The 122,443-nt window shown below is 41.2% G+C and overlaps 8 protein-coding genes and 2 long non-coding RNA genes across 14 annotated transcripts; 4 read left to right on the forward strand and 6 right to left on the reverse strand.

The window, feature by feature from the left end:
* Positions 1-1,687: 1,687 nt before the first annotated feature.
* On the reverse strand, positions 1,688-15,822 carry gpr156 (G protein-coupled receptor 156). 2 transcript variants are annotated; one of them, XM_079562579.1, is made up of 11 exons: positions 15,757-15,822; positions 15,467-15,530; positions 12,181-12,314; positions 7,567-7,694; positions 7,362-7,494; positions 7,177-7,287; positions 6,971-7,096; positions 6,803-6,898; positions 6,306-6,542; positions 5,716-5,874; positions 1,688-3,197 (listed from the first exon to the last, which is right to left on the reverse strand). In XM_079562579.1, the coding sequence occupies exons 3-11, from the start codon at positions 12,289-12,291 to the stop codon at positions 1,920-1,922; spliced, it is 2,379 nt and encodes a 792-aa protein (XP_079418705.1). In that variant the 5' UTR covers positions 12,292-12,314; positions 15,467-15,530; positions 15,757-15,822; the 3' UTR covers positions 1,688-1,919. The 2 variants fall into 2 exon arrangements, with proteins under 2 accessions (XP_079418705.1, XP_079418706.1); XM_079562580.1 differs by lacking the exons at positions 12,181-12,314; positions 15,467-15,530; positions 15,757-15,822 and adding an exon at positions 10,258-11,331.
* Positions 15,823-18,608: 2,786 nt separating this feature from the next.
* Positions 18,609-23,648, reverse strand: LOC306967914 (leucine-rich repeat-containing protein 58-like). Its single transcript, XM_079563113.1, has 4 exons — positions 22,914-23,648; positions 20,879-21,007; positions 20,519-20,796; positions 18,609-19,635 (listed from the first exon to the last, which is right to left on the reverse strand). The coding sequence occupies exons 1-4, from the start codon at positions 23,372-23,374 to the stop codon at positions 19,442-19,444; spliced, it is 1,062 nt and encodes a 353-aa protein (XP_079419239.1). The 5' UTR covers positions 23,375-23,648; the 3' UTR covers positions 18,609-19,441.
* Positions 23,649-23,863: 215 nt separating this feature from the next.
* Positions 23,864-40,784, reverse strand: LOC306967839 (follistatin-related protein 1-like). The gene is made up of 11 exons (XM_079563021.1): positions 40,536-40,784; positions 40,371-40,427; positions 27,746-27,847; positions 27,534-27,663; positions 26,997-27,029; positions 26,774-26,904; positions 25,988-26,106; positions 25,763-25,875; positions 25,486-25,596; positions 25,299-25,393; positions 23,864-25,172 (listed from the first exon to the last, which is right to left on the reverse strand). The coding sequence occupies exons 2-11, from the start codon at positions 40,425-40,427 to the stop codon at positions 25,131-25,133; spliced, it is 933 nt and encodes a 310-aa protein (XP_079419147.1). The 5' UTR covers positions 40,536-40,784; the 3' UTR covers positions 23,864-25,130.
* A 6,165-nt stretch (positions 40,785-46,949) lies between these two features.
* LOC306967873 lies at positions 46,950-48,119 on the forward strand. Its single transcript, XR_013793221.1, has 5 exons — positions 46,950-47,034; positions 47,119-47,430; positions 47,500-47,593; positions 47,892-47,970; positions 48,050-48,119. It is a non-coding gene; the product is annotated as an uncharacterized lncRNA (long non-coding RNA).
* Positions 48,120-51,567: 3,448 nt separating this feature from the next.
* On the forward strand, positions 51,568-55,033 carry LOC306968025 (nectin-2). 3 transcript variants are annotated; one of them, XM_079563265.1, is made up of 7 exons: positions 51,568-51,667; positions 52,405-52,746; positions 52,824-53,126; positions 53,900-53,993; positions 54,129-54,292; positions 54,729-54,804; positions 54,884-55,033. In XM_079563265.1, exons 1-7 carry the CDS (start codon positions 51,619-51,621, stop codon positions 55,017-55,019), a joined length of 1,164 nt encoding a protein of 387 aa, XP_079419391.1. In that variant the 5' UTR covers positions 51,568-51,618; the 3' UTR covers positions 55,020-55,033. The 3 variants fall into 3 exon arrangements, with proteins under 3 accessions (XP_079419391.1, XP_079419390.1, XP_079419392.1); XM_079563264.1 differs by having other exon boundaries at positions 54,129-54,289; positions 54,726-54,804; XM_079563266.1 differs by lacking the exon at positions 54,729-54,804 and having other exon boundaries at positions 54,129-54,289.
* Positions 55,034-56,310: 1,277 nt separating this feature from the next.
* On the reverse strand, positions 56,311-58,195 carry LOC306968030. Its single transcript, XR_013793229.1, has 4 exons — positions 58,093-58,195; positions 57,607-57,693; positions 57,234-57,535; positions 56,311-56,809 (listed from the first exon to the last, which is right to left on the reverse strand). It is a non-coding gene; the product is annotated as an uncharacterized lncRNA (long non-coding RNA).
* Positions 58,196-62,008: 3,813 nt separating this feature from the next.
* Positions 62,009-63,262, reverse strand: LOC306967899 (gap junction alpha-8 protein-like; the record flags this gene model as incomplete). The annotated part of the gene is made up of 1 exon (XM_079563097.1): positions 62,009-63,262. The coding sequence occupies exon 1, from the start codon at positions 63,251-63,253 to the stop codon at positions 62,009-62,011; it is 1,245 nt and encodes a 414-aa protein (XP_079419223.1). The 5' UTR covers positions 63,254-63,262.
* A 14,771-nt stretch (positions 63,263-78,033) lies between these two features.
* On the forward strand, positions 78,034-83,772 carry gja5a (gap junction protein, alpha 5a). The gene is made up of 2 exons (XM_079562397.1): positions 78,034-78,144; positions 82,416-83,772. Exon 2 carries the CDS (start codon positions 82,492-82,494, stop codon positions 83,608-83,610), a length of 1,119 nt encoding a protein of 372 aa, XP_079418523.1. The 5' UTR covers positions 78,034-78,144; positions 82,416-82,491; the 3' UTR covers positions 83,611-83,772.
* Positions 83,773-85,476: 1,704 nt separating this feature from the next.
* On the forward strand, positions 85,477-89,839 carry acp6 (acid phosphatase 6, lysophosphatidic). The gene is made up of 11 exons (XM_079563056.1): positions 85,477-85,569; positions 86,539-86,756; positions 86,827-86,955; positions 87,415-87,545; positions 87,642-87,721; positions 88,085-88,172; positions 88,332-88,464; positions 88,955-89,055; positions 89,133-89,225; positions 89,322-89,487; positions 89,553-89,839. Exons 2-11 carry the CDS (start codon positions 86,541-86,543, stop codon positions 89,682-89,684), a joined length of 1,269 nt encoding a protein of 422 aa, XP_079419182.1. The 5' UTR covers positions 85,477-85,569; positions 86,539-86,540; the 3' UTR covers positions 89,685-89,839.
* Positions 89,840-90,759: 920 nt separating this feature from the next.
* On the reverse strand, positions 90,760-113,448 carry bcl9 (BCL9 transcription coactivator). Of its 2 annotated transcripts, none has more exons than XM_079562395.1 (10): positions 113,153-113,448; positions 111,283-111,445; positions 102,113-102,617; positions 99,894-100,207; positions 99,700-99,807; positions 98,574-98,751; positions 98,041-98,134; positions 95,815-97,963; positions 95,222-95,491; positions 90,760-93,011 (listed from the first exon to the last, which is right to left on the reverse strand). In XM_079562395.1, the coding sequence occupies exons 3-10, from the start codon at positions 102,385-102,387 to the stop codon at positions 91,972-91,974; spliced, it is 4,428 nt and encodes a 1,475-aa protein (XP_079418521.1). In that variant the 5' UTR covers positions 102,388-102,617; positions 111,283-111,445; positions 113,153-113,448; the 3' UTR covers positions 90,760-91,971. The 2 variants fall into 2 exon arrangements, with proteins under 2 accessions (XP_079418521.1, XP_079418522.1); XM_079562396.1 differs by lacking the exon at positions 113,153-113,448 and adding an exon at positions 112,768-113,098.
* Positions 113,449-122,443: the final 8,995 nt, after the last annotated feature.

Genomic DNA, 122,443 nt, shown 5'->3' on the forward strand with positions numbered 1-122,443 from the left:
GAAGTTCCTTAAAGGTCCTATATCATGCAAAATCGACTTTTTGGAGCTTTTAGCCATGTTGTTATGCTATTTCCTTATCAAAAACACCCCCAGAGTGGTTTGTGGCTTCATTCACGCAGCTCTCAGTAATCGTCCTGAATCCTGGTCTCTGAGCAGCTGCTCCTCCCTCTCCTGGTGAACGACTGAGTGTTCAGTTGTGTCGACACAGCGGAACGGAAGTGCTCGACGTCTGTAATGTAATGTCTTACAGCCTGATTTTAATTTGTAAAACAGCTTTTTCATTATTTCTGTCGTAAGAGAGATGCAAAGAGAAAAAAAAAGGAAAAAAAAAAAAAGGATGTGCCAGAGGTGCTTCCAGGTCAGCTGTGGCCAAAACAAACACATCCCTTGAGCGTCTGAACAGATCAGTCATGTTTGCGCTGCAGCTGTGAAGATGGAGCTCGTTGTCATCTATTCTGGACACACCTGTTCTTTACTCTTACCTAACGATAATGTCACGGAGAAAAAGAAGCGCGTTTGGCTACGAGGACGGGAGTTTATTCAACCTTTTTCAAGGAGAGGCCACTCGAAGTTGTTTTTTTCTCCGGGATTCAGCGACTATCACCAAAATGGTGTTTTTCTGTGACTGTCTCTGATGGATGTTTGGTGAACCTTCGCCTGAATCAAAGTGGATTCACTTTTATAACCAACGCAAGTCCCACAATGTAAACAGCGATAGACCGGAGCGGTGAGTCAGTCCAAACGCGTGCTAGCTTGTGTGTTAGCATATTAGCATGTGTGTTTGCCATTTATGAAGCTGTGTTGCAGATGTCAACTCCGTATAACTGCATCGTGAAGCAATTTCACTTATTGTTGTTTATTTATATTACGGTAAAGTTGTATGTGCGGGGGCGGAGTTAACTGAATCGAAGCGTTTTGTCTTCCGGGTTTGAAAAATACCTCCAGAAAACACTTATATTTATCACAAAAATGAGTGCTCCATAATGGTAGAGGTACAATATATCATATAAATGCCTATACTTAACTTTGGAATGGCTAAAATAGCATGATATAGATCCTTTAAGATAAATCTCTTTTCCAAGGTAGACCTGGCCAAGCGGCGCTGGTGAAATTTATAAAACAAGCAACAAATAAAGCACTATAAACTAACACATAGCTTTCCATCGTGTAATGATTCCAAACTGTGAACACAAACAACATCTGTAAAGTGTAATGTGGGAAAAAAACACCTAGATTTATTAGAAGCTTAAATATGTATTAGACTATTTGTAATACATGCATCAAAAAGTCTTTCTTTTGTATGCGTTGAAGAAATTAAATCCTTTTATTCAATACAAAATAGTTTTGCACAGATTTGTGTGTGTCTCATCAAAACAGTCAATGGATCTTAAAATAACAGATTTAAAACTAATTGAAAGGATTTTACCTTTTTTATTGAGGTTGGTATTTAGGCAGGTCTTTAGATGATTCAATGAGACGCAAAGGTGTGTAGATATTTGGTAAAAAAAGAAAAAAGTAAAGTGATTCAAATTACATCTTGAAGGTGTAAACATCAACAAAAAATTGAATTTAAAAAAGTTAGTAGACTACATCTGCAAACAAATACATTTAAAAATAAATAGTAAAATAAATAGTAGCATAAAAATTCACAGTACTTTGTGTAAAAAGAAATACTTGAAATGGGAAATGTATCAGTCTAAATTAGCATTATATAATTTAGCAATTCTCTAGCTCTACATTCATTAACCAAATGCATAGGTATGTTTTCAAAACATGAGGCCTCCACAGACACAAGTCTGATTTTGAATCAAGGTTTCATCAAATAGAGCAACGTTTATATATTTCTCATTTGCTAATTGTTTGTAGAAACAGAAAGAGAATTTAAGTCGGTCATTAAAGTTAAAGTGCAGTAAATGTGGTCATACAAAAGTAGGTTCAAGGTCTTCTTTAAAAACAACAGGGTGTGTTGATCGGTACAGGCCAGCGTAATCCTCGTACTCGCTGTCTGTGTCTGAGGAGCTGTCCGAGGAGGTAAGGGAGCCACGCTGCAGACACGATTCACAGTAGGGCCGATGGTAGTAGCAATAATCGGTCGAACTGCTGGAGTCAGAGTCCCAGTATCCAGATGAATCCCGAATGTGTCTCTTACAAAGCGTTTCACTGCTCACTTCACCTGCCTCTGCTTCTTCATCTATACCTGCATGCTTTGTACACATTCTTACCAGGCTTTTATTTGATCTTAAAACACATCTCTGACATTTTCTCCGTGCGTCCGGTACCTCTGCTACCTTTTCTTCTCTCTCACTGCTCTGACCTTCTTCACCAGCACCTCTTGGTTCACACAAAGGTGTTATTTGGTCCTTAGGTTTGCACCTATCCTTCGTTTTTCTACGCACGCTCTCTGAACCTGTGTAGAAATACTGAGGGGACAAGGCCCCTCTGGGCGAGTGGAACGGTGGTCTGCGTTTCCTCATTAAATTCGGAGAGATGCTTGGATAACGGAAGACCAGGGGCACGGGAGGAGAATGTGGACTCCACACTGAAAAAGGGGAAAGCGTTTCTGCACATTTAGTTTGAGAGGCAGAGATTTGTCCAGGAGAACGAAGAGTGGTCTCCAGCACTGTGTCCACGCTCAGCTCTTGGAGAATCTCCTGTAGTTGCTCACTGCTAACAAAACCGGTCATTGTAACTTTTGATTGGGGTGGTAACTCCCGCTGTTTGCTCAAAGCTTCAACTAGTGAGGGGTTCAACATTCTGTGTTGCTGTACGGATGTTGCAAATTTTGCAGTCTTTTCAACTGTTCTGAGTGATCCTGATGAAGCTTGAGATGCTCTTTCTACAACAGAAGCAACAGAGATGTCTTTGGAAATGTCAGTCTCATGTGAAGGAAGAATTGAGGCAGTGATAGGAGACGGGAGCTTTGATGCTGTGGAAGCTGGAGAGAATGGTAAAGCAGGAGAACGGAGCACAAGGGAGAGGTCGCAAGGAGAGGTTACGGATTTGCTGTCTCTTTGAGGTAGACACTGCCCGTCAGACAGCAGCTCGGTGGTCTGGGTGGAGGAGGAGTGCAGGTTGGTGGATGAGCCCATGTCCTGATCCAGGTTGGGGTTGAGTATTTGGCTGGTGGACATAAGGCGCAGAAGTTTCTCTTTGGCGTTGTTCACCTGCTCTTGGAGACTGTCAATCACTGCATTTTTCTGAAAAGTATAAAAACAGAATGACTTGGTAAGAAAGTTTGATAGTAATTACTAAGACTACTACTTCTGTAATAATCTTTAACAAAATTATACTTCAGATTTTTTTGGGGAAAGGCAATAGCAGGAGACGATGCTCTTTGTGGTTTAAAAAAGGAACAACAACAACTGGGTCACTTTAAGCTGCACAAGCACACGTTTTAGAATATGTGGACATGCCATTACTCATTTGAAAGCTTTTTTTAACTACTTAAGGCCTGCTTTGGGAGCAGGTACTGGGAATGTGGAAGTAGAAGAGAGTTCCTTTATGTTTTCCCAGCTAGATTTATCCATAGGATCTGGCAGCGCTAATTGTGGGTCCCATTCTGCTTTCTGATTAGATAATCATCTTGAAGGGAAAAAAATATAATAATGCTGAAAAATACTTGCTGACCCTGACCTCTGCACGTAGCACAGGTTGGTAATTTTACCTTTAACCTACCAGTGAATCAAGCCAGTGAAATCCTTGAGAAAGACACTTCACCTGCCTTGCCTTTGTATAAATGTGTGTGGTCATTCGTGGGTTTGTATGCGCTGATTAGCAGCCATGCAAATCTTAGACTCAAATTCAAAAGTTGCTCAAATTATGGCATTATTAGTATTGTAATAAGGCTCCCATTCTGCATTACTACAACGTTGATTTGATCCTAGAGTCGGAAATATATAATAATATATATAATTTATAACTGCAAGCGGCATTGAACGGCCCTCCTCTTACCCTACCCATTGTGTACCTATCTTATTGCCTTAATGTACCATGAATCTTTGTCAGCTGTTTAAGCGTGCAGGTTGAGATGGCTAATGTAAAATAAACTATGCTCTCACGTTGGTATCTTTAGCCTCTTTGCGCGGCATATTTATTCAGTGAAGAACTTGGCAGCATGGGGAACAGCAGCCGTGAGCGCATGAGGAAGTTAGCAGAAGACCATCTTGTCTACATCCTGTATGTGTCTTCAAAATAAGAGCCTCTTTTAGATAGGGAGTAAGAGCGCTATAATAACATTGTTTAACACACTCGCTGTTAGCTCACTGGGTAAAACACATTGTCAGTGGGAATACATTTAAAAATGACAGGACAATGTTCCAAAATAACCTTCCCTGTGGTTACAATGTGCTTACATGACCAAATATGGGCGGTTATCTGACTTTATTTCATATATGGTAAACGTCATCAGGCACGATGAAATCCTGCCCCTGAGCAAAGAAATGACGAGCAAGAAGATGCTGCAGGTCCATCTGAGCCTGAATGCCGCGTGCGAAATGGAAAGCGCTGAGGGACAGGTTTGCCAATCTGAGATCTACCTTTGAACAAGTGACGCAAGAAACACAACGTGTCAGCCCAGGACAACATTTGCCAAGTCCCTGACCCCAAGACTTTGGAGAACCCACCCAAAGATGATGGGGAAAGTGAGCAGCAGTCTGCCAGGCCGACAAATGGAGAAAAAGGCAGTTTGGAGGAAAAAGACTCTGCCAAGACAAAAACATGACGATTTTCATAGAAAGGGAGACAGAACAATCCAAAAACCTCCGGGTTTGCAGATTGCTCTTAAAAAAATGTGTTGATTTTTTATAACCTTAATAACATGGTCTGTAAGGACTTCCTGGTGTTGCTCATGTTTTTCGAAGCTCCTCAGTTTGCAGCTTTAGCGTTTCTTATGTTTAGGAGAACATTTGGACAGATGCTGTTTCATCTCAAGAGTGACGGAACAGTATCTGTGTCATATAATTCATAGATTTTTTTGTTTGTTTAATTGTGTACAATATACATGCAGCGTTACTTACAAATCGCTCAAACTGCAATTTTCAAGGTATAGATAGGTGGCGTTGTACTGTGTTGAAGTGTGCCTGCTAATGAGTTTGTTCTGTTCAGTTTGGGGTAGTGCATTAGTGACTCAAACATGAGCTCAGTAGACCATTGCATGTACAAATTATACAGGAAAATTTCAGCCATTTAGTTTTGGGCGTGGCCAATTCGTCCATTACCATCAATTTTCACGGCACCCGAATGTCTCTGCCAAATCTGGTGAGTTTTCGTCAACATTTAGCGGGTCAAAAACGCGATCGTTGACAACAAAAAAAAGAAACCACCCAAAAAACAATTGTCCCTTACTGGGGACTTCGTCCAGCTCGGGCTAACAATGTATACTGTTGTATTGCGCTTTACAAGCCTCCGTTACCAAGTTTCTCAAAGCGCCACACTATCGTAACTCTCGGCGGTGGTAACAGCCGCCCCAGGGGTAGACTGACAGAAGTGAGGCTGCCAAGCCATCGCCACGCCATCGACCACCACCAACCACTCACTCACACTTTCATGCAGTCAGGCTTATTGAGCATGTTTTCAGTGGTAGGGAAAACCAGAGTACCTGGAGGAAACCGAGACAGGCACGGGACGAACATGCAAACTCCACACAGGAAGGCACCTTCTAGCTGTGAAGCACAAGCGCTACCCGGTGCACCACAGTGCCGCAGAGTGATGCAGTACCTCAGTAAGCAGCTTCTTCATGGAGTTGTTCTCTCCGAGCAGGTAGTAGAGCTCATCCTGGCTATACAGTGAAGTCTGGCTCTTGCTGGGACTGCTGAAATACTTTGCCATCTGACTCGGGTTGTTCTGGTCCTCCTCAAACTGCCTCCACTGGGTCAGCTGTACAGGGAGGAACATGTACATGTACAGCCTTACTGTGAAAATTGCATCATTTTACATGAGAAAGGTTGGGTCCAGGTGCACTTGACTTTATTAGTCATGGTTCAAATATTTCCGTCCCATTTAGGATGCAGCCTTTTATCCAAACATAAAACCAATGCCAGAAACTCGGGGTCGTAAACCTGTTAGCAGCAGGCTAGGAAGTTTTGACTCATAAACGCCTTCTTTGTGACTCACGCTGACAGACATGCATATGGGAAACTCAAGGTGTCACTAGAACTTCACACTGAAGGTTAAAGCAGTGTGCATGCTTTAGACTTTTATTAATCAAGATAGTCACATTGTCAAAGTATTGACATTGGATTGTGGGCAGTATCTTGTTTCTGGTAGATATCTGAATTGCATTGTGTCAGTGCCACATAGGTTCTTACCTGAGGGACAAACAGCAGGCAGTTAGTTGCCAGAGTGCAGATAAAGATTGCCCCCGCCACAGTGCTGTAGACCAAGTTGGGCCAGGAGTGCAGAAAGAAGGACACAGGGAAGGCCACGGCGGAGGACAGGGTGACCAGAGTTACAGCTGTGATGATGGTAGGAGACTGATTGACCGGAGGGTGGCTGACGTTACTCGTGAGACCAGCCAAATAAGTCCCATAAAGAAGGAGACAGCCCTAAAGGCAACAAGGAAATGAGTTAATACATTAGAAACAGCAGTCATCAACTTTCCCAGGTCAGTGAGGTAGCCTTTAGCTCAGGGCCACATTGCTAGATATTACTGCATCATAGAACTCGTTTCACTTCTAATAGTGTAATTACATGGCTGGAAAACACAAACAGTATCAACTCATATCCCTCCCATTGCAACAAACTTTGTTGCATAACAAGAACATGTAAGAACATAAATGATAGTGGGTGATTGAGCATGTGTTACCTTTTGAACAGCTACAATGATCATCCACAAATATGGGTACGCAGAAGAGCAGGAGTCCAGCTGGGACAAAGAATAGGAAACTTCCTTTCCAGCAATCTAGACATAAGAAAACATTTTCCTGACTAAAATGCACCAAAAATAGGCAGTGTCAAATGAAGCAATATTTACTTTAACAACTGCATCAAGTGAATGGGAACATTTTATTGGATCTGTGACGTTCCACACAGTGAGAACTAACATGTCAACCAGGATTAGCAAAACCACCATTCCCATCAGCTGAATATCTCTGATGATCTAAAACAAAAATAAAATGAAGACCAACCTTAAATTTGAGAATTAATACAGCATATATTCATGTAAGAAGTCGAGCATACCACTCTCTTGTCTGGAACTCTCTGTGTGAAAACTCTGTACAGTCTCCAAGTCTTTCCCAGGATCGGACCAAACACCAATGTACTTCCCAGACACAAAGTCCATATTCGAGCCTGTGGGACATGACTGGTGCATGAGGTTACATTTTTTAAAAAGTGCTTATTTATCATACTGAAAGCATGTTAACCTGAATGAAAGCTGATGAAACGCCACTTAATTGTGTGGGCTCCTCGGCTGCGAACAAGAATCCACTGCAGTAGGTGAGGACACTCCCAACGAGGGTTAAGACATTCAGGTTGGGGCTGGACATTTTTACTATCCTGAAAATACATAATGGTGAAAACCTTAATTCATTCAAACATGTCTGTGCAAGTATGTTACATTTTCCGTACCTGTTATTTTTAAAGCGCATTGTGAAAAAGAAGAACCCGCATGCCAAGAGGATGCCTGAAGACAACATGGTCCAAACAACAGCGCACACAACAGGGGACACCTTTCGTCTGGGGAGCTCCACAGCCATCTGCATATAATAGGAAACATTTTAACATGGCAGCTTTTCAAAAACAGCCAGCTCTATTGCATACTTTGTCTTTTAGTTATGATACAGTATTTTTTTTTTTATCTGTATCTGTTAATCATTATTCACATGGTGTCCTCCTGAGTTTCAAATGGCCAGTTGTTATTATCACAGTTTTTCAGCCCCATCTGTGGAGGAACCCCTGACTACAGGGACTGGACAACTAGAACTAAAGCTCCAACAAGGACTGGACGTTCTTCCGCTTTCTTGGCCCATCTGCAGAGACTCCCATCAGCCCCGGGTCTATCTATAGTCTGTCCGTCCATGGGAGAGGATCTCTCCTTCTGTAGTTCTCCCTGAGGTTTTGCTTTTCTCCCACTGGGTTTTTGAGTTTTTTCTTGCCGTGTAGGAGAGTCTAAAGACAGGGTACGCCTCAGAGGCTCCTCACAATCTGCTGCTGATGCTTATTTGGACATTACCTCTGTTGGACATTATGTTTACCTGGGCACTACATTTGCCTGAACATTACATTGTTTTGTTTCATTGTCTTAAAGGAATAGGCCACCGTTTTTACATACTGAGATATTTTCTTACCTAACCTTAGACGAGTTAATATATACACGTCTGGTCTTTGTCCGTGCGCTCTGTCACGCAAACGGAGCACATACGCAGCCTCTCCCACATATCATATAGCTCCAAAAAAGCTCACGATAGAAGCTACCAAGCTCTTCCACGTGTTCCCTATTTAAATAAAGTTACGTGAAGTGTTTTCATACCGAAGTATATTTACACAGAAATGTAACATGTCGATTTTATAAGCAGATAAAAAGGGGTACTATATTGTGAGGCGTAATGATACGAGGAGCACAACGTCTGCGCAGTAACTCCTAAAGGTTATTGACGGAAGTGAGCGGGGGGAAGTCTGGATTAAATAGGGGTTTCTTCTTGCCACTTGGCCGCTGGAGATATTTCTGTTGTGATCTGTTGCGTCATCTTTCTCGGTGACATCACCACTCACGGACACATCTAGCACAGGGGTGCCCAAACGAAAACAAGTATTTAGACGCCAAGGGCTGAATGCATTGATGTTTTTCGCATGTAAATATATGTAAAGAAAAGTTTAGGGACCTTTTTTTTCTTCTTTATTCAATTAGGCCACTCTTACAGAGACAGACCATTTTGGCCTCCCAACCATTGATTCAGTTAACATCTTAATCTAAAGTGTTAAAAATCTCTACTCTGTACCGCTCTACTCTCTGCAGAGGGGAGGGACAGAGTAGAGCAGGTCTTGTGATCGGAGGGTCGGTGGTTCGAATCCTGCAGGTGCACACTGTCGTTGTGTCATTGGGTAAGACACATCACCCACCTTGCCCTCAGTGTCTGCGTATATCGGTGTAATAATGAGCGTGTGAATGAGTGAGTGGTTCCTTGATGTAAAGTGCTTTGAGTGCCTAAAGCAGGTAGAAAGACGCTGTATAAATGTGAACATTTACCATTTATGTGACCATTTTAACAACCTTTGAGCATCACTGATTTAGTAGAGCAGAAAGTCACAAACCAGACATCTTTTGTTTAATCATATTGTATGATTGCTTTAAACTGGCTGGATTTCTCAAACACATCTCTGTATTTTGGAATATTTTGGAAAAAGGGACGCACATCAATGGTCTGTAAACATGTATTTTTATTTTGTGATGTAAAAAGAATCAGTTCATATTAAAACATATTAGAGAGACATGTATGAGCATTACATTCAGAAACAGTCGCAGCATATCTAGGTCTTGAGCTCTAAATAGATGACTCTTTACCCTGGTTTGCACATTAGCCACTAACAATGGTAAATGTGAAGATACATTGCTTACTCATTGACCTTAAGACTTTGAAGGACATTTTATGGAGAAGAGACGCAAAAGTGAACTATAAAAAACGAAAAAACAAAAATGAAGAAAAAAAAGAAGATAGTGGATGTCAAAGCTCAAATGTTGAGCAGAGAGATGATTAGAGGAGCAGAGTTGACGCCCCCATGGTTACGTCGGGGGTTAAAGTAAGGGAATAGTTTTTCAGTGAATGAGTATCCAGTGTAGGAGTAGATGTGACAAGCCAAATCTGGATTGTAAAACGACACCTGCCCCCCCTCTATGTCCACATAGACGCCCACTCTCTGCGGCACGCTCACTAACGGCACCGTGATAGGGGTACTGCTGAGTGCCCAGTAGCTGTTTGGGCTCCTCATCCCTAATGCCCAATATCCACTTTCCGGATTCAGTGTGTTTGCTCCTTTTCTGTTCATAGATTCTCTCCCAACTCCGATGTCCCACTCCGTCTTTCCCTTCACCACCACCTCAAAGTAAAACCTCCCAGATGAGAAGCCCTCTTTCGCCAACACACTAACGCAGGGGTAAAATCTCTTTGGATTTTCTGGTAGGTTGAGGGCTATGTCACTATGATACACTTGTTTGTTATTCTCAGACAGGACCAACTTGGGATGGGCAGTCTCGGGATCCAAAGTTACATTGACTGCATATTGTTGCACCCGCTGAAACTCGATGGCGCAAAGTCTTTTAACCTCATCCTTGACGGTCTCATCGATCTTTGATGCCACTCTGCGGACGGCCCTCCTCAATGTCCCCACGTACACAGCACTCTCCACATTAGTGTCGCACCACTCTTTGGTGACAGGCAGCTGGGACAGAGGAGGGAAGCTCTTGAGGAGATAAAGATGGTCTGTAAGGTTTGACAAATGTTCTAGTTGGATGCTTCTCTGGCGTAGATCATTAATTTCTTGCTCCAGCTCGAGCATAACCCCTTTGGCATTTGCTTCTACTTGCTTTTGCTTCATCTTGATGGCCTCCCTTACTTCAACCTGGTCTTTCTGGATGAGCTGGAAAAGCTTAGTGAAGATACACAAACCTTCGTTGGCCTCAGCCTCAGAGTTATTTTTCCCAAGCACGATGGCTTCCTGGATCATGTCCATTTTCTGAACCCGGCCCTCGATCATTTTCTCCACCTCATCGTTTAACTTCCCAATTCGTTCTTTGATCTTCTTGCTCTGGTCTTCAATGGGGACAGTGTGGTGGTCAGAGTGGTCGTCGTGGATGCAGACTGGGCAGATGTAGGTCTGGTCAGTGGTACAAAACAGCTCCAATAGTTTCTCGTGCTTCATACACACTCTCTCCTGCATGTCCATGCGGGGGGCAATTAGAGAGTGCTTCTTAAAGGTTGCCAGGACTTGGTGTGGCTCCAGATGGATCTCACAAAAGGAGGCCAAACAGTCCAGGCAGGACTGAAGAGCAGGGACCTTTCGTCCAACGCACACATCACATAAGACCTTTGTGAGAGATTGATTTGGACTAAGTTCAGGGCTTGGTGCTTTTGATTTCCTGAACTGAGCAGCCACTTCTGCAATGAAAGTATTGACTTTCAGCTCTGGTCTCTTGTAGAATTTGTGTTTGCATACAGGGCAAAGGGACACATCAGTGCTCTGCCAGTACCCTTGTATGCATTCCCCACAAAAGTTATGACCACAGGGGGTGGAAACGGGCCGATTGAACAGATCCAGGCAGATTGGGCAACGGAGATGCTCCTCTGACAGTAAGCTGTCAAACGTTGCCATATCTGTGAATGAAAATAGAAATGTTGGCTTTAGTGATATGGTCCTAAAACCTCTGACCCTTCCTCATCTATGAATAGTAAAGAACACATGGTGTTGCCTTTCATTACACCTTCTCCTTGAGTTGAATATAGTTATGTTGACAGAAATAGAACCAAAACAAACTGGACCCTCTCCTTTAAGGACAGGGTTCTACTGGATCAGAAAGTGAATGCACTCAGCTCTAACCACATAGTATCTTCAGCCATACGTAGACAAATACGTGAAAGTGTTTTTCTGGTTTCTGGTCAATTGTATGATCGCCAAAAGGTTGAAAATGTTGTCAAACAAGTCCTCCATGTGCAACACACAAGGAATGGTGGTGTTTTTTCCACAATCTTATGTATGTCTCCCACATAATCCTAATAAATAATCACTAATCTTCAGTTATAATCAGAAACTGTTATGTTATGAACTAACTAAAACATTTTAAATGTTAAAGGTTATCAGGGTTTATGGTTTATATTTGTAAAGCATATTTAAAAGACCTTTGCAGTAATGCAATTCAGTTGCATCATACCAGTTCTTTCTACCTTTACATTTAACACAAACTGATAAACAAGTCAACTTACCTCTGCTGTTGTTCTGAGCCTGTAGCTGCGTGTCTTGCTGGTGTTACTACTCTCTCACAGCTTCAGGTATTTAGTCAGAGGCATTTCCCTGTTGCACGCCTCTTAAGGACACACCACCACGCTGCACTAAACAGTGTCAGATATATTGACACTGAGGGGCAGCTCGGCGGGTAGGAGGAGTCAAAGCAAGGAGGGAAGGGCTGACAGTGAGACAGATGGGGACAGACAGAGAGACAGACAGAGAGAAAAATAGTACGTGTTGAGTTACCGTGCTCAGGCCGCACATCCTCTGCAGCACAAGAAGGGCTTCAGCGCTGTTCAGACCTGAGTGGATGAAGCACCTGGAGGTGTCGCAGTGAGAGCTGCAGTTTGGCTCCATGTCTCAGCTCCCTGTCGGCTCACCTTTACGAAAACAGAGGCGCAGACGCAATCACAATACTGACAGTTTTATACCTGATTTTCTTTTTTTTATTACAATCAATGGAAGAGGGAGCCACTAAATTTAAATGTTAATCATGGTCCAAACTCATTCTTAACTTTCCGAACATATTTATAGCAATTCTTCACAGGGACAAGTTTATGGGCACATTTCACAACTTGCCACTTTTCAGGGTCACAGAAATGCTACAAAACAAGCCTGCAAGTTCTTGAAATTGATACAAGGTAAAGGTTAAGGTATACTTTATTCATCCCTGTAGGGAAATTCGCACATCCTCAAGGCCACTGGGGCAACCTGTAAGAGCCAGGATGTAGAGCCAGGCTAATTGTCAGAAACAGCCGGCTGGAGAATTAACCCATGGCGATTATTGCAGATACGTTATAATAAGATGTTCAGTGTTTTTCTCACAAATGTCTAAGTGTGTTTCACTACTAGAAAAAAAACGGTACTGTGCCTTTGATATTTTCTTTCTTTGTGTCCTTTTTTAATGGGTCCTAATCACAAGTACCTTTTTGGTGGTTTTACCCATGTTATAATTCTGTTCATGAAAAAATAAACAGGCTTAAAATGCTTGGCCCACACCTATGTCGAGGTTGCGCTTCTCTGTGATTTTCCAGGGAGCTTCACCTGATGTTAGTTTCAGTGCTCAAACTGCCTTCATGATTAATAATGTCTTGCACATTGGTGGAGTTCTAATTTAAAAAAAACAAGCACACCGAAAGCTTTGGTGTGAAAAAGCTGTCTTAAAAGCCTTAATAATGGATTATATTGAACCTTTAAGAGCACGACACTTGCTCACTGCTATCACTTTAAGAGATTATTGGAAAGCTTCTCGGGGTTACTGTTCTGACATGACTGCATAAATTCTCTCCACCCACAAAGTCAAAGTGCAAAAGCTCTAAGCAAACATTAAAACTGGAATGGACTGTCCAGGCTCTATCCTCTTGCTCACTGGTGGGAGTGGGGTGTCACTGTGACTTGCATAAAGGAGGTACGTGCAATAATCATGTTCAATTCCAAGCCCATGTCAATGTACCCCATGTCATTGCCCACACAGTGTCTGCCTGTCTGTCTACCACTTACATAACTACATAAGAGTTCATCATTCAGATCTTATGAAAATGACATAAATACAGCTCATTAAGCATATCAAACAAATAAATCCGACTCTACAGGTCATACCGCCTTTGCGATGCCCAATCCCGTCAGACCTTGGAGGCTAAGCAGGGAAGGGCCTGGTCGGTACTTGGATGGGAGACCGTTTAGTAACGCCAGGAAGCCTAGCGAATGTAGTGTGTGAGTGAATGAGTGGTTGGTGGTGGTCGGAGGGGCCGATGGCGCAGACTGGTTGCCTCGCTTCCGTCAGTCTACTGCAGGGCAGCTGTGGCTACACTAGTAGCTTACCACCACCGAGTATGGAGTGAATGAACAATGCAATGTAAAGCGTCTTTGAGTGTCCAGAAAAGCGCTATATAAAACCGATGCATTATTATTATTATTATTATTATTATTATTATTATTATTATTATTATTATTATTATTATTATTATTATTATTATTATTATTATTATTATTATTATTATTATTATTATTATTATTATTATTATTATTATTATTATTACAGTATCTGTTTGATTGAAAAGCTTTGAGTAATTTGAAATGTAAAAATTGTTTTTATCTACAAATATATTGGATCTTCAATTTGTAGTTTAAATTACTGGCAGTAATTCTTGCAGCTTCCACAGAGTGGTGCTAACACAGTCTGGCACACAAGCAGAGGTTTCAATGGTTTCTATAGAGAGTGGAGCACCTGAAAGGCACTCATATGTGGTGAGTTTCACTTGTGGGGATGCAGCTCACACTATGAGCCCTGCTGTAACGTGCCGTTCTGCCAGTCTGAAGACACAGGGCGTCTTCACCCACTGTTCTGTCACCGCTGCCACAGGCATTTTTATGAGACTGCCCTCTCTGCTCTGACATGCTGCAGTTTAATGATGCAGCGTGGATCAGCCGATACTGAGCTGTACTAGCACACTGAGTCACACAGTGTGGGACCACCTGACAGAGAGGGGCAGACAGGTGACGGGGGTGTTATTTAAAAGATGGTCTACTGACTAACACACCTGTGAGCTCACAAACATGCCGTTGGCTGTTTTCACATTTGAACAGCTAAAACTGTCTCATTAAAACAAAAGTCTGCTGGTGTCTGCAGAACAATGCAGAACATCTATGATGTGGGTTCAGTTCCTGCCCATGTCCCGTCGTCACTCTCCAAGTTTAGATCACAGTTCTGCTGCTTCCCACAGGAAAAAGCGCTCACACAGGCATTTCCTCCAGTTTGTAAAAAAAAAAAAGTTCCTCAGTAGGAGGGACCCGCCACCCTGCTGAGGTTAACAAAGGTTGTAGGACGTCCCGTCACATGGGGGTCAGTGTGTGAGTGTATTTTTATGGACATGTTTTGACATTTCAGTTGAGTCAAGAAATGCCTTTTGAAATTCTAAAGCTGCACCTGCATCTAAGGTGCAGCTTTCACTTTGTCACCTTCAACTCAAAGCGTGGCTTTCATTTCCTAAAATCCAAGACACAGTCGGGATTCACATTGATACAACCGCTCCTAAACCCACTCATTGTGCTGTCAGTCTCCCTACATGCTTCCTTTGAGCCAAGCGTTTATGTGGGCAGGGGAGCTGACAGACCTGAAGCCCAGTTCAGGGGCCAATATTGAAACATTCCTCCATACTCAGTAATCCGTTTATACGTGTTCTTTTGTAAGCTTAGAATACAATTAATAGCATTCAGCTACTGCATACATACATTCCATTTACTATTTACTGTTCAGTTTTTTTCTGATAACAAATAAAAAATAACAACAACCAGGGATGTAAAATAAAGTCAGTGTCCAATACAAAGTATACATATAAAAAAATAGATCTCTGTGGTGAAAGAATATATTGTGCCACTGCTACATATCCAGGCTAAATTAATGAATGGATAGACCTGGTTTAATAGGTCAAATAAAGCAGAAGATAATCATTATTATTAAGCTGTAATTGTAGTTAAATTAGGACAAAAGAAATAAACTTAACCTTTGCCCAGAATAGTTAATATGTCAAACCTGAGTTTTCGCGGCACATGGGGGATCCCAACTCCTTGTCCTGCGCCCGGATCCATCTTGTAAACTTTGAAGAAGACCAGAAACAAAGAGTAAACATCAACATAGCTCCAATAGTCCCATTATGGAGGTTCGTTGAGGTGAAAAAAAGTGTTTGATAATGTGTCCACGGCGTGAGGATCCTGTCACTGAGGAGTAGCCTGTGTGGCTGCAGGAGTTTTCATCTGAGTCACAGACAGGAGGGAGGAGGGAAAGTAAGTGTGCATTTCTTTTGTGCGCACTGAGCTACTTACCAAATGGTTTTCAGAGTGTGATGTGACCCATGTGTAGCCAGGCTTTTTCATCGAGCGAGTCCGGCTTGCGGGGGGACTATCCCAAGGGACTGGGTGGCATATGGGACATTCACCAAATAACAAATACATTCACCCAATAACAGTTTTGGTGGAAAGAGAAACATTGTAAGTTTAGTTTTCCCCCAATAACATCAGATATTTCACATATCAATGGAAACATTATCTTAGCTTGCAACAGACAGAAAGGGATCGCCATTTGTTCCTGAAGTTAGTGGAGTTATTAAGTCATAAGAAAGATTTATAGTGAGAACCCTCACGGTCATTCCAGGTTGGGGAGTGTCACCGCTGCAGCTGTAACATGAAGGGAAATGTATTCAGAGGAAGAGCGCAAGGCTTTACATTCATTAGCTACCTACAGCCCGACTAATAAACCAGAAATCTCAGAAGTGTGACAAGTTTGTGCTTGCTAATAGTAGCATAATTACTCAATCGAACGTGAGAGAAACTCAAGTGTCTTTAGATGTGGATGAAATGAATTGCACTGTTGAAATGGAAGCAGCGGTGAAGCAGCTGTGTAGCCCAGTGGTCAGTGCTGCAGAACATAATGCAGTCACTTCACCAGCCCATGGTCTAAATAGAGAGTACACAATCTTAAAAAAGCCTACTCTTGATGGGCCACAGCGACTGGTGAATACTGACAGCCAAGATTCACTTGGGATGGGATGACTGAAAAACAAAATCCATTATAGGATGACCAGGGTTCACTTGATCTTAAAATCTAGATTGTAGCTCATACAAACAAAGAGTGCTTTTTCTAGAAAATGTCATGGGGAAAAAAACTCCACGTAAAGAGCATGACTTAAGTGTGCATTTATAAGGCCTTATTGATAGCCTAAAACTGTGTAAGCTCTGTTACAGCTACAAGCAGCCCTCACTATCAAGTTTCCCTCAAGATCAGGTTCAAGACAGGCAGCACCAGGGGCAGGTGGACAGTAGATCATCTCACGTTACAACAGGCCTGAATACTTTATAAAGTAGCCACGTGCCGTTTAGTCAAAAGGCAGGAGTCAATGGCAAGGATATGAAGATGGACCAAGATCCTTTTCGCCCTCCTAAGGTTACAACAGACTGTTGCAGCTCATTAAAATGTTTAAATAACAGGTGTCACACACAGTATGTAGCATAAATATGTCATGAGTGTGCACCTAACACAACAAATATGCTTTCATAACATTTCCGGATGAGCAATGACACTGCTGTTTCCTGAGCACAGAACTGACAAAATAACTAAAAAGAAAAAGAGTTAGACTTAATATTATATGTTAGAACATATTGCTCTGTAAGCTTAAACAAACTGAAAAAAATATATTCACACTGTTCCTAGAAACAGTGACATGCCTGGGTTTGCCCACTGCAAACGCACCTACCCCCCATGTGTGACGCTGCAGCTCCTCTCCTGTTGCCATGGATTGTGGATTAGCAGCAGTGGATCAAAGCTTGACTGGGTGTTGCAGCCGAGATGAGAAAATAAAAAGATTAGTAGACCCACATTCATAATATATACATACTGAAAAATACCAAGTTCTATAGTTCATTTAATTAATCATAGGTCCAAATGTAAACCATGTTTTCATTATTCAAATTTATAATGAATGCTATTTAGCCCACTTTCAATACAAAGTCAATTCCAGAGCGAACGTCCTTATACAGAGTGCACCACGTTTTAAATAGTTTTTTTAAGAAATGTATGCCCACTGCATACTAATTTCAAATAATAGCAGAAAAAAAGAGAAAACAATTACCATGTTTTCTCATATAGGCTTTCAAGTAGTCTATAGGTTATTTTAGGTTAGTTTTGACCCGTGCTAACCTGTGCTGTGCACATTACGTTACATTACATTGGTTATTAATTATACACGGCATACTCATTTTTAATACGACACAATGTTGCGTTTACGCCCACTGCCGTCAAGGTATGAAACTCCCTTTGTAAAGTCCCTAGCAACATAATGTAGTTTGGTCAGTACATTTTACTTGTTAGGACATGGCTTGCAGATAACTAGCCTCCAGCTCACAGACAGTAAGATCCCAACTCCAGGTGATTAGAACAATTGTGCACATCGTGCAGGTACAAACAAAGCTCAAAGAGCTACTGTGTTTGTGTGGCCTCGCATGCATGTCAAAGTTCAAAAGCAGCAGATATGCTAGCCTTTAAACATGAGGGCCATAAGAGACAAATATCAACAAAATACACATTACAACAAACATTTAAAGTTTGCAATGGAAACTGTTCATAACATATAAGTGCATAATTTACTATTATGTAATAAAACAAGCAGACTGCATAACTCAACATTGCATGTCAGTGCCTGTTGCATTTTGGTCTAGCATATAGTAGGTAGTAACATATCTGTCACCTATCATAAGAGTACAAACGCATCTTAAGTGAAACTTTTGTAGCTCTTGAAAATTTTCCTCATTAAAAAGGGTAACGTAAGAGGAGAAGATCAGAGGTATAAGGTACTCCACTAATCCCCCTGTTAATTGCAGGTGACACTAACAAAAATATCAGGATTGCTGAGTGCAGCGTCTCAGATTGCATCTCGGTGCTTACAAGCCATGCCAACTGCCAAGTGGGTTAACTGTAACACATGGCCATGCAAAATATTCAGCTCTTTCCTATCACCACTCTTGTACATTTGGAGCTAAAGTGGAAAAAGAAGAAAATAATCAAAACTTTTGTAGCATCTGAAGAACACGATGAACAAGAATGAAGATAAAAGATAGTTTTGGATTAATCATATTTGACCAACTTTAATTAGATCACAAAAGTCAAAAATATCTGTTACTCTCTTTCTGTACAGTTACATAGAAGTAGAAAGATTACATTAAATGGTACAGGTGCAGAGCATACTATGTTTAAGTAGCATGTGCATATGAAGATAAGGCATTTATATAAATCTGAAGAATTTTTAAGTGTTTGTAGTTAGGTGCAGATGATCACATTGTTGCACAGCTTTAGATCGCTAAAACTAGTAAGGCACTTGGCAAACGCTGATTGTAGGAAGTAATGTAACATAAAGGACCCTTATTTTATTTCTAAATATGACTTTTATGTGCAATTAAGGAGGTCCTTGCACTCAACACAAATCAGTCAATGGGAAAAACAGACATATATTGTGTAATATAAACTCTCTAAACATAAAAATTGTTTGTGTAAATGAACACACAAACTGGTGCGTTTATGCAGCGAGGACAACAGTCCTGAAGTGAAAGATGGAGGTTGCCACTGTGTTGTCGTATAGCCAGTGTTCTTTGTTGGTTTTCCCGGGTCCACCCTACATCCACTTCCTGTATGTGAGCCTAGATAAGCATTTTTCACATGCTCACAAACCCATGATGTAGGTTAATCTAGTAAACTATGCCCCTACTGCAAATCCTGTGATCTACAAAAGCACACAGCTATATAACTACAGTATTATCACGCTCCCCTGAAATGCAGCCCTTGAAATCCACAATTTCAATGTGGCTGATTGGGGCTTAAAGTGTAAAACAACTTTCAACAATCTTAAAGGGTTAGCATAGCACCAATATGTATTTGGGGAAAATGTTGGCTTTAGTTCATAAGATTGGATCGTAAGGTCTGATGACAAGGCTAATAGGAGACGAGAGTCTTTGTGTGCTGCTATCCAAGGAGCACCCTCTGCAGTCGGTCAGCCGGGACACTGTACTCATCCTCTGACTCCGCGTCGCTCTGAGGGTTGGAGCTGCAAGGAGATGTGCACTCCGGGGAACACAGGTAGTGCATTAGTGGCAGCCGGTACTTCCCACAGAAGTCCACAAATTTGATGTGACGCACACAGGAATCAAAATACACACCTGGAAACAGTCAGTCAGTCAGTTTCAAAGATGACACTCACAGAGTGTTCACATTGGCACTGAAGAGCTATCAATTACAGAGCAGTGTTTTCGGGTCAGCTACACTATAGGCTAATCTAAAGAACCACTCCCAGAGAGGGCTACACAGGTGGTCGCGGGTGCATCTGTCTCCCTCTGGAGCAGGGCGTGTGTGGTGTGAAGAATACTGATCTGTATTTTTGTAAAGAACACGTGCTGTGCTAGGATGGGACGTGTGGAAAGAAGGGAAGAGTGCACATGCGGCAGTGACTCAGATAGTAGAACGAGTCGTCTCATAACTGGGAGGTTGGCAGTTCGAATCCCCCCTATACTTACAGGAACAAGTTCGGTGAACAGCTGATTGTTGCCACGTGACTAAGGGCGTTTCTCCTCTGTGATGCATTTTCTTATTTTAATAACATAATAAGTTAAAAAACAAAACTACTGAAACATAGCAACAGTGTTTTAATCAAAAATAGCTTGGAAGAGGGAGCCCGAAGGATTTTGTGGGTAGTTTCCTCATGTTGCGTATGGAATGGATCAACCAATCACAGCCTGTGCACTTGATGCATAGTGAGTTTTTGGAGAAGGTGCACGTCCGCGACACGTCTGCATCGCTGCAGCTTCTGAAAGCTCACTGATTGGTTGCCAGGTGAGATCAGCGCTTCAGCATGGGTTTGACACTGAAGTATATCAGCCTTTACAGTGTGGCGTTTGGAGTGATTGTAGACACTGCCTGTGAGTGCGGACTGAACTAGCAGTGAAGTAAATGCAGCTGAAACTAGTCTGCTCTCGGGCCCACAAAGTGCTATAACACATTTGAAAAAAACGCCTGGATAATTACAGATACACAGCCATGTCTTACCAGCGCATTTTGGGTTGGGGCACTTGCTGGCCAGGTCCAGATAGCACAGTAAATTGTCTGGCAGCTCATGTGGGAAGTAAGGAATATTTCTGCTCTTTATGGTGCGTCCTGCCAGCTCCAACAGCGATGGAGGGTCATAGGTCATCTCTTTGACAAAGCGCACCACCAGGGGGTTGCCGCGGAGACTGAGTTCTTGCAGATGAACCAAGCTGAGAATCTCTCGAGGCAGGTATGTCAGCAAGTTGTTGTGAAGACTCAGAGATCGTAGCGAGTCCAGCCTTGTATAAAAAGAAACATGAATCCATCAACCTTTGAGAGAGAATATGATGATGAAAATATCTGCCATAGCACAGTAGTTACCTGGTGAGTTGAGGAGGAACACTTTGAATGCGATTATCACAGAGAACCAAGTAGGTTAGAAAGGGCAGATTTGCCACTTCTGCAGGAATAGCAGTGATGAGGTTACCCCCGAGATAGAGCAGCTCCAGACTGAAAAAGTAAGGGGAAAAAAGTACATTCTACAGTTACAATAGCAGTTGTCCTCGTCTAGATACTGCATTTAACCACAAGAGGGAACTAGAGATGCATGAATGCCGTGAATTTGAGAACTCAGGGGAAATAGAAGAAAGGTCTCAATAAATGCAATATAAATATAAATAGTTGAACAAATCACTCTTGGGACACACTTTAACGTTAACAATAAAAACTGAGAAATTAAGATTATTCTTTAAGTAAATTCAAGTTGTCCAGTAGTTACACAACAGTGAGCGAAGGAAATGTAAAGTGAAATAAACAGTGAGCTGCTAGGCAAGCTGCAGGAACTGATGACACAGCGACAGTGAGACACAGGCCATTACACTGTCCTTGGGGGCTGAACAGAGACACTGACATGTTAAGAGCCAGTGAGGGGTCTGCCACCAGAATCCATTACTCACACAGCTGGAAGAGTCTCATTATCACACAGAATAGTAAAAAGCACACATTTGGAATGACAAAGGGCTAAAAAATTCAATATTGTTACAAACAAGACGTAAATAAATAAAAGGTGATTTATTTTTGGACAGAAATGGCCAATATTAGAAGTACTCACACTGGATTTCGAAGAAATTTAAGAACAGAAAAATGCAAATGCAGGTGGTGGAGGTCATGTTAAACTCGTTCACCTGCTAGATATATCTATGCTAGCAACAACACACATTACTGAAAAATGCTGCCACTTTTCACTGAAATGTGTGCTTTTGTATGTATAAAGGCCAGGCAGGTTGCAGAAATATTTACCATTAAATTGGTAAAACAATGTACTTAGTTTAAAAGTAAATTGAAAAGTATAATCAAATGTCGAGACCCATTGTCAAACTAGGACGAAAAGCCCTGACCTGAAACTGAATTTAATTTGTAGTAAGAAAACACAGAATTTCCAAATCAATTCATGTCATTCAGTCATTTACCAGACTCCTGTAGGGTTGTTATTCTTTTTTAGTAGATCACTATAAAAGAAATGTCCCTGCATGGCTCGCGGCCTACTAATAATACTTCTGAGACCCTCTGTTGGGTCACAACCCACCAACTGAGAACTGCTGCCTAAGACTGTTATGATCACATGAACATACGTAGCCGATCTTGATCCTTTCTTGTTTAGAATCTATAGTGTTGGAGCTTTTGATCTCTGATCTGGGTCATTCCGTATTGCAACAGAAAAACACCACCAGATAAGACGACCAGCTCTATTTATACTAGATACAGAAGTTAGATTTTTTTTAGGGCAAAACTACCATTTGCTGGCTGACCCTGTCATTGTCCCAAGTTAACTGATTAATACATAGCAATGCTCAAGTGTAAAAAGATCTGAAATAAATAATAGTCGTTTTTGTGTGGATGTAATAAGACAAAACAAATTCTGATATTTCAAAAGTATAGACACCAGCAAAAATTAGAGGAACAAATTATGTTTCTCTCTCTATATGTATATATATATATATATATATATATATATATATATATATATATATATATATAAGCAAAAAGTTCCTCAAGTGTACTTGAGTAAATGTATAGGAGTACCCATGTTTGAAAATAGAGGGCCTATACCTAAATCATAAATTAGATGCGATGTTGTTTAACATTTTGACACTTTGTAATGTAGCTTCATATGTGGGGTCATAGATATAAAAGAATCTAAAGGTATTGGGGACTCACACAATACTAGTGGCTCAGGTAACCATGGAAACAATGCCGTGCACTTGGCCATAGGGAAGGTTCTTTTAGGGTCTAGAAAAGGGACCTTAATCCGGAGTCCCACCGACCGTTCATACACACCATGACAGTTTGTAAAGTTAGCATCCTGCCAGCTGACTCATTGAACTTTATTAATTACTTTTTACCAGTACTCACATACCTCGTTAAGTTTTCTATCTCCGGAGGAATACTTTTCAGTCTATTTCCACCAAGTGACAGCGACTGCAGACGCAGCATTTGTGTGCACTGAAGGGGGATCTCTTCAAATCTGTTTCCACTTAGATTCAGCACCTCCAGCTGCAAAGAACCAAACTCTTTGGGCAGCGAATACTCGTTCAGTCTGTTGTTCTTGGCTAGCAGTGTTTTTAGCTTGGTTAGCCGTGTAATGTCCTCACATATGGCCGTCAATCTGTTGTTGCTAATGTCCAGAAACTCGAGGTTATTAAAAAGGTAAATTGACGAGGATAGCGAGACTAGCCGATTGTTGTTCAGATAAATCTGTTTAGCGTCTTTTCTTCTCTCGTCACTGACACTGTCCACATTCAGAGTGCTCAGATTCAGGCGTGAGAAGTCCAGTACGCCGTCGCCTGTTGCTGCCGCGGCCCCTTCGTGAAGCTCCATTTTTGAAAACGATGGCGATTTCTTGTGTCCAAGCCTCACGCGAACTTCAGCGTAGATTTTACCCGTTTAAGGGGAGTTGAATCCAGAAGCTGGTGTCCCTCTATTGAAATGAGAGCGAAGCGGGACAGAGGGGCCTCTCTTCTCACTGGGGCCACTCTGAACCACATCTCATCAGAAAAAGAATCGAGGTCAGTACAGAGGCATCGTGGGCTCACTTCTACACAGACAGCCATGCAGTCGCTGCTGAAAAGCAACAACCAGGCTTTCACTGGGACACGACCATGGACACGACTGGCTCCCGGAGATTGGCTCATTCTGAGTAATCTCCGCCCACTGACGGACTATTGGCTAATCTCACCCTCTATTTTACAACAAACACAATAGATTATTTAAGCATTTTACAACTGTCTATGTGTAACATGATATTTTCACAACTCAATTTCATAACTTTTCATAACCTTTTTATTGAACTACTAAAACGTGACCCCACAATCTACCAACCAGGGAGCTCTCGTTCATCTGGACATTATGTAACACCTCTCATCTGTTACATTATGCAAGGCGATTCTGAGTGAGGCATGCTTTGAATGAGAAACAGCTAAATTCACCAGTGAAGCAGTTTTATAGACAACTCCGTTTCGATCATAGGTACATTGTCATGGGTCTATAATAATGTTATATTGCACATTTAAGTGTTGTAGCTACTTTGTTTATTAGCAAGTACAGTTTATTGTTCACACAGTCTCAGCATTTTTAGTGGAATAAAAAGTCTAAACCTACGGTAGAAATACATTATTGGGTAGAAAGATTAAGAGAATCAAATTCCTGCACACTCATAATTTGTCAATGTGCAAACTTTGATAAAAAGTAGAGCGTTGCTCTTTGCAGGTCTAAGGCACTGGTATAATACACTAACAAACCTACTACTCTCAACATCCACCATGCACACACTCAATGAACATGCATCCAATTACTAGGACACCTACTGAGGCTAGTCCTCTGAGAGTGATTATGAAACAACAGGTATAATGTAGTTGCTGGGTCCAAAGCTGTACACTACTCTGAGGATTATTCAAACTCTGCATACAAACTTTGGTTTCTGTTTTTACCGTGCAATCATTGAACCAGCCCAGAGAAGGGCACAGATGTGCTGTTGCACATAAAGTAAAATTAAATCAAAGCACCACAGAGATAATGAATATAAACTAAGCACTCCAATTTGAACCAATAACCAAATACTGTAGGAGTAAGCAAACATTACTTGAGAAGATACAAAACAAACACATTTTAAACATTGGTGATGAAATTAAGTCAAAGAGAGCAATAGGAAAGTAGAAGTGCATTTGTCAAGTCGTGGAATACTGACAGTTCTAAAGGGCAGCTAAATTACCCTCGCTCCTACTCTGCCCTCTCATGCACACTGCCCGACAGCTCCATAAACAACCTGCTAACAGTGTAGGTAGGAACACCCTCATCACGCTACCTGCTCAGTGACTTCCATATTCAAAAACAGTGACAACCTTTTACTGAGAAACGTAACAAATATAATACCTGTAAAAAAGCCCTTACAGCGGGGACACGGTAATACAATCAAATACAGTATGACAGTACTGAACACATTTGAAATAAATCACTGACAAATGTATAATATAACATAGTAGAAACAAAACAATTGGTCAACAACATGTGGCCCCAAAGTCAGTCAAGTATGCAAAAGGGGTGACACCGGGCGTCCTTGTCTTCATTTACTCTTCTTCTAGGCCTCCTTTGTGCTGGACTTCATCTTTTCCATTGTTTCCTGTGAAGAAGGAGTCCTTTGATGACCTCATTCTTAGTTTTTAATAAACTCTTTATTATTAATAAATGAATAGTTGAAGAGTTATCTGTACTAATGAATTGATATTTTGTTTATTTAAATACAAACCTGATGTTTGTTAAGCTCCGCCACACGGAGGTTCCATTCTTCTTCAGTCATCTCAGCATCAGGATCTGTTGTGTCAGCCATCGCTGCTGTCTTGTCTAAGCAATACAGTAGAATGTTTTACATGAAGGTCATAACAACAAAACTAAATGCATATTATTATTGTTATTAGTAGTATTATTATTATTACCAGTGCATGTCATGGCAGTGCAGACCCAGTTTCCACAAGCACAAACACAGCGGTTACATTCCACCTGCGTCTCAGCACCGTCATCATAGGTCTCGTCCTCCAAGGCACATTCTACAGATGACACAGAATGACGCAGCAGTTTCCATAATCTGTGTTGGCTAATATTAAACACATGCAACAGTAGCAGAGTTTATTTCTACACTATCAAGTCATAACTCTTGCTAATCACGCGGCTTGGGCTCCATCATCAAAGGCGGAAATATCATTTTAAACCCACTTTTCTCTGGTGGATTAAATCCAGGCTTCAAGCAGTTGAGGAACTCATCGAAGCTGAGCTTCCAGTCAGCATTTTCATCAGAGAGCTCAATGAGGGCATCAACACACAGGCTCCTGAAAGCAAATAAGTGAGAAATATGTAGATATTTATGAACCACTGTAATAAAGGTGAGGATATATTTGCGTGTGTATTTGCAAATACGGAGAACAAATTCCAAGGCCAGACCTGAGCAGCTTGTTGCTCTCCTGGTCTGCGTATGACTGCATCTCCACAACAGACTCGTTGTGCTGGATGAATTTCAGCAGCTCAGAGGAATCCATCTGAGCATCTCCATTGTCGTAGGACTATACAAACACAAGGCATGAGGTATTAAAGGAAGGAATTTTACATACTGAGATATATTCTTACCTTAGCTTTGACGAGTTCTTTAGGAACTCGAAAAGGGGGAACTATATTGTAAGGCGTAATAATACCAGGAGTAATTTGGCATCCGCACAGTAAAGTGAAGATTACTGCGCAGTAAAGTGAAGATTACTGCGCGGATTTCGAACTACTCCTGGTATTATTACAAATAATAATACAATACAATATACAATATTGTACAATATAGTTCCCCCTTTTATCCGCTTAGAAAATCCACATTGTTTAACTTTGTGTAATTATACTTTGTAGTGTAACACTTCACGTAACCATATTTAAATAGGGAAAACGTGGAAGAGCTTGGTAGCTTCTATCTTGACCTGTTTTGGAGCTATAGTGGAGAGAGGGAGAAGCTAAATGCTAACGCCGTCTGCGCTGTGTTTACGTGATTGAAGGCACGGGTGAAGATCAGACAGGTCCTAAAGAACTCGTCAAAGCTAAGGTAAGAACATATCTCAGTATGTAATAACGGTGGCCTATTCCTTTAACAAAAAAGACACTTAACCAAGTGCAACTACTGTTTCTATATGGGCTCCGTCAGGTCACAAAGTGAGGAACAACTATTTAGTTTTATAAAAAAAAAGTACCCACCTTGAAGTACTTGTGCAGGATGTCAGAAAAGTTGGAGCCTTTGGCAAACCATCCATCTGGAACAACCTCAGTCTGAAGCCACTGAATGATCCGGCCTCTCAGTTCATTGCGGTCAGCAGCAAAGCACACCACTACAGGAGAGCGCAGATGTTAATCAACTTCATGAACATAAGTAAATACTGCCCTTTATGATCACTGTGAGCTTTTAGAGAATGTCACAGACCTGGACTAGCTGCAGCCTTATCTGTCTTCTTCTCTGAGGGCAGAAAAACAAGTACAAGAGAAAAAAATGCATATTTGTGATTTTGGTGATGATATCTAATTATTATTTTGTGTAGTAAAAGTCACTTTGGTATCATGGTGCAATGAAAGCTGCCTCATTTTCCAGTGAGACCACCAGTGAAAGTTCGCTTAGATAAGATACAACTATGTGATGAATTCACTGATAAACCAAGTAACACTGGCAGCCATATCAAATGACAAAGATAGCTATAAAACAATAAAGCCTAGAACTCGGTGACCCAACATATCAGGTCAGTGGATATATGCTTGATTAGAGATCACCCATGAAACAGCATTATCAGTATGATGAGACTGGTGCCACTTTATGTGGGGTATAAAACAAGTTATCCTCTTGAAACGTAATTATATTAAGAGCAAAGTCACAAAGAGGGCGGCCAATTGGCTGGAAAACAAATAAGTGTCCTCCACGAAAACAACAGTAGTTCTCTTAAATAGTGTGTGCATATTGCACCCATACCCTGGCAGTGTCCATCATAAGCCACCTGGATCTTCAGCCCGGTCAGACAGGCGTCTCTGTGGAGCTCACAGTGATTCCTGTAGGTTTTACCATTGCTGCCACACACTGACCTCTTGTGGGGTTTGCAGCTCTACAACAGCAAATGCAATAATGATCAGGATTGAGTTACTTCAGATATTCCAAGTGAAACAAGGAGTTAAGCATGCACTCACCTCGATGCACAGGCAGCTCGGCTCGCCCTTTTCATTCACCGCACACTCTCTCCCAGCTCCACAGAACACATTAGCGCACACTTTGCTTTTACTCTGCAGCTCCTGAACAAAAAAGAAAAGCAACTCTTTTGGTGCAGGGTCCTCAAAATTAAAATATTGTATTTGGCAAGACATGTTTATTTATACCACGCACAAATTATGATAGTTTGTCACACAGTATTTACATGCTATGTTAATTCAGAAGTAGATTTTAGTGCTGCTCACTTGGTTAAAAGTACAGTGTTCAGTATTTGAGGATAATCTCCTCTAGATGGTGCTGCACCACCAGCTCAGCAATGTGCGTACTTTCACTTTGCCGAGATAACTTTATACAATACTGACATTATCATATTAACAAAACATAACACATTTAGGTTGTTTTGCAGCAATTTCAGTTGAATCAAGTTCATATTTTCTTTTAGGGTTTGGCTAAGAAAACTTTATACAGATCCATGAAGAAAACAAACAATTGTTACAGTCTGTGTTTTCACAGAGTTTGTGAAATGACAATCCTCACATAAAACACTAAACATGAGCATGAGCAGCAGCTGTTTAATAGGACTGTCTTCTCTTTAAGTCAACACAAACAGAAACAGCCATTTCTCAATGAGTAAAAAGGCTTTTCAAAGCAAAAATAAACATCTACTTAAACAGTACAAAAACGTCAAAGCAGTTTCAAAGTTGATGATTGGGTCATCTTCAGACAAAAAAGTTTAACATATTGCTCCAGACTTCAGGCACATATTTTATCCACTTGCCAAAAAACGGCAACCAATCAGATGGTGCCAAGCGGAGTTTGTAGAGCCATTTCTGTGGACAGTATTCCCTCCTCCTCTCCCTGTCTGAGCCTGGCCCTATGTGTATACAGGGTGTTCCCACATCTGGAGTGTGAGCCATGTTTTCCTTTGGGCCCATTCCCATGCTTAGTGAAATCTTTTCTCTCCGCTCCCCTCCTCCCTAAGCTGCCATTTCCTGAGCGAGCCAGACAGAGGGCCGGCGCGGGGTCTGAGTGCACGTGAGCTGCACTGCTCAGTCCAGGGTGGAATCTGGGTTGAAATCATACAGAGGGTTCAGAAAGTTTACAGACCTCTTTTAACCATTTGTATTCCATCATGTAGCAGCCTGATTTTAACTTCTTACCCCCACCTGAACCGAGCACATTTTCTCCAGTTTGGCATTACCCAAATCTAAAAGCAAAAAAGTGGCAAAAGAGTGACAAAAACGTTCAGGAAAAGCAATAATAACACAATAAAGAGTGACAAAAACATTCGACTAAAGAGTGATGAAAAAGCAAGAAAAAGAGACTTTAAAAAAATGACAAAAACGTGACGACAATGTAACAAAAACGTGACAAAAATGAGATGAAAAAGTGATGAAAACATGACAAAAAGCAAAAAAAAAGAGGAAAACACAACAGAAACAATTCCAAAATCTGACAAAAACACACTGGGGAAGCAACAATAACATAGCGACAAAAACATGACTAAAAGTGTTGAAATGGCAACAAAAAAGCCACGAAAGAGCGACAAAAATGTATGAAAAAGTGACCAAAACATGACAAAAAACACTAAAAATGCGTAAACGGCAACAAACTGACAAAAAAAGTTACAATCAGTTTCATAGGCCCTAGCTTTCAAATGAGCTCCAGTAGAGAAGCTTTTAGATTTGGGTAAAGCCGAACTGGAGAAAATGTGCACTGTTAAGGCAAGGGGTAAGAGGTTAAAATACATTGCCTGACCGATACTAAAGTCGCCACAAAAAAAAAAGCCCAAAGCTTCTGCAATGTCACTGTATTTATTATTAACAGTGTTGCATTAATTTTTCACCAAGAGCTTATATTGATGATGGGAGAGTGTGACCACTGTGCAAAGCCTTTCCCAGCACACCCCAAAGAGTCTCAATGGGCCAAAAGGGCCTATATCATGCGTTTTTTTACGTCATAGTGTCAAACAGGAAGAACACAACTTCTGTAATGTAATGCCTTACGACCTGATTTTAATTTAGAAAACAGCTTAAAAAAAATAAATGAATAAAACATTTTTTTTTTAAAAGGAAGCGCTTCCAGGTCAGGGCTGAAAACAAACGCACCCCTGAGCGTCTGAACAGATGTCATGTTTGCACTGAAGGATGTGAAGATGGAGCTCTTTCTAAACTATTCTGGACACGCCTGTTCTTTATTCTTACCTAATGATAATGTCGCGGAGAAAAGCGTGTTTGGCTACGAGAGGTGCAGGACTTTTTTCAACCTTCCTAAAGAAGAGGCCACTCGCCAGAAGTTGGAATTTCTTTCCGGAATTCAGTTACTATCGCCAAAATAGTGTTTTTCTGTGACTGTCTCTGATGGATGTTTGGTGAATCTTCTCAAAGTGGATTAACTTTTATAACCAACGCGAGTCCCCAATGTGATGGAGAGGCCGGGACAGAGCGATGGTGAGTCAAAACGTGTGTTAGCTTGTGTGTTAGCGTGTGTGTTAGCGTGTGTGTTAGCTTATGTGTGTTAGCCATTAATGAAGCTGTGTTGCAGATGTCAACTCAACTCCTTATAACTGTATTGTCAAGTAACTTCACTTATTGCTGTGATATTTATATTTATTTTACTGCTAATAATGCATGAGCAGATCCGCTCAGAGAGAGGGGGCGGAGTTAACTGAATCGAAGCATCTTGTCTTCCGGGTTTGCAAAATACCCCCAGAAAATACTTATATTTCTCACAAAAAATAGCACTCCATAGCGGCAGAGGTACAATATAAATATATATCATATAAATGCCTATACTTTACTTTGTGATGGCTAAAATAGCATGACACAGATCCTTTAAGATCTGGACTCTGTGGCGGCCAGTCCATGTGTGAAAATGATGTCTCATGCTCCCTGAACCAGTCTTTCACAACGTGAGCCCGATGAATCCTGGCATTGTCATCTCGGAAAACGCCTGTACCATCAGGGAAGAAGAAATCCCTTGATGGAATAACCTGGTCATATAGGTCTTTGGGCTCATAGTGTTGCTGAACCTAGACCTGGCCTGAACTACTACAGCTTGATTGATTGATTGATTGATTGATTGATTGATTGATAGATTGATTGATTGATTGATTGATTGATTGATTGATTGATTGATTGATTGATTGATTGATTGATTGATTGATTGATTGATCGATCGACTGAAGCCTAACACACACGATTCTTGTGGGTAAAGCTCCTGCACCCGCAAAAGCTGCAATGGAGATGTTTTGACCCTGGGCCAGTGAGAGAACGTTTTTTTTATTTTTTTTATCCATTTCCATGCATTAATTTGGCGCAGACGTGTACTCCAAAGTCCTGCAAAAGCATCAAAGTGGTCCCTCCGGCCTCGAGCGTGTTGGAAAACTCAGCGTTACAGATTGTTGAAACCTGTGGAAACCTCTGATGGGGACATGAATAATGGATAGCAGTCTCACAAACGCGAGCCGTTTCCCCATATTGCTCTGCCCGTCCAGTGCTCGAAAAGAATCAGTATCCCTGACATTTGGTTAATAAAAACACGGGCGCCGGGCTGTTGCTATGGTGAAAGCGTGTTCCAGCTTGTGATGTTGCAGGATCACATCGGTGTCAATCAAAAAAAGGGAAGCGGGAGGGCTAATAAGATCACAGTGGAGGATGTGATGTGGACTGTCACTTACAGAGAGATGCACAAGTGTCTTTAATAAAGCTAAGAAATCCGAGCAGAAACACAATCTCAGAACGGCAAGCACACGCCCAGGAATCCATTTATTTTCTGGATGGTATTAACGCGGTTTACACCAGGTTATATTGAACAATTTTATCACATTTGCACAATGCAGGGTTAATTGGTTTTAGCCAAGGAAGTTTGTTAGTCCAAATAAATTGTAACCAAACATTTAATTTCAAGTAACGCCTGTCCTGCACATACTCCCTATTCACTAATTAACCCGGTCAGCAGCAGATGTCCCCAAAAAGACACCCAAGTCAGCATAAACAAACACTGCGGAGCCTGTCCCACTTTAATGACATGAAGTGTTCACCACAGCCAACAAACCCTGCCTTATTTTTCACCAATGACAGGAGCGGGAGCCGTGATAAGTGCACGATGATTCATAACAGATTAAGTCGAACTCATTATGGAAACGGCTGCCTCCAGCATATTCCAGTTTATATACAAACACATTCTAATCTTATTTATCATCATTTTTGGGGGGGAGTTCAAATTATTTCAAGGTTTTTAAGAAGATTAAAAGTCCCAAGTGATGCGTTGTCTTCTATCTGTGAGATGACTTTCAACTCAAGTCATTTCTCCTGAGCTTGTAATTCATGTCTTGTCGTCTTGTTCCCACCCAGTGCCGTGTCTTTTCACGACGGCAGAGACGAAGACCATTGTGTACCTCAACAATTGACCTTTTATATATGATTCTAACTTACTTCACCAAGGAAAAAACAAACAAATAATCCAAAACATTAATCGCATGATAATAAAAATGTAGAGGTTAATGATAAATGATAGCAAGATGGAGACAGTTCTCATTCAAATTTGTGAATTGCTACTCTGATTAACATTTCACACATTGTAAACTATATGTGGGTATTATGCACGACATGGCAAGGCAAGGCAAGTTTATTTGGAGAGCACAATTCATACACAAGGCAATTCAAAGTGCTTCACAGTTGCATAAATATAAGAAAACAAATACAATCAATAAAAACATCAACATAGAATTAATCAATTACAGTAAGAGGCAAGAGTGTAGATAAAATACTTTCAGTTATATGCATTTTTAAGTCTCGTTTAGATTCGCTTTGTCTTGAGCACTATTTTTTAGTCTTGTCCCTCATTATCCCTCCATAATGGAAGATAATGGGATACCTTTCCCTTCGTCTCTGCATGACGTTACTGCACACACTCGCACTGTGGTGCTACTGCTCCATTGACCTGTAGCAGCCTGATCAATGTACTGGACATCCGGAGGTATCTACTCCCCCATCTAGTACTCCCTGCCCTGCGTTAGCATTAAACCATCAATATACACCAAGAGGAGGAACCGACATGATGGATGCAAAGCTATAGGCATAACATATAATCTAGGGGATATGGATTTCATCTTAGCCGGTTAAAGTCAGTTTTATAGAATAAATTGAGCTTTATAGTCGATGTGCTCTCCAGTACGAGCCAAATGTAAACGCTCCCCTTCAGCGTGTGCAGCGCAGTGTAATATGGCTAAATCAGCAATATGTTTAAGGTGAACTGAGCTGTGGCACATTTAAAAGGTGAGGAGTAGTTCAGAGCCTCTGAGACACTGCAGCAATGATAACGAAAATGTGAGGAGGTTCATAAATGTGGCTATTATGGGATGGATGTGCCGCTGCATTGCACTGCACGAGATCTGGTCAATGGCACCGTAATGTAGAGTTAGACAAACACGTAGTCCTTTGTCTGGCAGATAGAGCGTGTCAGCTGTGTGTTTTCATAAATAATATAGTGTGGTATTTTGCAGCTTCAATTATTAAAACGAGACATTTACGCAGAGTAAGAACGAAGACGGACATGTGTGACTGTAAGACGGCTGGTTGTTTTGTTTCTTAATGTTCAAAAGCAAAATAGAATGGAAAAAACGGGACTTCATTAAAGAAGATAAGATATTTCCTTGAGGAATGGTGTAATCTGAATAATCGCTTTGAAAAATGTGTCATTAAACAAAATATAGAACTATGCTTTGTGTGTATAAGCTAATTTCCAGAAACTGCCTTCAAATAAACAGGCAGCAACCTCCCTCTCTCTTGGGACAGCTTTGCCTTTTTCTGCAAACTGCATTCGTGTTTTCTGTGTTCAACTTTGTTTTACTGGATACTTTTGTACGTCTTTGCCGTGTTTTTGTGGGGTTCAGTGGATTTTTTTTTACTGCAAAGAGTCCATAATGGTTCTGAAGAAAGCAGCTTTTTACAAATTTCTTCTGAGACACTGAAGAGGCACCAAGAGCCCCTCACACCTGCAGCACAGCGGAGGCGCCACAAGGGGCGCTACAGGAAACAAGGAAGGGACAAACAAGGAGGTATCCGGGCGAGACTCACAGCTAAGCCACACATGCCTTCGATTGTTCTGGCTAATGGACGTTCACAGGAGATTAACAGATTAACTGCTAGAGATCTTCCCGGTAGATGGTGAAAGACTGATGTGGAGCAGAGGGAGCGGAGGGAACTGCGCAAGAGGAAGAGGAAGGAGGAGGTGGAGCTGAACAGTGCAGGACACCACGCTCTGAAACAGGGACAAACCCAGGAGGCGCTGCCCCGTTTCAGAGGATCAGAGGAGACTGAAGGCAGCCAGCCAGGTTTCCTCCGGGTGCTACAGTTTCCACTACCTCCCAAAACATGCTGATCAGGTTGACCCCTTGTGTCCTGTCTAGCCTTAGTTAGCCCTTGTTCAGACATCCTGGTATAGACCCAGATTAGACCTGGTGGTAGTTGGAAAGCAAAACCTTTTCTCAGGTGATACTTGAAAACCAAAACTAATCAGGAGCTTGGCGATGTGAGGAAAAAATGTCTATATAATCAAAGTCACATTTCCTCTAAACTGTACAACGAAACAAGAGTCAGAAGAATGTGGAGAATGCACAGATGAGTGGAATTAAAGTGCGGGGGAACATTCCGGAGCGGAGTCCAGCCTCAGCCGGGGTCCTGCAGGGTGCGTCTTGAGCCAAATGTTTTCTCTATCTAGGTCAGAGAGGTGTCCCTGTTTTCCAACTCTTGTCCGATGCTTTTTTTCTTTCTTTCGTTCTTTCTCCTGCTGGCTGGCACTCAACAGCTGGTCTCCTCCGCCCGCAAGGACCTCTGTGGAACTAGGCCTCACCAACAGAGACTCCGCTCAACGCCTTCCTACACACTTTTATTCTCACTTAACGTGAACCATGAACCAATTTCCTTCTTTCAGGAATTGGCAGAGCCCTCGTTGTGAAATCCAACGCACAAGGGAAGGGAGATCACAGAGAACGGCTACCCTTGCTCTGCTGTAGCAATTCCCTCAATAATTCATACATGTACAATCTTTAATCTCTAGGCTGTTCTACCCTTGAATTGATCCCAGCCAGTGTTCATACATAGGAAATGGGCTCCGCTCCTGCTTAAGCGCGCTGGACTCCGGGGAGCAGGTGTACAGCAACATCGGGGCTATACTCGTCATCTACGTCAGGCCTGTTTAGTTTTTTAATAGATTTTGTGACAAGAGCCCGACAGCGGAACAGGCAGGATGTGTCCTTGTGATAATGAGGCCGGAGGAAGCGGAATTGAGTGCACTGGAAAGACATGTTGCCTGCTAAGAGGTGGTCTTAGGAGCGCTCTGAAAAAAAACACTGAGAGGAGAGACCTGCACAAACAAAGAGAGCCTGCTAATAAGAGGTCTGCATAGGTCTGCCGCTTATTCACTGGGATAGGAATGCGCCAACGGACGGATGATGTCAGCGAGGGCGGCCTCTACATCCCCTTGTAATACAGCGCGAATGTAACAGCTACACCCTGAAGGGAGAGAGGACTCTTTCTTTCAGAGTCTGTTTTAACCGCCTCCAACTGTATATCTCTTCCAAATGCATACAAACTCTCAGCAAGCTTTGGATCAAATGTCATGGACAAAATCTGATTCTTGTAATCAGAAAGCAACATGCACAGATTTACAGGAGCCAAAACTATGTAAAGAAGTACCTAAAAAGGCCTTGGAACAACTCTTTCAGCTGCTGTGTCACTGCTGAATATGTTCTAACATACAACAGTGTTAAATGATAAGTCCAGTATTTCATATTGTAGCATTTCCATTGGCTTATTATTGTGGGATGAAATTAAATCTCACTGGTTTGGGCAAAACAATCCCAAGCTCCATTAAAGCTTGGGATTTAATTGAGCTTTAATTAAATGACATAATTAGCTATACTGTATATTATACTGTATATTGCAACGATAAACACAAACAATGCTGTTTTTGCAATGTATTATCAAAATAAAGCATTAGGAAGATGAATGTATTGATGTTTGGCTATACTCAAAGCAAAGCAGCGACGTCTCCATGGAGATAAGCCGGTGATGTCTCGGTCCCAGTAACGTTGTGAGTTATGAGGAGACATATTTTTTAAGTATTTTTCACCAAAACACTATAGATGCTTGTAGCTTTATCTTTTTAGTACGCGAAAAGCTTTAATCCTATAGTAATGTGTCGCAAATGCACAAAAGTGGATGACCCTAAATGTTTTTAACTAGGTCAAGTACTTTATCAAACACACTGCTGTTAGAGAAGGGGAAGCACTTGTGGAGACCTTAACACATCCAGACGAAATGGAGTAAAAATAAGAAAAGGGGCCAATGAACAAAGAAAGTCGCACAATGAGGGAAAGGGTCTGACAAAAAAGCAGGGAATAAGTCACGGCTTGGGCAGGGACACATCTGTGAGCAGTTAAAACGTCAGGGAGGAACATAAAACCCTGTAAACACAGACAGCACCACCCTCGCTCTCCCTCCCCTGCTGTTCTGTCACACGGCGGTCGCGTCAAGCCGTCAGCTGTCCTGCAATCAGCCACATTAGCCCAAACTCGGTATGGAACTGACACTTTGCTCTGCGTTCCCCCGGGATAGAGTTTATAAAAGAATTTAATCCCGGCAGTTTAAGCCTCTACAAAAGTATTCTAAAATGTAAAATGCATGTGATTCCTGTGATCAGCAGTTCCGATGTCAGTCTCTGTTAATGCATCAAAAATTATATATTTTCCAAAATCGTGCCACTCTAAAAGACACGTGGTGCTCAAACCTGGGAAATAAAAGGGTGATTTTCTGCCCTGTCTTCTCTTATGCTGCTCTGAAAGCTTTAGTTCTACCAACAGCACCTTAATTATGCCATTAAGTCAAACTATGAAGCTGCACGAATTCAAATTGACATCTTATAGTCACGTCTAGCCCATTGAAACATCTGGTTTGACACCGCGCAGAATATTAAACAGCACTCCGGTTTGGTTGAACACGCTCAATGCTCAACATTCAGCACATGTTGAGTAAAAATATCCACCATTTCACTGTTGGCTACGGAACAATATATCAACAGCTGCCTGGTTTGTTTGTTTCTATATAAAAATACCCCTAACCTACATTATGAGTGAAAAACGGCAGAAAACTTTACCGAGGTGCGCAGTGTTGACATCGCATTTTACTTAACAGTTGGTCAGATGTACATTTTTGGGGGGGGGGGAATTAGTTTGCCGTGCATATTTTAAAAATGTTAAGAAGCATTGGCACGGGAGAACATATGAATGATCAAGAGGTTGACTGGACTCATTTTGTCTTCAAGTGGAGCGGTTAAAAGTTGTTCAAATTGCCAAGCTTCCCCCCCCCCCCAAACTTTGAGAGTGCATTTTCCTGCGTTACACAGTAATTATCCCTGACAAGGCCTTCTGTGAGTAGGCGCTCCTTGTCATTTCTGCGTGGCGCCTTTGAGAGCAGTGTCATTAACGATAAGGCACCGTTCGGGCTGGTAAGCTAAATGAGGACTCCTTTCATGCCGAGCCAAGAACGAAGAAGAACGCAGCGGCGCGGGGACATGAAACGCTGCCCTAGCCCCCAACACCGTCCACAGCCACCGCTTTACCTCGGTTCCCATCTCTCTGGCTTGTAATAGGCTGCACTCACGGCGCTAGTTTAAGATGGAGAGAAGTAAAGCAACAGAAAAAAACACATTATGTTGAATCCTATTTTTGTTGGGGATCCACGCGTTTACTATTAATTTTACAAGTGAAAGTCTGTTTTTTTGGCCACTCAAAAGACAGTATTATTAGTTTTGTATTGTCAATTGCAGGTTTGTCATCACCTGAGAGCCGTGGACAGGTACGTTACAATGGTATGATGTCACGTGAACCCAAATCTATTGCATGGCGGTGGCTGAGCTTTACATCAGACCACCTCTCCATCCTCCACAATGCCGGGATGTTGAGCCGAGGTAATTAGAGCAGGCTGATACAGACAGAGGACACTGCGTCCCCTCATGTTCTCTCCACCTGGACTGGTATTTTTAGCCAACCCTGAATCACACAGAACAGGCATCAACACGGAGAGACACCTGGAAGGAAAGGGCTCCATCAGACCCACGGGAAAATTCTGGGAACTTTAGTCTGTTGATATCATGACAATTAAAATGCAGGAAAGGTAGGCGTCTCAAAGATCACAAACACACCACATTTCTCTCTGAAGAAAGCATTTTGGTCAGGATATTTACAAATCAAAGATGATAGGTGTTGAAGAATTTTACTCTTTTTGTATATTAAAAAAGAAAAAGAAAAAGAAAAAGAAAAGAAAAGTATCTAAGTAGGTCTGAGAGTATAGATACCAGTGTGCAAATGTAAAAGGTAATTTTCTAAATGTGACCAGGGGAATTTTCTTCTGCACCCTAACCAATCAGAGAGCCAAGTGAAAGTAAATTTCCTGTGCCTGTATATTTTTAGAGTAATATCCAAAGTAACCCTGGTGTTATTCACCCCACTACCTTATCACAGCGCATGGCACAGCAATAAACTCTTCTCATGCTTTATAAAGGAGAGAACACACTTGTGCCCTGAGGCTGCTGACTTCCATGACTTTCTTCTGACTTTTGTCTGGGTAAATTACCATCTTTTGGTTACTCGTTTGGTTTTATCTCATAATCTCACACAAACACTCAAAGAGTTCCTGACCTCGACACCACATCTGTGAACAGCTAGTCTTCAAACAGAACAGTTTTCAATGGTAAAGTATCAGCCTTAAGATAAAGAGAGATGTTGATAGATTAGTATTGTTGAGCTGCATCTTTGCTGCTTTTCACAAACAAATGAGTTCTCATTAAATAAATACAATGGCTCCAGATTCATAGGTAATGTTTGTTGTTAGTTACTAACAAAATCCCTCAGCCTCATTCCTTCCAGATCGAGTCACTGAAGTCATCTGGTAGAAATTACTGTTTTCTAACACAGACCAAAACATATGACAATGCCTGCTTTCTCTACAGACTACAGGCACTATGTGCTACAGTAAATTCAGCTTGTAGCACTGACAAACTTATTCATTCATCACTAAAATTGCCCATAACACTCTGTAGACTCATCAGATCCATTGAGTTCTTTGCTCTGACTTGTTGACATCCATCTTGGTAGCCCGTTCAAGCCCTTGTCACGGACAGCCAACAGGCCGTATATTATCGGGGTAATGACCTCTGGAAAATAGCTGCTTTTCTAATGTCTCACTATTAACTTTGTGGGAGCGCTCCAGACTCTGCATCATACTCTGTCTTAATCTAATTTAATTACCAAACAGACCACTGCTATGTGAATGCAATAAGGCTTCACAATGGGCTTGTTTTTGTAGCCAACCAAAGATGGTGTCATATTCCTGGTAGAAGGTTAATGTGATGTCTTAGTGGCCATCAACAAGCAAGTATATACACGCAAACAATCAAGTATATTGGTCCACTTTTGCTTTGGTTGAACAGTTCGTCCTTTAATTAAACTATAGCTGATGCTAGAAATGGGAGAAGGTAAATGCGGCGAAGAGCTGACACAGGGCCAGGTGTTCAACAGCTGTGTCTGCTGAGGTGAAGGTCCCCGGCCACCACCTGGTGCCTCACAGAGCAGTTGGTCAAATAAATGATGTCTTCTCCAAGAAAAGACCAAGTCATCAACTGGACTCCCAAAGTAGAATATGGATTAAAAGCATCTTAAACATTTAAAAAGCAAAACATGACACTGACCCAGGCTTCTGCTTGTGACTCATACAGAAAGCCTTAGTCTCTCAATGCAAAGGGCATTTAAAACATATTTTTGTCCTCCATTCAGGGGAAAACTGGAACTAAACCGAAATGAAGACTCAATCTCTCCATCCTCTACCTGTGCCCTCCATCAGAGCTGCCTAATCTAAGAGCAAACAGTGTGTGTTTGCTCAGAGGACATCCACTTAGCCTTTCACTGTGAGAGGCTTGAGGTGAGTTTTCTCACAGCTCCAGAGCACACTGCCCACCCCTGACAAACATACACCAATGACTGACCACCCAGACACGTCATCACAGCAGATGCCAAGCGCCAGAGCATTTTACAACAACAAAACATCCTACAGTTTAATGATGAGGGTCTTTAAGCATCAAGGACGCTGGGAACAGCGCAGTGGAGCCCTCTTTTTACAGCTGTCTGTCAGTGTGTGGGCCCTCCTGGTATTACATTACTGACTCACATAGGCTAATACACCCTAATAACGTCTTTATATCGCATCTGATAAATAGTGCAGTTAAAACAACAATGTTAAGCTTATGGCATTAAGAAAGCTTTAAAATAATGTTTAGATGGGTGCGCCATGAATAAAGAAAATGATAATCATTGTTAAATCTACACAATCTTTCTGATGAAATGGACCAGACAATAGGCGTCCACTAAACCCAGTTTTACTCTCTTTACAATCTTTCCTAGAATTGCAATTGCATTTGATCAAAATTCACAGATGCATCTGCCCACCAACACAGTAAGACAATTAGAACCAAAATGTTCAGTATAAGACACAGTTTAACAACTAAAACAAGTTGAAAAACGGACAGAAGACATGATCTGAAACTTACCTCCGCTCTGGAGAGGGCTATGGAGAGAAGAAAGAGCACAGCGACACTTCGCAACATCTGGATGGAAAAGAAAAGAGAAAGTGACGTTACAGCCGGACAAAAGATGGAAAACAATCAAATATGGTGGTGTTTTCTGAGGGGAAAACCGTAATGTCGCTGATCTACCTTGCGCGTTGGCTCGGAGGACAGAGGAGGAAGGGTCTGCGGCGGGCGTTTGTCAGGACGGAGCTGGAGACCAGGAGCTGGGGGTCGGAGATTTCAAGTAATTTGAGGAGCGCGGAGGAATTCGTGGCCGTCACTCCGCCGTGCGCCCTCCTCTCTCCGTCCAGTGAGACCAATCAGAGCGCGCAATGGTCCCGAGTCCTCTGAGGTCGTTACTGGAGCGAGGCAGTGTGGAGGAGGGACTGGGGTCCATACAGGGATGAGGTGCGACCCCTTCTGTCAGTTTAACACTGTTGTCACGAGGAGTCTTGTGATAATCCTTGCAAATAAATGTCCTACAGGCGATTTGCCAACGAATGCAGTAGCTATGGATGATTTAGCCTGCGTTTGTTTACTAACAGGTGAGTTGTCTTGAAGCCTGGTTATTCACTCTTGCATTTATGTATTAGAATTATGCATTTATTATTTTTAGGCAAGTTTATTTGTAGAGCACAATTTGGTACTAAATTACAAGAAGCAGATCAAGGTAGATCATCCAACAACATATAATATGATCAAATAAAATAAGCCTGATTTCACAATGGAGACATTCACTTGTTACATACATTAATTGCACTAAAAACAAAAAGTGCAGATAAAATCCTCCCAGTTGTCATTTGCAACATTATAACAGGATGGAAATAGCAACTGTGATAGTAAGGGATACATGACACACAATGACTATGTTATTGCTCTTTTCTCAAATGCAGTGCTGAAATAGGACTTGGCTGTTGCAACATGGACAATTTCCCCTTTGTCTGACAAAAAGGCTCTTTTCTTTTTAAGTTGACTGTCAGACACAAAATATAGAGACTAAAACATGATATAGTACAAAAAGAAGCAGGATTGCAGTTGCATAAAAAAGACTAGTAAATGCAGCATTCTGTCTGTCAGTAGTATTTTGTGAAAGTGCAGTGCCAATGATAAATAAAATATTATGTGGGTTCCCTTTCAAGGCGTTGTTCTTTTTTTTCTTCTTTCTTTTGGCAAATATAATAGTCTATTGAGCGCAATGAGCAATATCTACCTCAACACTGATTATATTACTCAAGGTCCCTTTTGTTCATGGAGAAATACTGTTCCTTTCTCCTTTGTCCTATTGTCCAGTATAAATAATTCCTAGTAACCAAAGCATAGTCTTGCATTCTCATTTGTGTCAGCCCTGATTTAAATTCTAGCATCGCGCAAACAAACAAAAAAAATAAGCAAATGATGCAGTATTCAACATAGAGAACAGAGGTGAGCGCTCCTCTGAAGTCTGTCTGTGCTCTGCCCTGGGCTTTCTGAGAGGCTGCTTAGATATTCACAAACATCCATCAATGCCTCCAAGGGTCATAGTTTAAGCTCACGCAGTCACAATCGCACACACACACACACACACACACACAACACTGCAGCATCCGAAAACACAATGATTTTTTACAGTTTTTTTCCTATGACCAGTGGGGTTTTTTCACAAGAAGTTAACCCTTTATAGGGCACTCATTGAAATACTTTGAAATAAATAATTTCAACTTAAGAGTGTTATTGGGGGGACAAAACACAAGTGTGTTTCTGTTCTAAATTTTTCATTATCATGCAGAAAATCAATGTCGTTTTTTTTTAATTTACTTTCTTGCCCTAAACTGGTAAAAAAAAATAATAATAATGAAATGACTGTAAATGAAGTTACCATATTTAGTTCCTTGCCCTTTAAGGCGTAAAAATAAATACAAAGTTTATATATAAAATATACAAAATCTACTTTCAGGTCTCGTATTATACAGTGGGCGGGGTCACTCACCTCCAATATTGTTTGCCTAAAAATGCTTCTAAAAATAACCTTTGGCAACATAAAACCATAGTCTTAGGGTTTATTGGTTCTTTTGTCAAGAGAATACTTTAAGTATGAATAATAGGTGCTACGGGCATGTCCAAATATGGACAAAACTAATTAACTTTAGGTTTAAGTGAAGTGTATGATCAAATATGGTGCCTGCCTTTTTCATGCTGTAATTTCACTCATTTCACTATGTCCTCCAAAACCAACACAAAAATCACATATTATGAAATGTACCATGAATTTAGCCAGACTTTTATGGTTCTTTTTCAGACTTCAGAGAAAACAGGAAGTTGAGAGTGTGACCAGTCTCTGCTGATTGGTCAAATGCCACAGTATTGGGATCTGTGATGTTTGGTGATCTCTTCTGATTGGCTGAATGAGGACTACATGCTTCTTTACCTTATACTGATGTGCAGTAAGGAGGCCATATGTAAAGTGTGCAGAAATTACCAAAATACTCACTTGCCCTATAAAGGGTTAAAAGAAGTAATAACCTGCCTTGTGTGGATTCAAATGTCAAAGCATATACCTTTAACAGGAAATGAATTTGTTTAGTGCGCCTAAGGTGAGTGGGTGAAAGGCTTCCGGTGGACAACTATGCACCTACGGTATATGTTTTTCAGGCTCATCTTTATCTTCTAATCCACACATGAAAGTATTTTGGAGGCACATGCTTACAGTGAATCAGAAATAAATAAAAAAAACAAGGGGGGAAAAGGCAGAGGTTGTTAATATCTTACCTATCTGTTGTCTTAAAAATCATAATTTTTTTGCCATATTCAATTCACTTCCTGATTAATTATACACATTTTGTAACCACGCTGACTTGTTCAGTAATTAAGGCTTTTGCATAATAGAGACAATGTGCCAGTGCTAAACAGATGCAGTGTTTGCAGTGCGTTGGCTCATCACAGTCAGTCTCTGCTGAATATGGCCAACGGCGTCTGCACACTGCCATTACCCAGGACCTCATTCATTAACCTGGCACGGGGAACAAAGAGGGAAAAATAGTCCAAAGCACACATTTACACAATGAGGTACAGTAAAAGCAAGTGTACTCATTCAGTGCCATTCCATTCACTAACAAAGCAACACTCCTATTAAGTTCACATTACTGCATGATGAGATTTAGTGACATAATCAATTTAAAGATGGCACACAGGATTTTTAGAAACAAACTATATCAATGTACTTATGTTGGTTCCAGTGCGTTGAATGAGTGCCTTTTTCCTGGTGAATCTCACTGATGCACATCTGACATTTCATTTTGGTTTACACACGTCCAGACACAGAACAAGAAGTGTAGAAACCACAACTACATCTCTTTGAATCAAGTAAGCACTAAGCAGCCATGGCGACTCTGCCTGGTTTTCTGCAGCTCATTCAGCTCTGCAGTCTCATTTTTGCGGTAATGTTGTCTCTGAGTTTGATCATTTTATCATTTGATTGGTTTTAATGGCTTTAATTTTATTGTCAGTTTCAGCGGATATCGTTACCAAACAGGCATCCAGAGGACGCCAGGTCAATCTTATATTCAATACAAATAAAACCTATACAGTAAAACAACTCAACTGGGTCAAAGAAGGATATTCTTATGCATACCGCAAGAACCAAACAATTTCAAATTTTAGTGCCAAATTTGAAATACACCCAAACCATCCTCCATATTTAAGTATACTGGACTTTCAAGAAAATTACACTGGAATCTACAGATGTGATTTGATGGACATAAACGGAACTTAAGGTGTTCCATGCTCTGTCAAAACAGCACCCATATGCCACTCACATGCTTGCCGAGATTTAGTGATGCATCAATATATTTTTACATTCAAGCAGGGAGATGTCAGTAAAAATAAAAAATAAACTGATTTCATGTTGGTTTAAGTGAATACAGTATGGGCAATGCTGTAACTGGAGAAACACACAGAGGCGTGTATGTCTGACACTTCCTCTGGTTTACACACCTCCTCAGATACTAAACGGCACATGCAGAAGCTTCAACCATCACTATGAATCAACTTATTGCAATGGTCATTCTGCTATGGCTGCTCATTCAGTTCTGCACTCTCATTTTTGCAGGTACAGTCGACATATATGGTAACATTCTTTGTCAATGTTGTTTGAAACATTTGGTCGGTTTAAAGATTTTCTTTTTATTGTCAGTTTCAGCGAATATCATTGCCAAACAGGCATCAAGAGGAGACTGGGTCAAACTAACATTCGAAACAAATAAAACCTATACAGTACAACAAGTCAACTGGGTCAAAGAAGGATATTCTTATGCATACTACAAGAACAAAACAATTTCAAATTTTAGTGCCAAGTTTCAAATACACCCAAACTATCCTTCACATTTAAGTATATCGGACTTTCAAGAAAATGACACTGGAATCTACAGATGTGATTTGATGGGCGAAAACGGAATCCAAACTATGCAATGGAACGTGACACTGAATGAAGAGACGGCCACTAAAGGTAGATAAAGCATTGTAATGTCATCAGAAATCAAAACTTTATTAAAACTCTATGTTTTTTTCTATAGTCACTTCCCGAGTCTTGCTTGTGCCTTTGATATACACACTGTCAACTATTGGGCCGCTCATCATCTTCGCTTTAGCTGTCTGTCTCTGCAGCAAGTGAGTGATAACACACTGAAGTTAAGGTGTGCACGGTTTTTAGGAAACAAATCGATTATTGGTTTGACTGATAACAAATGTTGATTTATTCACATGTGATAAAAAACAGTACATAGATAGCAACATTTATTTGATTATAATATTATATTTGTAGATTTGGTCCATCTTCAGAACATGACACAGGGCAGTATCAGACTGTGATGTTTGTGCACATCCTGTCAAAGGAAGAGGTCGGTTCAAAGTGTCATCGGGGAAGTTGTTGTTGTTTTGTGTCTCATCTATATTTCCTCTCCTCTAGGACAGACCGCAAGATGGCATTGGTGATCAGGTCCCCGTCTAGCCTTCGGCAAGATTATTATTTCAAAATTGTGTGCTTTTTTTTTTTTAATGTAAACTCAATTGTTTTCATCTTGCTACCAATGGGTCACTTCAGAGGGTTTAAGCTCATGCACATTGGCCCACGCAAAACAGCTCTGTTTTTAAGATCTTATTTTCTGCATTTTTGTATGTAAATAGTAAAATATGCGAAGTGTGGAGTCAAATGGAGAGCAGCAAACCCACAACAGGAAATGATTTAATTTTAGTACTAAATGAGTGCGAGTGGGTGAAAGGCTTCCTGTGGACAACCATTGTTTCACGTTCATTTGGATGATGCCGCAAACATCTGACAATAAAGTAAAACCATGAACAAAATGTCTCTTATTTATTTCAAAATCATATAAGTGAAATCCAGTGCTGGACAAATAATGAAAATCGTAATTTCATTTGTGATTTGGCCACATTCGATATTATAGCCGATGTTTCACTCCACATCCAGAGAGCTTCCTCATGGAAACTTCCGGGATGTGGAGTGAAACGCCGGCTTCTGTTTCATTTTAAGTCCAGTTGTTTTGTTTTAAGATGACAACGTGGATGACTGAGAATCTATAATAGTAAGCAGTCTCCTTACTTGAAAGTAATTGGATTATTGTCCACTCCAGGAAATCCCTATAAGGAGATTCCAAGTTAAAGGGACTCTGCGTAACATTTTGAATTAAACTGTAGCCATCAGCACAAAACATGTTTCTAATAACCAGCTCAACACAGAAAATGCTGTTACTGCAGTGGGTAATCAAAGAAAGGATTTGGATGAGAACATAACCTGTTTGAGTCAAAATGTCTACAGACTTTAGTCACATCTCCATGGAGACGAGCTGGAGACGCTCCCGGTCAAGTTACAGTCATGTCTTAAGCAAAAGCACAATGTTTGTTTGAACATTTATGAGGTATTTTTCAATGATTAAAATGTCTGTCACAAAATAAATGCTTGTATTTCAATTTCATTTATTGGGTAAAATTCTACGCGGTGTGGCTTTAAAAAAGGACTTGTTACAATTTGTACAATATAGTTCATTATTGTGCACTGACCTGAAATAAATAAATAAGAACTGGATTGTTCACTGTGGCAATAAATAAGCCTATTGCATCATGTACTGTAGATAATGTCCCAGTGTTAAACAGATGCAGTGTTTGCGGTGTGTTGGTTCTGCTGAATATGGCCAACAGCATCTGCACAGTGTCATTACCCAGGACCTCATTGATAAACCTGGAAACAAAGAGGAAAAATAGTCCAAAGCACACATTTACACAATGACTCAAAACAAGTATTTTGTACAACCCTTAAGTCGTTCCATTCTCTGTCAAAACAGCACCCATATGCCACTCACATGCTTGCCGAGATTTAGTGATGCATTAATATATTTTTACATTCAAGCAGGGAGATGTCAGTAAAAATAAAAAATAAACTGAGTTCATGTTGGTTTAAGTGAATACAGTATGGGCAATGCTGTAACTGGAGAAACACACAGAGGCGTGTATGTCTGACACTTCCTCTGGTTTACACACCTCCTCAGATACTAAACGGCACATGCAGAAGCTTCAACCATCGCTATGAATCAACTTCAACTTATTGCGATGGTCATTCTGCTATGGCTGCTCATTCAGTTCTGCACTCTCATTTTTGCAGGTACAGTCGACATATATGGTAACATTCTTTGTCAATGTTGTTTGAAACATTTGGTCGGTTTAAAGATTTTCTTTTTATTGTCAGTTTCAGCGAATATCATTGCCAAACAGGCATCAAGAGGAGACTGGGTCAAACTAACATTCGAAACAAATAAAACCTATACAGTACAACAAGTCAACTGGGTCAAAGAAGGATATTCTTATGCATACTACAAGAACCAAACAATTTCAAATTTTAGTGCCAAGTTTCAAATACACCCAAACTATCCTTTACATTTAAGTATACCGGACTTTCAAGAAAATGACACTGGAATCTACAGATGTGATTTGATGGGCGAAAACGGAGTCCAAACTATGCAATGGAACGTGACACTGAATGAAGAGACGGCCACTAAAGGTAGATAAAGCTTTGTAATGTCATTTATCAGAAATCAAAACTTTATTAAAACTATGTTTTTTTCTATAGTCACTTCCCGAGACTTGCTTGAGCCTTTGATATACACACTGTCAACTATAGGAGGACTGCTTCTCATTTTCACTTCAGCTGTTTGTCTCTCAAGGTGAGTGAAAAGTAAAATACATTTTATGCATTAGAAAGATGAATGTCATGAATGTTTTGTTTTTGTTTTTTTAGAGACAAACAAATATACAAAGCATGCAAACTGCTTAGAATCATACCTTCTATTGTTCTCTTTTTATGACTACACAACAGAGGGAGATATGATTTGGTAACATGTTATACATAAAAAAAAAACAAATCCATATTCATATCTAATAGATGCTAATTTGATGCACTAGGTTTGTGTGGCAAAAGGAAAATATGTAGCATAAAGTTACACGTGCAGTATTTATTTACAGAATTTGTCGATCATCAAACCAAGACACGGGACAGGATCAGACTGTGTTTGTGCGCACAGAGATCCAGCCAGATGAAGAGGTCAGAACTAAATGTCTCATGGAAGTTTTAACACTATTACTCACATTTATTGTCTCAACTGATCTTTCTGCTCCTCCAGGGCAGACCACAAGATGGCAGTGGTGATCAGTATGTAGAGAGGCTGAACTCCATCTACGCGTTGAGGAGATAACTTTCAGACTATGTATTATAGCTATCACATATGATGCACATAATACAGAGAATATTTGAAATTACTTTCTGAATACATTTCTGAATGTTAGGCTATTTGTTGTGTATTGAAAAAATATATATATATATTTTTTTTAAGCGTCAATATTATTCTTTATGTAGGCTATAGGTCTACTATGACAGATAATATGGCCTACTGTGAGAGACGTTTGTCCCCACGTCGCTAAACAATTGTGAATTTCAGCGGGTGCACTCTTTATGGTTCGTCTAATCTAATGTTACACAATAAAAAGTGGTAAAATACACTTTAGTATTATTATTATTATTACTATTATTATTATTATTATTATTATTATTATTATTACTATTACTACTATAACTTAAAAAACAAAACACATTTTTGCTTTACCATGGGATATGACGGGACAGGTAGGCTACTTTTCTTGATAGACTGTTGGAAAAGGGTCTTGGGTAGGCAATCACGTACCATCATCTTCCCTTATAGTTATATTGTTTCGTCTATTTACTGCAAACTGCAAAACAAAACAAAAACACCTTAAAGCAGGGGTGTCAAACATACGGCCCGCGGGCCTGATCCGGCCCGCGAGATGATTTAATCCGGCCCCTGCCCTGTAGAGCATAAATTCCAGAGTATGTCAAAAAAAAAAGTAAGTCTCTAGCCCATTCCTGTGCGGAGATATGAATTTTTAAAGAATAACCAGAATGCTCATTCTAGCCACTAGGGGGCATTAAATAAAAAAAAAAAAAGGATAGATTTCCACACGTGTCCAGCAGAGGGAACTGACATAATAAGAGCTCAGGATATGAACAAGACATTATATAGCCATGTGGTAAATGGACAGTCTACCCCAGGGCGGCTGTGGCTTCAATAAAAGTTTACCACCACCAAGTGAATGAATAATGACTACTGCACTTTCAGGAACTTGTGACACAGGCTTGTAAAGTGCAATACAAGTGTAGCCGTTGTCATTGATGAAGCTATAGTCAAGTTGGGGCTTTGATCAAATCACAGCTTATTATTATTCATTTATTGGAAACATTTTCTCTATTATATGTGGCCCGCGACCCAAAATGAGTTTGACACCCCTGCCTTAAAGTGAACTAGGTCCGTCGTCCACCCGTCCAGGAGAGGGAGCACTGTGCCACATGAATGGGATACGTTACATTCACTGAGTCTGAGTCTGAGTCTGAGAGTCAGAGTCAGAGTCAGAGTCAGAGTCAGAGTCAGAGTCAGAGTCAGAGTCAGAGTCAGAGTCAGAGTCAGAGTCACAGTCAGAGTCAGAGTCAGAGTCAGAGTCAGAGTCAGAGTCAGAGTCACAGTCACAGTCACAGTCACAGTCACAGTCAGAGTCAGCTTCTGGACTTGGATCATGTTGATGATGTCGACTGCAGCTTAAACATTTCAAAGAAATAATTCAGGCGCGATCATTCTCGGAAATCAAGACACTGTGATGCAAGGTGAGTGGGGGAAAAAAAAACGGAAGCCGAAAGAGAGAGAGAATGAGAGAGGAGCAATAAGCCTTTGATACAGTGAATGAATACATGATTAGAAGGCTGAACATAAAGTAAGTAACTATATAGGCTACAGGTGTTAATGATATTGATCGTATGTATAGGTGTAACTCGGAAAATTAGAATATAGTTAAAACGTGCATTAATTTCTGTAATTCAACTGAAACTGTGAAACTAGTATATGATGGACTTGTACATGCAAAGTGAGATATGCATAACCTGTTTTTGTTATAAATTTGATTATTATGGCTCACAGTTTATAAAAACACTAAATTAAAAATCTCAGGAAATTAGACTATTTTGAAAATGGACTTTAAACCATAATCATCCAAATTATAACAAACAAAGGCTTGAATGTCATTTTGCATGTAATGAGTTTATATCATATTACTTTCACATTTTAAGTTGAATTACAGAAATAAAAGAACTTTTGCACAATATTTAAATTTTTCGAGTTTCACAGACCACGTGGCAAATTCTTGGCCCCGAGCAAAAGTTGACTGGCATTTGGGAAATCTGTCTGATGTACTAATAATAACACTCAACTTTACTGAAAATGCAGACGGCACAACCAACACTGTCAGCACATTGTCTGGGGTTCCTAGAAGAGAGTACAGTTTGTAGAGAGGCTGAACTCCATCTACGGATGCAGCTTTCAGATTCAGACTATTTGGTGTATTATAGCCAATGCCCATCAGACACATAACAGAGAGTTAAATATTTGAAATTTATTTCTGAATGTCAATATTATTCTTTACATAGGCCAGGACAGATATATGGCCTATTGTGAGAGAGACGTTAGATGTCCCCACGTCACAAGACAATTATGCATTTCAGGAGGTGCACTCTTTTTGGTTCATCTAATCCAGGAGTCTCCAAGTAAATTTCGTACAAAACATGTTTTGATCGGGAAAATACTATTGAAGAAACCTTTTTCAAGACATGAATAATAATGAGCCTGACAGGACTGTAACCTCGGCTTACACTTGTATTGGACTTTACAAGCCTGTGTCACAAGTCTCTGCTACATTGTAGTCATAATTCATTCACTCAGCACTTGGTGGTGGTAAGCTACAGCCACAGCCGCTCTGGGGCAGCCTGTCCATTTACCACGTGATTATTATGTGTCGTTTATATTCTGATCTCTTCTAATGCCCTCTGCTGGACACAGGGGAGTTATTTCCTTTCTTTATTTAAGCTGCCCCCTAGTGGCAGCTTTTTTTTTTTTTTTTTTTAATACTGAAGAATTTGTGCTACAAGTCGGGGGCCGCCTGTTGGAGACCCCTGGTCTAATCGAATGTTACACTGTAAAAAGTGTTTAAAAAAATACACTTTATTATTGTTATCACTATATTATTACCAAAAAAAAAGGTGCTTTACTATAGGATACCACGGGACAGGTAGGCTACTTCTTTTCTTAGCACCGGCTACTGTTGGAGAAGGGTCTTGGGTAGGCAACCGCGTAGCTACAATATCTTTCTTTATAATTATTTTGTATCGTCTATTTACTACAGTCACCTTTCTGCTCTTCATTGAGTTTCCTAATAGGAATCTCAATGAAGTTCTTCTTCTTGAGATAAGGAATCTTCATTGAGATTCCTATTAGGAATCTTCAAAATTCCTATTAGGAATCTTCAAAAGTCAGCACTGAGGACAATCTTCTCTTTGTGGGAAATGAGGAGGTTGTCCTTGGCTCCTGTGCAGCTGCAAATTCTTGCCCCCCAGCAACAGTAAACTGGCACCGGATAAAAATAAAAAAAAAAAAATAAAAAAAAATACGCGTTTAAAGAGAAATGTCCGTCGTCCACCAGTCCAGGAGAGGGAAGCACTGTGCCACATGAATGAATGGGATGCAGACAGTGTGAGTAGTGTGAGTAAGCCTAGATCCATGGAGTCATTGTCTGGGACGATGTCGACTGTAGCCTAAAGAAATGGAACATTTCAAACAAAGGACTCAGGCGCGAAATGTACTATTTATTGATGATCATTCTTGTTCAAGATACTGTGATACAAGGTGAGTGAGGGAAACGAAAGCCGAGAGATAAAGCGGTACGGAGAGAGAGAGAGAGAGAGAGAGAGAGAGAGAGAGAGAGAGAGAGAGAGAGAGAGAAAGAGAGAGAGAAAGAGAGAGAGGTGTGTAGTTATAGCTATTAGTCTTTGTTTGTTGTTGATTAGAAGGCTATACATAAAGTGAGTGTTATTACCTGTTACTACATAGTAACTATACAGCTGTTTTTGATAATGTTACTGATATGAATTTTGAATGTACTAACTAAGATGTTTAGGTGAAAGCATAGAGTAAGCCATGGACTTACTGGGGCCCATTTTCACCCGGACCCCCCAGCCATAAAAATAAATAAGAGTTTAATTACAGAGTAGTGAGTCAGTATTGCCAGGCTAATATCTACTGTAGGCTATGTAAAGTTATATCAGGCTTTTATGATTGTTAGAGAATAAAATTAAATAGCTATTTATCATGTTGGGTCATGCTGAACAGTTGTAGCCTGATAAACCACACCCACCTTCTTTCGCATGGAATGGACAGGGAAGAGTATGGCAGAGCCAGGCAAGTACAGTTGTACCAACGCTGTCGTATAGCCATAACTCTGGCTCTCAGCTGGAGGTGCCTGTCACTGATAGTAGGCTTAATAAACTACTGCATAATTCGAGACTCCTGACTTTTTTTCATCTATCCTCTTGTACACCATTCATCTATCAAGGATCTCATCATTCATCGTTATTTGATTCTAGCTGTGCAGGTGATTGGAGGGAACGTGACGGTGACACAAGGTGACACAGCGGTTCTGCCCTGCCTCCTCTCCGGCTCCACAGAGAGCCTGACACAGATAACGTGGCAAAGGAGAACCAGACTGATCAAGTCCAACACCAACTTCTACACTATTTTGTCTAAAAATGGGCCGGAGAATTTCAATGGACGCGACGAGAGATTCAGCTTTGTTGGAAATATCTCTATAAAAAATGGATCATTACAGTTGTCCAGTGTGACACTGTCTGACGAAGGGACCTACACATGTATATACACTTTATTTCCAAGTGGTAATTACAAGACAGAAATACCACTGAACGTACTAGGTATAACACATCTTTTTGTGACCGTAAATGTGGCTTTGTGACTGGCATTGTAACAATTGTCTGTCTTGATTTTGCAGTTCCTCCAAAAGTCAGCACTGAGGACAAACTTCTCTTTGTGGGAAATGAGGAGGTTGTCCTTGGCTCCTGCACAGCTGCAAATTCTTGGCCCCCAGCAACAGTGAACTGGCATTTGGGAAATCTGTCTGATGTGCTAATAATAACACACAACTTTACTGAAAATGCAGACGGCACAACCAACACTGTCAGCACATTGTCTGGGGTTCCTCGAAGAGACCTCAACAATCGTTTGGTGCAATGTGTGATCATAAGTTCAGCATTCCCAGGTGGGACTACGGTACCGCTCACCATCAAGATACACTGTGAGTACTTGCACCAGTATCACACACTACAAAATTCAACTTTTGTACAAAAATAACAGTTTGAGTCAGCTGCACAGTGCTCTCTCACAAGGTCAATCTTGTGACTGGCCCTATTACAGCTGAGTCATGTCTTCATGAATAAAAATGCTGTTTAAACATAAATGGCAATGCTTCATGAACTGATGAAATGTGTTAATTAATTCTAACAGTCTTAAACCAGTCTTTCCTGATGGATCTAAAACATTCTTAATGCACGTTGGGGCTCGTTTTACCACAAAAATGTCTGTTATAGTGCAATACTGGTCTAATGATAAGGTGTACTTCCTAAAACTGGAATAGTAACTTTCTCAGCTTTGTCAACTGGTATATTATTGTTCAAGGAAGATGAGCATGATAAATGATACTTCCTGTGGTGTTGAAATGTCATCTCCAAATGTTTTCTCTTTAGTGCCATTTTGAAAGATTTGAAAGATACAATACAATAATGTGATGTGCAAATGCAATAATCTCTGATACAACTCTTCAAGAGTATGACATGTCACACGAAATATGTTATAACATGACATGCCACAGCCATTAGTCTTCCCAATTCTATTAACTGTACCTTTGAACAGTGAGTCATTCACTCAATGATTCACATCCTGTCTACTGTGGCTGGCAGATCCATAGTGGAACCATATAAGCCATGCCTAGCTTGGCTTTGATTGCCTTACTTGGAATTCCCCGTTCACAGCTGTTATTTTGTTAACTCTAGTTTTCCTGCTTCCTTTTAGTCCCTCCAAGTGAAGTTAATATCAGTGAGACTTCCAGATACTCCTTTAAATGTACGTCTGAAGCAAACCCAAAGGCCAACATCACATGGAGCAGGTACAGTTCATCTATGGTATATCTATTTAATAAGGTTGTCTTTAGGAAGTTCAGAATAACTCGAGGCGGCAGAAAGACCTTAAAAAAGAAAAGAAAAGAAAAAAACTTGACTTGACCACATTAACTGTTTTTTAGACTTGGTCAGCCGTGGCCTGAGTCAGCTGCGAAGGTCAGTGGTGCAATGCTGCAGATTCTCAAACCCACGCCGCAACTGAACGGCCTGTTTCAGTGCAAAGCCAGCAACACATATGGGACAAGTCAAGGCCCCATCTATCTGCATTATTTATCTTCTGAAGGTATGCTGTAGGTTTTCACAGTTCTTAGGGACCGTTTTTTTTTAGACAAACAAATCCAGACTTGCTTTTGCTGGTAGTCACAGTCACGAAGAAATAACTATTAGTTTCCACTGAAGGACACACCCCAACAGAGAGATATGGGATTTGATATATGAGCCATTTGATATATGAGCCATCTATGAGAGGTGTGGAAAGGCAAAGTTTTCCACCAACAACATTTTTAGAGACCTATCGCAGTCCATTTTTATTCTTCAAATGTCTAAAAAAACGTAACCTGTATGAATAATGGATAACTAAAAATAATGATTGTATGTTTATAGTTGCTGTGTTTATGTACACTGTCCTTGTTTTGGTAGTCTTATTGAGTAGTCTTACTTAATTTGAACACACAACACGGTTTTTGAGGCTAATTCCTAACCTTTGTCTTCTCATGCAGGATCCGGTACTGCTGGCTGGATCATGTTTTCTCTTCTGCTTTTTGCCAATGCTGTTTTTGCTGCAATGTGGTGGTTTAGGTACGCAATATGTTTCTACTGTAATAATTTTCAGTCATCCCCCTTTGTTTATTAATTGATTACATTTTTCATTTTTTAGGTCAGACAAAAAGTGTGCACTTCCCTTCGTCAACACAGAGCGGAATGTCAGAGCAACGGACAGAACATCAGGGGAACCTAGAGAGCGACGGCGTTTAAGTGGGACACAAGAGGTTGAGTCTGAGACGGAGCAATAACTCTTATTATTTGTTTCTTCGACAAAAGCAGCAACATTGCTTCATTACATTCACTGTTATCCAGTTCTTTTCACTTTACATTATGTTTTCAACATATTACAAGGATGTAGATTTCTTAAGTGTGAGTGTTTACCAAGTCCAACATTTGAGTACTATTGTAATGTTTTTTTTATTTAAATACATTTATGTGGCACAATCCCCTTGTAAACGGTGGATTCGCCAAAGGTATCGGGACAATATTGTATTTTTACATTTTTGTATATCCTTCTATATATACTGTGTACTTTTATACATTTTGATGAAGGGCACACATGCAAAATTGGGCTTCTCATAAACTCTAAAATCCTATAGACGAAGCCTATTCTTCACATATCAGATTAGTGCCACTGATGTTTGATAAATGTTTTGCTGATGCCTTCTGGCTTTTATGTGCCTTTACATTCCCTTTGCCACTGACTAGACTGCTAAATCCTGAAGGGAGTGTATTCCCAAAGTAGTGTCGCTATCTGTCATGTTATTTATGTTTTTGTTACGGTACTAGGGTTGTTGATTCGTGAGCCTTTACCTGCTTTTTCTGAAACTGTTGGTCCGAACACTTTTATTTTTGTGTGTGTGTGTGTGTGTGTGTTTGTGAATGCTTCGATGTTTAATGAAAATGAATTGGCAGCCAGCTTTAAAATAGCATGTGCTCATTTAAATAGTACTACTTGTAAATGAACACCTTGCTTAGTAAATCAGGCCCTTTGTCTTTAGATTTTGACTGGCCATTCTAATCATGTCACAAGACTGCTGAATCTCAACAATATGTTGTTTGTACCAAATGCTGAATAGGCACAGTGTCATATTTTAGGAATTAAATAATGCATCGAAAACACTAGACCATTGTGTTCAGACTTAATGTAACTTTGACTCAGTATTTGTGTTGGCTTTGGGAAAGCAACTGTGACTGACTTCATTCACACACCCTGTTTATTGGTATGCCTTTATAGCAACACAATTCATTGTATGCAACCTTAAATTGAACTATTGTTTATTGACAAATTCCGTAAACTGTGTGCATCATGATTATAAAAGCACAGACCTGCACACCCCATGAGTTGGTATAATCAATCACAACCATGCAAAAACATGCCACACCTTAAAGCAGCCCATGCTAAATCACCCCAATCGTCCATTTTTGTCACAGCCGTCACAGTGGGATTGTGCAACTTAAGGCAACTTGTTTGTTCGCTCATTGCTTGCAGTACATTCACACAGAGGTTTCTTAAGCACTTTGAAGGTCCTCTAGAAGAACGAAACACTGTAAATGTGACCCTTGTGCTGGTCTTCTGCTCTTGCATTTTCACGTCTCAGCAGGGCTCCATTAGTTGGAGTATATGTGGTGGCTCTGGCTCTGGCTGAGTTGCCCTCCCAGACAGTTTTCATAAATATCTTGTTGCTAAAATGACATGCAAACACATATTATGTTTTTAAATGAATACACAATATGTCACAGCAAGTAATTTCCATGTGACAGTTTTACCTTCTGAAATGACCTTAACTCGTATACAGTATTTACCGTTTCTGCTGCACCACGCAGTCTGTTACGCCTGCATAGAACAGAAGAGAAGAGTAATCATTCCGTCAATGGAGGTATGACTGTTTTTTTATTTATACACTTACCGTCTAAGATGTCTGAAGAGGTGGATAGTTAAACAAACCACAAAGAGCGCCCCAACACAGATTGTAGATATTATAATAATGAGCACCCGAGCACTTTTTCCAGTGTCTTTTTTGTCTGAAAAACAAAACTTTTATGTTAGGAAACGGTTTATAATATTCTTTAGTCGTTTTTAAGTAGAGACAATGACATTTATGCATCCCAAATGTTTTATATAAAGCTGTATTTGGGCTTCATCGTTCAAAACATATTTTAACCTAGTCAACACACAGATGGACTTAGTAGGAGTGGTGAAGCAAAAAAAAAAGTAAAACTCCAATTACAATCTTCCATTGAATTTCTGCTTAACTAATGATTTTCTATTTCAAAGGCAAATAAAAATATGAAACGTTACTGAGTAGGCCTTGTACTCTACATGACATCACAGGTTATTAGACGTGAAGAATGCATCTTGAAAACCATCACAATGCAAAATCAGTCCATAGCATTTTTCCAGGACTTTAACACACAATTCCATTTGTTTTCTGTAACAGATGAAAAAACAGACCTGTGACGACGAGAGTCCAATGTTCCTCCAAGACTCCTAACTCGGTCATGGTCTCACACATGTAGTTTCCGGCGTGGGCCTTTTGCACTTTGTCAATGATAAGTTTGTACAAAGTAGCTTCAGATGATGACATGTTTATTTGAAGGCTGTAAGCTTCAGGATACCAGTGTATTCGTTGTTCTTGTGATGCAAATGTTATGAGATTAGTTGTATCCTTATACCATATTAGCTGGGTGAGACTGTCAAGGGACTCATTTCTACAATATAAAAAGATCGGGCTTCCAACAGTGGCAGATATTGTGGTTAGCCCTGAAAGGAAAACAAAGTGTGAGCTGTGAATATAGAGCTGATGCAGCTGTACGGACTCTGTAACAACCTACTTGCATGTGATTGATTCCGGGACAAGCAACATGACAGAAATAGGACTTTCATCAAGCTAAAAAGCATGTAAGCATTCGCCATCACACCTGGAAACAGAAGAACACTGAGTATCAAAGTAACTTAAATGTTAATGTCTATGGTGCATCTATCTATTTTACCCAGTTTTTCATTGTACCAGGTATAAGAATATCTGTTTCAGAAAGGTCAATAACGTTAAAGGCTTTTGTACAAGCACAAGTTTTCATTTAAATATGTGCGGCCTTGAGATATGGACGTGAAGGCTGCTGCGCAAACAACAAATTATGATGCAAGTGACATAGAAATAAAAAGAATAATATGTTTCTCTCCATGATTCTTGCTGTTAGAAAAAAAAAACACTTGTCAAACATAAAGGTGAATACATTTACACATTAAGAGGGCTGACTGGTTTCCTGTGACACTGTGGTAAATGGAGGTTCACTTAAGATAAGGGAAACCACACTTACCTACACAGTGATGGTCTTCGTCGGTTGTCCCCTTACGATGCAACTAAATGCAGACAAATGTTATAGTGATGCCAGCCTGACAATGAACGTTCACAAACTGAACTCAACAAAAAATCTCTTTCCATTGGTGTCAACGGGGTTGTTTAAAGATAGAACCATACCTACAAAGTCACCCACAGAAGAAAATGTTTCCAGGAAGTGGATTCTGAAAAGGTGGTCTGAGCTATGACAACCACCACCAGAACATTCAGTAGGAGCTATGTGTCCTCAAAGTGGCATTACGCAATTGTAAAAGCATTATCAACAATTTTTGAATACTCAGAATGACAAAGGATGTGTGAAGAGAAGCTAGACACAAAGTGCTCAGCAAGTCAATACCATAAAGTTGTTGATTTTTGGGGAAGTTCATTGGAGAAACTTATATATTATAAGACAATAACAAGAAACCAAGGCACTCCTCCCATATTATAATTCTCTATTTAGATTTTCCAAAATGCCTTTTTTGTGCTGGGTTTATATATATTAAAATCTTTAAAACATATTGCTGGTTTCTTCCTCCAACAAGCCCTTGTCTTGAAGTGGTACAAAGTATGTGTATTTAGTTTAGGTAAAATGCCACTATTTTGGTTGGTTCAAAGAAAACTTTTACATTCTTTTACATGTGGTAACATCGACAATAAAACGTTGACTTTGACAGGGGAAAAAAGGATAGGCTAAGGTGCTGGAGTTCCGCCATGGTACATGGGATGTACAGTACCTGGGCCACTGAAGGGGCTGATGTCAAGAAATCCAACCAACGGCTAGAAAGAGCTGGACTGAAGGACAGTACAGAAGCACTCCTCATGGCTGCACTGGAGCAGGCCCTGAGCAACAGAGGCCCCTGAGACAACCCAGCACATAGCTGCAGGGTGTAAGATGCTGGCAGGGAGGCTGGGTGCAAAGATGCTGGAGTGCCATAACCAAGTGGCTGGCATAGTATACAGGAACATCTGTGCAGAGTATGGGCTGGAAACCCCAAGGTCAAAGTACCTGCAACAGTGGTAGAGAATGACTGAGCCAAGATCCTGTGGGACTTCCAGATACAGATGGACAGAATGGTAGTGACGAACCAACCTGGACAAACAGCAGAGGAAAGCCGTTGTGGTCGACATAGCAATACCAACCATCAGGAAAAAGGAACATGAGAAACTAGAGAAAGACCATGGGCTAAGAGAGAGCTGGAGAAGGCCTGGAGAGTGAATGTAATTCTGCATGGACTAGTTCCAAATCTGGCTCCTCCTCATGCACCCAATACGCTTGCACCCACTGGCTGATGCCATGGGGTGGCGCTTAACCTTACTTTTTCTGCTTTATTTAAGTCATATTTCTCTGAGCCAGCCTTTTGTCTGCTGAGAAACTGGGGCTGAATACTTTTCTTGTTGCACAAACATTATGTTCCCCCAGAACAGCTGGAGGAGGTGTGTGTGGATCGGGAAGTTTGGGCATCTCTGCTGAGACTGCTGCCCCCGCGACCCGGCCCCGGATAAAGCGGAAGAAAATGGATGGATGGATGGACAAACATTAACGATATGTTATAAAAAGCAAATGGCAATCCTGAACTGAGATCTCATGACACACACATTTTTAAATGTACAGGTTATTGAAGGAATAACTTAAAACAATACACAGCCAATGTGGATGTGAAATGAGTTTTATAGTCTTGAAGTAAATAAAGCAGACCTAAAGTCTATTTTCTGGCAGAGATATCATTCCTTAAAATCAAAAGGGGAACTTTATGCAAAAACAGAGTTCCATTCCAACTGGTAGTTCAGTGCTGCTCTCTTGTGGTGATTCATTGGGACTGCTAGTAACTAGTAACTCCAAATAATGAATTGTTCCTTGACCTGTTTTTTTTATACATTGTGTAACTTCTATTATAGATTTGGACCAAGGAACACAAAAGGACAGTTCAATACGTGTGACTTTTTATTGTGTTGGTTCACATTCCAAAACAAATACAGCCACACATCTATCAGCATAGAATACAAGTTAGTACTAAAAAGATTCTGATTCTCTTTTTGCATAAATTAAGCATATCTTATTACAAACATAAAGGTCCCGTGACAAATCCTAAAATACAAAAAAAAACTGCACCTAATCAACTTGGGACATTCTCTGTGACCGCAACACTATTTACTGCAGTTATTTGCTCTTTGATAGTGCACAGTATTGGCAAATGGAGGCAAACTGATGGCTGGGGGGTCACAAAGGGGACAAAACTGCCATCTCTCTGAAATTATTTAGAGCCTTTTGATCATGCCCCCAAAACCAACACTGTGATTGTGCACACAGAGGCACATTGCGATGTACTGTAAGCCTGCACTGACTCTGTCAACTGATGATTGATTTACAGACTATTACATATGGTGTTGGGGTGCCTTATGAAAATAAGATACTCGATTTTGATGATAGGAAAATGTTCACTTAGGTCCCAGAGCAATACAATCACTTGATACAATCTTACTGTATTCTTACAATTTACATTTATAGGGCACAGAATATAGTACAATCACAGCAGTTTAGAGAAAAAGAGCACAACAATGTAAATACAATTTTATTTAAGTAAAAATGTTTAAAGACAATATTTTGTTTTCTTTTTTTCATTTTTACCTGGCATTGTGGCATTGATGATTTGCTGCTGTTTGTTTAAGTTGTGTATACTTTTTGGAAATAATTTTTGAAACTCGATTCAAATATCTGAGAATAGCTCATATGACATTATGTACACAATTAGACACGAGACGGGGCTCTATGTACAGTGGTAGTTGCCCATGTTTTTGTTCACATTGAATTGGTAAACAAGTCACTGTTAGTCACAAGTCTTTGTTACTGTGACATGCCAGTGCAAGGATCACTGCGGTGAACTAAAAGCATCAAGTCAAAAGATTTTTTTTTTTACTACCGGATCAAGGATGCTTGTTTTCATTGATGAGTGCCGTTTCTTTTATTGTCTCAGTTTGAACAATACTTTGTGCTGATGCTGCATGATCTTTATCGCCCGGACGCCTGTTTGTACAGCACGAAAGAGAGGATTTGGCCTGAGGTCACTACTATAGTCTATTCTCTGATAGGGCAAAATGAACCCCAGCTCTCTCTCACAGATAACGGGTATCTAAAGCTTAACAACAGGTGTATCTCCAATGTCGAGATGCAGAATCACATTTAAAAAGACATTCAACATGTGGTCTTTTTTCCTCCATTATCATTTCCCAACTATAAGCGCCACTGGGCATACAAAGATAGAAACAAGATTTCTGCTAATATGAACACAAATCTGTGTTTATGTAATGTATTAGTTAAAGGCCGCGTAGTTTATTCAAATGTGCAAAAGGTTTGCTCTTATAAAACCCCCCAAAAACAGCTTCCTTCCTCATGTATAGCGTCTAAAAATGTGTTATTTTTGTTGATCTCTGCAAGAGTTCTCTGACTGACTTCCCAAACCACCACATGGTGCAGTTGAACGAGAAGAAAAGTCTGCCTAAGTACAGCGAAATGAACTGAACTGTAGACGCACAAGTACATTCTCTGCCCTACCTTCAAACCTAATGTATAAATTTCTATGCACTGTACGATTGATTAAAACTTAAATAGAAAAAGATGGTTCTAAAAATGACCATAGATTTTCATCAAGTAAAAACAGTTCCCCTTCCTTCCAAGCACATTTCAATAGGTATTAAAACACATTTTATTAAATAAAAAAAAATCCCTCTTCTGTCTACTTTTCATCTAGATGACATTATTTTTTTGGTTTCTAAATTCTTTGTGAGTATACAATATGTTTAATGAATATGCAGCTTTCTGTTCACCTCCTTTTTCAGGAGTGTGCACAGTGTTTTTGTGTTTTCAGAGTGGGAAGAGCTTCTGCGCTCTCACATATTCATACAGTGAGGTCGTCTGACCTGGCCCTGCTACTGGCTTTGCTCAGTCGGCTCAATGGTCTAGTGTCCTCTATCGTATCCGATGCCTCCATCCCATTTGCTGCTGCTCGCACCTCATCATCCTCATCAGCTAATTCCTCCATTCTTTCTTTCTCTGCCTCCACTTCTGCTGACTGCACCACCTCCTCCTCATGTAAAGTTACCCCAGGCATCTCAGTAGTCTGTGCATAAGATGGCAGAGTCTCATCATAAACCTTCGAGATGCTCTCCATCGGTAACACATCCTCTGCTTTGTCCTCCAGGCCTTGGAGCGGGCAGATGCCTCTTCCGGCCTCCATACCCACCTCAGCCAGAGGGTACAGGTGTGTAACTGGAGGGGCCTTCTCCTCCTCCAGCAGACGGTAGCCCTTTGCTCTCTGTAATGACGGCACCGCCAGTGGGGGGAGACCTTTACCTTGTGGTGAGGGCAGGGTTGCAGATCCCTCGCCTTGTGCTGGAGCTGGTGCTGGCTTACGAAACACAAAGCGGATCTTCTTTAGGCCCAAGTGACTGATCTCCACAAAGTTGAGGAAGAGGGAAACACATGCCACAGCCAGCATGAAGATGATGAAGACTGTCTTCTCTGTGGGACGGGATACAAAACAGTCCACGGTGTTTGGGCAGGGCCAGCGGCTGCATTTGTAAAGTGGCAAGATGCGAAACCCATACAGGAAGTACTGGCCAACTACAAAGCCAACTTCAAACAGTGTTTTGAAGATTATATGGCAAATGTATGTTCTGAGCAACGTGCCTTCGAGCCTGAACTTCTTGCTCCCCTTGGTGCTGGTCTCCTTCGTAGTTCTGACACTGCCCTGATCTGGAGCCAATGGAAGCCGTTCCTCGCTCAGCTCTTGTTGCCGGCTCAGTTCTGCCTCCTCGCGCTCTTTTCGTTTCTCTTCCATGTGGACATGGTGCACAGCGTGGCCAACGTACACCAGTGATGGCGTGGACACAAAAATGATCTGCAGCACCCAAAGGCGAATGTGCGAGATTGGGAAGGCCTCATCGTAGCAAACATTTTCACATCCAGGCTGCTGAGTGTTGCACACGTAATCAGATTGCTCATCGCCCCAAACAAACTCTGCAGCAGTGCCCAGAATAAGGATACGAAAAATGAACAGCACCGTGAGCCACACCCGGCCGATCACCGTAGAGTGCTCGTTGACTTCCTCTAAAATGTTGCCCAGAAAGCTCCAGTCACCCATGATCGGTCCGTAGCACTGAAAAGTGGAGTGGGATAGGGAGAGAAACAGGGTGCACCCGGACCGTGGGGTGGGGTAGTCAGGTAGGAGGACAAGGAGAGGAGACAAGAGAATGTCAAAAACAAGAAATGCTGAATGTTGAATTAAAAGCAACTACTGTTATCTTCTGTTCAAAAACAGTCCAATAAATGTTCAAATTGTTAACACTAAAAAGTTTTGAGCACAAAATGGAGTATTACTACAAACAGTATGGCACAGCATTATACGCTAAGCTTGATTAACAGAAATGCATAGAGGCAATACAATACAAATATGAAATATATAAAGAAACCAGAAAATTGCGAAGCTCGATAACTTATAGTTAACACTGCTGTCCTATAAAAGGCTATGTAAAGACCAGTTTGTCACTGACAAATATCAGTTTTTTCTTAATTGTACCTAAATTAAAAGTTTAAATGAAAAGAAATGGGCAACTTGCCACAGCTGCGGCTCCGGCAAAGTTGAGTCCTGTCCCGTCCTCTTGGCACCCGACAGGGAAAAGTGAACTTTTTTCTGCCCTCTTTCCCACCTAAAGCCCTGTCCTTGTCGCCCCACTGAGCAGATGTGAGTGAATCGGCTCTGATGGTTGGTTTTTAGTTAGCTGCAATATTTAAGCTTGGAGCCAGACGGCCTTTATTTGCGGGCGACGTGTGGTGACGCAGTAGACAATAGGATCAACCGCGCCGGTGCAGGGATGTATGGGAGCAGGCCTCAGGCTTCCATACCACCATGGACACTGCACGGCCAGGGCACTGGGTCCACACATTACCACTATCCTGCTCCATGCCACTGCATCATATGTGGTCTATGTGAAAACACAGATACAGTGGAGCAGTGGATACATACAGCAGCAGCTGATATGCCTGTAGCTGTATGGTCCGAGCCAACATTAGAGCAGTGAGGCCAGCCAATGCAGAGCCAGTACATGGCAGACATGAGAGATGTGTATTATGGAGAACTAGTTGTGCACTTGCACTGCTATAAATGCAATACAAATTTCTGCATCACAAGGCATATGATTTTAGATATTAACAACTAAATGGCTGTGACATGTAATTATTGTTTAAACCTGTCACCTTGTATTCGTTGTAATTTCTTTGAAATCTTTTGGTAAATACATGCGCCCGTGTTATTCTTTCAGTGTTGCTTTTTTGGAATGTCAAGAATGCTTCGAATGAACACCAGACTTGAATGAAGCAAAACGGGAGTTTAGTCAAACTTTACTGGATCATGCAAGAACAACACTGAACCAGCACCTTTGTTTGAGCGATTCCAGTGTGTTTTTAATAGAATGAAACGTTAAAGAGTGAAACTGCGATATATTCATCGTAAAACTTACTGTTATTTTTCATTTGTTAAGTCACTTGACAATGCTTTTTAATCTAAGTTAGTAAAATGAAGAAGAAATTAACTTTCAATTTCTTCTTCATTTTACTAACCCTTTCAATTTAAAATACTACTGAATACATATAAATATGTTAATTAGTTTAATACTGTCATAAATATATTGCATATTGTTCTTTCTGTCTGCCACAGAACCACTGTCTTGAAGAGTTGATAATTGATGCTTTCAAATATTGTATTCAGTGACTGGTGTCCTATTTAACTGTGAAATAAATGCACATTTGCAACAGGAATTGTAATAAATGCAAAATTGCACTGTTGTGTTTTCAGAAAAGACCCTCCAATATGACTGAAGACAGAATTTAGAATAAATGGGAAGACAAAGTAGCTCTCTCTCTCGTGTTCTGGACATGATGTGTGAGTTTGGGGACCAGAGCACTGCCTTTAAAGAACGATGTGTTGGTATAGTGGACGCTCGCATGCTAAGCCCTATGCTGGATCTGTGAATAGCGGTAGGATTTCACACAAAGACATGATGTCATGATTTAGGGTGCGGACTCTATTGAGTACATGCAGTGAGGCGTGAGCTTAGATTGGAAAGCAGAGTAGAGCGCCGATGGGCCCTTTATCAGATAGTTACCAAATGAACAAGCTATAAAATTGTGATATGCCTTTGGCAATGGTTACAAAAGGTTTTTATTCCAGACAAGGTCTTTAAAACAGGACGTGACAGAAACTTACTGTATAATAAAGTTATTGTGATATCGATGAAGTAGATGATTGAATCCTGGTCAAAAGAAGCAACTATAGAAAGTATGCAATACTAATAATTATTGGACATCATTAATGGGAAAAAAAGCATTTTACTGAATCTTCTAAACTATGTAAGCCTGAACAACCTGGGATTGCTGTGCTCTGTGTGCTCTTATTCACAGTTCATATTTAAATCACATGAATTGTGTGTCATACAAAGTTGCACAGAAAGGAGCCTTTCAGTTGCAGTTGAGAGAGATGCTATCAGCGATGCCCTTCACAGATACAACATGACCTGCGGCAGCACTGCGTCCCATGACATAGCAGCGCTCTAAGACCTCAATAGTACAAGGCTTATGCTTTAAGACAGAGCCACACTTGTTTCTAAGGACGTGTTTGTTTAGCGGTATACATAATGCATTTATTTGTAGTCATAAGTGTAAGTGCCATCACTTCTCTTTGTTTCAAGCTTGACCTGAAATGTTAAAACCTCTGTTTTTGTCTTTGTCCCCTGAGTCATCTGTTTAGAAACCTATTCTGTTTCAAAGGTAACAAAAATGTTGTAATCTTTCACATGAATTTTAGCAATAACTAAAAAAAATACATATTTTCTATGTTATAGATTTGTCCAAGAACAATTTCAATGTGCCCATCCAAATTTGTGTGTAGATTTGATGTAAGAGAACAACAAACAAACAACAAAATGAATTAGGCCAATAAAAAGTTCTATTTAATAGTGGGCTAAGCAATTGTAGGCTTATCTCTGTTCTTGCACTGGTTACTAACAGGTCATGGCAGAACTTATTATTAATTTTTTTATGGCCTAAAAAAAATCATGTCAGAGCCGAGAGTCAATTTAAGGTGCAAGTTCATACACACTTCTGAAAAAAGTTTTGTGTGTTTGTTGCAGAGTTAAATATGGTTAGAAAGATTACAGAGAGTAAAGTTTATTTAAATGCTGTGAAGACCGGATTGTTTGGACAAACAACTTTATGCTTTAGGTTTTCTGTTTTTCTGTTCCATATCCTGTTCCTGGTACGGTAACAGGCTTCTGTCCAGCACTAAGACTGTGTTCAGATGACATGACAGAAATGTGTAAAACATCAGATATTTTATTTTTATCATTATGTTATGGTATGATTGTTGAAAAGGGTTGAAAAGGGCATCCAACATAAAGAGGTTGGTGTGCCATCAGGCAGCTGCCCCAATAAGGACATTGATACTTTGTTAGAGAGAAGGACCAGGGGTGAGAGATTCTGAATAAGTTGTTCTCACAAGCAGAGGAAGAAAATAGTGGAAGGGCCACTTCCTATGTATGTTGCAGCGGGCACCAGGGACAAACCGGAGAGTGGATGTGCGACACAATGGAGACATTTGGGTGGAGGGTAGATGAGTGTGCAAGTGCTGTGTGTGCCTGGATATGACACATTAAATGTTGAGAAGATTATGGGTCAACTCAGACAGGAAGTTACAGGGAAAGTCTGCCCTAATTGTATTGTGTTCTTTGTAGGACACCCTGTCCACAATCTCTTCACTCTTTTTAATTAGAATGGAATTATCATCTTGACCTTTCATAAACCAAGTCCAAAATGAGAGATGTCCTATAGAGTCAAGTATCCAAATACAGGCTTTGTGAATTCTTAGGAAATGTGTTTCATTTGATTGTGTTGTAAAGGTCAGATACCTGATTACAGAGTTAGTACATGTTATTTATACTATACACTTTCTGTGGTGTGTGCCTGGAATGCAAGATTCTGTACAATTAGAAAGTTGGTTGAGAAATGTTGCACTTCAGAGCAGGAAGAACTATGTAAAGAGGAGATTTGGAGATTTAGGAGGGAACACCCACCTTGTTTCTATCAAAGGAACACAAGGCCTGCCACAGGATGATTTCAGACGTCCGTACCCCTCAGTCAGCCAACTGCTCCATACAATGTTATCTGCAGATAGGAGTGCTGGCACACATGGTCGGCCGTGCACTGCCAGACGTCCGTAAGAGGTTCTCACACACCTTCACCCTGGGTGTGAGAAATGATTTACTGTTTACCACAAGATTTCCTTAAATGAAGCCGTTTAACAATGACTAGGACAAACAGAATGTCATATAACAGCGCCTAATCTCATTACGGATGAAATATGGCCTCACATCTTTTTGTGTCATTACTTTGTAAAAGATGAGAAGAGTATATTCAGTCAAATCATGTTATATACGTATATGTTTCATGATTTACGAATAGACCTATACTACAGTTATATAGTAGAAAAAAGTTTTTACACTTAACAGCTCAACTTTAGCCTATGATGGGAAAACTCCTGTATGACTGAGAGCTTACACAAATCAGCTGTAAATGTATTGCTGGTTCTTCTTTTTCTGGTGATCTTGAACTATCTTGAAATAGCAGGCTAATATCGATAATAAAGCATCTTTTTTTGACACAACACAAGTTCAGTTTAAAACAAAAACAAAAAACGAAACTTAGCTTAGCTAGCATTAGCAATCCAGAAATAAAGTCATACCTTCTCAAATCTGCACTAGCGGCTAAATCTTGTCCTTGTTTATTCTAGTAGCCATATTTTGTGCGTAATTGTCAAACTTTCACAGACCTTATTCAAATTGTAGCCTGGCCAGCCATACGCACTTCTTTTTCTTTATAATTGAAATAAATCCGAAAGAAAATGGTTGAGAATAAACCCGCGCGCGTCAGTGCGGCGTTCACGAGCATCTTGCACCTGTCTCAGGAGAACAAGGCGGGGTCAGTTTAAAAATCAAAAGGAAAAATAGAAAAAAAAAGAATTTGCTGAACATTATTGGATGTCTAGTTATTAACGATTAGGATAAAACAGTTTAACTCTGTACCAGTGTTAATTTCGTCGACTAAAATATTTAGTCTTAATTTTAGTCAAAGGGATATTTTTGACGACTAAAATTGGACTAAAACTAAATTAAAAGTTTCTCATGAGACTAAAACTATGACTAAAATGTCCACATATTTTAGTCGACTAAAATAAGACTAAATAAAAATGAAAAGGAGAGACTAAAATCATCTAAACTTCTATTGACCGTCTGAAAGAGCCTCAGATCATGTAAATCCTCTGCCAAATCACCACGATTACATATGATTATAATTAATATTATAAATGCAAAGTCGACTAAATTGACATGCAATTTTAGTCGACTAAAACTAGACTAAAATTGAAACGTTTTTTTTGACTAAATCTTGACTAAAATTAAATTACATTTTAGTCAAAAGACTAAGACTAAAACTAAAATAAGATATGTTGTCAAAATTAACACTGCTCTATACTACTATGAAAATAATAAAACAGGGCCGACTCTAACCGACTCCAGCCATCTTCAGGGGTCTTTCCACAGGTAGGTACGTATCAGCCCAAATGCCTGGTCCAACCGATTTGGTGAGGTTTTCCATAGTGGAGGCCAGTGCCAAACCGGTCTGACCAGGTATAAGTTTTAGGACCGACCTCAGCTGTGGCCAAAGCTCGCTAACCCGTGACTGATGTGACGTAGTGGTGCCCTCGGCAAGTTCGGAATTTGGCGCACCCACTCCCATCCCCAACTCCACCAACCTTGGTGAGGAAAGGGGGGCTGGCAGGAAGGCTACTTAAAAAAACATCAAGAACTGCAAAAGGTTCCTACAGTGGGAAAACGCCACAAGGGTGAAATTTATGGAAACTCAATTCAGGATGTGGGCCTGACATGCGAGACGCACTAGGCTACTTGCTGATCTAGAATAAATAGATGCAAGTAGTCTGGCTGGCCACGCTACCAAATGGTCAGTGATTTAAATGGCCTTTTAGGCTATTTGTTTGATTGTTGACCCTTTGGCATTGTATATAGGCTATTTGTATTAACGGTTTCTTATTCCAGCGGAAAACAAGAAGGAACGGCGATAGAATGAAATGCACAATTTGGCGCCCTATGGTTGCCTGGTTGGGCAGACGGAACTCAACTTTAGGGTGCATTATTGCCACCCACTACACCAGAGTGTGGGCCAGATATCTATCCCTTTTATTTAATTTAGCATAATTCTACCAAATAATCCTGTTTCAAAAACACCAGATCCTTAAATTCACCCTCTACAATATTTAAAACATGGAAATGGAAAGACTCAATCCCTCAGTTGAACTTCTCTCTATGATTATGCTTGTTATAATGGAAGATAGCATGCTCTACAGTTTTAAGATCTTACCCGATCTTAACCTTGCAATAACAATTGTTTCACTTCTATTCATTTTCAACACTTTCAATTTCCCTACCTTCATTTGCACATGGAGAAAATGTCTCCCCCTATGTTCTTGATCCCAACACCATTTAGAATACATTTCAGATTTGAGGAGGGCCTTCATCTCAGACTTACTGATGGCCACGTGTGAGACGCACCAAATGAGCTGCAATCTCATTTCCCTCGACCTCTTTATGAGCAGGAACCCACAACCCACAATGCCGGTCCCCAGAGACACCGCTCACATGTGCAATAGACAGACTCATTCTTCACCCCCTCTTCACCCCCTCTTTGTCCCCTCTCTCATCTAACAAAAGTAAATAATAAAAAAAATACACAAAGTGCAAGTACAAATACAATTAAAGTTTACATGCATTTTTATTATCTGCTATGTCTGCAGGTCTCCAAATACTTTTCAGGCCACAACCCCCAACATATCGAGGACCACAACCCCCACAGTAGTTCAAAATTAAATTTAAAAATTAAAATGTGGTTTAAAATAATATACTTTTAATTGTTTATATTGGTGTTTGTTGTAATTTACTTTCAATATTTACATTCCAACATAGTAATTCAATTGCATTTTTTGAATGCAATTGTATGAATGTATGAATAATTTCAACAAAAATACATTTTAAAAATGTATTTATGTTAATATAATATTGCGACCGCCAGCTAAGTGCCATCAGGGACGTATGGCAGTACAACCATACACGTGCTGTGGTCTGTCTTCAGTCATTATGTGTGCTTAAAACAAGACAAAGTCGATCTGTTAACACAGAAAGTATACTGTGCGCACACACTGGGCCCGTCTATCCTCATGTCTGGGGTTTTTTTGTCGCTCCGGGTTAGGGGTCTTGCAGATAGGCCTCTTCCTGCGTTTGTTGGGTCGCTCCTTCATCACAACAGCTCTCTAGGATGCTGCAAGTCTGCGGTCGTCAAGAATATGCCGTAGGAGTCCAAGTTTCCAGATCTTGATAACCTTATTCTACACTTGGGTGGAGGAGGAACTGACATATGCAACAGCATGGGATATGTTTAGCTTTCCATCAGTTATGTGTGAGCACAAAGACACATTTAAAAAGCTCTTATAAAGTATACATGTCTAACATTTTAACTTAAGCTGACGTCTAGATCTTATATTTTTGCATAAATAACACTGGGAAATGTTAAAAGCCAGACACATATGAAATAGGTAACATTTCAATAGCACAAAGAAATTGCAATAATAGGCCTTATGCAGTGCACTACTACCAGTGTTGGGCAGAATACTTTGAAATTGTATTTAGTTACTGAATACTTGCCTTAAAATGCATTGTGTAACATATTCTGTTCTTTGTCTAATCAGAGTACTGTATTCTGAATACTTTGAATACTTTTAGAATGCTTCACATTGTTTGGCTTTATATTTGTGTATAAAAGAATACAGTTACCCAAAGAACTACCACAATGGTTCCCAAACTTTTTTGTCTCAGATGCCCCTTAATAAGTAGCTAAAAACTGAAAAGCGTTAGTGTTTATCTCATGTTGTAGCCAAATAAACACTTGTGAGTATCTCTGTCTGGATAGTCATAAAACACTGAAGTGCTACCCTATATTTAAAAAATAAATAAATAAATCAGCTTTTCTTTGAAAGTATTATTGAAATTCTACTCAGTTTCACCTTCACCCGTCGACTGAAGAACAGTTTCGTACACAAGGCCATCGGGACACTGAACTCCCTGCCCAAACATCTCTGCTCTTGATAAATGAAATGTCAAAATTAAATCTGAAGTAATGAAAGCATTTCCATCCAGTCATTGATATTAGCTGATAAAGAAATAAAAAACCTCCTTGCACAAAGTTTATGATGCATGGTTGACCCCATTTTGTAGCTACACCGACTTTGTTGTGTGTGCCGTCAATCTGGGCGGGTCAGAGGTCACACGGTAAGAATAGCATCAGCTATATAGCTGTAGACAAACAGATAGTTCAGTGACACAGTGTCCAAATAAACCACAAGAGTCACCCAGCTTGGATCTTCACTGATCCTCACCTGTTCACTGAGGGCTTTGCAGCTCCATGAAGAGGATACAACACAACTAATAATTTACCGCTGCTGTTTTGAAGATATTAATGGGGGTTAAGAATAGCTTTGTAAAATTGATGAGGAGAGGTTTTGCACTGACACTGCTTAGAAATACCAATTAGTCTACTAAATGAAGATCTTAATACAAATGAAACATTGTGGATAAATTATAACTAGCTCACATTCATTTGAACAGCTAATCATCTCTGGAAAGCAAGCAACAGTTGTTCTTATAAAGGAAGACCAAAGCAGGAATCATAGCCTGTGCGATGTTGGGAAAGTTGCATCGTGACCGTCGACACAGCTGAAAGCACACTCATAATTTACACAGTCTGTCAAAGCACATGCACTGCCATGGATCACCCTTTGTTACTGACGACCAATGACGACTCAGGGAACAAATAACTCTGATGTCACTGATTGTTAAACACTAAGTTATACACTGTTATTATGGTGTTGATGTGTGGTCAGGCACAGAGATGGGGAAATGAAGGAGGAGGGAAAGTAACGGAAAAGGGAAAATGTTTTGTACTTAAGAAACTTAAATCAAATACAGATTCTCCATGGCTGAGATTAGGTAAAACTGAGGAAATATTTTGGCAAATAACCTGCTTCGTGTAAAGGTTGTTCCACTTCTTAATCAATTGTGCCGAAGAGCACAATGGAAATATCCACTCTTTAAACTTAGGAAATTAGTAATAGTTTCCCTTCAGCAGACCAGACCGACTGTTTAAACTGTTTGAATGTGTTTACTATTAATTAAACAGCAATTTAAGACTTAAATACACAATAATACAATTTTACAGTGAATGGACTAAAACTTATGTGCATTTTCATCTCATTGGTGGTTGAACATTTCTAAATGTGTAGTTGTTTTTCTCCTCTGCTTAAAGGGACTGGATGCAAGTCATTTTTATACTCACTACAGCCACCTCAGATCTTAACTGCATTTTCTACATTGCATGCATTGCGGCACTTCGGACCCGAATTAACAACATTTTGAGTGACAGTGCAGGATCTTAGCAGCAGTTGTGGTGAACAGGTCTGGGCTCATTCTACACATTAGGACATTGCTGGAGCATGTCGGGGGAGGAAAAAACATAATTTTAACATTTAAACTATGTATAGTCCCTTTAAATGCGCATGTTACAATTCTTTGAAAAATCCAGGCAGAGCTAAAAGTTATTGCACACAAGAGGTTGTAGCTCAGGGCTAAACCACATGCATGGTTATGTACAGCATTATGTATATATGTAAGTATATATGTGATGAATGCAAGTTAAAATGTCGCAAAAGCTGCACATGTTAATGTAAAAATAAAAAAAAGTATATATATATTGTACATTGAACTCGGAATAAACAATCAATCAATGGTTTGCCATGAGATCCTTGTCATTTAGTTTTTTACCACTATTTAAAACTCACAAAAACATTTTCTTTGTCGCTCCACTGTAAAAGACTTGATTGTTGAAGAGTTGATTTTTGTCTTTCAAAACACACACACACAAAAAACATTTGGAAACTCATCACATGTGTCTATAGCATGTTTGGAGTCCTGGAGCAGGAATGAAAGCTCAAAGACTTTTGTTACGTCATTTATCTCCAGGCGTTTGCGAAGCAGAGGATTCTTTATTTATCTATGTGAGGAAACAAAGGGTTACTTGTATGTACGTAGCTCTTAATCAGTGAAGTGCTTTTATTTAACCAAGAAAGTCCCACTAAAACATAATCTCTTTTACATGGGAGTCCTGGACGTGTTGTGTTATGCATGTAGAATGAAAATGATGTGAGTGAGTGCCCTTTATACCTCAACCTGAAGGTCCTGCTCCAGATTTCGTTTTTGGTTTACAGTTCATAAGGAGAGAGTAAAGTTCAAAGCCGTGATCCAAATTCATTAATAACTTTCCAAGCGTATTTGCAGCATCCCACTTCTTCACAGGGACGGGTTTATAATAACGACTTTCAGAAACAGTAAAGGCCAATAACAACTAACTAATAATTGTGTTTGCAGTCTGTTTTTTTTTTTTCATCAAACAGAAAGAAATGGTCATTAAGTTTTCTGGACCTGGGGCTCAGACTGTTTATATTTGAAAACTGCAGGGAACACGTCGTAAATGCAGGCGCTTTGGAAGTTTACTCGGGGCGGAATTACCATTGATCCCAGAAAACAATTCCACTTCCCCTTGACTGCGGCTGGAGAATGCTTCCCAGCAAAAGAAAAAAAAAATAGTGCACCAGGGATCTAAAGACAAAAAGGGAGGGGGGGGAGGAGGAACCACAGGGAGGAACAGGGTGGGAAGAAAGTCTTGATGATGCTTGTGATTTTACTTCTGCCCCCCCCACTCACCCCCCAGGAGGACTTCCAGTGCGGAGTTGGTGCGCTACTGTCCAATAAGAGCAGGCGGTGGCAACATCTCAGGATTAGAAGTGCTGCTGGGGACTTTAAGGCCGAGGACAGCGCTGTGTTCTCAACGTTCCCTTTAAGGTGAGTCCATTTTCACACGTATTTTGTTTGTGAGTAAAAAAAAAAAAAAAATGCAGAAAAAAAAACTTTCCTAATTCAAGAGTCTCACCACACCTAGCCTACATTAAGAAGATTTATTCTTAATTTTGAGTGAACAAACATACAATTATGAGTGATTCAAAAAACGGAAATAATGATATAATGATCATTTAACAGAAATAAATTAAATGGGGGGGAAAAATAGCACAACAAGTTGCAGTAGTGGTTAATCTGTCATGCAGCCTATATCACGTTACATTAGTGATATATAGATGGCAATTACACTGCTGAATGACTGAATTACTCCAATGACTTTTTGCCCTATGCTGGTTGCACTTTACCTATTTTTTATTTCACACTATCTTGTCTATATATATATATGTATTATTGTATATTATAGTAATTTGCTTTATATATTGATATATGACATGCTAATAATTAACCCATTGGAATTATACAAAGTGCTTTCCAGATTAAATGGAGAGCAGTTCATTTTGTTGTTGAGGAACTAATACCGTATTTCTATTTTAATATGTTTATCATCATGCTGAAAAATAGACTTTTGCCTGATTATTATTATTTTTTCACATATAAATTAACCTGATGTGACAGTGACGCTTGTGAAAACAAAAACAAATCACAAGTAAACAGTAACACAGGATAAGCAGTGACCAATTAAAGTGTTAACTTTCTCCTGGCATTCTTCAGCATTCGTCACAAACACATTAACGTCATCCAACATACAACTCGCTAAAACAAATTCAAAATGCAGCCAAACTGGCGTGTGGGTATTCTCCTCTAACACCTGGACATCTGGAAGCTTCTGACAATGAAGGTTAAGCAACAGTTAACGTAATGTAAATCTCGCCTCAAGAGCGGCCATTAACCTGCTATAAATGTCAGTGCCAGAAATTGTGACACAGGCCAAAACATTTCACAGTAACAACAGCGGTACACACAGTACAAGGTCCTCCTCATGTTCCTCAATGTGTGGTCGCAAACTCAGTCACTCTGAAAGTCCCCTGTCATGAGATTAACTGGGTGTTTGTTTCTTTGTAGCACCTCGCAGCTGTCTTCTTCTATTCAGCATAATGCCATCTGAAGCTAAACAATAGATCATAACAAAGCTGTAGGTCTGTGTACTCTCCTGGGCAGTTGGAGATCAGGGCAGCCATGTAAGGCAGCAGTCAGCGTAGACTCCTGCCGTGTGCTAGTGCGAGATATGGGTCGCCTCTAAGTGGTGGCAACAGGTGAAAGATTGGGATGAGGGTTGGGATGGGGTTAGATTCACTTCAGGGGGTCACACAATCCCAAACTCACCCCTTGCCAATGCCAGTGCAGCTAAAGTTAACCTCACTCATCCTAAGTTGTAATCCGTCGCCTCATGGGACACGGTCCAGCTGCCGTGGAGTGGGTTTGACCTCAGCACGTGTTAGAAAGCACTGCTACTAATAGACATAAGTGGAGCGAAACTAAAGGCTTAAACCAGTGTATTCATGTCAGCGATAGATGTAGTGGCAGCTGATGATGTGACACAAATTAGGTATTGCTTAAAAATATCGGTCATTGGGGCAAAATCTTTGGAGCCTCTGGTATCAAGCTTGAAAAATATCTTCATTTCTAATCCTCACTGTAAAGAACACAAACAGAATACAAATCTGGGACTATATTGACGAAGGCTATTGTTCAAAAGTGGAAAATATCATAGTAAAAAAGAAAAGGTAAAAAAAAAAAAAAAAAGGTCTATGTGCAAACGGTCACTTATTGGTATAACAGAAAACTACAAAAGCAATCCAGAAATATCTTGGATGTTTTATTATAATAAAGAAGCTCATTTTATACAATGACAGCTTTTTAAATTATATGACTGTCAACCCAGTGAGCACGGGGCAAAGATTTCAGCATTTGGCCAGAAATGTTGTTATTTCACTTTCCTCTGTGAACAACACTCATAAAAAAAAAACTAAAAACCGACTGTAAAAATCCGTAATTGAGGCTTGACAAAATATCAGTGTGCACGGACATGAAAGAGAAGAGTGTTTGCAGCAGATGTAGACATGCTGATGAAAGGGCAAAATTATGCTTTAGTCTGATGTTGATTTATGAACAATTCGCTTATTTTAAGAAAAAAACAACAACCCACACACACACCGGGTCACTGGAGCAATAAAAGCAACACAGACTCTATTAAGAGGCCGATATACAAAGAAACAGTGAAGACATTATCAACAGTACTGTCCATTACGCAAAAAAATAATGTCGGTACTGTTTGGGTGCGGGCGCAACGAATTTGGTTCTCCTCAGTGTAATAAGGAGGATCTGAAGGCAGATTTGTCCCAGTGGAGAAGTCAAAGAGGTCATTTTTCTTCAAGGGTTTGTAAATGAAAGAATACATTACTGTCGAGTGGCGAGGTCTTAATGACACAATGGAAGCTCCGATGTTCAACAATTATAAATACTTTACGTTTAACTACGTTCAGTCCAAACACAAGGTACAGGAGAAGTGCACAAAAGGTTGGATAGATTAGGATGGTATGATGACAAAGGGCACCAGTGTAAACTACGAGGGTTAGAACACATTTAGTATGTATAAGCTATAGATGGTTTTGTAATTACCGTGTAGTGTGTAGAATATCGTGTATAAGACCCTCCTGCTCATCTGTCTCTATATTGTCACAATTTATGAACTGTAGTAAAGGGGAGGCCATTACTATACAAAGCTATCTATTACAACTTTAAACTCGCACTAAAACTGGATCAAATATAATCAACAAATTACTCCATTTAGTGGCACAAAATCCCTTTATCTGGCCATGGTCTGCACTTCTATCAGTGGAAGTAAACTGACAGGTATCTTTCTTCTCAGTACACTAAGTATTGAGTACAAGACTCCCTCGCCTCAGCACATACGTAAATATACATCTTTGCCTCGTGTCACCTTAGGACAATATGAACTGATGTTGATCCCGACCTAACAAGCTGTGCCCTTTGTCTCAAACTTGAGAGGAAAAATGTGTTGTGGGTTGAACACACGTGTTCACGTCCAGGGATTTATAGAAAGAGTGTAACAAAGGCTGGTGTACAAACAGAACTGCTATGTGTGGACGCACAGTGAGTGAACCACTATTGTCACTCCCAGTCACTGTTACATCAGGTTAGTTCACATTAATATTCACATTAACTACTTGATTTGTTCATTTTTATTTTTTAGATATGAACTATTTATGTAGTGGTTCCTGTATGTGGATTGAGATTACCCATGACGGACGGCTGACTAAACTGCATCAGGTCCAGAGTAGATTCACATAAACTGGAAAAAAAAAACAAGCGCATTTTGAATAACACAGCTTCAGGACAAGGAAAGTCATTCTCATTTAGTTCACTTCATTTTATAGTGAAATAAATACATTTGAGAAAAACATAATATAAGCGTGTTTACAAAAAGTACAAATTCACAGTAGCTTACACTGTGTGTGTGAAAGGGTTAGACAATAATAATACTACTACCACTACTACTACTACTACGAGCCTCCTCCTACTACTACTACTACCACTACTACTACTACTACCACAAGCACTGTACTGATAATTAGGGCGCGGACGATCTGCTTTAGTTGCGATACAAAACGAATCACGATACTTAGGGGCTGATACAGAAATTATTGCAACACAGTAACCATTGTGAAACTTTTGAAAAAGAAAATAGTGTCCAAAAGTCATAAATCAAACGCAACTTGACATTTTTTGAAATGTTCAGACTGTAAAGTGCCTTACCACAGAAAAATGTAGGTTTGCTGGTGATTAGGATGAATAATTTGTTCGTTTTCACAGACAAGTGGCTGATCGTGAGCCTGAATGAGGGACAGACAGAAGAGGAGTTGAGGAGAAAGTTTCTTGAGTAACTGTGACTGAAGTGGAGTCAGCTCCAGTGAAGACTGAGACGCAGGTAAAACAACAAATAGACACACGTAATCGATTTGCATACGCTGACTCAAGGTTTATGTTCAGTCCACTCTTTTTCAATAAAAAAGTGCAATTGTGTGAATCTGACATGTAGTCTGATTCCTTTAACTGTAAACTTTCCACAGAGCCCTCATTCAAAAATGGTGGCATTTTTTTCCCCTTAAAATATCCAAAGTGGCAATTTGGAGCCTCCAAACAGTCCCTCTACAAACATGGACACAGTCCCACATAGACACAACCATTTTTTTTTTGTTACCGACATACGTTTTCAGAAAGATCCTTTATAGTTTTTGCACATTGTTCCGCGTTAGTCCAAGCATTCACTTCAAAACAGCTGCAATGAAAAAGCTTCGTTTTTTGGCTACACCTCAAAGGAACATCTCTCTATCACAGTAACTCCAGCTGATGTAATAGATGTTATTACACTCTGAAGGACACACAGACTCTTGGTAAAACATCTTTTTAAAGGAGTCCATGCATTGCTGTCCGTTTGAACCACCCTTTGCTACATAACCTTGTTGCCCATCACCGTTCCATTACTGTGGCATTGATATATAAACAAATTTGACAGACGGGACAGTCTACAGGCCTCTCCACAAAGGCTGTGATGTTTGCTTGTAAATCCCTGAGACAAAAGGCACTTTCGCAGTAAGGACTGTTGTGTCTGTGTGTTCCACCTTTGTCCTTCGGAAATTATATTGTTTGGGATTGCTTCCTTTTGAGAACAGGAAGAGGCTGCATGGAACTGTCAGAAAGCTGAACGGGAAAGACATTAGGCTTGTCCACACATTCATAGCAAACAAGTATAAACAAGCGAATAGCCAGTCTGATTAAAAGCGTTGCATCGTATTAGAGGAGATGCATTAACCTGGCTTTTTTTTAAATACCTTTGGATATTTGAATGTTGATATTTGATGTTGTTTGAGAACTTACAGATGAATATACATAATGGTATGATCCAGGTATGATTTTTACGAGGGAAAGACAACAACAAACTATCACATGGGACAGGCTTCAGTTACTCAGGTCCCCTCGAGTAACAGTACAATACTATCCACTTACTCGAATTATATTATTTTGATGTTTGCTTGAGTAGAACATTAGTATTTTTTCACTGTGAGTAAATCTGAAAAGTGACTTGAAAGCTTAATTAATTAATTAATTAATTATCTTTAACCACATTAAAAACCAGAGGGCTTCCCCAACGTCCACTTTCAATGCAACAATATTAAAATAACAAACAGTCACTAAATAGAACAAAGGTTCTACTACATCAACACAGAATCAGACTTTTAATCACAGTTATTCAGTACTCTAGAAGTATTTTTCTTTAGTACTTTTCACCTCTACTTGCGTAAAATTATTTTTATTATTCTAGTAACATTGTATATAATCTGTCCACCTTTGAACATGGTTAAAAGCTCCAAATGAGTCAAATTAGCATTTTGATTTTTTGGTATTTATTTGTTAGGGACAATGCACATTAATGAACATCTGCATTGAAACAACAAATAACAGACGTAAACATGTCGGATTATAGCGGATCATTTACATCCACAGTCCCTGTAGGCAGAAATACTGAAAATACAACAATGTAACAAATGAACAAGTTCAAGAAAAGTAAATGGTCGTAAGACTGGTTTGCTTTATGCCACACTTTGAGTTTGCTTTTAAATATAGGAAATGTGGGACATTCCCTGACAGTGAGCCTCCATAATTTATAGGCCTTTTGTCCAAAGGCTGTTCTTCTAATGTTACATTAAAAATGCACAAAATGCACAATTAAACTTGATGTTTCAGCTTCAAGTGTAAAACTTGTCCCAAGTCACAATGTGCTAAGGAACAAGGAACAAGTAATTATGGCATGATACAGGTCTCTCTTTGTGGAGTTTGAATGTTTTCCCCGTGCCTGGATGAGCTTTTCTCAACCCGAAACATGCACAATAGGTAAATTCTCGCACCAGGTCATTCTTTTATGTGTGTTGTTTGGTTTTAAATTGATTTTAAAATTATGATGACCACTATCCTGGCTTGACATCTGGAGATGGGTCCCCAGGCGCTGCACTGTGGTCGCCCATTGGTCCTTACGGTTGCCCCAGTGGCACCAAAGGATGGTTCAAATGCAGAGGACAATATCCCTAAGTAACAAACACACAACTTAAATATCTGGACAACCTGAGCTGTTTAGTTCTCTTCATGAAACACAGAATCTTTATTTAATTTACTCAAGGATCATTTCCTTTTGCCAGTTCCATTGGTTGGACTGGAAACATAGTCTTACTAATACCTTTGGAGTATCAGCCCTGGGCTGGATAGATGTTTCCCACACACATGCCCCCATCTGATCCGCCACTTGGCATCTTAACATAGTCAACCACAATGATCTAAAATTACATTTTATTGCCATATATAACCACACATCTGAGAAGCAGGGAGGGAGGGGGGTCAGATGCTGGTGACCATCACTCCCTCGCACCACATTGCCAGGGTTGGTGTCATCCAAGCGAGCTCACAGCCTGTGGACAGCGGCGAACTATCTTTATAGGGAATTGTACTCTTCAAATGAGATGATTGGTGGTAAGGCTCTCTCTTTGGTTTTCATTTTTAACTCTGCTTGTTGTTCTAGCTTTAGCCTAAAAGCATTTGTCATCAACCAATGCTTAAGGAACATGTACATTTCCAATAACTTTCCCAAGTACGGTAGTAAGTCCAGTTGGGTGACGTGTTGGAAAAACCTGTCAGCTTGTTATGTTCAGAAACCTTTTTCTTCATGTTGTAACTCATCTTCTCTCCCTCTTTGATCCCCTAATGGCATAGTTGGAGCTTAAATTAGCCAAGCGTATATAAAACATAAAGTAGTCGCAGATAGTCCCTGAATGCAGTTTGATGGGTTTTCTTGACCTCTCGATGATGGGGAGCGTTTATTGCACTCATTAAGCTGTCTGGTAAAATACCTTATAAAGTCATCCAGGGCTGACACAATCCAGCTTGCCATACTGCCATGTTTGGGTTATAAACAAACTCTCTCTAATGCTGAGGTCAATGTAAGGAGGACTTTGTGGATGGACGAGGGAGATCAACACTTTGAGATAGACGCATTTTTAAATAGTATCGGAGCTACATCATGCTAGATATCAGTGGACATACAAGTTGCGTGAGTGGGTGTGCTTAAGGCAGCGTGGACCCTGAGCTCTCTGGGTCACAGCGGTTAGAGGACAAAGCAGCTCCCCAGCTCTGGCCTGCCCCGTGGCGCCCTGTCACCCTGTCTGTCAGTCACACGCTGTTTGGAAACTGGGGCATTGGAAATGTAAATATCTCCAGGGCCACTTTCCTTAAAACTTGCCTCTTGTGTACTTTTACATGACATCTGAACTTTTTGTGTTTTAGGAAATGGTGAGTTCTCAGGCCATACAGTGTTGTCCAGGATAGACGTTATTTCTTTATATATCTTTGTTCTTTAAGTACACAGTTTCAAAGTAACATGGATGTGACGATGAGGGTCTTGACAAGGACAAATAAAACTATGATGTAAATAATATAAAACCTAACCTGTAAAAACAAGTCTGACAAACAAAGAGTTGGTCTCAAACGTGTACACAAACTATTAATTAAGTCATGAATTGAGGTCTTGTGGTTAAAATGTTCTTAATAGCATTTTTGGTAAAGGGATGTTGCACTTTTGTGAAAATAAACAGTAACTGCCACAAATCATCTTTGAAACTGAAATGGACAAAGGGATCCACTGACCTACATTATAGTTAATTTCTCTGTAATAGCAAACAAAATGGCAGACAATTCAGCAGCTTCTGTGCTAACATATCAAATTAGATATTGTTAAATGGCTTAAGAGAGTGGTCCCTTGAGAGGGCTTTCAGCTACAAAGTGAATACGGTGAGTTTGTGGACCAAAGGGCAAATAAAAATGGTGATGGGTCAACATTTGCACATTTTCTTTTTGGAAGTTTCTTTTAAAATGGTGCCTCTCCCGCCATTTTGGTCCCCAGCCCATCTGCATTCATTCTATTTAGGATACTACTGACACCTTTGTATCGTAAATATGCTCTGCGACTTACCTGGAAACACCTTGAACCCACAGCTCCTCCTGTGTCAATTGTGAAATGCTGATGGGACATGATGAACAAACGTGTTATTTCTCCCTTTTAGAGTTTAAGTGATTCTAGAGTTTAAAATGAACAATAATATTAGGTGTAAGACTAACCCAGTGTTTTTGTTTCTTTGCTTTTTTTTGCTACAGAGTCCTATACTTCCACTGCTCTTCCCCTCTTGTGTCCTGACTGCGTCGTTTGTCGGGCCTGGTTTGGTGAGCAGTGATGGGGGACTGGAGTCTCCTTGGGAACTTCTTAGAGGAGGTCCAGGAACACTCCACATCCGTCGGGAAGGTCTGGCTCACCGTGCTGTTCATTTTCCGCATCTTGGTTCTGGGCACAGCAGCCGAGTCGTCCTGGGGAGATGAGCAGAGTGACTTCTTGTGTGACACGCAGCAGCCCGGTTGTACCAACGTGTGTTACGACAGCGCCTTCCCCATCGCCCACATCCGTTACTGGGTGCTGCAGATCGTCTTTGTCTCGACACCCTCGCTGATCTATATGGGCCACGCGATGCACATCGTACGGAGGGAGGAAAAACGCAAGCGCATGGAGGAGTTGGAGGAGGGCGCTGCTGAGAGTGGAGAGGACCTGGATGGGGAGAAGAAGTACCTCCAACAAAAGGAAAGCAGGAGAGAAATGTTGTCAGAAGTGCCTGGAAAAGTGCACCTAAAAGGGGCCCTGCTGCAGACCTACATCTTGAGCATCTTAATTCGAACAGTGATGGAGGTGACGTTTATAGTCGTGCAGTATCTGATCTATGGGATTTTCCTCAGAGCCTTGTATCTGTGCAAGGCCTGGCCCTGCCCAAACCCGGTCAACTGTTACATGTCGCGACCTACCGAGAAGAATGTCTTCATCGTCTTCATGCTGGTTGTTGCTGGTGTGTCTTTGCTGCTTTCAATGCTGGAGCTCTATCACTTGGCCTGGAAGAGCGTTAAAAAGCGTGTACGCAAGAAGTTGATACAAAGAAAAGCAGTGGCCGTGTCTGTGTCTGCAGCCCTGGAACCAAACAGCCCCTCACGGCCGTCCACCTGCACTCCACCCCCCGACTTCAGCCAGTGCTTAGCAGACCAAAGCTCAGTGACCTCTCATCCATTCAACAACAGGATGGCTCTGCAGCAGAACTCAGTCAATATGGCCACAGAGAGGCACCACACCTGTGACAACATGGAGCACGACAGAGACTATGTGAGAATAAGGTACGAGCAGGTACCCCCACTGCTGTCCAACAGCTGCTCCCAGTCACCTCTCCAGCAGCCCAGCTTCAGCAGGGACAAGCGGCGCCTCAGCAAGACCAGTGGGACCAGCAGCCGGGCCCGTCAAGACGACCTGGCAGTATAGACTCCAGTGACATACTGCATACAAAAAGAGACACAGACTGAAACTGTAACGCTTAGATAGATCAACTGTGACATACGCAAAATCTATGTTTCAAATGTTTTAATGCTTGAAAAACAAACTGCAAAACCACAAGACAGATTTAGGTTGTGGACCTGATGAAAGCACGTAACATACGAGCAAGATTGTTCATAGAGAGGCCCTATAACCCGATACAAGATGCACATCTCTGTATGGCAAGCAAACCAACAACGACACTTTTAAAAGTAGCTGCAACATAAAACAGATTAAAAAGTGCATAATAGATTCTTGTCATAGAAATTAAGATATTGTGCCTTAACACATACTATATCATAGAATCTCTTTAATAAAACACAGAATATTAAATGCAAATAAACAATATTAGACATAAGAAGTAAAGGATTAGCAATCATGTTTCAACTTCCAAATCGATGGCAGAATGTAGGACGGTCTACTGGTCCGGCACTGTTACTGAAGAGACTTGGCCACTAGATGGCAACATTGCACTTCTCTTTTACATTGAGTTTCATTTTGTAAATATATGTATGATTTGTTTATTACATGTAACTTTCGATGTCATTCGTTTTGTCATTTACCATTATGTGCTGTAGGGTCGGGAGGAGAGAAGAATCCATCCATCACTGGTACTGACAGACAGCAGTCCCACTTGTATCATAAACTTTCAAAGCAGCGAATAAACACAATGTTAAAGCAGCTCCTTGTGTTTGTGTTTCTGAAATTGCGCGATCAAAGCCAAATGAGCAACTGCGTTGGTCGAGTGGCCCCCGGGACACACGTTTATTTATGGCGTTATTTCAGCAACAACACGGATACAAATACTGAAGTAAAACGTTAAGTGCGCAATAGCAAAGCTCATAAAATGTTCCAGACAAGACAAGGATTTTAGAGGAAGATATGGGTCGAACCTATTTTTTTATTTTATTTTTTTATTTTTTTTAAATTAATCAAATACAAACACAAAAGGTACAGCGTAAAGACCTCACTACGTTCAGTGCACAATTTAAAGAAAACAAAAAAAGAAAAGTAAGAACATGGGGCAGGTTATATATTGAATAAATTCATATTATTAAAAATAAATAAATAAATAAAAATGTAAAGGGGCATTTCATTCTACAAGATTGTCTATAAAAGAAGCCAGTTTTTCTGCATTTTGGGTGTTGATCAATAATAGAGATTTATAAAAAAAAGTTTCAGCTCATTCCTGCAATGAGTAATGTCAGGTTTTGTCTTGAAAAAGCGACACTTATGTATATAATGTTTGCTTAACAAAATAATATTATTAAGACCAAAATCATTATGATTATTGCGAAAAATACCATATTTTATATCATGAATTGTTAGATTGATAATCTGAGTTCCTTTGGAGACAATCCATTGTTGAAGGTTCAGCCAAAACCTTTGGACAACTTCACACAAACAGAAAAGATGATCTAAATCCTCTGGTTCACTTTCACAAAAGCTACAGTTTCCTACATCCATTTTAAATCTCTGTTTTAAAAAACTACTAGTTGGATCGATCCTATTGATTATTTTAAATTGAATTTCTTTCATCTTTGGCGGGACTGGGAATTTTAAATATTTACATCTAATTGTTTTTACAATCTCCTTTCCAAAGTCTTTAAGAATATAAGAGGAAGATATGAACCTCTTTAGGCCTGATTGGTCGGGCCGGGGCAGCAGCGGCCCAGTGACGTGCGTAATCTACTCCAAACGGAGCGCACAAGGAAGAAACGTCTGACTGGTTCTGGGAGGTGTAGTTTTTCCTTTTCATGTCCCCTTTTATAGCAAATGAAAGCAGAACTACAGCTCCCACAATGCCCTGCGCGACACAGACCGGTGGCTGGAGGTGGTTGTAGTTGAGTAACAAACAGCAAGAAGTGAACGCGTTATTTACAGGTCATTTCGCTTCCTGTTAAAGAAGTAAGTGATATTTGGTTCTTGATGCGTCTCTGGCACAGATCTCCTGTCCCGTCAGGTTAACTTTGCTTTGCTCAGCTATGTCTGTGTCCAAAGTGATTCTGAGGGTGGGTTTAGGTGACTGTCCTGTACTTCTAGTAGTTGATGAATGTGTTATTAACATATCGACATGAAACAGCGTTAGTGGTGGTGTTTAGGTGTTTAGTTTTATTGCACAGTATTTCATTAAAATTGTACTGGTTGTAGCGTGTTATTAACTGTCCTGCGCACGTGCTCCTTTACTGCCCAGTTGTATTTCCCTGTTTAACTGTTTTCATAAATATTATGTATTGTTTGACCTTATTGGCCAACTTTGTGTAAACCTATGGCTCAACCCAGACTTTTGTTAGAAAAACACATTTATCTTTAGAATGGCCTTTTGTTCCAGAACTTGATAAGCTTTATTGCCTCATGTAAACTTCAACTTCAACTTCTTCTTCTTCTTCTTCTTCTTCTTCTTCTAATACTACTAATACTAATACTACTACTACTACTACTACTACTACTACTACTAATACTAATACTACTAATACTAATACTACTACTACTACTAATACTACTAATACTAATACTACTAATACTACTACTAACACTACTACTACTAATACTAATACTACTACTAATACTACTACTACTAATAATACTAATACTACTAATAATACTACTACTAATACTACTAATACTACTACTACTAATACTACTAATACTACTAATACTACTACTACTACTACTACTACTACTACTACTACTACTACTACTAAGGAATCATGAAAAGGAAATGCAACTAACTATGCAAAGCTGCAATAGAAAAGCTACACATTGTAACCAGGAAGTGATTTCATTTGTTCTGTGTTGTGACCTATCAAACCTGTGCATCACTGAGCTTGTTTTTTCTTGTGAAAGTGTTGTGTGTGAATTACTTCTTTGTTACAGTCATGAGGAAACTTTGGGTGAAGGCTGGCATTCTTAGCTCCGTCTCTGCAGCATTTGGTTCAGTTGTTTGGTCACAGAAAACCAATGAGATCAATCCAAGTGGAAGTAGCAGCACCCCAAGCAGGGACCCCACCTCTCCCTTTGAGCTGCAACTGGTCCAAGTCTTGTTCCGACATGGTGCACGGACCCCACTCAAGTCCATTCCTGATGTGATGGAGGTAAAAGCTTTGTATTATTTTGAAATATGTCCTGCACTGGCTGTTTAATCTTGTGTTTACGTGGTTAAAGGCTCAGTGGGTACCAGCACTTCTAGAGCCTCCTCCGCACACCCACATCGATTATAATGTAACTGATATGACTGGTGGTCCCAGGCCTTCGGCTCCAATGGAGGAAAACTACCGGAAAAATGTGTTGACCGTGAGTAGGTGTGTTTTGTTTAATAGACTTAAAGCTAAAAATGAAGTCGATTTTTATGAGGTTTTGTGTGAATTGTCTCACTATGGTGATGCATGTTAAACATGCAGACAACCTCTAATATCTCTAGTCTCTGTAGAACAGCTTGATGACAATAACCCATTGAGGGAAATAAGTCAGTCTCAGACACTAAGATGTAGTTCATTACTCCATCTAGTGGTCATGAGGAAGCAGAAACATGTAGTGGAATATAGTAGTGCCCATTCAAGGCAACACAGCCTCCAGTTTATTGTGTTACATTCCTACTTTTCCTCGCCATTGTGCAATTGTTCGTGCTTCAGATTGTTTTGCATATTGGATCAATTATAGCATATAGGTTAGACTATTGCTATGTGCTCCACATTTTCTTCTGTCCACAGTCTGACTAATAATCTGATGGTCATGATTGTGTTTATTTGGCAGGGTGGCTCGTTCCCTGGTCAGCTGACGACACTGGGCATGCAGCAGCTATATGAACTGGGCAAAAGGTTGAGGCAGAGGTATATAGAAGACTGCTCCTTTCTGTCTCCTGCGTTTAGTCCAGCTGAGGTCTAGTAAGTGTTATCAGGATGCTGGAAATGTTTAATGTGGTGTTGCAATACAACATTTAAACATATTTGTGCCTTCTATGTTGTATTTTCAATGAATAGTGTTCGTTCTACTAATATTTGGAGGACTATAGAATCTGCCAGGTGTCTGGTAGCAGGGCTCTTCCAGCAAAAACAAAAAGGTAATTGAGCAAATACATTGTACACTGCCTTCGCTAGTGCTGTAGCCGCATCACAACATGCTTTGGTCTTCAGCAAATATTCAGTCGCGGGCTGTCCAGCGCATCAAATACTTTAATTTAATTTAACCGGATACTTTCCGTGAATCTCTCTGGAAAAGGACCTACGTCCATTGTGTTCCAACGCACTGCCAGAATTGTTCATGTTGCACAACAAACTCTCTGAATCACGGCGAGAGAACAGTAGAAGTAAGTTCAGTCTTGGTGTCAGAATGTGTCCAAAATGAACAGAGTTGTATAACTACCATACGGTCAATATGTCCTAGATAATCCTATAATGATTAATGGTCGTTGTTTATTGTGCAGAAATTGTGCCAATTGTAACCACGGAGGCTGAAGCTGAAATTCTATATCCAAACTTCCATGGCTGCAAGCTGCTCAAAATTCTTGGCGGGTCTGTATGAGTTTAATTTGAAACCAGTCAAGTCCTCCCATGCACATCATCCAACTTGAATAATGTGTTGCGCATTTTTGATGCAGAGTTGAGATTTCCCTGACAGGTTGTCACCCAGTATCTATGTTTTGCGGGTGACAGTTTGTGTGTTTTCTGTAGCCCCCGCTGGGCAGAGTCGTCCACGCTGCCAGACATCGCAGCCGACCTGCAGAGCATACATGAGGCGCTGGGCATCGCAGCACACCAGCAAGTCGACTTTATCCTCATTAGGGACGACATGGTTGCCAGAGAGGTGACAGCGCCACATCACGATTTCATATTACTAACCCCAAAAATACACAGGTTATTTTTAAGTACACATGCTGAAAGTGAGGGTCTAGCACAGAGGTGGGCAAACGAAGGCCCGGGGGCCAAATGCGGCCCACTTAGCCTTTCAATCCGGCCCGCAAAAACATAAACAAAGGGGTGAAAACCACAAATGTTTATCTGACATAAAGAAAGGTAATACATAACTCTCCGCTATTTTGTTGCTAGTTTGTTTACTCGATTGCACTCTATCTGAGAACAACTTCCATTTCCATTGTTAACTGCTCCAGCCCTCGAGGAAAGTTCAAAAACACAATGTGGCCCTTGCATAAAAAATGTTTGCCCATACCTGGTCTAGCACCAAAATGAAAACATAAAATTGTGTAATTTTGTCATCTTTGGATGCATTCTTGTTTTTTGTAGGTAGCTTTTATTAACTATAAAAAGTTATTATTTTTTCTTTTTAATCTAAACAGACTCACGGCCTGCCTTGCCCACCGGCTCTGGACACTTGGAGAAATAAAGTGGAACAAAGAGCTGTTGATATGATGTGTTACATTTATAACCCCAGCAAAAGGTGAAACATCTGTCATTGATGATATATTTCTGAGTTGCCTTTTTATAGTTATAATAAAGACCTTATATTGGTGTCAGGGAGAGCTTGCAGCTATGTGTAGGTCCCCTCTTACACATGCTACTGGTCAATATTGAGGACAAACTGCAGAAAGCCTCACCAGAGCCAAGCAGGTAAGGCATATTAAACAGTTGGCAGTACTCTGCACTGTACTGAACCTGTTTCCCTCTATTCACACTCCTACAATTGCTATTTGTCTATTAATTCAGGAAGTTGTTTCTGTATTCCGCACATGATACTACATTAATCCCATGTCTCATGGCAATGGGGATTTTTGACCTGCAATGGCCACCATATGCTGCTGACATCACTGTGGAGCTGTACAAGCACAGACAAACAGATGAAGCCTACATCAAAGTCTCATACATAGGCCAGGTGGGTATTCATGTTTGAACCTAGTCCTTTTTTGTTCAGTACCAAACCATTTCCTCTGCTTTTAGGACCAGCTGCTTCCTGGATGCAGTGGAGTCTACTGCCCCCTTCAGGAATTCAAACGGGTCGTCTCTGCCCACTCACTGAGCTCAGAACACTACCGGTCACTTTGCAACAGCACGGAGAATTTACCCAAGTAGTTTAAACTACGGCATATTTCTATCATGCACTCAGCAGATACCAAAATATTTTGTTTTCAGACCTCCTTTATGTAGTGAAGAGGCTTAAAGCCAATTTCAGGCCAAACTAGTCACTTTGTGATGCAAGCGCCAAAATTGACATGGACATAAAAACCGGTACAACTCTAAGTAAGCTGACCTCTGATCATGATTTATCAGTTTTAACTATTTTTAGTTATGGATGACTTTTTAACCCAATACAAGATCATTGTTGGTTGTCCGGTTTGATCCCAGGACCCAAAACCTCTTCTACAGGAACTATTTTATTTGAAAGACTGACAAGATCATAAACTTTAAGACAGGGCTTGGAAATATTGTACAAAAATATCCTTACATAATGAAATACCATTATAGTTTTATTCAAACATTTAAGGCAATATTGGGTGGGGAAATAAATGAAAATGTAGTGTTGGCCATATACAGTTTAATTGTTTTCGGGGGTAATGGGCTTTTCTGTGGGCATTCTTGCATCACCAAGTGAAGATTTTAAATGTGACTTGGCTCCCCTTAATCCAAATAAAGTTACTATGTAAAGTTTTGTGATTTTAAATGCAAATTGTCCATACTTGTGTCCACCATCATGGTGTTGATTGTAAAAATTAAAATGTATGAATAAACATGAGACACTGCTGATCAATAATCAGTAACTGCATGTAATGTACAGACCTTGGCTTAGATGCAGGTTTACAAATTAAAACACATTTGGCACTTTTAACTCTAGACCTTTGATTTGTACACATAAACCAATAAACAATAACTCTATTATGACCTTGTATCCAGCCATTAATTACGCCTCTATGTTTAATTGTAGTTTTTTTTTTCTCAAGGCACGTTTTCACTTGACTTGAAGGGATTTCTTCTAAAATGAGGCATTGTATAAAATGTATTATTTTGTGTGTGATTGGGGGGTTAACAAGTGCTGGCCTTTGGTGCATCTGGAGCTCAAAGTTGCAGATGAATGCAGACTTAACATGTATTTGTCCACACAATTCACAAAGGCACACAATGCTTACAGCACACTCAACAGACATGTATATACCAAAACAATATCTTTTATTTGTAGTCCATCACCACAGCCCTGGTAGGCTATTCTGCACCAAAGCCAATGGAGAACACATGACAAGCTTATACAAGAGAAAAAGGAAGTCAATTGGATGGTAACGAGTATGCGTTTACATTTCTGCGGGCCCACTCCTACCCTTTGATACCAGATTTCTCTAGCTCCAGTTGAACACCTGCTGCTCCTGTCTCAATCTGCTGACCATTGGGGGATTATTGCTGTGGGAATGATTGTTACCCAGAGTCAACAAGTCAAAACAAACACAGGAACAATAAAGACACAGCACATCTGGGTATTGGCGGTATTCTTCTCACTGGCATTGCAACTTCTGTAAGTTTTGAAGCTTTCGTCAAAAGTTGCTCACATTTTTAAATATGACTTGAAGATCAAGCTGCCAGGATTCTCACACCTAATGCAATGCTTAAAAATAGAAAAAGAAGACTCTTTCTGCAGACGGTCCATGTTTGTGCTTTTTTAATAATACTATTTATCTTAATGAGGTCATAGTTTGGTTTGTTATACACTGGAGTTACAAAGAAAATTAAAATAGACTAAAATTCAAATGGCCCACCAATGGCAACAGTATTTTAGGGGGCGCTCCTCCAATGAAAGTTGGGCAGGAGGATTTGAGAGGTCACTGATAGAATGCCTATACATACACATACATAGCACACAAACATACAGTCTGTGAAAACAGCCACTCTATCATTCATACACGGATATACTGTACAGAAACAGTCAAAACAATGGAGCCAGAGACAAGATGGAGTTCCACTAATTTCTTCACAAACCACAAATTCTTTCTCTTTTCTCTTGTTCCAAACCACTTTCAGGACAAATCTGTTTTTTTTTTTTTAATTTGTAAAAGTAGACACATACTGTAGCATCTCCACGCTCACCTTGTAAATAATCAAAAAACACAAGAACAGTTATGCGAATTTTATGCACAACAATCCCATACATTCTGAAGTTCATGAGCCAATTTCAAATGTTCTTGTGGCAAGGTAGTCCTGTTTGGGCCAGTACAAAGTTACACTGCAATAGTTCCCATAAAGGACATGAACACCATTCTGCTCATTGATAAATCCTCTCACACTGTGAGTCAGATTTGTCCAAACACCATTGACACACCTGTCTTTACTCCGTCTGTGTAGTCCAAGAACATTCTAGATACAAAGATTTGTTGAATTAGAACATTCCAGGCCCAGGACTGAAGCCCATGTCCATGTCACGAGGCCTCATTTGACCTCCCATCATCATTGTCTGCTGAGGGGGGCCGCCCATGCCCTGAAGCGACATCATCATGTTGGGTGAGCCGCCAGGACCAGGGTGGGCCATTTGTCTACCCTGCATCATTCCCCCTGGACCCCCAGGGGACATCATCCGGTGCTGTGGTCCCATCATTCCCTGGCCCATGAATCCCGGTGGCCTCATAGAATTGTGTCCAGGGTTACCCATGGGCATGTCTTGGGGGCCTATTCCTCCAGGCGGCCCCCCAGGCATCCCACCCATTCCCTGCATGGACATTCCCATCCTTAGTGGACCATCTCCCATCATGCCCTGCATAGGGAAACCCGAAGGGTGCGGCGGTTTCCCCCCAGGATTGTCTCCCCCTCCTCTTGGAAAATAAGACAAAGTTTGGCTAGGCTTTTCAGATGGAATTATCCTGGACAAATCAAATTCAGGAATGCCCGATGCTCCTGGACGCATAACTTCATGAAGGTCTGCATCACTAAATCCACCTGGCATGTTGTTAAACTCCGGTCCTCCTGGTGTGTTTGGTTTGCACATGACTCCATCACCCCCTCCCCCATGTGGCATGTTTCCCATTCGTCCACCCATAGGCCCTCCATCGCCTTGAAAACCCATGGGATGTCCCGGAAAACCTTGGGGACCAGGGCCATTGTGCGGGGAGAAAGGTCCTTGCTGAGATGGAGACTGTGTTAGAGGATATCCCTGGTTCCGGTGGGGGTAACCCATACGTCCCTGTGGCATCATTTGAGGATTTGCCATGCCAGGATCCTGTGGATTTTGTGGTATCATCATGCCATGAGGCATCATGCCTGGACCCATGTTGGGGGCATTAGGAGAGGGCATCTGTGGCGGCATTCCATGGGACAGAGGCTGGGATCCCATAGGATTCATTCCCAAAGGACTGAGGGCAGGCATGGGTCCAGAGTTACCAGGTCCCATCATCCGCGGGTTGCCTTGGTGGTTCATTGACAAACCTGAGAGAGCGAACAAAAAATTAGCATCTTGCCAAACTCAGTAGATAGGACATGGTCTCAAAGAGAACTTTTCTGCCTTCAGTGGGCAAACCTTTCACAAACACATTCATTCACTATTGTCCCTTCACAGACAGTGGAGACATGGCCGGGTAAATGAACTAAAGAAAGACAACCCCACAAACCTCTAGATTTGTGTGTGTGTTTTTTTCTTAGGGTTTCATTTAAAGGAGCGTCATCTAAAAGCATTCACATACAAAAAAGTTGAAATTAACCAAACCAAAGCCAAACCTTTTTTGTCAGGGCACACAACTGGAGAGTGGTGGCAAATGGTAAACTTTAATTACCAATCTGAAATTTTAAGTCTCACAAAAGGTTCCTCCTGAAATATTTCAACCAAAACCTTTCCATATAGATATCACTATACTAAATGCTTATGATATTTGCACTAATATCAATATGTCTGTTAAAGAGGGGGTATTATGCTTTTTTCAGCCACATAGCACCAGTCTATAGCACACTACAATGATGACGAAACCTTCTGTTGGTCTGTCAATGCAGTAAATTAGAATAACTGCCTTGTATAAAATTGCTCTTTCAAAATGGCGGTAGCAAATGACTTGAAATAGGCCCCTGTCTCTTTAAAAACCTCTGACCCTTTCAGACACGCCCCCTCCACACGCTGTCTGTGGCATCACAACAACACTCCGCTCGTTGTCTCAAGTATTGAAACTACGATCGGTGCATTTTAATTTTTATTGTTGGAAAGGAGCTACTGTTTATCACTTTGTGAACAATGGCCACACAGGATATTATTTGGAGACGAACCTTCCACACCGGACGCTTGGAAGGGGCTCTTGCCTGAAAAATAACTGCTGTTTGGAGGCTTCTCTTTGCAACTGCCATGCCCTATGGATCTGTAACTATACCCCCATGGACGACACCAGGATCTGCAGGAGCCCATACCATTCAAAAGACGGACATTATCTGTGCAGGTGGACAGTGGTTTTTCGAGGTTACCCGTTAGCTTGTTATAATCGACTACAGCTCATTGTTGATGAAAAGTCTGCAATAAACCACAAATGTGTAAAGCCAGGCTCATTGTGTGATCATCGTAAAGGCTGCTTCGAGTAGTTGCTGCTTTATTGACGTTATTTGTGCATAATATGCTGCCTGTTTTCAATGAATGTTGTGAAGGTGAAGGTTGTTAGCTTGTCGCGGCTAATAGTGCCTTAGCTCCGAGAGAAACCACTCGGCTACGACTCACTGTAGATGAAATGTGAGCAATAAACTACACAATCAACAAGCCAGGCTCCGTGTGTGATCATCATAAAGGCTGCTTCAAGCAGTTGCCTGTTTTAGTGACGTTTTCAATGCATAATATGCTTGTATTCAGTGAATTTTCCCGTTAGCTTGTCGCGGCTAGCTTGTTAGCTCCGGGAGAAAACCACTCGGCTATGACCCATTGTAGATGAAATGTGAGCAATAAACTTCCAAATCAACAAGCCTGGCTCCGTGTGTGATCATTGTTAAACGGTTCTTTATGTGTGTGGTGGTTTTATTGACTTTATTTGTGCATATCTCTCGTTTTCACGTGATGACTCGAGGTTTAGCTTAGCATTAGCTTTCTCCGGAGGCTCTGTGCATCATCAAGGCCCAGCGCAGAACCAGACACTGAAATAAGCGTTCTTGTCACCGGTTTTAATCCTGGGTGTTTCGGTAACAGAAACACTGATGTGTGTCTTTGTAAAAGTCTGCTGTGGCTCCGGTTCACAACACATGAAGCTAATCCTCCATGATGACTCTGTTTACATCTTAGGGCTAGACACTGCGGGGAGGGGGTTCTGCTGAGGAGCAGTGGTTGGTTACTCGGCTGGTGACGAAAGGTCGGAGGCGTATCCTGGAGGTCGGAGGCGTTTCCTGAAGGAATCAGGCGTTTTATCCCTAAAATGGCCGCCATCGGAGTTTTTACAGATTACTCGAAAATACGTGAATGTGCCAAGGCAACACTTCAGGCATGTTTTTAATGAGGGAATGACTTAATAACATGATGTAAAGCTTGAAAAAGTCGATTTTGCATAATAGGCCCCCTTTAAAAATCTTAATCTATTGAATCTCTCCATCTAGGGACATAAATTGTGGCTATAGCACCCAACTATAAACGTGTTTACAAGCTTTTTGAAGTTTAGAGCATTGGCTTAACATAAACATACCATTATTGTTCCCTGAAGGCAGGTTGGGCGATCGGGCTGGTGGCGAGTCATCATCAGAACTTGCCACAGTCTTTATGGCATCGTGGTAGAGCGGAGTGGAGCTGGGCATGGCAAACTTGGACATGCGTGACATCATGATTGAGAGAGGGTTTTGAGATAGCGTTGGCTCCGGTGGTATTGTGTAAGGACTGCCAGACGGGACATTTCCTGGAAGAGACATTGATCCAGATGGAGCTCCTGATGAAGGAGGAGCGGCGGGACCATTACCACCTGCGAAGAACAAAATAAAAGAAACATCTAAGCTCTCATAGGTTTTCAAAGACTGTAATTAACATTGCAAGGGCAATTAGTCTTCTGCCACTTCAATGCCCACAAGAGGGAGCTGCTGCACCATTATCAAGACCCATGAACTTGGTTACTTTACATGACAGTGTAGTTTCTTTTCTTTTTCCTTTTTTTTTTTTTTTTACCCATCAAATAAAGATATGCAGATGTAACATATGCAGATGTGCAGCAAAATACAATGTTTCAAATAAATGCTTTACAATATTAATGTGAAAAGTAAAAGAAAAAATTAAAACAGGTAAAGATACCTTGCTCCATGTTGCCCATCATGTTTGGTGAGGTAATACTGAGAGGAGGCTTGCCACCCTGAGGTGGCACCCCAGGACTCTGCATGGGCGGCTTTGGTGACGAGGCCCATCCTGGAGATGGGTTAGGAAGGGAAGGAGACCTCATATGAACAGGAGAGGCACCTGCAGAGCCCATCATGGAGTGAGGGGACTTCATGGGTGCTGACGTAGGTGGTCCTGGAGGGGCAGGAGGGCCTGTGGGACCAGTCAACATGCCCGCCAACTGGGACGGTGTCTGAGGGGATTTGAGGTTTCCAGAAGGAGAACCCATCATTGGGGACTGGACTTGTCGCAGAGGGGGGGACTTAAGTGGGTTGACACTGGGGGAGTTGCCCCCTCCAGCCTGGACATTGAGATCAGCCGGTTTACGACTCCTTTGTCCTTGTGAGGGTCCAGGGCCAGATGGAAGGTGGTTCATGCGGCCATTGCCCCCAGGAGTAGCCCTGTGCTCTGGTCCAAAGCTCTGGTCTCCATGCGGACCCCTCATTCCTCCTGGCCCACCTGGGAAAGGCCGTCCAGGTCCCATTGGAAAGTCCCCTGGCTGCCCCTGCTCTGGAAAGGGAGGCCCCTGCATGGGCCTACCCTGTGGACCCATGCTATCCATGGGGGGGCCTCCTCCTGCTCTCATTCTCAGGATTTCATCTGGACTCATGTTCATTGGAGGGTCTCGGAGCTTTGAAGGGTGCATGTGTGGGCCTGGCCCTGGTCCAGGACCCATGCCAAACTCAGGTCCCATGTCCCTGCCTCCCATTCCCTGGAGCCTTGCAGAGGGGCTCATAGGACCATCTCCTGGCATACGTGGAAACATACCCATCCCATTCCCTGGCTCCATGCCCCCCCTTTGGTGGCCCATCATTCTCTGCATGTCCATCACCATGCCTGGTGGAAGACCCTTCTCTCCTCCCATTCCTTGGTGGAACATTGCTTCTTGGACAGACTGTGGATTTGGAAAACGCTCTCCTCGGCCACCTGGACCAGTGAACATACCCCCAGGTCCACCTGGAAACCCACGACCATCCCCCATTCGTGAAGGCATATCATCAGGCCAGCCCATACCAGGTCTTGGTGGACCCTCCATTTCAGGGTTCATCATTCCAGAGAATCCAGGCATCCTCTGCATATGAGGGGGCATGCCCCTTGGACCGGGGCCCATGGGGATACGCTCTTGATAATGGTCTGGGGGTCCTCCGGGTCCTCCCCACATCTCTCCCGGGCCCATTTGGTAAGGAGGAGGGGGGCCGCGCATCATGCCCCGTGGACCGTGTGGGTGCATCATCATATCAGGCATGGGTCGATGTTGCATCTCCTGTTTTTTTCTCTTCTCTTCATAAAACTCCTGCTGCAGCTTTAGCCATGCTACCTGCTCTGGGGTCATCTGGTCCCCGTCTCCACAGCCCCCCGGCACACCCATGTGTGGGCCCATTTCATCTTGTGGAAAGGGTGGCATGTCCCTTGGCCCGTGGGGAGGACCGAAAGGTGGCCCTTGTGGACGAGGTCCTCCTGGGCCAGGTGGTCCTAGGCTCTGTGACTGTGCCATCATAGCTTGTAGAGGACCCTGCTCAGACCTGCGGGGCCCACCATCAGGGCCTCCGTCATGGGGTCCCTGTGGAGGTCCAGGTGGAGCATCCCGATCGTCAGGAAAAAGCATGCGCTGAATGTCTCTTAAAGTTTGTAGTGAACGCTGCCGATGCTCCAGCTGCTCCTGGGACAGCCCCTCAGTGTTGGCCTCTATGTTCAGCAGCTCCTGGGCCAACTGCTGCTGCTGCTGCTGTGGGGTCAGACCGGTCCCTCCAGAAGCTCCACCCGGACCCTCCGTTGAGGAAGGGTTGAGTCCCGTCTCTGCCTGGGAGCCTGGACCCTGGTCCACTGTTGCTGTAGTGTTACTTGGGCTGCTGCTGGGAAGATTTTTGGATTCTGTGCTGGAAGATGAAGAACCTTCTTGTGGAAGAACACCTGTTTGGCTTCCTTGGCTTGAGGGCTGAGATGCATTTGCCTCTGCCATTCCAGGTAAGGACGGCTTTGATCCAGCCGGGTGACTCTGATCTTGACTTTGAGCAGACGGTTGCTGTGGAGGTTTGGAGTCATTTCCAAGGTTGTTTGCTGCATTGTTCTTTAAAAGAAGGAGAAATTAAATGAGGTGTGTACTAAACAATATTGCAGGTTTAAAATGTTGATGTTGGTGCTTACTAAAAGGTGAGCTTTGTCTTTGTTATTGGAGATGTTTTTCATGTGGAAGGCAATGATGTTTTCTGTATGGCCAGTGAGAACCGCATCAGCTGCCCTGAGGACATAAAGACAGCCATTAGGAAAAACAATGCACTAGGGTCATAGCGGTTCTGTCAAGGTTAACTGTTAATCTCTTAATACCAACTGTGTTAATCGAAGCCAAATGCCTACTCTTACAGACTGACATGCTTCAGAAACACTGTGGCTATGACTGGGAAAGAGGGGGGGGTTAGGTGTGGGGTGGATGAGAATCCTAACTGCACGCACATAAACAGCTGCAAACAAACATCAAAGACAAACACTACTGATGACAGGGACACAGAGATGCACTTTAGGCAATTTACATAGTTACCGCATTTAATTTTGAACTGCAATTTAGCAAATACATTACCATGGGTGTCTATACAGCAGTAGTTTCACATGGTATGAGCAAAGCAACACACAGTGTAAAGCACCAGCTTCACATAAGCAACAAGATGTTTCAGGTTTCTTACTTGTTAGCCAGCTCCGTAGTAAAGACATACACAAGCTTTGAGCCTGGTTTCTGACCAGTGGCAGGTTCTGTTGTTGATCCCTGGCCTCCAAGAGCATTGTGGGAGGGTGTGGATGAGCGACTGAGTCCCGTACTGGAGGTAGAATGAGTGTCTTGGGGCTTCACATCACTGTTGCAATCTATGAGGCACATCACAATAAAACAATGGCTTTAGTATTGATATAGATAGCTTCCTATTATAAAATAGAATGATGCGCTTAGATGTTTGCATGCTATGTATTTTTGTCTTTGTATGTGTAGACTTGTTTGTCCCCTTAGGGATATTTGTCCCCTGCATTTGAGTCATCCTTCAATGCCGCTTGGGCAACCCGTAAGGAGCAGTGGGCGAATGCAGTGCAGTGCCTGGGGACCCATCACTAGATGTTGACCCAGGCTAATGGTAAGAATCATCTGGCTGGAGGATTAACCATTTTTTGGGGTGATGGGGATATTGGAGCACCTGAAAGAAACCCATCCGGGCATGGTGGGTACAAGCAAACTGCACAAAGAGAGGCCAGCACGGTTTGGGAATTCGTGCTGAGACAAGAGCACTAACCACTCAGTGTCCGTGCCACCAGAGGTGTAATTGTAAATGTGATGGTAGTGTACTGTTTCGGAACAGCTTGCCCTGTTCAGTCCACCTGTGTTCAGTCCACCTGTGTACAGTTTCAGTGTTATTTCTGTAAATAAATTCATTAGTGTGGAACAAATGTTCACACTTGCGTACGCACAAACAATATTGAGAATAGACTGTATATTATGTCTTCGATTTGGTTCATTATCCAACACTTCCAAATGCAAGTGCATGAATGGAGGCTTACTGTAATATTGCAACGTCTGCAGTGTTCACAAGGAGTCCACTTGTGCAAAACTTCTTTTAGTTACTTGGGCTAATGACAAGTCCCCACTCTTAAGTCCTATGAGGAAAATGCTCCAATCTCCCCTATTGTGCAGTGAGTGACCATGCGTAGCAATAATGCAATCTAAGAAGACTTAGTTCTATTGTATGAAGCATTAAGCTTGAGACATAACTGAACTAAACAGTGATTTTAGTGTTCTGTTACACACTAATGCTTTACATTACTTACTGAAGAAGCCTTTGTCATCTTCATCGCTCTCCCCCCCAGAACACCAGTCAGCACCACTATAAGGCTGCCTCCTCTCTGCTACGCACATCCGCTTTACCCTGCTGCTCTCTATAGAGACACACAAACACCCAGTTGGAGACTTTACCTTGAACAATTCAGTAAAGTGAATGATCATATCAAACTGTGTATGTCACCTTTCTCTTCACTGGTCGGTGTGCCACCCTCTGGCTGGTCAAAGGACTCCACGGAGGTGCTCCTCTCCCTTTTCACTTTAACCTTGGAGCTGGGGCCAGACGTCAAGCCTTGGCCATTCTTTAGTCCCATACTCCCTGCCACACCCTGTGCCCCTTTGGAACCCAACGTCTTTGGGTCACAAGGTGAGGACTGCGATTGGCTGCCAGTGCTTCCTGGTTTACCCTGATTGGGCATTTTAGAGTCCATTTGGACGGCAGTGGACGGGGACATGACAGGAGGGGATCGCACCATGACCTCCGTCTTAGGTTTTGGGCTGCAAGACAAAAAAAAAAGTTGTTGGAAAATCAATTAATTGCATGTAATACAATGTATTGCATATAGTGACCTGAGATGGACAAAATTAATACTTATCACTCATCTAAAAGTACAACTAAATTACACATACACAGCCCTAGATCGCAATATAAATGATAAAAATATTTCTTGTTGTGCCAGGTCTCTATTAAAACTAAGACTGAAATAGCAATGTGAAGATAATGCACCCTTACAAGGTTACAGCCAACAGATGCTAATACAATGAAGAACAGCAAGAGCCGACAAAACAAAGACATCGTCTGCTAAAACAAAACAAAAAACAGTACTAGGACTGATGGGTATGAATTCTCTTGTCATGGCTGCAGCCACAACAGTTCAGGAAAGTTGCACACATCCAACTGGTAGAGCGCACCATTACCACACCCTAATCTCTTTTTTATGTCTCCTTCCCTCTCTCTCACATTTAGCCCTTTTACAAGTAATGTAAAACACATGAAAACTAGCTGAGGCCAAGCACAGTGCTGTATGTTCACTGAGACAGACATAGACAGCCATCCAATATGTAAGGCAAAGGTAGAACTTTGGCAATCAAGAGTCATTTCCAGAGGCTCCAGAGCCATGAGTCAGCAGGGAAAACATCCAAGCCAGTAGACTCCCTGACCCCGCAACCACTTGGGATCACACACCAGGAAGTGGCTGCTAAAAATGGAGAATTGAGTGTTTTTACATTTAGGATTGCAGCATAAATTGCTTGAACCAAAATTAATCTTTCAATCTGATACTGTGCGTACTCGGGGAAATACATAAATCATAGCATTATAGTATTCTTGTTTGTATACTGTACAACAGAGGAACATGCATTAAACATGTATTCAACAAAACGAACAATAAAAGTATGATTTACGTTTGATTTCCATCCATTAGAAGAAAGTAGGTTTCTCTGGGCTCCAGACCAACATTTTGTATTGGTTGCGGTGATGCATTCATGTTTTTCCTTGAAGGTCACTGGGACATAATTTCAATTAATCCCTTTAGAAATATTTAAATTCATCTCTTATATCCATACATTTATAGAAGATAGATTGAAATATTTTTCTTCTAATTATATAAATTATTAGCCTGGCTATCGCCAGAAAAAATATCACAAGTTATATTTAGTCTGGGGACCACTAATTAATTTTCTGGTAGGAGAGGTGTGGTTAACGATTGTCCACAGCCGTTTATTGGGCGCTACGACTGTCTATCATGTGTCTGCACGTAGCCATAGCCAATCGTATCATCGTATCAGATGACGTATGACGTACCCGCTGTAAACTTTCGAGCTAAACTATTTAAAACACGGTCTAAAGCTTGATCAAAAGATGGAGTCGCTCCTGTCATGTTGGATCAGTAAATCCGTAAACAAACCACAAGCTTCCATATATCGAATTGCTGTCCCTCCTCGATCTGTGATTGGTTCCCAAATCCATGCAAAAATATCGGCCATGGTCCCCAGGCTGTTGTGCAGTTCGAAATGATTCGAGCGCACACAGCAGCATATTTATTATTGAGATAAAATAATGATGATAATAATAATAATAATAATAATAATAATAACGAAACTATGAAATAATAAGGATTCGAAAAATAAGGATAATTGCAATATTGTTTTAGGCTTTTACTTTCTCATAGATACAAAAACAATATAGTAATGCAACTACACTAAACTCTAATAATGAGGATCTTGCACCAGTGCAACCAAGGAAAAATATTTATATATATATATGCTGAGCCCCTTTAAACAAAGACTCATCTTTAGCTTCCCATTGAGAGGGTTCAGCCGGACTCTTAGGAGCAGTGTTTAATACATAAACATGGCAGTGTTTGCGTATTGCACCATTAGAGCTTTGTGAACTGCTCTCACCTTTGTGTGTTGGTGGACGGGGAGTTCTTGAGCCGATTGGAGTGCATTGATGGGGCTCCCAGGACCACAGAGCAGGGTGGAGTAATGAGCTGGTGAGGACTGCCTGTGTGAGGTGCTTTGGCCCGCACGTTTCTAGAGCTCTGAACAGGATTTCCAAGTGTTGAGAGGCTTCTATCCTTGGATTCTTCTCGGTCTTTCTTCCCTCGTTCCTTCTTGTTGAAATGAGTCGCTGCTGATCCTGCCGCCGCTGGCCTCTCCTCTTGGACCTCCAACATTCTCTCTCTATCCTCGTCTGTGCGGACTGTGCGTGTGAGCGCGCGTGTAGATGAAAGTGTGTACTGTATGAGTGTGTGCGTGTGTGTGTGTGAGAGTGTGTGTGTGTGTGTGTGTGTATGTGTGTACGTGTAGACGTGTGGTCAAACTACAATAATACTGCAGGAGTCTTCTCTTGTTCTGGGTGTTTATGAAACTCCCCCAAGGGGGCTTTCAATGGCCCTTGGGCACACTGTTGGAAGAGAAAAGACAGGGAAAGAACAGTCAGTAAAATGAAGCACAATCAGACACAACTCCTCCTTGAATCAGTCAAGACCCACCGTGCAGGCAAAAAAGGACAGTGGTCTAAACTAACCCCAGAGGCCGGCACAGTAGCAACAGTACATTTTACAGAAAAATGAGTACAACATCACAGTACGCACAGCTAATATCACATTTGAACAATCGAAGATAATATAACTTTTATTGCTCCAAAACAGAGAGTGTTTTTCAGTAGTGCTTAGTTGGTATATGTTTCTAAAAAACAGAGATTATGAGAATTGCTCAAGAATGCTGTACAAAAGGGCAGCCTAGTCAGTCAAATTACACTGTCATCCTGGAAATATTTAGGAGCTCTTCCAACAACACTCCGCATTGCCCCCCACCCACCTCCCACCCTGTGAGAAGGAGGGGGTCCAGAGGTTGGGTGTCAGAGGGTCCCAGACTAATACAGTAGTGAGTCACAATCATTAAACAGTCAGAGCCTTTAGGTAAAACTACTTCAGAATTCATTTGTGCATAAACTCAACGTGCCTGTGTACAAAAAAAAAGTCTACTTCCAACTGCACTGTCAACATGTGGTATGTTTACAGACTAGTCCTGTATGATCTTGATGTCCAACAGGTCTCTGCTGGCTGCTGCCTTCTTCAACAAAACCTTGGCTATCTAGTTTGAGACAGAAACCAGGTACTAGGTGTGAGCTACGCATGACAATAACTAACTAAAGTTGAATGGTGACCTCCTGCCAATTTGGGGAGACTGTGATGTGGTCATTTTCAACTTGATGTGAGAGGGTATAACGGGTTTGGAGCCGAACATTATTTGGCTTCTTCGGGATATTTGAGAATTTATTTATTTATTATTTAATAGTACCTCCCTCACATTTCAGATGTTAATTTAGTGCATCACATAAACCGTAACCTGAAACACAAATACTTATATAATGGAATACAGTAAGTCGGCACGGTGACACAGTGGTTAGCACTCGTGCTTCACAGCTAGAAGGTCCCGGGTTCGATTCCCACCTGGACGGGGCCTTTCTGTGTGGAGTTTGCATGTTTCCCCTACCATTAAAACCAGCCTGCACAATAGGCCAGGATGAATGATCGATGTGTGTTTGAGTGTGCGAGTGTGAGACTGTGGTGTGTTCATTAACATGCACTGTCCCGACCAAAGGAAACAATAAATAAATGAAGTCATACAACACAAACAAGACAATACAACACAGGTTAAAAAACAAAAAAATAATCATCAAAGACAATGAGGAAAATTCGAGACGCATTGACAAAAAGCAAAGGCCCAGAGCAAACCTAACTGCACAGGCGTTAAAGTAAAATAAGGTATCCACGGACATTTTTCTCCCTCTATCTCCGGTTAAGCTGGTTAAGTGTCGATCATAACACAGAGCAGCTGCAGTGCGTACCAGTTAATGGGCAAACGGCATAATGAGGCTCTAAAAATGAGCTTTTTTGCTTCTGATATAAATATGAGTTTCCACATGAAAAGAGAGCAGAAAATAGTTCAATTCAATTAGATTTGGGTTTTCCAATGCGGGTGGTACTAAATAGGAGCATTTCATTTCACGCTCATGTAAGAGTGGGTGTCTGCTGCCCGGGCACAGTGATCAGAGCAGATCCTGCCTAGCTACGTCACTTTCTCTGAGAAGCCTATGGCAACATTCAATGGAAAGAGTTCAAGGTGTAAGGCTCAATGAAGAGAAGCCCTGACCCGGCTTCTGCAAATCCATTCACAGAGCAACAATTTTAAGGCTGCTACAGCAGCACAATATGAAAAGTGCTAAGGCAAATACATTCTCATTGGCTCATCTCAGCCCTGCTGCTGGCTCTAAAGACCCTGCTGATGTTTCAGCCTTATTTATGCAAATCCCATTTTGCAGTTCTGTCACAATGGAGTATTTCTCCCTTTTTTTAGTCCCCGACTCACTCTCCATCTGCTCAACTTCCATCTCAAATATATCTTTAGCCCATTACTTGTGTAGGGCAATAATAGATACAATATTTACACCTCCCTTCATTTTCTTGCAAAGCAGAAGATTCAAAGAAACGACTTGTCTGCGTGAGGAAGTAGTAGTTCACTTACCAAAAGAGCTTTTTAATCAAAGATACAACACTAAAAACATCTAAAGGATTTAATAAGCTAAAACGTTTCTTTAAAACACCATTTGTTTCAAAGGTAAGTGACCAGTGTTTTTTTCTTGTTTGTAGGAGTGGGTTTTGCAAACAAGCTCGTGGTCCAATACGCATGAAACATATTGTGAAAAACAGCATTTGAAATGGTCAGACAAGTATTAAAAATGTATGTGTACTCTTTTTTTTCACAGGCTTATTTTAAATTTTATAACTCCAGACAGAGGAGGTTCAATACAGTAAGTCTAGAAATATGGAAACGAATAGCAATATTCTGCTACATTGATATGTTAAAGTGGACATATTATCAGGTCTTAAAAATCAGACTTCAAAACAGTATTTTGGTGTCCTCAGCATTGGTATTTTACATTGTATAATTAGAAGTTGTGTCTATGCATTAAGAATGAAATAGAAACAATGAAAAACAGGTGCTAGAGCTGGTGAAGACTTTGACTGGGACTCCTCCTGCAGGCAACTGTAGGAATATTATGGGCTTTAGTAATGTGTCGGACAGTTTCGTGTTTTAACAATAACACAATTGAAGGAAGTACACAACGAAGTGCTGTCAATCTAGAAGAAGAAACAGCTTACTTAAACAGCTTTGCCCGAGGATTTCTGCCTGAATGTAGTGAAATACTACTCTAGGTACGTCTTGACGAGGGAATGATCTAACCACATGAATATACGTGAATATTGTATTGGTTGTGGAAGATAGGTCAAATATTTTGTTGCACTGTCTGGAAGGTGAAGGAGAATGTGCAGCTGGACACTCTGGGCCTCACCTGTCGAGGTGACTATCTCAGAAGTAAGTCCAGTACCACGCCCTGAGTCTACAGACACCATACAGAGCCACTTACAGTCAGCGCACACAGAATGTCAGGAATGCCGAGTGCCACTAAAGATAGAGCAGTGACGCCACCAATGCAACATTTGACATAATACACCTATCGTGACAGGAACAAGAGTGCCCACACAAGTAAGACCAGACCAGGCTTCATTACTAATGCCACGAGATGGACAAACATTTAAAATGAACACACTTTTCCACATTCTACTTCTGAAGTAAACTGACTGCATATTTTTGTCCTCCAAAGACATGTGTCTTAACAGTTTGTTCTCTCTCACTGATGTGTCCTGCTGGTCGATCAGCCCGTTCTTTGGTGGGCAGGCGATGCCCTGCACTCCCCAGGGAGGCGACATGTGCGTAACGTCATATTTTGTCTTATCAGATGGTAGTGACAGAAGCCTCTCTGTGTCCATCACAATGATGGAAGTGGCAATGAAAACAGGAGGAAAGCAAAGGAGTGTGATCCACATTTAGCCGGCGGAGGGGGAGCGTGGGTGTCTGTCTCAGACACACATAAAGAGCTGACTCACTTGTGACACATCTGCTGGCGTCGCTCGGGCACGCTGCCATGTGTGGCGGCCAGTTCCAGCAGCAGGACTGGCACTCAGCACTTAAGCCTGCTCTGATCTGTGTCTCGCACACTTCACCCTGCTTCTGCTTCTGTGTCCATCTGCCCTCTTCACTGGCTCCCTCTCTCACACACACACACACACACACACACACACACACATACACACGCACGCACACACACACACACACACACACACGCACAGCAGGAAACCACAAATACCGCTCTATTAGAACAGTGGTGCTACTAATCAAGTGCCTCAACTAAACAACAACATGAAAAATACAGAATGAGTGTATCCTGCGTGGCACTGCAAATGACGCTTTGTTGATGAGGTGGCCATAGCTGATATTTAAAACTCCACAGTGGAGGGGAGGACGTGTGCTGCTGCCCTGTGTGTAGACCCTTCTCTTGACTGTGCTCTTTGGTCCGTGACTCCCTCCCTCCATCGTTACAGTCGCTCCCACACTCGGGCACATTCCTCCCTCGCTCATGCTGGGAGGACGTCTCCCTGTAGCCACAAGCATTGTGGGAAATCCCAACGGCTTGGCCCTTCGAATCCGGACAGACCACTGAGGTCTTACTCGTGCCCTTCTAAGACCAAAACATATTTTTAAGCAACTCACCAAAAATTATGCAAACTGTTGAACAAAAATTATGAAATTCAAGTAAACCTTAAGTGGGAAGCGATCTGCTGAAAGCCCTTTTTGTCCCCAAGTTACCCCCGTGCGTCCTCATGGTGTGTCATTATCATGGAATTTTAAACACACCGACCAAGACCTGCCCAATCAAATGTACAACTACACAGTGATATACACTGTTATTCAGACAACAGTACAGATTCACACAGCACTGATGGTGAGCCAAAACACAAGATGTTTCTTTGATAATTCCATACCAACACTTAGTGTAGGTGACAATACAAATATTTGCATAACACAGCATCTCGGTAAAGGCAGGGGTGCAGACAGAACAACTGCAACTTGTCTTGGTATTACAGACGGAAAACAAAAATATACAGTACAGAATTTAGCTACTGTGTCAATTATGTCATTGGCTGATTTAGTTTAAGAAAAATCTGCGCATCCTTCAGAGTGAGAACTTTTTTAATAGGGTTTTTGGACCCTAGGCATTTTTTGACTGGACAGTTCAGTGTTAAAGGGGGTTCAGACCAGTGGATAATTTCTCTCCTTCATTTTGACGGACAGAGTTGTAAAAATCTGTCATGAGCTATTTTTATCCGTCATGAATGAATCTCTCATTATAAGCATTTTTTTAAAGAAATCTATATTGCCTATCTATAGACTGCATATTATTTAAGCTAGGAAAAATGTGAGATTGCAGGATATATGGAGCCAACCTAAACATGATCTGAACAGTCATGGAACACGAATTTTGTAACAGAAAGTGTTAAAACTTGCGCATAAAACTTATTCAGAGCCTCATCTGCTCAACAATATCACACATATTACACTAATATAGAAGTAAATTGGAGCTTATTATTTGCATTTTCTCAATTTTAACGCAACGTTGGAAGAAACAGTGGGTGTATGGGACAATATTTAGACTCGCAGTTCACATCATACGTCTTTGAAGCTGCACTACGCGGCGCATGGTCCGCACGCTCGTACCTCCGTGCCTCTCCTTTCTCGGTCCTTCATGTGTTTATCCAAATCAATGCGCTCTCAGCTCTGATGCGAGATCCACCGTGGCACTAAAAAGCTGTTCAGTTGCAGTGCAAAACGTTAAACCACGCGGTGAAGTAGCTGCTTTTAGAGAGAGAGAGCCCGACGCGGTCAGAAATGGAGCAGCGCTGCATTTGTATTTTAATTACGACTTGATTTTCAATCCGTCAAAATGTTCCGTCAAAGCTAAAAATATTCGGTAAATGACGGAGAATGTTCGGTTAATGTAACCTCTGGTTCAGACATTCACAAGACAGGACTTGAACCCGCAACCGTGTGGGGCGGCTAGTCCAATACCAAGGGGGGCCAGTGCCACCATGGCCACCTCTGTGCATTGCTTGTGCCAGTGGCGAAGCTACAAATAAACGTTACCTAACAAGTCATTATCGTGAAGAAATGCGAAAGAGACAGGTTGGTTGAAGAATTTGGTGTTTTGTGCTATAATTGTAATACACTTTAATATCAGCAAAGTTCAGAGTGTTCTTAAATTGAAACTATAGTATTAAGTCTAAGCTACTTTGTTTGGTGCGTGACAAAAAAGATTTTTCTGGAACCATTATCTAATTTACACAAGTGTAGTCAAAGCTTGCTTGATTAAGAAGGCTCGTCACAGCTGATGGATGCTTATTACTCAATCGTAAAATTAGCAAACTGATATCAAATTAAAACCAGGGCCTGTGAAATGTATCACATGCACCAACGTCTATGGTAAATTAGGTAAGTGAAGGAAATTAGACAACTATGAGGAGAAGATCCTCTGTCAGTCCAGTTGCAAACCTTGTGTGGCTGAACAAACGCACTGGATAGTTGATTTTCAGTTCAGAGCAGCATCACTTCCCTCTCTCCCTCCCTGACTGAGCCCTGTGCTGTGGTTATGTTTTTAAAGCTACTGTGATTAGCACTGTGCTACTGTACCACAGAAAAACAAGAAAAAACTGTGGCAGGAATCAGTGCGTGGCTTTTGTGCCGCTCTTCATTTTATCCAGCGCCTGCAGCTTGAATAGTTGGGGTGACTGCAGGTCAGAGCAGCCCACGGATTGCCACAGAGCAGTTTTGAGAAGAGCCTGTAAAAAGTGCGCCAAGATCAGCGCGTGTGCCACAACTGTCAATCACTGCAGGAAAACATGAAAACAGATTGATGGGTACACTGTGACTGAGCCAGACACATCCCTGAGGACCCTGTACACGCAACAACTCTTTCTACTCAATTTCACCAACTATACAGTAGAAAAGACGCAGACTTTTCCCATCATATCAACTAAGGTTAAACTGCACCCAATCAGAAACCATCCAATAGAATGCATGTAATTCACTTAATAAAACATCAACGCTAAATAAGTGCATGAACACATATTAAACACAACCTTTTCCCCAGCCCCAGAGGGAATACCACATAATTACTGTACTATTGTGTCGCTGAAAGTCATTACGCTGCTGAACTTTAATTCCTTAATTAATTGTGATTTAATGTCTGGTACAGCAGCAGGTACATTAATACTAAACCAATAAAACTGTGACCATGTGAAAGCTAAAACATTCTTAAGTGAATAAAGAATCCTCATTCAAAGAAATAAAGAAATATCAGAACCAATACTTGCACTAATTTGGTGTCATACTTAACACAAGCCCTGCTAGTTTAATTAGTAAAGCCATGAAGCAAACAAATGAGCGGAAAAAGAGAGGCCAATAGTTAAAGGAGTAAATAAATCCTGTCTGCTTTATATCAGTATCCATTTCCGCGCATCCTTCACCCTGCTGTGGTTTTTGGTTAACACTCGATGCCTCAGAAAGCAGCTAAACCGTGTCATACACATCTGTGAATGAGTCCGAGCATCACACGCTGCCCACCCCGGCTACAAGGGAAAGAACTTTCAGCACATTACAAGCAGGCGTGTGATGAAAGTGCACAATTCAAGGCTTCTCTTCTCTTGATAGTCGCCACAATACAGGCGACTATCACTGCAGGCACATCCAAACATAAACGTCATAGAGATACTAATAGATTATAACTTTAAATAATAGGTCAAATGAAATGTTCAGAGCTCAGCTGCATTCGTAACGGCCTTACCCATTTTACTTTAACCAAGGACAGTTTCTTCTTTTCAGCTTTACCTGAATCTAAAAGCTTCTTTTCTGGAGCTTACAGCCTATAGGCCCGCGTAACCCCCCATTTGAAATCTAAGATTTTTCCTTGTGTTGTTGCCACATTGTCGTCCATTTTTTGTCGTATTTTTTTAAAGCTTTTTTTTGTCCTGTTTCTGTAACTTTTTGGTTGCGTTCTTGTCGCTTTTTTGTTTGCTTTTTCATCACTCATTTGTCATATTTTTTATGCTTTATTGTCATGTTTTTGTTGCAATTTTGACCTTGTGTCTGTCTCGTTTTTGCTGCTATTTAGACTTTTTTTTTCTAGACTCTTTTAGATTTGGGTAATGCCAATCTGGAGAAAATGTGCTTGGTTAAGGCAGGGGTTAAGAGGTTAAAAACATTAAAAAGGAGGAGTGTCAAAATAATAAATGGTTGGTTATGGTCCAAACATCATCCCTAACTTTCTCAACACGTTTCTAACATTCAAATTCACAGGATTGTTTATTTATAATACATTTCCAGGGAGCAACTGTAAATTGTGGCAACTAGCTGTTGCTGCACACAAAGGTCCCTTTTTCCCAAACGCATGCTGAAACAATATACTAAAGCAAGTCTGATTTTAATGCACTCGAAGAAGAAACCATCAGGAAGACGGCCTTTCATATAGTACTGAAACCACAACAAAATATTAACAAGAACAGGACTGATGTTAAGAGAACCATTTACAAAATTATTGTTCCGAGTTGTGTACCTGAGTCAAAACCTTGATATTTTATATCTGACCATCCTGTGGATGCAGACAAACCTTTGTTCATTCATGATTTGAGTCATATTGCGTGCAATATTGATTGATCCGTCTTCATTTACACCAGTAGTTCTTCACACCAAGTACCACGTCATAAAATATTTGACCTACCAGTTACCACAAGGCCTAGGACAAGATCAAATCACTCAACCAGGTCTAAAAAGGTTCTAAAACAGACCTTAATTGAACTACTTTATGTCCAACTGTGTGTAAACCGGGCCTCGACTCGAAAAACATTTAACTTTAATGTAAAGCAGAACTGAAATCTCCAAAATCAAACGCATGAGTCATTAAGTGTAAAATTGCAGATGACGCCAGGTGCCACCTGAAGAAGCACAAGTACCACCAATAGTACCAACTTACACTATCACATAAAACAAAGTGTGTAATGTTTACATGATTTTCCATAAGACACTCAGGTTTAATAACAGCAAAGTTGTTTTCTCAAGTGTGTGGTGAGAGTGTGAGTGGAGTTAGGACAGAGTGGGGTGAGCAGGGTTACCTCAGAAGCCCCCCTGCCCTTTCAGCAGGGCCTCATATGGAGAAGCAGGCCTCAGCTCCCCTGGGCACTGATGTCTGCTCTCCTGACTCCTCCCAGTCAGCCGCGGAGGCTGTGCAGGAACCGGACCCACTAACACCACGCTACAGCCACTGCTCATTCACACCTGAAACACACAGAGATTCATTCATTACTGAAGCGCACATTCAGAAAAATCAACACATGTGAAACATGAAAAAGTACGGTAGCTTTCATTAAGTGGCCAACTTCTGTGAACTTCTTCTAATCATCAGTAAAAGGGGTCATTACAGAGGTTTTCCTAATTTGGTACATCAGCCGGGTTATTCTGTCAATCACCAGCAGTGCAAATTACATTAAAAACGACATAGAAACACTTTACTCAATTATTTGAGCTATCACGATTCATATATTTCAATTATAACCACTACTATAACCACTAAGCAAAAAGAGAAAAAATATGAAAATGCGCTTCAACAAACAAAAGGGGATAAGGAATAAGGACTGCAAAAATGTGTCTTGCCTGACGTCTATGCAACAGATCCATGTTCAATGCCAGACAGTAGTGTTGCCTAGCAATTGAGGAGATCTGAGTCAAAAGGAGCCATCATCGTCAGCCAATTATCACTGTTAAGTAACTTGACTATAAAATTAGACCACAGTTACATACACATTTTTGAGTCCTAGCATTAAGCTGACTGAATGAGGCATTGCATGACCTCAACATACTGGCTATTTAGGATCCTTTCTGGAGCCATGCAATTATGTATTCAGAAGTTGTACAAAGGGGTAGATGAGTGATTTAACAAACAATATTTTCCAGCTTTCTGATCTGTGTGGTTGTGCCAAGGTAAGACAGCACAGTGGCACTGGCACACGAGTTACTCACGGGCCTACTCGAGGAAGTCGTCCTAAAATACACCCAGACACGTTCAAAGCTAAAACTGCAAATAAACGTAAGCAGAGTCCTACTACTGAGGCTAGACTTCCCCCTCAAATCTCAGCGCCTCACTGGACAACTCTTGGCGGACAAAGTAATTCCATGGCGCTTGAAACTCCAGGAACTTTTTTTTTCTTTTTCCTAAAAGAAGTTGTTCCTGTTTCGCCAGAGAACTGGGGGGAAGGGAGGACTTGAGCACTTGCATTCATGGAGCCTCGGCCAGCGCAAACAAAGTCTTCCCCGAAGAGGGAGGCAGTGGACGGCGGCTACGAGCGAGAACAACGACGTCGACCCTAACCACACAAAAAGCACACATTAAAAATGGATCATCGGGGCTTTCGTTCAAATAAAGTCATTTAGATCCTCCTGGCTGCACGTTTATCTTTAAGTTTCGCTGCTTTGGTTAACAATGTAACAATTAAATCGCTCGGTAGATAGGGTTGACCGAAACAATCAGCAGACGAGGCCTATATTCATGTAACGCGTTTATAAAAGATATCAAGACATTCGGGATGAGGGAAATACAATACCAGCGGTGTGGTACTCCCGAAGAATGCAGAACATGCGTGCTGCATTGTATCCTTTTTTCATTTTCACGAAGCACGGGCGGTCCTCCAGTATAATGGGGTAAAAACCAATATTTCTCCGCGGGTTTTATACCACGCCGAAAACATCGTGAATAATCCGCTTTTGTGGCGCCGGGGTGGCCGCTTTCGTGCCTAAAATGTGCACGCTGTCTGCCAGGCCAGACGCGACGTGGGTTTGTTAGCCAGCCTTCGGGGACACGGGCAGGAGAAGAACGGATACCGGAGTGAGATGTCCCCGGGAGGAGGACCCGCGTGTGCCCGTTGCCAGGAGGCGAGCCGTTGCTCCAACACTTTCCGGGCAAACGTGGGGAAATAAAACGCCACTTACCTGCAACCATGGCTTAATCCGCGTTTTGTTCAAAGGACGAAAAAACGCCGCACTCATATCGAATCACAACATGATCGCGGTAACATTATGATATAGAAATATGTCTCCCCCTTTCGCCTGCGCTTTCCCGTGGTCCTACTCCATTACATCCCAGTCAAGATTTCCTGCCGTCTCCCCCTCCGCTGCGGCCCAATGGTTCAGTCCGAATTCTAAGTAGCGATTCTAGGTCAGGTCTGCGCGCTGTGAGCTAGTGAGACTGTGGCTGCCCAGCGAGACACCAGAGTCCGTCAATGGAGCTCCTGCACAGGTGATGCGTGCCTTACCGGACTCCCCTTTTGTTTTTGTTTTGTGTCTGACTGTGTTCGCCACTGCCAGAGGTGGTACGGTCCTGTGCACCTTTCGAGTCTAAATTAATATTGTGTTGCGCAAAAAAAAAAAAGTTGAGCAACTTCGCTTAGCCTAGTTTACGCCAAAACAAGGTCTGGGCACAAACGAAAACAAGGTGATCACTGTTTTGCTTTAGGGACTAGCAAAAAATATAGGCGGCGAAGATTGTTGACTGGATAGGTTGGCCTACTGTAGGGCCAATAGAACAATAATAAAACTATTATTATTATTATTATTATTATTATTATTATTATTAATATTATCATCATCATTGTTATTATTATTATTATTATCATCATTGTTATCATTATTATTATTATTATTATTATTATTATTATTATCATTGTTATCATTATTATTATTATTATCATCATCATCATCATGGGCGACGGTGGCGCAGATGGTAGAGCAGGTCGTCTCATGATCGGAAGGTCGGGGGTTCGATTCCCACCTCCTGAAAGTGCACACTGCTGTTGTGTCCTTGGGCAAGACACTTCACCCACATTGCCCCCAGTGTCTGTGTACACTGGTGTATGAATGAGAGTATGAATGGGTGAGTGGATCCTTGGTGTAAAGCACTTTGAGTGCCTAATGTAGGTGGAAAAGCGCTATATAAGTTGAGACCATTTTACCATCATCATCATCATCATTATTATTATTATTACAAGGAACAACTTTTTAGTGAAAAATGTTAAATCATAAAAAAAGATTAATGGGTAAAAAAAAGAAAGCAAAGTCAAGCTTCGTGAGCCTTCGTGATCCTAGAACCATAAAACGAAGATTATGGCCTAATAGGGCCTATAATTCAAGTCAAGGAGGACAGACGATTGATGGGGTTAGCGATAATTCAGTTGGTATACACTTTCCCACTTACCTCTGTGTGGATGCATGTTACTTGCATTGCTTGCTGTTATTATGTCCTTGAGCAAGACACCTCACTGTGAGTGGGGATGTAGAATGTGTCTTCTGAGGAGAGTTAGAGTCCTGTCTATGAAACATTTGAGACACGCGTGTGAAGTGCAGTAGCTTATGAGCGAGCTGTTAAAGAACAATACTCTTTTTTTAAGCAAAATTGATCAGCAAAACAAAGGCAAAAACACAACAACAAATGCATTTAGACATGGACTGTATAGCTGCTCAAAATAGTCATAACATTTGAGGCGTTTCAAAATGAGTATAGTACATTTCAAATTCAAGGTTACAAACAATTTAGTTAAACGATGCAATAAAGCAAGAACAACTAAAGAAAGAACATATAGGGATAGTGCAACTCAGTACCCACCTCTTTTGATAGAACTGGTGCACTCCCCCTGCTGGAGATGTCACATTTAAGTGAACAGTGTAGTCTCTTCAAATAGACTAAATACTGTTTGAGAGGAGAACAATGTCCAGACAAACGTATTTGCATGACATATGCAAATCTTCGTGACAAATCCACCTATGGCCTGAGCAGGATCACATAGTTTTTGCCTAGATCATTGCGTGCTAATGCTTCTGTTCCCTGCCAGGCTCTTCTGACTGCTCTTCATTTCTGACTGTAGTTTGAGCGGACTTTTATGGCCTTAATTCAGTTTCTTAACCAGCTGCTATTCACCGAGGTTTTGCATTCGTGAGCAAAACAACTAATGACGTTAAAAACAGACTGGTGCCATTACAGAAATAAATTATATTGAGTGCACACAAGCCGACACACTTAGAAGACTATCGCAAGCCTCAAAGGAAGAGTGAAACATTAAGGACATGAAATGTGAAAGTGGTCCTGCTCAATATTTAATCAAGATACAGTTCAAATGTAACCCGAATGTATAATCACAGCGACTGGGGACTGTATGAATTGGAGTTTGAGCGTAGGAGAGAGCGGGGTGGGTTGGGTCACATAAGACATTTCTTCGCTTTGCTGCCAGGGCTTACAACATTTTGCCAAGACACTAAGCATGCATTCTCTCCAGAACCATGAGTACATACCTCTAAATCACAAGACTTTAATATTCAATAGAAACTAAATAATACCCATTTTAATTATCACAATGATTTTACCCAACTCTCCTGGGTTAATCCAAGGGGAGGTTGACACACTAACATTTATCTATGACAGGATGAAATGTCATAGATTTTTTATTGTTTATTTGGTAAAAGTTAGACTTCACATAGAAAAGTCTATTTATTTTTTATTTTTTACATAAAACAGTAAAGTGTTGGTCATTACTTGCTTTGAATTTCTGATCTTGATAACCACTAAGATCTACAGGAAACGGATGGAGCAGACCTGTCAGTACCTCCTTTAGATAAAGTGACATTGAGCATGAAAACAACTGGCCTGTCATGATGACAAAATCTCAAATGCGATATACTGAGGCAGGAAACGATTTTTATTGAAGTTGTGATAATATAAAAAGGAACGGAAGCTAACTCTAAAGCTTAAAAATGACAGTTAAGGTCTGTTAGAAAAGCACTTTATCTTGAAATATTCCACAATGAACGTGAAATATAATAAGACACAACTTGCTTTGGGTAAAAATACAGTATTACATTAGAAAAATAGGGAAAAAATGCAAATACATGTACAGATGATAAATATTGAGCCTTAAAATGTATTGTTCATATGACATTGAATGAACGATGATAAGTCGATATAGGAATTATCGTGACAGCCCTTCTTGGGTCTTCGTGTTACATAACAGATGTCTTCAGATTATTACTATTCATATTGGAAATTATGATAAATGAAAGTCACGTTCTTCAAGGTGACTCACACTTGACAACCAAAAGTTTACAAAAGTTGTTTTAGTTTTTTTTGTCTGGTTTACTCACCTCAGCTACCATCACACTCTGTGACCATGACCTCTCAGTTTAGCTTGGTCTCTCTTATTAGCTCTAAAACACTGGGAGGCCCAACCCTCCCCCTGTCTCAACCCACCCCGCTCTCCCCTACAATATTAGCTGGCCTGATTGTGTGTCTACACTGTGTTCACACTCCCCTCTCTTTGTGGGACCTGATTTCAAAGCATACTGTAGATATTCAGTTCATTCAGTCCCAGTTTGGAGAGGCTGTTTGAGGACTGGGGGGGGATCTGTGTGTTTTAAGACAGATTTCTAAGTCAATGATGTCTTTTAATCTTTAAACAGTGTCTACTCAGTTGATTTGACTTGGCAGCGCCGCTACAAGGAATTAAGACGTGACTTATATTACAGTAACTCACATAATTTGGCATGAATTATTCTGAACTTGCCCCTGTTGACGGCTCTAAACTTGGAATAGGGTTGTCAACCAAATCAACACATAAACTAGAAACTCATTTGCGAGGAAGTAGAAAATTGTATGTATTTTACCATTAAGACTAGTTGTTCTCAAACTGTGGTGTAGCTCTTGTGGAACATCTTCTTCAGGTGGTATTCGAGGTCATCTGCAATTTATAGACTTTTTCATTAGAGATACTTCTATGTTTGCTTTAGTATTACACATTTCAGTTAGTATACTACACCGAGTCTAGACTTAATTCAGGTCTATTTTGGGCACTTTTTTGACCCAGTTTTGTCCTGATGTGATCTTAATCTAGGTACTTGAAAGGTCAAACATTTTCTGAGGTTGAGTGAAAAGTCTGAGAACCTGATTCAGGACATGACTAAAATACGAAGTCACAAGGCATACTGTTTAAAATTGCATTATACACTGTAACCTAATCAATACAATTATGATTCTAGGCTATTGGACATGGAGACAAGACAAGAGTTATAGTTTGACCACTATATCAAGGTAACGTGTACTCACCTTTTGCACCACAGTATCAGTATCGTGCATCAGGTTTTTGTCTTAGTATGAAAAATTGTCGCAACACTATCTCTAAACCCCCAGTACAAAGTCTCACAGATGACACAGGACACACAATGACTCGGTGAGTGTTGCATATTTTGTGACTTTTGACAAGCGGGCCACGGATCCGACATGTTTGTGCACGCTACTACCTCAGATCAGTCACACACTACAAAGCTTTGTCTCTCTCTCTCTCTTTCTCTTTCTCTCGCTGCTGTACACACACAAACCTATTTGGCCCTCCATCTCCTTCAGAGCAGCACGTGGGTGTGCATATGTGTATGATAAAGCGCACTGGTGGAGTAACAGTAGACTGGCAGTATTCCCAGACCGGGGTTGTATTAGCCATGCACACCACCAGAGAAGCTCTTCAGGTCGATGTTCTGGCTCCCCCAGCAATGTACCCTGTCATGACTAACACCCAACGCTATGGAAACAGGAACACAACATTTGGATTAGGGATGGGCCAGTCATTGAAGGAAAAAAAAAAGAAAAGAAGAGAAGAGAAGAGAAAATCCTGGCAACAACAAAATGTTTTCTCATTTTGGTTTCAATAGTATTAGTTAATAGAGTTCAGGATCAAATGATATGAATTAGATGCCGCTGTTTTCAGAAGAGAGAACAGAAAATCCACGCATGTTTAATGATTGATGAAAATTAGGGATTGAGGATCTTAATATGGTTTGGTATTGTAATATGAACAATGTCACCACTTTCTTAATGTGTGTGTGTGTGTGTCTCTTACTTCTTACTCAAAATGGGCAAAGGATGTGAGGCAGTGGTAAACCGACGCTGTGCAACCATACCGTACATTAGGATTATGAGCAAGTCCCAGTTCTGTCCTTGCATATGAAATTCTCCCGCTTATGTCATACTGCTCCCATGTATTTGTCAACTTCTCTGTATGAAAAATGCCACTCCACTGCTGTTACACCGTGCGCTGTAGGTCTACGCACAGGCAACATCCTATCGAACGGAGTCATAATACAAAAACAACAACATGTAAACTTGCTATACTCATTTTAAAAGGCAAATTCTCATTCTGGCATGTCCTCTCTATCTTATAATTTGCCGTCTTTCCTGTGGCTTTACCGTGCGCGCGACATCTTTGTGTGCCTGTTTCACCCGGGCACCCACACTGCCTCTTCACTTATCATATTACCATTTGCATTATTTAAGCCTTCAATAACCCGTCTTTTGCAAAGGGAGACACCACGTTGACACAGAGGAAGAGAGATAAGCCTCGAGATGGGAGAGGCAGTAAAATATTGTATTCAAATATGTTTTATGGCTTTTCAGAAACGCCTCAGTTGGACTCTTGAATGTCGTTTGCCATTGCATTTGTTTGCGCTTCCCCACATCGCTCTCGGCTGTTTCTTCCCCTTTCTTCTTCTGGTGGACAGGTTTTTTTTTTTTTTTTTTTGTGGTGTCGACAATAAAGGCAGTAGCGAGTGGGTTATCAAAATACTAAGACAGTGAGCTCACCCGCACAGCGCTGAGGTCACTTACCGGAGTGTGGCAGCCTGACCAATCATCAGTCAGTCTATTATCATGTATGCAGTGTTGCTATGAGTAACCGAGACACGCAGCGCCTTGCAGATCTTTTATAACGATGGTCGCCTCACTGCAATGCCTGTTTGTTCAACTCTCCCAACTCCCATTTCCAGATCGGCGGTAATGAATCTAATTTGGTTCAAAAATCACAAGATCTCTCCTTCCTCACTCCATTCTTGTTTACCGTCCCCTGCAGTGGTGTTTTCAGACTCTCGCCAATGGCAGGAGAACGTAAACAGGCTGGAGGACCGAAACAATGTTAATTAACTGATCACTGGCAAGTGGAGGCATGAGACCCCTGAGATCTAAGCAGGCGCCCACCCACCTGCACTGTTCATCTGCCTAACTGGACTCCTAATGACTAATCAGAGGCGAGAGTGATTAGAACGCCTCCTAAAGGGAGGAATTTATGATTGTTGTGCTGTTGCGCTTAAGGGATGACAAGCCACGGCTCTTTGGGGGTAATGAAGGACCAGTTTGGAGCAGTGGGGTGATGAGGTGAATATGTAGCTGTGCAGTTAGTTGAATTTGAGCTCAAGCATGATCAAATCGATGATCATAATTATCGGTCTGTGGCTTTTCGTCAGACAGCATGTGGTTCAGAGTGATTGTTTGGCTTTGGAGGATTCAAATGAGAACTTTTGTGTGTGTTAAATGGCACTGGAATGGAGAGTTTCCTGTATTTTTTTTTTTTTTAAGCAAATAAGTAAAAATGATATTTGCGCTTTAAAGGGACTATACAGAGTTTAAAAATCTTAAAATTAAGTATTTTCCTCCCCCTACATGTTCCTGCAATGCCCTAATGTGTAGAATGAGCTCAGACCTATTCACTACATCTGCCTCTAAAATCCTGCACTGTCACTCAAAACGTCGCTAATTCCGTCATGCACGGGCTTAATATAGAACCTGCAGTTACGCTTAAGACCTGAGTAGCAGTAGTGAGCATAAAAATGACAACAAAGTCCCTTTAATGTAGGACAGAATGAGAAAAGCAATCAGTTCCCCAGAGTCAATCCACCAGATCCTTTTACTGTAAACACAGCATCTCGATTAGTTCATCATTGACCCCTTTCTAATCTGCTCTTGAAATAAAGTTACGACAATCCCACAAACGTGCAAAAACATTGGCCTATAGCTCACATGCTGGTGTGTGAATCAGGTCTTGTCATTTTTACAAAATGAACAGAGATACTGAAGGATAAAAGACCACTTAAGCGCACAGCTAAAGAATGAATGATTAGTGCTAGAGATCGTTTGGATAAAGCATTTACCCCATGACTTTCAGATCTTTTGAGTCCATATTTGCACACTATTTTGTGTCAACACGTGTTTGTTCGTCTCATCTGTAAAGCGTCTTTGTGTCCCCCGAAAAGCGATATATAAGACTTATGTATTATTATTATTATTGTTGAATAAGATAAGAAATGAATCAAAGTACAGCCTTTGTGAAATTATTAGTGACGTAGATGGGCATTTTCACGATTGCAGGATAGGGCCTATACGCGCTCTGTTAGTTCCACCTCTTTTGCCGATAAAGATGCACTATCTGAACCAGCGACACAACTGCTAATTGCACTGCTAATTGGGAGATAATAAAGGCCCTCTTTGGAGAATCTCGTTCCCAAAACTGTATCCATTAAACACCACCAGGATCATTGTGCGTGAACGCTTACCGAGAGGAAACGATAGATGCAGACATTCCACTACCCATAATTCCCCCTCACTCTATCTTGTTGCCATGGGAACGGCAGCAGACGGGAGACAGGTTCATATCGGCCTCCCTCAGGTCTCTGCTAGTCTCCTTCCTCCCCTCTCCCTCTCCCTCGCCCCCCCCTCTCTGCGCGCTGTCAGGGCCCGGCTGTGCTCCTGTGTGGGCCACTGATACTCGCTGATTAAAGGAAGTTATAATTTGATTTTCTCAGCAGGCGCCGTTTAATAGAGCAGTTTAACTAAAGCTGTGCCATCCCCAGGGCTTATATGGGAGAAGAAGAGGGCGCGAGAGGAGGAGAGGAAGAGTGGAGAGCGGCAGTGGTGGTGGTGTTAATCCCAAACACTATACGGAGATATCACTCCCCCACAAAGATGACGGCGCTAACTGGTTCTGCCTTTGTAATTTTGTTTACATCCGTCCGTCTGTCTCTTCACGTTGCCCATTAATCTCGCTCCGCTCCTCTCCTTCCCCCCAAAAAAATCCTGGGAGGGCGGGTTACTCGCATGTATCACTGGCCTATTGTGATAATAGCCTTTAATTATGCTCTCTAGCTTGAATCAGTCCTATCACTCTGCCTCACCCCTCCCGGAGACCGAACCAGTCTGTGGTGTGTCTACTTCCTCCCACCCACTCGATGCCCCCACCCGCCTCTCGAAAGCCCCCCCATATCACCAGCACATTGCTCCGTTCTCCAGCTATTTCAAACCCATTTAGCGGGGATAAGCATCTTGAGACAGACAGAGGGGCTTTTTTTTGCTCGCTTTCACACAGAAGCGAGAAGAGGATACGGAGACTGGCATCCCGATGCCCGCCTCGGAATACCAAGCAGGGGGCCCGGGCATCTTAATATGCAGTGTGGGACAGAGGCTGAGATCAAAGACAGGAGAGGAGGCACAGACAGACAGAGATGGGTGGGAGCAAAGGGGAGGGGAGGGGGGGAGGGAGGAAGAGAGAGTAAGCCCCCTTTTTGCGTTCTCCACATCTGAGCATCCTCGCCTTGACATCATCATTCGGGCTCTGCGTCACTCCCTTGACCCTAAGAAAAATCAACAGCTTAATTACTCGCGCTGAGGAAATGCGCTTGCACCCCTCCACAGTCCCCCCTGGGTGCTTCCATTTACATATGCCTGCTGTATGTAAATTTAACAACACAATTGCGCCTTGTTGTGAGCATGGACACCAAGTGACTGTATGTTGTCAATATAGATGAATGCCAATGGTAAATTGGTAATCACAGACTCATAGCTGTCACTGTCTTCTTATGTTGGAAGAATCGGACAATTACTGCTAATATTATTGCAGTTTCTCGGCATGGTGTGGTTATACAGTCAAATTTATCGAGTAAAGTGACTTGCCGAGTGCACAAAGGCAACATGAAAGGACATAGAAGGGACTTAACCACCAACCTTCTGGTCAGAGGGCAAATACACTGCAGTAACAACAGTTATGATCTGGGGTTGCTGCAGTTGGCCAGGTCCAAGTTCATCATCCTGAATGAGCAGGTTGCTCTATCATGATGGCACAGGCATACTCCAAGATGACAAAGCCAGGGTTCATCGAGCTCACATTGTGGAAGAGTGTTTCAGGGAGCATGAAACATCATTTTCACACATGTACTGGCCACCGCAGAGTCCAGATCTTAAAGGAATTGGCCACAGTTTTTCCATACTGCGATATGTTCTTACCTGAGTTTAGACGAGTTGATGCGTACCTGTCTGGTCTTTACGCGTGCGCTCAGTCACGCACAACGACCAAAGCCTCTCCTCCTCTCCTCGGGCCAAACGTGGGTGAAGTTAAATACGATTTAAATACGATAGCGTGAGCGGTT

Source organism: Gobius niger (assembly GCF_951799975.1).
Source record: "Gobius niger genome assembly, chromosome: 9".
Lineage (NCBI taxonomy): Eukaryota > Metazoa > Chordata > Actinopteri > Gobiiformes > Gobiidae > Gobius > Gobius niger.

Excerpts from the sequence above, each read along its gene's own strand:
- acp6 (XM_079563056.1), top strand. The coding sequence starts at position 86,541 with ATGAGGAAACTTTGGGTGAAGGCTGGCATTCTTAGCTCCGTCTCTGCA. Across the intron at positions 88,173-88,331 it reads CTGCTCAAAATTCTTGGCGG|CCCCCGCTGGGCAGAGTCGT; the intron begins GTCTGTATGAGT and ends TGTTTTCTGTAG. Across the intron at positions 89,056-89,132 it reads ATTTATAACCCCAGCAAAAG|GGAGAGCTTGCAGCTATGTG; the intron begins GTGAAACATCTG and ends TATTGGTGTCAG.
- LOC306967839 (XM_079563021.1), bottom strand. The coding sequence starts at position 40,427 with ATGTTGCGAAGTGTCGCTGTGCTCTTTCTTCTCTCCATAGCCCTCTCC. Across the intron at positions 25,876-25,987 it reads GAGAGCAACAAGCTGCTCAG|GAGCCTGTGTGTTGATGCCC; the intron begins GTCTGGCCTTGG and ends ATTTGCTTTCAG. Across the intron at positions 25,173-25,298 it reads CGGAGCTTAACAAACATCAG|GAAACAATGGAAAAGATGAA; the intron begins GTTTGTATTTAA and ends CCTTCTTCACAG.
- bcl9 (XM_079562395.1), bottom strand. The coding sequence starts at position 102,387 with ATGTTGGAGGTCCAAGAGGAGAGGCCAGCGGCGGCAGGATCAGCAGCG. Across the intron at positions 98,135-98,573 it reads ACTACGGAGCTGGCTAACAA|GGCAGCTGATGCGGTTCTCA; the intron begins GTAAGAAACCTG and ends TTATGTCCTCAG. Across the intron at positions 97,964-98,040 it reads AAGACAAAGCTCACCTTTTA|AACAATGCAGCAAACAACCT; the intron begins GTAAGCACCAAC and ends CTTCTTTTAAAG.
- LOC306968025 (XM_079563265.1), top strand. The coding sequence starts at position 51,619 with ATGTACTATTTATTGATGATCATTCTTGTTCAAGATACTGTGATACAA. Across the intron at positions 51,668-52,404 it reads TCAAGATACTGTGATACAAG|CTGTGCAGGTGATTGGAGGG; the intron begins GTGAGTGAGGGA and ends ATTTGATTCTAG. Across the intron at positions 52,747-52,823 it reads AATACCACTGAACGTACTAG|TTCCTCCAAAAGTCAGCACT; the intron begins GTATAACACATC and ends TTGATTTTGCAG.
- gja5a (XM_079562397.1), top strand. The coding sequence starts at position 82,492 with ATGGGGGACTGGAGTCTCCTTGGGAACTTCTTAGAGGAGGTCCAGGAA.
- gpr156 (XM_079562580.1), bottom strand. The coding sequence starts at position 11,304 with ATGGCAACGTTTGACAGCTTACTGTCAGAGGAGCATCTCCGTTGCCCA. Across the intron at positions 7,695-10,257 it reads ATGAGACCGTCAAGGATGAG|ATGGCTGTGGAGCTCCCCAG; the intron begins GTTAAAAGACTT and ends TATTATATGCAG. Across the intron at positions 5,875-6,305 it reads GCCTGCTGTTTGTCCCTCAG|CTGACCCAGTGGAGGCAGTT; the intron begins GTAAGAACCTAT and ends CTCCCTGTACAG.
- LOC306967914 (XM_079563113.1), bottom strand. The coding sequence starts at position 23,374 with ATGGAGCTTCACGAAGGGGCCGCGGCAGCAACAGGCGACGGCGTACTG. Across the intron at positions 20,797-20,878 it reads GTTCCTCCTCAACTCACCAG|GCTGGACTCGCTACGATCTC; the intron begins GTAACTACTGTG and ends TTTTTATACAAG. Across the intron at positions 19,636-20,518 it reads CCCCAACCCAAAATGCGCTG|GTGTGTATTTTGATTCCTGT; the intron begins GTAAGACATGGC and ends GACTGTTTCCAG.